The 121,896-nt window shown below is 52.8% G+C and overlaps 4 protein-coding genes and 1 long non-coding RNA gene across 15 annotated transcripts; 2 read left to right on the plus strand and 3 right to left on the minus strand.

Annotated features, from left to right (window-relative positions):
• Positions 1-1,712: 1,712 nt before the first annotated feature.
• DDX31 (DEAD-box helicase 31) lies at positions 1,713-28,613 on the minus strand. 4 transcript variants are annotated; one of them, XM_078881281.1, is made up of 21 exons: positions 28,554-28,613; positions 27,616-27,704; positions 26,655-26,881; positions 25,871-25,946; positions 25,084-25,127; positions 23,127-23,197; positions 21,033-21,097; positions 19,361-19,405; positions 17,475-17,516; positions 16,602-16,666; positions 15,735-15,854; positions 13,949-14,055; positions 10,858-11,180; positions 10,318-10,503; positions 8,658-8,717; positions 8,092-8,142; positions 6,887-7,026; positions 6,323-6,392; positions 4,844-4,961; positions 3,897-4,083; positions 1,713-3,404 (listed from the first exon to the last, which is right to left on the minus strand). In XM_078881281.1, the coding sequence occupies exons 2-21, from the start codon at positions 27,649-27,651 to the stop codon at positions 3,326-3,328; spliced, it is 2,112 nt and encodes a 703-aa protein (XP_078737407.1). In that variant the 5' UTR covers positions 27,652-27,704; positions 28,554-28,613; the 3' UTR covers positions 1,713-3,325. The 4 variants fall into 4 exon arrangements, with proteins under 4 accessions (XP_078737407.1, XP_078737408.1, XP_078737409.1 ...); XM_078881282.1 differs by having other exon boundaries at positions 28,514-28,589; XM_078881283.1 differs by having other exon boundaries at positions 26,655-26,878; positions 28,470-28,558.
• Positions 28,614-43,281: 14,668 nt separating this feature from the next.
• Positions 43,282-47,168, plus strand: LOC144951172 (uncharacterized). The gene is made up of 4 exons (XR_013640455.1): positions 43,282-43,351; positions 43,977-44,018; positions 44,810-44,945; positions 46,410-47,168. It is a non-coding gene; the product is annotated as an uncharacterized LOC144951172 (long non-coding RNA).
• Positions 47,169-71,867: 24,699 nt separating this feature from the next.
• NTMT1 (N-terminal Xaa-Pro-Lys N-methyltransferase 1) lies at positions 71,868-87,775 on the minus strand. 6 transcript variants are annotated; one of them, XM_078881461.1, is made up of 6 exons: positions 87,681-87,769; positions 79,129-79,234; positions 76,732-77,253; positions 74,314-74,584; positions 73,396-73,496; positions 71,868-72,515 (listed from the first exon to the last, which is right to left on the minus strand). In XM_078881461.1, exons 3-6 carry the CDS (start codon positions 76,891-76,893, stop codon positions 72,360-72,362), a joined length of 690 nt encoding a protein of 229 aa, XP_078737587.1. In that variant the 5' UTR covers positions 76,894-77,253; positions 79,129-79,234; positions 87,681-87,769; the 3' UTR covers positions 71,868-72,359. The 6 variants fall into 6 exon arrangements, with proteins under 6 accessions (XP_078737587.1, XP_078737588.1, XP_078737586.1 ...); XM_078881462.1 differs by having other exon boundaries at positions 87,673-87,765; XM_078881460.1 differs by lacking the exon at positions 79,129-79,234 and having other exon boundaries at positions 87,681-87,775.
• Positions 78,840-93,944, plus strand: DNLZ (DNL-type zinc finger). Its single transcript, XM_078881392.1, has 8 exons — positions 78,840-78,949; positions 84,374-84,472; positions 88,014-88,091; positions 90,211-90,429; positions 90,805-90,961; positions 92,082-92,221; positions 92,653-92,969; positions 93,853-93,944. The coding sequence occupies exons 1-8, from the start codon at positions 78,840-78,842 to the stop codon at positions 93,942-93,944; spliced, it is 1,212 nt and encodes a 403-aa protein (XP_078737518.1).
• Positions 93,945-97,911: 3,967 nt separating this feature from the next.
• Positions 97,912-119,879, minus strand: LOC144951273 (torsin-1B-like). 3 transcript variants are annotated; one of them, XM_078881438.1, is made up of 6 exons: positions 118,749-119,879; positions 109,136-109,211; positions 107,702-107,891; positions 104,825-105,000; positions 101,340-101,467; positions 97,912-99,856 (listed from the first exon to the last, which is right to left on the minus strand). In XM_078881438.1, the coding sequence occupies exons 1-6, from the start codon at positions 118,966-118,968 to the stop codon at positions 99,603-99,605; spliced, it is 1,044 nt and encodes a 347-aa protein (XP_078737564.1). In that variant the 5' UTR covers positions 118,969-119,879; the 3' UTR covers positions 97,912-99,602. The 3 variants fall into 3 exon arrangements, with proteins under 3 accessions (XP_078737564.1, XP_078737566.1, XP_078737565.1); XM_078881440.1 differs by lacking the exon at positions 118,749-119,879 and adding an exon at positions 117,187-117,200; XM_078881439.1 differs by lacking the exon at positions 118,749-119,879 and adding an exon at positions 117,042-117,053.
• Between the last annotated feature and the right edge of the window lie 2,017 nt (positions 119,880-121,896).

Consider the following 121,896-nt stretch of genomic DNA (forward strand, 5'->3'; position numbering starts at 1 on the left):
TTCCATAAATATGCTAAATTCCTGTTGAAATCAAAATTCCTTTGTCAAGGCGCACTTCCTCCTCTAACCCAGCTTAAATATACGCTGCCAAGCTTGGTGGTGTTCATTCAGACGCTGTCTTTCCGACAGACCTGTTCTTCACCTGAGGACGGCTGCTTGCGTTGTGGCCGAAACGTCGTGAAAATTATTTTATTATGTTATATTATTATTATTTCCCTTCTACGTGACTTTACCGAAAGAACCACGAAGGTGTTTTATTGTTACCGAATCCGAAAATTAAATGTATCTTCGTGTTGATTCTGTTGCCAACCCTCCGAGCTAGCAGCTCGCCCGCACCTCGATGGCGGTGGGCGGGCTATGGGTGGGGTCGTGGGTGGGGAGGCGGGGCTGGCGTAGCGAGCAGTGGTCGTGATTGGCGGAGTGTGAGGGGGGAACCACTTCATGTGCATCTGACGTCACAAACGGGTAACCGACCCTCGCACGTGCGAGTCCACGTGTGAATTATGTTTAGTGTGGGCAGTGTCCCAGGTGTCGTGAGAAACATTGACAGCATAAGTTTTTAAAGATATATTATATTTCTTCTGAATAGTATGTGGGTGAGTTCTTAAGTGTATGCAATTGTTTGTTGTTTTGGAGACAGATTGAGAAATATCTAAGTCTATACTCCTCCGGTCACCCGAGTGAAAAGTCGGCCACATCTCTTGTCCAATCCTGGCCAAGCTGACTCAACACTTCATACATTAAATGCCAGCTCACTCTCTCTATATAGTAAGATCGCCCGTATAGCCACAATAGACCATTGGGGAAAGTGCTGTTAACGAGCAGCACCTATGAAGGCTGGCACGGCACACTTGGGGGTGGGTGGCCATCACAACACCCTGCCGTCTTTGTTTCCCCAATTCTGATATTTACATATTGTACCAGTTACTCATTTAATGGCGAGCCAACCTAGGGGAGGTCCAGTATGAGTTTAGATATTCGTCACCGATGTTGAACTTGTGTCGTAGAGTTCGTAACGTAGTGCGTTAACCACTACACTACCGCTCTCCCCACAATATATATCCACATCTAAACACATGTTGTATCCAGCCAGGCTATATCATTGTTAACAAGTGTCCCGTATTGCGCGACACTGGGACTGTCTTGTGTTTACAGTCACCGAAACGATTGCGCAGCATTAGTCGTCGTTATCATCCGAATTTCGCCATAACTTTACAGCCACGGACAGAGAACACAAATACCCCTCGACGAGTCTGGGGCTAAACTCCACGGATCCATCAATTAATCGATCTATCTTCAAAACAACACACCGAGGAGATGGGGGGGGGGGGTTCATTAGACATCGCGTGAGTTAGGGAAGACGCTGTAATTGGGCGAGGCATTCGGTGTTCTTCGTGTCACTGGATGTTGAGTGTTGGCCAATGATGTCGCAACGGGTTTTATGTAGTTCATCCCTGCTGCCCCGTGCACCCCCCCCCCCCGCCACCTGTAACCGCTCCTGTGCTGCTGTATAATGTGCTCCGATGCCCCCTTTTATTGAGGGCGACATTGGCACGCGAGATGAAATAATATTGATCGATCAGCGGACGATTTGTCTCATCTCACAGGCCCGTGCCTGGCACCGGAGCGACCACTCGGCTATAAACGCCTACGCAGCTTGTCAAACGCCACGGGAAAGGAGCAGCTGCAACGACCACTTCGCCACTCTCTGGTCCTCATCCATCGTTTATGAAAAGTTTTAAAAACACAATACAAAGTCAGCCCCGCCATCGGGACATGAGCACGACCGACCGTCTCAATGTGTTGTATAACTTATCGAAGAAGATTACATTAGATTCGCCTGGTCACTCGCTCTCTCACTCGCTCACGGAGTGTTCACGACGTGTGACACCGGCTGACTCGCTTGCTCATTCGCTCACTCACTCGCAGGGCAATCACGACGTATGGCACGAGCTCATTCGCTCGCTCACCGACTCGCTCGCAGGGCAATCACAACGGACTTGAATTGACACGTGGGGGGGGGGGGGCACTGGAGACACGTAGATCGAGGCGCGGGGGGGGCACCCACGACGGAAGACGGGAAGGTCACGGGGGTACGGTGGCGGTCATGCCCCCCATCTGAGAAGGCGCTTCTCTATCTTCTTCCACGGAGAAAACACCGTTGTATTTTTTTTTACAATAAAAATACACAAAGATATATACACTTAAATTCACCGTCAATACAAAAAAACTCACACCAACGGCTAATTTAAGTGGTTTCGTATACGTTTTGGTTTTTAACCAAGCGTGCCGAGGCTTGTTAGGCGTTAAGAACCTGCGCGGAGACATTCGAACGAAGGGGGGGCGCGTCCCACCCCCTCCCGGTTTGAACTTTGTTGAACGTCTTTATCACCATAGTAGCTAACGTTGCAAAAGATCCACCACCGCGCCCCCCGCATTCCCCCCCTTGCCCACCCGTCTCGCTCCACCACATGCCAGGACACGCAGACGCAGAATCGCGTTTCCAGCGCGTGGCGCGGAGCGGCTTTTAAACGTAAGGGAAGGAAGCGCCCAAATCAATGCCAATTACTCCACGATTTCACTCCGAAGGCTTTTAACGCAAGTTTCCCCAATTACCCCTGACACCGAAGACAAAGATCCCTCTAATAGGCTGTTGGTGCAAGTGCCATTCGCGAGTAGCAGCACCCTATGAAGGCCGGCACGGCGCACAAGGGGATAGGTGGCCGGCACCACGCACGCCCAGCCACTTTTGTCTTCCCAGCGACGATGTTTACTGCACGCCGCACCAGCTACTCGTTTGAGACTGAGTGGACCTAAGGGGAGGCCAAGGACCGGTGAAGATAATCGTCACTCTGCTGTTGGTGCTAGCCGTGAGCGGCGATCGAACGCGGGTCGCCGGGTTCGTAGTGGGGCACGCTAACCGCTGCGCCACCGCTCCCGACACCCGACCAATATCAATACCCGTCATTCGCCACTAAGTGATGGTGACGTCACCACGGCACCTGTGCCAGGCCAGGTGCACTTTGAGGCCACGTGAAGTGTCGAAGGCTCGCTGCTGGCAGGAGGTCACGAACCCAGGTGCCATGGGCTGGCTGACTGAGACGGCCGGCAGATGCACCACCCGTGTGTTCCCCCTACTGTGTCAACTCGCTCTGTTTTATCCGCTCGGCGCTTCGCTCGTTGTTGTGAGCGTCGCTCCTCTGCCCTCCGCTGTTGCTGGAAGGCGACTGCCTCCCACTGCCCAGCAGCGTCCTTCACGAGCCTCCTCAACGACACCTGACACACGCGCGCGCACGCTGCAACATGCGCAACCCCCCTCCCCCGCTCACAGCCCGCTGGCAAACTCGGAGAGGATGAGCTCCTTGAAGGCGGTGTGCCGCTTCGGCTTCGCTTTCGTCGCCGGCCTGCGGACACCACGGGCGCACGGTTAGAGGGTCCCGGTCAGCGCTCGCTGACCATTAGCCACGTGAATCTGCGCCGCCACCACCACCACCCACCACCACCACAACCAACACAAAAGCCACCACGATCACCACCACAATGACCACAACCAACCACCGCCACAACCACAACCCACACGAAATCCCCCATGACCACCACACCACGTGTGTCACCTGTGTGATGGCATGCATCCCCCGTGTATGATTACGCATGTCACCTATGTGTGCGTGCGCGTCACCTGTGTGTGTGTGTCACCTGCGTGTGTGTCACCTGCGTGTGTGTGTGTCACCTGCGTGCGTGTGCGTCACCAGTGCGTGCGCGTGATCCCGTGTGTGCGCGTCACCAGTGCGTGTGTGTGCGTCACCCGTGCGTGCGCGTCATCCCGTGCGTGCTCGTCACCAGTGCGTGTGCGTCACCAGTGCGTGCGCGTGATCCCGTGCGTGCGCGTGCGTCACCTGTTCGCGCGCGTCCCCGCTGCCCGCCGTCCCCCCGCCCCGCCCTGCTTGCCCGCCACCAGCTGACCGGGCGCTTCCCTGAGCCCGAAGCTCTTGGCCGCGTGGCCCAGGTGGAGCGAGCGCACGTGGAACACGTGCTTGAGCGACGCGGGGTAGGTGGCGTACGCGCGCACGTACGACTGGTACGCTGTGACACACGCGCACAGAAACAACGCCGCCGCCACCGTGAAGCCTTCACGGCTCTCCGGCGAGCGGTTTCTACTCGCCCGTGCGCCGTGTCTATATGGTGTGAGATTTACAATCAGCCGATCCGCTGTGGGAATTGTAAATCCTCGCCGACCCCCCCAACCCCACCCACGCCCCCCAACAAAGACAAAGATCCCCAGTATAGTCTTAACGGGCTGTTGGGGCAAGTGCTGTTGGCAAGCAGCAGCGCCGGTGCAGGGGCGGCACGGCGTGCACGAGGGCGTTGGTGTGTGCACGCCCGCCCGCCCGCCCTTGCCTTTGTGTGTATCAATTACAGCACAGGTGTGTGTAGTGTACAGCACAGGTGAGTGTGTCTACATCACAGGTGTGTGTAGTGTACAGCACAGGTGCGTGTAGTGTACAGCACAGGTGCGTGTAGTGTACAGCACAGGTGTGTGTGTCTACGGCACAGGTGTGTGTAGTGTACATCACAGGTGTGTGTAGTGTACATCACAGGTGTGTGGAGTGTACAGCACAGGTGCGTGTGTCTACATCACAGGTGTGCGTGTGTCTACATCACAGGTGTGTGCGTGTCTACATCACAGGTGTGTGCGTGTGTCTACAGCACAGGTGTGTGTGTGTCTACAGCACAGGTGCGCATATAGGGAACAGCACAGGTGTAGGGTACAGCACAGGTGTAGGGTACAGCACAGTTGTCTAGGGTACAGCACAGGTGCGTGTGGTACAGCTCACGTGCGCACCTTTCTTAGCGAGCTGCAGGTGCTCGGGGCTGGAGTGGGTGAAGCTCTCAAACTGCAGCTGCATCTCGGTGGCCTTCTCGTGTGCAGCCTGCCTCAGCTGCGCCGCCTCCCACTTACCCTGCACACAGACAAAGGTCCCCCGGGTAGCCTGAGCAGATTGTTGGGGCAAGGGCTGTCGCCGAATAGCACCTGTGCAGGCCGGCACGGCACACGAGGGAGGTAGGTGGCCGGCACCACGCCCGGCCGCCTTTTGTCTCCCCCAGTGCCGATGTTTACACACCACACTCATTTAAGGCTGAGCCGACTTAGGGAAGGCCCGGGTCTCGTAAAAAAAATTGTCACCGTTATTGGTCGTGAGCGGGAATCGAACTCGGGTCGCGGGGATTGTAACCGCTGCACTACCGCTCCCCAAAAACAACCGCCGCCGTTCGCCACTAAGTGGCGGTGACATCACCACGGCGCCTGTGCCAGGCTAGGTGCACTTTAAGGGCATGTGAAGTGTCGAAGGGCCCGCTGGCAGGAGGTCACGGGACAGACCCAGGTGCCATGGGTTACTAAGATGACCAGTAGATGCACCAGATAGATGGCTGGCAGTTGCAACATCAGTGCTCACACTCTGCCAACTTTCTGCGTTGTAGCCGCCCGGTGCTCCGCTCATTGTTGTGAGCATCACGCCTCTGCCCGCACACGGACACACACAAAGACAAAACTCCGCCGTATAGCCTAAACAGACTGTTGGGGCAAGTGCTGTTCGCGAGCACCTATGAAGGCCGCCATGAAACACGAGGTGGTGGAGGATGACCAAGACCACGCCCCACCGCCTATGTCTCCCTAGTGGCGATTTTTACTGCACACCGCAACCAGGTACTCATTTTGAGGCTGATTCGACCTAGGGGAGGGCCCAGGACCAGTTTGTATATTCGTAGCGCAGAGCGCTGTCACGCTACGCAGACACACAAACATGGACACACAACAACAACAACTGCCATTCGCCACTAAGTGGCGGTGACATCACCACGGCGCTTGTGCCAGGCTATGTGCACGTTAAGGCCACGTGAAGTGTCAAACGCCCGCCGGCAGGAGGTCACGGGGGCAGACCCAGCAGGTGCCACGGGTCGACGGACTGAGATGACTGCCGATCCACCACCTGTGCCCCCCTACTGTGCCAGGCTAGGTGCACCAGGAGGTCACGACACAGACCCAGCAGCTGCCACGGGTCGACTGACTGAGATGACCGGCCGATGTACCACCCGTGCCCCCCTACTGTGCTAACGCACACACGCACAGACAGACTTGCGCACGCACACAGACACACACACACACAGACACACACGCACAGACACACACACACACAGACACACACAGACACACACGCACAGACACACACACACAGACCAACTCGCGCACGCGCACAGACACACACACAGACACACAAGGACAGACACATGCGCACAGACGCGCGCACACAGAGCCACGTACCCGCTTGGCCCGGCCGCCAGAGTTCCCCAGCAGAGTCCTCAACACCGTCTCCATCTTGAGCTCCCGCAGGCTGCCCTTACACACAGGCACGGCACACACACACACAACAATTACACGCCGGTAAACACACACCATGGACACGCATGGTACGCACCACGTATACGCACGGGTACACACAACACCACAAACACACACACACCACATACAGATAAACACAAACACACCACAAAAACGCACGTGTACAAAATCAAACACACACACAAACAATATCAATAACCGCCAGTTTCCACTGAGTGGCGGTGACGTCAGCATGGCGCTTGCGCCAGGCTGGTGAGTGCCGGTGTGTGCCGGTGAGTGTTGGTGTCTGTGAGTGCCGGTGAGTGTGAATGTTGGTGAGTGCCGGTGAGTGTGAGTGTCTGCGAGTGTCTGCGAGTGTGAGTGCCGGTGAATGTGAGTGTCCGTGAATCTGAATGTAGTTGAGTGCCGGTGAGTGTTAGTGACTGTGAGTATCGGTGATTGTCGGTGAGTGTCGGTGAGTGCCGGCAAGTGCCGTAGGACGCGTGCCTGATGCCGCGCTCCGCCAGCACGGTGAGGAACTCGAGCTCGGACGGCGCCAGGAAGAGGACGCTGCTGCCGCGGTGGCCGATGCGCGCCGTGCGGCCCACGCGGTGAACGTACTCCTCCACGCTCGCCGGGGCCATGTACTGCACGCACGCACACCACAGCAAAAGGTGACCCGGGTAACCTTCGCAATGCTGTCGGGGCAAGTGGTGGCAGCGAGTGGCGGCAGCCTGCGAAGGCCGGCTCGTAGGAAGGGGTGCAACGCCTAATCCACAATTGCACAAACACACGGGGCAGACATGCACGCACACATAAAGAAAGACAAAGATCCCCCGTGTAGCCTTAACAGACTGTTGAGGCAAGTGCTGTTCGCGAGCAGCACCTATGAAGGCCCGCACTGCACACGAGGGGGTGGGTGGGTGGCCAGCACCACGCCCAACCGCCTTTGTCTCCCCAGTGGCGATGGTTACACACCGCACCAGGTACTCATTTGAGGCTGAGTTGACCTCGGAAAGGCCCAGGACCGGTTCAGATAATCGTGCGATCATCATCACCGGCATTGGCTACCCACCAATGCCGGTGATGATGATCGCACGCACCACAGGCAAAGGTGCCCCGTGTAGCCTTTGCAACACTGCTGGGGCAAGTGCTGTGAGCGAGTAGCAGCACCTGAAGACCGGCACGGAAAGTAAGAGCGTGGTGTGGTCTGAGCCACGGCTGGCCACCTTGTCTCCCCAAGTGGCGATGTGTACTACACACCAGGACCGGTTCAGATATAAGCATCACCTGTGTTTGGTGGCCCCTGCGTCACTGCTCCTGCAAAGACGGACTCACTCACCGACCCACTCACTCACCCACTCGCCAACTCTACTCACTCACTCAAGCACTCACTCACTGACCCACTAACTCACCCACTCGCCAACTCTACTCACTCACGCAATCATTCACCTACTCGCTCACCCACTCAGTTACCTGCCCACTCACCAACCCTACTCACTCTCATCCACTCACCGACCGACTCACTCACTCATCCACCAACCCACCAACCCACCCACTCACCCACTCACTGTCCAACTCCCTCACATGCCCACTCACTCACCCGCCCACTCACCAATTCTACTCACTCACCCACTCCCTCACCCGCCCGCTCACCCACCCGCCCACCCACTCGCCCGCCAACCCACTCGCTCACCCACTCGCCCACCTACCTGTATGATCCACGATACCCGCGGGAGGTCCAATCCTCGCGCCGCAACGTCCTGGCGTAACAAACACACACAACGCCGGCGCCCACGATTAGTGAGCCACTGTTATTAGTGAGCCGCTATTAGTAAGCCACCACTATTAGTGAGCTATTGTTATTCGTGAGCCACTGTTATTAGTCAGCCACCATTATTAGTGAGCCTCTGGTGTTAATGAGCCATTGTTATTCGTGAGCCACTGTTATTAGTGAGCCATTGTTATTCGTGAGCCACTGTTATCAGTGAGCCACCATTATTGGTGAGCCGCTGTGATTAGTGAACCACTGCTATTGGTGAGCCGCTGTTATCAGTGAGCCACCATTATTGGTGAGCCGCTGTGATTAGTGAGCCACTGCTATTAGTGAGCCGCTGTGATTAGCGGGCCGCCATAGTTGGTCAGCCACGGAGATTAGTGAGCTGCTGTGATTATCAAGCCACTGTCATTGTTGAGCCAGTGCGGTTAGTGAACCAGCGCCACTGCCTTGCCAGCGCCACTGGCGAGCAGACCCAGTAGGAGGGTGCCACGTGCTTACCGTGCACACGAGCACCCCGGAGCGAGCCTTGCAGAACGAGTCGAACACCTCCATCCGCTCCTGCAGGAATCATCAGAATCAGAATCTCCGTTTAGACCGGAAGGTAGGAATCCGAAGAGCTATGAAGCTCTTTGTGTCAGATGTCCCGGACGGAGAAGAACAACGCGCTGGCGGGCCCGGGTGTCGCTCGCTCGCACCGATGGAAATAAAGCATCGCCTTTACTATTCCGGCAAGAATCGTGACCAAAGACAACCCAATATATCTAACCGTTAATCGTCAACTTACGCTTTGACATTAGCGTTGCCTTTGTGGCGTTTCGCCTTTTGCCGTTGTTCTCCGGCCTAACACCGGTGCGGAGACGAGGGGCATCAAGGGGACTGCAACTCGGGTGCAGGCCAATCAGTGTCAAGGACAGTGCATACATTGATTTACTACAAGCATGATCTAAAACTAAAAACTTAACTGAATATTTTTTCTATTCTAAAACTAAACCATTTTTTATACTAGTAGGAACCGCCAGGTTACACCAGCCCACAGGGGATTATTGTGAACGTCCGTCATGCAGGGAGGGGCTGGGTGGGGAGGGAGGGGCTGGGTGGGGAGGAGAGGGTGGGGAGGGACTGGGTGGGGAGGGTGGGGAGGGGCTGGGTGGGGAGGGTGAGGCTGGGTGGGGGGTGGGAGGGGTGGGGCTGGGTGGGGAGGGGCTGGTCACCCCGTGGTGCCCTTATAAAACTCAACATTTAACCTACTCACGCCGGCTTGTGCCCGCCCTCACAGTCGGGCATATTTGCGGAATACACCACGCCGCCGCTGACCCTGGCCATTGACTGAGCAACCCAACGTTCCTACCAGCTCCCTTCACGGGAATGTGTTTGTACCAGGTAAGGCCCACTGAGCCGTGTAGCTCTGTTTCAGAAGTGACCACCTGGCGATCACAAATGATAGCTCAACGAAGCGGCTTATCACGTAGGAAATTCATAGCGGTAGCAAAATCCTCTAAACGCATGACGCCGATTCGAAATGTGGAGGGAAAAACCGGAGGACCCGGAGCGCGAGAGAGACACGCAAACTACAAATATACAGCAGGCGTCAGGGTCGCGATCAAATCCACGACCTCCTGCATAACAGGCGAGGGAGTTAACATCTCCTAGCCACCGTGGTGAATGCAGACTTGTTGGCTTATCCAATAAAACCTCGATTCGTATATTCTATCGGTATAGCGAACTTTGCATTTTTTACCATCACTATACAAAGAAAGCAAAAACTCAAGTAAAAATACATAAACGAGAATACAATTGACGGTTCTTCACTACGTTTCTTCGCACATGACGTTACTTTCACCACACGCTCTTTGCTCGCAATCCGAACGGCGCCATGAGCAAAGCGCGAAACGAAAAGCGATTCACTCTGCGCCGTTGGAACCTGCCACACCGAAGGTCTCCCCCTCATGGGGGTCCTACTCGCGGTTTGAACGTCTTCAAACACCTGTGCGATCATTGCCGGACAGCGTGAAGCCCGCCGGCCTATCGATATTGATAATTCATTCATTTGTTCGGCTCGTCGAGCGCCCCCCGATGCTTCGTGTCAGTCGGCGAGCTCCCGTTGGTACCGCCCCCCCCCCCCCTACGCACCCCCAATCCCCTTCTCCCCTCCACCCACCTGCTGATCCACGCTGCCGTGGAGACGCCACAGGGCGACCCTCGGGGGCTCCTTCTCCCCCCCCTCCTCGTTCTCCTCGTCAGCATCATCACCTCCTCCTCCGAGACGGTGGCTGAGCACCGTGAAGTGGAACTCGGCGGCCTCGCGGCTCGACACGAACACCACGAGCTTGGCCTCGTCCCGACACTGCACACAGCCAGCGGGCGTTAGCTCACCGCGGCAATGGCGGCGATGGTGGCGGCAGTGGTGGTGAGTGATGATGACAACGACGACGATGATGACGATGATGACGATAATTATGACAAAGATGACGATGATGGTGATGATGACCATGAAGACGATGATGGCAATGATGATGACAATGATGATGACGACGACACTGACAACCATGACAACGATAATGACGACGAGGATGACGATGAAAATGACGACGACAATGATGACGATGAACGAAGCCCGATCCCTGATGGAGAATGAATCACCGCACGGCTACCGCAGAACTCGGGCCACGAGTGGGCACGCCGACGGCTCACCGCTCACCTTGGTGAGGATGAACGAGGTGAGCGTGACGAGGCGCAGTTTGCTGGGCACCGCGATAAAGTGCTGAGTGAGCCCGGGCGGCATCGACATCTTCGTTGGTCCCTCCTCCTTCCCTGCCACTTCTTTCTTTCCCTCCTCCTGCTCCTCCTGATCCTCCTCTTCCTCCCCCGCCTCCTCCTCCTCCCCGTCCTCGTCCGCCTCCACGGTCGCCCCCGTCCGATGGGCCCCACCGTTCGTCGTCGCGGCAACGACCTCGCCCGCGTGCGTTTCCACGGTTACGCTCACGGGGTCGTCCAGGAGGATGCCGGCCAGCCACGTGACCCCTAACGCACGCACGCACACACACACACGCGCACAAAGATAAACATCCTCCGTATAGCCTTAACAGACTGTAGGAGCAAGTGCTGTTAGCGAGCACCTATGAAGACTGACACAGCACACGAGGGGGTGGGTGACCAGCACCACACCTAGCCGCCTGTCTCCCTAGTGGCGATGTTTACACACCGCACCAGGTGCTCATTGGAGGCCGAGTCGACCTAGGGGTGGCCCAGGACCAGTGGTGGCCGTGAGCGGAAATCGAACTCGGGTCGCTGGGTTCGTAGCGCAACGCGCGAACCGCTGCACTGCCGCTCCCCACACGCATGCACCCATACACAATACAACAATAACAACAATAACCGCCATTCGCCACTAAGTGGTGGTGACGTCACCACGACGCTTGTGCCAGGCTATGTGCACCTTGAGGCCACGTGAAGTGTCCCATACACGCACGCACAAGCATGGGTCTCGCAGCCCAACGCCGGGCTGCACCGCAGACGGCCAAGGCCGTGGCAATAAACACCACGCCGATGGAGCTCGCTAACACGGCCAACCATCGCCACCACCACCGCTACTACCACAACCGCCACCACCACCACCGCCGCAACCACCAGCAGAAGGTGAGTGCTGGTGATTTTAACACATAGGAGTAGGCTTTCACGACCAATGTTATCTCTATACATATATAAAAGGGAAATTTGTGAATGTGTGTCTGTTCAAAATGTTTAGCATACTTCCCAACATGCAACAAACTTGAAATTTGGCATGTGGGTAGCTTCCAGACTGCACACAATGCAAAAAGTATAAAAATTTACTTTTGTATTTTGGGGGGGGGGGGGGGGGGTGGGGCGCAATAATGGATGTATTTTGCACGGCAAGCAGAGGTCGCAATCGGGTACCCGATACCCGTACCCTACCCGATACCCGTACCCGGCCGTGTTACGGGTACCCGTTTGCGACCCTGTGTGCGGCTGGGTACGGGTAGGCCGTTAGTCACTGGTGAGTAACCGTTTGTCCCTCATTTCCCAACGTCTTGTCTCTTCTCACAATTCAAGTTCCTAGAATCAACCCACCCGCGCCTGCAACATGGCTTCATGCCAGAGGTCGCAATCGGGTACCCGATACCCGTACCCTACCTGATACCCGGCTACCCGTACCCGGCCAGGTATCGGGTACGGGTACCCGTTTGCGACCCTGGTGCGGCCGGGTACGGATAAGGAATCAAAACCCGTTTGCGACCTCTGACGGCAAGTGAGCGGTGACGTCACATCTGTGATGTCACCCGCATGCGTCAGCGTCACGCAGTGTGCCTGCTAACTTCACGCATCCCCCCCCACCCTCCGCGTAGGCCTTGAATTAATCCAAGACAAGAATCCAAGTCTCGGGCGAAGCCGGGTAGTAAAGCTAGTCCGTAATAAAGAGTTATTTTTTTGGGTTAGAGCACTTAAATGTAAATGTGTCGTTAAACCCACCAACCACCCGACACAGCCAATTGAGGTAAGGTTCGTCATGCACACCGGTTGTGTGTGGAAGGACTTTGTAGGAAGACCGTTGAGATTTATAAGGGGGCACGGGGTGACCAACAAGGTCTGACTTGGTCTGTAATAAGGTAGCGCACTAATAAGGGGTTGACAGGTATGAAACCCACAACAACATTGACAATTGGGAGTTTCGTGACGTTTCGCCGGTGATTACATCAGGCGATTCGCCAAAATTGTGAAGACGTCTCCCCGCTGGTTTCGGGCTTACAGAGAGGAAGTGAAGGTGATGTTATCACTGTGAGTTTCTCAGCAGAGGTGGGGGCGTAGTGTGGATCATGCTCATCTGAGAATATGCAGTTCCTGTTTTCGGTTGTTTTCCTCATGGTTAATCAACGTACAGTGGGATGCGTTTATGTTTAGTTTGTTGTCCCTCCCCCCAGTGCCGGATTAAGCTTGTGCGGAGCCTGTAGCACATGTTGTTATAAAGGGGCCCTAAATAAAATAAAAACACATAAATATAAAAATACAATTTTTTTACTTGCACATTTGCTATAGAGCAAGATGATACGACAAATCGCTAACCTTAAACACCCAGTCGTTGAAGGCGGTATAGTACTATAGTAATATAGTAATAGAGCAAGTGCAGAATCACTGAACTGGAATTGATAGCTTGAAAGCGTTTAGCGCAGGGCCCTTGAAAGTGCGGGGCCCGTAGCCATATGTAGCTACTTGTGCTACGAGGATAATCCGGCACTGCCTCCCACACCCACACGCCCGCCCCTTCGACGAGCGCGGTTGGCCACGCACGGTGCGAAAGAAGTTCAACATGCATTGCACGCAGTAAGATCATCGATTAGCCGGTGCGCGATTATCCCGCTTCCAAACGAACCTCTACCAGAGCCGACGGCGTGGGATTTAGATAAAAACTACCTGCCGTGTTACACCCCGCCCATCATCATCCCACTCAGAGCCTTCCAGATTGGAGTGGCAAGTACGGTACAGTAAATACGGTACATTTTTACGGGAGGATGTTTATTTTTGGTCTATTTGTATGTTTATTTATAACAATTTCATAGAGTGAACAAATAAACAACACGAATAAAACCATGCACACAACACCTAAAAGCATGTTTTACAAGAATGTTGAAAAAGTTAGCTATTTTAAATAACGATGATTACTGATTATCCGGCGTTGTTGAAAATCCGGCGCCGCCGATCCCCCATATCCGCCGGATAATCGATGATCTAATGTACATTGAGTGAGTACTGGTGAGGAGTGCTGGCGAGCGTACCCTGGTTCAGCGTGGCTGACAGCAGCACGTTCTGGTGAGCGGGACTCTGCTCCTCGAGACGGTTGAGAATGATGGTCAGATCCTTCTCAAAGCCCAGGTCCAGTAGCCTGGACAAATACAAGCAGACACACACACAGCATGTGCAGGGCAGCCATGTTGGTAAGGGGATGACACGGGGCCTCCATAGACATGGGCCATGTTGGTAAGGGAATGAGACGGTAGGGTGAGGGGAGATAACGCGGGGCCTCCATAGACATGGGCAGCCATGTTGGTAAGGCGGTACCCATGGAGTCAACATTGGGGGGGACAAAATCTTCCAGGTCGGGCCCCCTACCCCCCAGAAAAAAATCTAAATTTGAAAACGAATTTCCTGGCATTGCCTGCCTAAAATATTAAAAAAATTCACTAACACATGGGATGGACTTTTTTTTTACAATAATGTCTAATAGTGTATTGTATTACATTGCTCTGTTTTTTCTTTTTTACCTTTTCTTGTTTCTTTGTATATAATGGCAGAGATTAGGGATGAATAAAGTACAACCATAACCACAATCATATAAACAGAAATCTATTTTATAGCAATATATTGGGGGGTACATTTTGAGCAAATTTGAATATTGGGGGGGATGTGTCCCCCTCAATATAATTATGGCCTTGTGGTAAGGGAAAGACACGAAGCCTCCAGAGACATGGGCAGCCATGTTGGTAAGGGGAAGACATGGAGTCTCCGTACACAAGGGCAGCCATGTTGGTAAGGGGAAGACACAGCCTCCATAGACATGGGCAGACATGGTCAGACATGTTGGTAAGGAGAAGACACGGAGCCTCCATAGACATGGACAGCCATGTTGGCAAGGTCGACTCAGCCATAAATGAGTATTCAGCACACCGTGTAAACATCAGCACTGGGGAGAAAAAGGCGGCCGGGCGGTATGTTGACCACACCACCCACCGCGTTAGCCGCTCCGGCCTTAATAGGCGCTACGCACAGCTAACAGTGCCTGCCCCGGGGCAGCCGCCTGTCCAAGGCTACCCGGGGGAGACCTTTGCCTACCTGTCGGAGCATCTAACGCGGCGATCTTAATAAAAAACCATCGACCGCCAATCCACGACGTGACACCGCCCCTGGCTGCACCGCCACGAGGTTAACGGTCAGTGCAACCGCCGGAGCAGCGACCCAGAGGTCGCCGGTTCGACTCCATCTCCCGGCGGCGCAGCGGGTGGGGGGGGGCACATCAACCCCCTCCCCCATTCCCGACTTCCCCCCCCCCCCCCCCAGCTGCCACTGTCCACCCAGCAGCAGTGCAGTCGATCGGGAGGTCACGTGTGGTGGGGTAAAGTGTGGGTACTCCTCCAACCGAGTTCCAGTTGCATAGGCCAAGACACCCTGTCACTGGGTGGGGGGGGGCGTTCTCTCTAGGGCTCCCTCTAGGGGAAGGATCCCCTTCCTGCCAGCGGTGATGAGAGGGCAGCCATTGCAGGGAGCTGAGCATTTAACCAGCGCCACCCACAGACCGCCACAGCCGACGGGGGGCCCCTCCCTGGGCAGTCCCTGGCCCCTCCCTCGACCCTCCCTGGCCCCGCCCTCGCCCCTCCCTCACCCCTCACTGGCCCCTTCCTCACCCCTCCCTCACCCCTCCCTCGCCCCTCCCTCGCCCCTCCCTCACCCCTCCCTCGCCCCTCCCTCACCCCTCCCTCGCCCCTCACTGGCCCCTTCCTCACCCCTCACTGGCCCCTCACTGGCCCCTCCCTCACCCCTCCCTCACCCCTCCCTCGCCCCTCTCACCTGTCGGCCTCATCGAGCACCAGGTGGGCGACCCGGGCGAAGGAGAGCGTCTCCGTGTGGTGGATGTGGTCGACGAGGCGCCCCGGCGTTGCCACCAGCACGTTGATCCCCTTGCGCAGCCTGAACACATCGCGTCGGGTTGAGTTCAGAGATTGTGGGGGGCGGGCAGGGGGTGGTGGGGGGGCAGTGCAGGGGTGGGGGGGGGGCTCCATCATCGCCATTTTCTATTAATTCCATGAAGACCAAAGTAAAGCCGAACGCTTTCACGTGAAGGTTGCGAGCGATCGTGCATCAGCTGTGTCCGTCTGCACAGATGCCAATGTCGAGGTCTGCTCCTGCTGCCGGCCACGATGAGAGGGCTTCAGCAGACAGAGAAAGTTGGTTGAATGAGCGCAGACTACAGTGGCTTACTCGATGTACACCTCTACGGGTCTACGTATCTCTACGGGTCTCCGCGTGTCACTCCGTATCTCTACGAATTCCCTACGGGTCGACTTTATACGGCTCAGGGTAAGAACGTAACGAGATCGTCAACTTGCGCGCCAATCTGCGTTGGGGCTTCAGCAGAGCGTGCCGGGGCGCCCTCCCCAAAGAGCCCCTAAAACAGCGGCAACTCCACCGGGATCCTGGCACCGCCAATCAGAATTTTTATTTGGACCGCGGGAGTAATCTGATGAGCTAAGAAGCTCTTTTATTTTTTACTGAGATGATGTCCAGGAGATGGCATTCAGGGTGGCATCGCACGAGAGGCTGTGGAGCGCGGCCAGGAGGAGGCTGGCACGGCCGTGGGTGGCACGGCCACCCGGTCCAAACCCCAGGTGGGAGTGGGGGTGGTGGAGAGGTGGGGTGGGGTGGGGGGTCACTGACCTGGCCTTCTCCGACTTGCGCTTCTCTCCGCCCATCAGCACGCCCGGCACCACCCACGAGAACGGCTGGTGGCACACGGGAAGGGAGTTACACGTGCCAGGTGTTACACGTGCCAGGTGACCACAGGCACACCACAGGCACACCTCAGACACACCTCAGACACACCACAGACACAGCACAGACACACCAGACACCCCACAGACACACCACAGACACACCACAGACACACCACAGACACACCACAGGCACACCACAGACACACCACAGGCACACCACAGACACACCACAGACACCCCACAGACACACCACAGACACACCACAGGCACACCACAGGCACACCACAGACACAACACAGACACACCACAGACACACACCAGACACAACACAGACACAACCCCAGGCACAACACAGACACACCACAGACACAGCACAGACACACCACACACACACCACAGACACACCACAGACACACCACAGACACCCCACAGACACACCACAGGCACACCACAGGCACACCACAGACACAACACAGACACACCACAGACACACACCACAGACACAACACAGACAAAACCCCAGGCACAACACAGACACACCACAGACACAGCACAGACACACCACACACACACCACAGACACACCACAGACACACCACAGACACACCACAGACACACCACAGACACACCACACCACACACACACCACATGCACACCACAGACACACCACAGACACAGCACAGACTCACCACAGGCACAGCACAGGCACACCACAGACACACCACAGACACACCACACCACAGACACAGCACAGGCAGCAGGGATGGTGGCAACGCCTGCCAGTGGCGCGGGGACGCTTCCACCCCGGAGAGCCTCACCTTGAGCAGCTGCTGGACAGCATTGAAGCTCTGCATGGCAAGCTGAGGAGCACACAGACGACATCCAGGCTGACAACTCATTCCTTTACAACAGCCTTTCGTGTTTTAGTTCGCTGTCCTTCGCCCGCAGCTCAGATTAGCACGGTTGGCTACGTACGGTGCGAAAGAAGTTCTACATACATACACACTGCTATACACTACACGCTATACACTATACACTACGCTACTATACACGACACTACTACACAGGACACTATACACTACACCCTAATATACACCGCTATATACTACACTACGGTACACTTCACTATACACTACAATATTACGCACTACATTACGATAGTATATTGAAAACTCATTTCTTTGAAACTGCTTTTTGTGTTTTTTTGTAGTCCTTTCCCCGCACCTCCGATAAGCGCGGTTGGCTACGTAAAAGTTCAACACACACATACAGTACACATGATCTTCTCGTCTTGCTGCGAGATTTGGTGTTGAGGTTTACACCTGGACAAGTCCAGGACCTGGTTACACCCTGACCTGGAGGCAGGCGTTGAACCGGTGTGTTGAAGAAGGAATCAACAGCATTTTTAAATTTGAGGACGACATTTCGCTGGTAATTACATCCAGCTTCAATGACCAGCGAAAACGTCGTACTCAAATTTTAAATTATGTTGATTCGCTCTTCAACACACCGGTGGGCTAAAGAAGTGAATTATTTTGCCATTTGTAAACGTGACACTTTTTTTTACTGTTTGGCCGTGTCGGGTGGTGGAGGGTTACGACACATTTATAAATAACGCGATCTGACCCAAACAACTTTATTATGAATATTGGTCGCGAAAGCCTACATGTTAAACAGGGGTTGAACCGTTCAACGGCTCCCAACAACCCCCCCCTGTACACCACCCCACGCCCGGACAGTGCTCACCGATTCGTTGTACTATTTGTTAACGGCAGTTGAGTGACCCACCAGGCCTGGGCCACCGAGGTGGAGAGATGTTAACTACCTCGCCTGGTATACAGGAGGTCGTGGGTTCGATGCCGACCCCCCCAACGCATGCGTATTTGAAGTTTGCATGTCTCTCTCGCCGTGTTCGCGTGGATCTTTCTCCGGGTCCTCTTTTTTTTCCCTCCATATAAATTCCCACACGATAAGCCACTTTGTTTAGCTATCATTTGTGGCCAGGTCGCTTCTGAGCCGAATAGCTCAGTGGGCATTACCTGGCAAAATAAAATAAAAAGTTTAGAGAGTCTATCGTAGAAGGTAGATCTGCTAAGCAGCAAACTAATTGACCTGCTCCGCATAAAACATGGCAAGCTTCCAAACGACTCCGCCGCCGACTGGAATGGCCGGAGCGTTCCGCTGGGAGGGGTTACTCCCTGGACCCACGGATTAGCCGCTCACCAGAGGTCGCAAACGGGTTTTGATTCCTTACCCGTACCCATACCCGGCCGCACCAGGGTCGCAAACGGGTACCCGTACCCGGCCGTACCCGTACCCTACCCGTACCCAGCCGGGTACGGGTAGGGTACGGGTATCGGCTACCTGATTGCGACCTCTGGGATGAAGCCATGTTGCAGGCGCGGGTGGGTTGATTCTAGGAACTTGAATTGTGAGAAGAGACAAGACGTTGGGAAATGAGTGACAAACAGTTACTCACCAGTGACTCACGGCCTACCCGTACCCGTACCCGGCCGCACCAGGGTCGCAAACAGGTACCCGTACCCGGCCGGGTACGGGTAGCCGGGTATCGGGTAGGGTACGGGTATCGGGTACCCGGTTGCGACCTCTGCCGCTCACGAACCAGAGTTGCGGAGCACAGGGTTCGACAGCAGGGCCCACCCACTCCGGCGAGAGCGTTTTTGGGGGATTTGTTGGTACGCACCTCTCTGGTGGGGACGATGATCAGCGCGTAGGGACCGTCCGCTCTCTGCCAGGAACCAGGAAGGGGGAAACAAAGACACCGGTTTAAACGCAAGCATCGATTATTACAGCCGGCGTTCAGTTGGTGATAACAGGGGCACCACGGTGGCTGGATGTTAACTCTCTAGCTTTGTATGCAGGAGGTCGTGGGTTTAATCCGGACCCTGACATCTGCTGTATATTTGGAGTTTGCGTGTCTCTCTCTCTCTCATCCGACATGGCAGCGTAGATTTTTTGGCCCGGGTCCTCCGATTTTTCCCTCCACATTTAGAGCCAACATCACGCTATTTGGTAGCCGAAATTTCCACGTGATGATGACGAACCACTTCATTGAGCTGTCATTTGTGGCCAGGTAGCATCTGAAAAAGAGCGATATAGCTCAATGGTAAAATAAAAATAGTTTAAGGTTAGTTTCGTTAAAAAAAAATGTATATCCTCAATAATGGATGTTTTTTGGGGTTAGATCGCGTAAATATAAATGTGTCGTTAAAACCACCACCCAACACGGCCAATTATTTTCGCCTGATGAAGCTAGTTGTAATTACTGGCGAAACGTCGTACTCAGATTGTAAATGTTGTGGCTTGGCTCTCCAACACACTGATGTGCTGTACTAGTGAGGAATTGGCCACATTCTGTTTACGTGACAACCCTTACTAGTTGGCCGTGTTGGGCGGTGGCAGGTTTAACGACACATTTATATTTACGTGATCTAACCCAAAAAACTCGATTATGTAAAATACTGGTCGCGAAAGTCTACGTGTTAAACTTTACATATGTTGCTTGGGCTATTTATACGAGGACCATTGATGAAATTGTAAGTATTAATTTATTAAATTTCTTCTATTTAATAGCAAAAACGTTGTTTGTCTATTAATTGTGATTCTTGAATAGGATGTTGTTTGTCGAACTCGGATCGCAGCCGGGTTCTTAGCGCAGTACACTAACCACTGCACCACCGCTCCCCAACACAAGACAAAGACATCCCCGTGTAGCCTTAACAGACTGTCGGGGCAAGTGCTGTTAGCGAGCAGCACCTATGAAGGCCGGCACGGCGCACAAGGGGGTGGGGGTGGCCAGCACCACGCCTGCCCGGCCACCTTTGTCTCCCCAGTAGCGATTATTTTACACACTGCACCAGGTACTCATTTGAGGCCGAGTCTATCTAGGGGAGGCCCATGACCAGCTCAGATAATCGTAACTGGTGTTGGTTGCTGTGAGCGGGATTCAAACTCACTCAGGTCGCTGGGTTCGAAGCGCAGCGCGCTGACCGCTACACTACCGATACTCACACAACAAAGACAAAGATCTCCCGTGTAGCTTTGAACAGACTGCCGGGGGATAAGAGCTGTTAGCGAGTACCTACAACAACAAATATCCTCTGTATCGCCTGAACAGACTGTTGGGACAAGTGCTGTTAAGCGGGTGCCTATAAAGGCCTGCACGGCACACAAGGGGGTGGGTGGCCAGCACCACGCCCGCCCGGCCGCCTCCATCTCTCCAGCGGCGATGATTTTACACACCGCACCAGGTACTCATTTGAGACCGAAGGGGAGACGCATGATCGACCCTGACAACCGTCACTGTTGTCGATTGCCGTGAGCGTGAATCGAACTCGGGTCGGCAGTGTTCGTACCGTGATCTTGGGCTGCGCGGCCTGCAGGGCTTGCACCAGGGGAACCGCGTAGGCCAGCGTCTTTCCTGCGCACGCGGGCGGCAGGGTCAGAGTCGGTGGGGGGGGTCGGGAGGGGGGGGCCATTGGGGGGGTCAAGGTGGTGCGACCGCACGGGGGCTCGCGGTAGCGCTGCCGCATGGCTCGCTGTCCACGTGTGCGACGCTTTGTGGCTGCGGTGTTGATTCTTCGTGGGCGGCGTGTGACCCCCGTCCCAAAGAAAGACGATCAACTGCTTTTTATTGCAGATGTCCAGTAAAAGGGCAGGTCAGAAAATTTCCCACATTTTTTTATTATTTTGAGTCCAAAAGGTAAGTCATGAAAAATAAATGCTAATAAATTAAGTACATAAGTACAAACGAAAACTAAACTATTTATTTTATTTTACTTGGTTAGTCCCTGCTGAGCTATACAGCACTTTTAAGAAGAAACTTGGCCATCACCAATGATAGCCCAACGAAAGAGGCTTATCATCATCACGTGGGAATGTATAGCAGGGGACAAATACTCTAACCGCACGTGGATTCTAAATGTGGAGGGAAAAACCGGAGGACCCGGAGAAAAATCCATTCGACCATGGGGAAAGAGAGAGAGACACGCAAACTCCAAATATACAGCAGCAGGCGTCAGGGTCAGGATAGAACCCACGACCTCCTGCACACCAAGCGAGGTAGTTAACATCTCCTAGCCCTAAAGTCCCACCGCCACGGGGCAGGGGGAGAGGATTTGGTTGTGGTTTAGAGTGCCGGTGATCCCAGCTGTTCACAGGCAAGCGATGGTAGCAGACATTTGCTCAACTCCACAACCCAACGGGCTGCAAGGCGACCCACGAATTGGCAGAATGTTACAAAGTTGCGCTCATCACACACAAAGTGCTCGCCGCAAATGAGATACAAATGAGCCACAAATGAACCACAACACCTCGCTGAAGTCGTCAAGGAGCATAAACCATCATCATGCAAACTCCGATCGTCCTCGCAGCAGCAGCAGCAGCGGCTTTTGGCTCAACCATCGAACAAAGGCGGTGGTCACCGCTGTATCGCGCGGCGCTTTCAGATGCGCTTCTTCGGCCATCTGGAACGCTCTTCCTTCCGATATCAGGAAGACACTGGGAGCTGCGCAATTTTAAATCATCATCATCATCTAGATTGACAAACTCATTTCTCAAGAACTGCTTTTTGTGTTTGTTGTCCTTCCCCCACACCTCCGATTAGCAGTTGGCTACGTGCGGTGGTGCGAAAGAAGTTCAACGTACATGACAGGAAGTGGAATTGGACTGGGAACCCGTTCGCGCGGACTTTTTGTGCATTGCCCAATTGCTTCCTCCCAAACGCGAAATCAAAAAACACAACTACAGTAAAACCTTGGATTGCGAGTAACTTGGTCTGCGAGTGTTTTGCAAGACGAGCAAATTTTTTAAATAAATATTAATTTGATAAACGTGCGAGGTCTTGCAATACGAGTAGTACGTGTATACGTTTTGACTACCGAGCGTCACGTGATCACAACTGATATACGAGTGCTTTTATATACGAGTACTTTGGATTACAAACACGTTTCCGGAACGAATTATGCTCGCAATCCAAGGTTTTACTGGACTGTCGTGTCCTCCTGTAACGTCGTTGAGTTCCTGAATAACGCCGCGTTGTGGAGAAATAGCGTTATAACAAATAGTACAGGGTAAAGCACAGTCCACGACAACACGTGAGATGCGTTACGCAGGCTGAACAAAGACTGAAACGCGTGAGTAGCAGCATCTAGAAGCATCCAGCAGCATCCCAATGTCTGGTGCGTGCGCGAAGTAGTTCCGTTCGCTCGATCGCATTACCGTATATATCCCAATTCGCATCCCCAACACATTCATCGTGTTATATATCCAATTCGCGTTGATATGAAAACTACTCGCTATAGGAGAACGGACTGCGTTGGCCAAACCTCTCCGACGCAGGAGCGCAAGGGGCGAGGGGGAGCGGGGGGGGGGGCTGTACGGCGAGTGGGGGGTCCCGAGCGCGTGGAACGAATGGACTGGAGTGGTGAGTAGTGAGCGGTGAGGGAGACCTGATCCTGTCTGTGACTTCACGAGAGCGTCCCGTCCCTGCAGTAGCACTGGGATGGCCTTCGTCTGCACCCTGCACGCACAACGCATACAAAGACAAAGGTCCCGCCCCCGTGTAGCCTTGCTGGGGGCAAGTGCTGTTCGCGAGTAGTAGCGCTGAAAACTCTCTCTTTTCCCCATGGTGAGATTTTAACTACCTCGCCTGGTATACAGGAGGTCGTGGGTTCGATCCCGACCCTGACGCCTGCTGTATATTTGGAGTTTGTGTGTCTCTCTTTTCTCCATGGGTGAGATGTTAACTACCTCGCCTGGCATACAGGTGGTCGTGGGTTCGATCCCAACCCTGACACCTGCCGTATATTTGAAGTTTGCGTCTCTCTCTCTCTCATCATCATCATCATCACGGTGGCTAGATGTTAACTACCTCGCCTGGTATACAGGTGGTCGTGGGTTCGATCCCAACCCCGACGCCTGCCGTATATTTAAAGTTTGCGTGTTTGGTTTGTGGTCGTGTGGATTTCTCTTGGGTGTCCTCCGGGTTTTTCCCTCCACATTTACAATCCACGTCACGCTTTCAGAGTTTGTCTGCCGCTATAAATTCCCACGTGATGATGATAAGCCACCATTGGAACCTCCTTTGCCAGTAGCAAAACATGATAATTGTTTTTTTACCCTTTTATCTGGCAACAAAAAAAGGTGTCAGTTTTGTTGCCAGATAAAAGGGGTAAAAAAAACAATTATCATATTTTGCTACTGGCAAAGGAGGTTCCAATGGTGAAAATGCTTACCCCGAGCTCTCATACTCTGATGGTGCATTGTCTTTGAGTTGTGCGCCTTTTGGCGTCATCTGGTCCAACACCAGGGTGAGACTGGGCTCTAAGAAAAGCTGTCTCGGGTGTGGACCAATCAATTTCAAGGACAGTGCATACATTTCGATTTAAAGCTTACGTGACTGCTGGGATTCATCTTCTTGGTTCTTTGGGTAAAGTCACGTAAAAGGGAAATAATAAAATAAAGACAGCTGTCTTTCCGACAGACCTGTTCTTCACCTGAGGACGGCTGCTTGCGTTGTGGCCGAAACGTCATGAGAATGATTTTATTATGTTTTATTTGTATTATTTTATTATTTCCCTTCTACGTGACTTTACCGAAAGAACCAAGAAGATGAGTGCATACATTATCAAAGTTATGTTTTTGTTTGCATTCCGACCGCAGGTATTGTGGTCAATGCAAACATGACTCCTTGTAAAAAAAAGGTGTCAGTTTTGTTGCCAGATAAAAGGGTAAAAAAACAATGATGATAAGCCACTTCGTTCGGCTATCATCTGTGGCCAGGTCACTTCTGAAAAAAATCCACGTAGCTCAGTGGGCCCTACCTGGTGAAATTAAAATAGTTTAGTTTAATCTGTCTCCCCCACATCACATTTATAAGGCTGGATTGACCTAAGGGAGGCCCAGGAACGGTTCAAATATTCGCCACCTATGTTCGCCGTGGCGGGAATCGACCTCGGAATGTGACGCTTTGCAGCGCTGTGTGCTCCACGCAGACTCACAAAGATCCCCCCTCCCCCCCCCTCCGTGTAGCCTAAATAGACTTTTGAGGCAAGTGCTGTTAGTGTGGCCCCATGAAGGCCGGCATGGTACACGAGGGCATGGGTGGCCAGCATAACGCCCGGCCGCCTTTGTTTCCCCAGTGACGATGTTTACACACCGCCCCATGGATCTCATTTGAGTCGACCTAGGGGAGGCCTGGGACCAGTTCAGATAATCGTCACTGGTGTTGGCCGTGAGCCGGAATCGAACCTGGGTCGCCGGGTTCATAGCGCAGCGCGCTAACCGCTACATGTACACACACACGCGCGCACACTCGCACACACGCACACACGGGCAGGGGACAACAGCTGACATTGTGATCCAGGGTCACACGGTTGGCATGGGTCAAGCGCGAGTCCCACTCACATGGTCATCTGGGTGAGCTTCATCTGCTTGTCCAGGGTGGACACCTGGAGGGACGACGACACAGACGGCACGGGGTCACACGGTGGCAGCAGGGCGAGTCGCCCCTTGTGGTGGTGGCGGCACACCCACCCACCTACCCAACCAGTCACCCACCCAGCCACACACCCAGCCAGACACCCAGCCACCCACCCACACACCCAGCCACCCACCCAGCCACCCACCCAGCCACCCACCCAGCCACCCACCCAGTCACCCACCCAGCCACACACCCACCCAGCCACCCACCCACCCAGCCACCCACTCAGTCACCCACCCACCTACCCAACCAGTCACCAACCCAGCCACACACCCAGCCACACACCCAGCCACCCAACTAGTCACCCACCCAGCCACCCACCCAGTAATCCACTCACCCAGCCACCCACCCAGCCACACACCCAGTCACCCACCCACCCAGCCACCCACCCAGCCACACACCCACCCACCCAGTAATCCACCCAACCACACACCCAGTCACACACCCAGTCACCCACCCAGCCACCCACCCAGCCACACACCCAGTAATCCACCCACCCAGTAATCCACCCACCCAGCCACACACCCACCCACCCAGTAATCCACCCAACCACACACCCAGTCACACACCCAGTCACCCACCCAGCCACCCACCCAACCACACACCCAGTAATCCACCCAGCCACCTGCTTCAATAACAATGTACACATTGCCCTTGAAACTAAGGGGCCTCCACCAGAGCTACAGCCTAAGGGGAAGGAAGAGTCCGCACCAGGTACGGGTGGAGGTCCAGCGTTGAGAACGCGTTGCCGGCGAACACGGCCTCCTTGCGCTGCGACACCACGGGCCTAGGGGAGTTGCGAGGGAGGGTGGGGGGGAAGGAGACACGAGAGAGCCATGACACCGACGCACGAAAAACAAATAAACGAACAAACCGTCGTCGTCGTCGCCGCGCGACGTCCGCGGTGCTGTTTGACCTCGCCGTAAAACAAAAAAGACTACGACCTAAAACGCAGCGTTTGGGGCCTTTCAGCGACCGGCGTGACAATTCGTGGTTTGGGTTTTTTTTTTCCTCCGGGTCGCGGTGCCGGCCGCGTCAAGGATGCGAAGACGCCCGTCACACGTCTGTCACAGCAGCAGCAGCAGAGGCAGCGGCCGCGTCAAGAGCCCCCGAGAAAGCGGAGGAGGACGCTGCTGGTTGCTCCTCCTGGCAACCAAACTATAATCAAATATTTTTTTTCATTTTACCAGGAAAGTGCCCCGCTGAGCTGCTACGCAGCTCTTTTTGAGAAGCGATCACAAATGATAGCTCAACGAAGTTGGCTTATCACAAGCACGTGGAAATGTATAGGAGTCAAATAATCTAAATGATCTAAACGAACCACCGCGCTTCGCTAGCCCGGCTCACCAACAACGCTCGCTCACCTGGCTCACCAAGCTCGCTCACTCGCCCGGCTCACCAACAACGCTCACTCGCCCGGCTCACCAAGCTCGCTCACTCGCCCGGCTCACCACAACGCTTGCTCACCCCGGCTCACCCAATCTCGCACTCTCACCTCTCCACACTGGGGATGCTGGGGTTGTTTTTGAAGAGCGATGACGTTTTGGGGAAGGCCTTCTCTCCGGGTCCTCCCGCCCGGGCCTTCCCTCGTCCCCTGGCCTCCGACCCTCGGGCCCCCGAACCCCCGCGGCCCCGGGGGGCCTTGGCCGGGCCCCTGAGCGCCGCCGCCTCCTCCTCCTCCTCGGCGTCCGTCTCCCGGCTGCGCTTGGCCCCGCGCTTCTGCTGCACACGCAGGGCGCAGCTTCAACCTCATGCACACCCTTCCTCCTCCTCCTCTTCCTCCTCCTCCATCATCCTCATGCACACCCTGCCTCCTCCCTCCTCCTCCTCCATCATCATCCTCCTCCTCAGACACACGCTGCCTCCACGTCCTCCCCAGCAGGGTGAGTGTGGGGGTGGCTGTTGGCTAGCGGCTGTGGGTGAATGTGTGGGCGAGTGTGTGGGTGTGTGGGCGAGTGTGTGGGTGAGTGTGTGGGTGAGTGTGTGGGCGAGTGTGTGGGTGAGTGTGTGAGTGTGTGGGTGAGTGTGTGAGTGAGTGTGTGGGAGAGTGTGTGAGTGAGTGTGTGGGTGAGTGTGTGGGTGAGTGTGTTGATGAGTGTGTGGGTGAGTGTGTGGGCGAGTGTGTGGGTGAGTGTGTGGGTGAGTGTGTTGATGAGTGTGTGGGCGAGTGTGTGGGCGAGTGTGTTGGCGAGTGTGTTGGTGAGTGTGTTGCTGAGTGTGTGGGTGTGTGGGTGAGTGTGTGGGTGAGTGTGTGGGTGAGTGTGTGGGTGAGTGTGTTGGTGAGTGTGTGGGTGAGTGTGTGGGTGAGTGTGTGAGTAAGTGGGGAGCGGTGGTTCAGTGGTTAGCACTCTGCGCTACAGGTGAGTCTGTGCACGTGAGTCTGTGCACGTGAGCCTGTGCACGTGAGCCTGTGCACGTGAGCGAATGGAGAAGATTCACACGAGCTGGGCACACACCTTATTATACGGCTTGCGTCCTGTGGTGGGCGACATGACTTCACTTCACCGACGTCCACCTGAGTAGTCGATCACAAGATACTCCACCCCTGTACACACACACACACACCACAAAGGTCCCCCGTGTAGCTTTGAACAGACTGTTGAGGCAAGTGCTGTTAGCGAGAAGAACCTGTGAAGGCCGGAAACTGCACGCGAGGGGGTGGTTGGCCAGCAACCACGCCCGACCGCCTTTGTCTCCCCAGTGGTGATGTTTAAAGGCCACACCAGGTACTCATTTGAGGTCGAGTCGACTTAGGGGAAAGCTCAGGACCGGATCAGACAGTCAACGATGTTGGCCATGAGAATCGAACTCGGGTGGTCGGGTTCGTAGCGCCAGCGCGCTAACCACTGCACCACCGCTCTCACACACCAAAGAGAAAGATCCCCCCTATAGCCGTAAGCGACTGTTGGGGCAAGTGCTGTTAGCGAGCACCTATTAAGGCCCGCGCGACACGCGAGGGGGGTGGCCAACACCCCGCCCGGCCACCTTTGTCCCCCCTAACGCTGATTTCTTAAAAAAAACTGCACCGGGTACACATCTAAGGCTGAGTCGACCTAGGGCGATACTCATCACTTTTACACGTGTGTGTGTGTGCGTATGTGTGGACTCACACATACACGTGTGTGAACTCATACATACATGCACACGCGTGTGTACCCACTGACCCACGTGTGTACTCGCGTACACGTGTGCGCGTACTCGTGTGCGCGTATTCATTCACCCACTCACACGTGTACCCACTCACTCACTCACACGTGTGTACACTCACTCACTCACACGTGTACCCTCACTCACACGTGTGTACACTCACCTACTACACTCTCACACGTGTGTACACTCGCCTACTGTACTCACGCGTGTACCCACGCACTGTACTAGCGCGCACTGTACCCACCCACGTGGGCTCCAGGCCGCGACGGCCTCGCTACGCGACACGGCCCAGGAAGGACCCCGACCCACGTGACCCGACAGAGGGGGGGGAGGGGGGTAGAGGGGAGGGGGAAGAGGGGGAGGGGGAGGAGGGGAGGGTGAGGCGGGCAGAGGCGGGTCAGGGGAGGGGGAGATTGGGATCGGGGCCGTCCATAAATGACGTCACGCACCGAGGGGGGGGGGGTCAGACATTTGTGACGATGCGTGACGAGGGGGGGGGGAGATGTGACGTCACATCAAAATGCACATTAACTATTTGATTATTTAAATTTACTAAGGTCACATTTTATTTATTCCATAAAGGAGCATTTTGCTTCTCCATGGGAGAATGGAGAAGCATACATTTTGAACATTTTTTTCATGATTGTTATTAAACATTTAGATTGTAATGATTCTACCAGGGCTTTTCATTCTGTGGAATGAATATGTGATTCATCTTCTTGGTTCTCACGACGTGAGAATTATTTTATTGTGTTTTATTTTTATTATTGTATTACTTCCCTTCTACGTGACTTAACCGAAAGAACCAAGAAGATGAATCCCTGCAGTCACGAAAGCTTTAAATCGAATATGTGATTGTTATAATTGTACTCTACATTTTGCTTCGTTCTACTACAAAGCTTCAAGTATTTTTTGTTATAGTTATAATTACTTTTAATATTTTATAATTATAAGAGAATTTCAATATAATATTCTGAACATCTGCAGTTTTAGTTAGACGTTGAATATTTTCAAGTGGATTTTATGCTAAATTTAAGCTTTCCAACGCCTTTTTAATAAATGTTTTCTACTACAACATCAGAGTGCAGCGCCACATTAAATACGCACTACAATGACAATAGTTTAAAGCGATTTGAAGCATGTTTTTTGGGGGGGGGGGGGGGGCAGAGCTTTGTGACGTCATATTTGAGGGGGGGTCTGACTTTTTGTGACGCCGTGTGACGAGGGGGAGGGGGTCAAAAATCGTCCAACATCGCGTGACGTCATTTATGGACGGCCCCTTACAGGATCTTTGGGGCGAGGCGGGGAGGGGGATTACAATTCCCACATCGGATCGGCGTGGAGCGGACCGGCCGATTGTAAACCGCACACCGCATAGACACGGCGCACGGGCGAATATAAACCGTACGACGGATAAGCAAGAAGGCGCGCCTGCCTATTAGAAACCATACCATGGACGGGTATTGAACGCGCATGTCACGACTGGAAATCATAGCTATCAACCCCTTAGGGGACGATTTTTTACGCCCCCCCCTCGTCACACGGCGTCACAAAAGGTCAGACCCCCCCCTGAAATATGACATCACAAAGCTTTGCCCCCCCCCCAAAAAATAATTAAAACATGCTTCAAATCGCTTTAAACTATTGTCATTGTAGTGCGTATTACAGGGAGGAACAATGTTCCACACTGCCCACCAGGGATTATTTAGCTGTCTGTCGGTCTGACTGTATGTCTGTCGTGCATAAATAAATATATAATACTCACAGCTCTTTGATTGGTGGAGACCTTACAAACAGCTCTTTGATTGGTGGAGACCTACTGCCGGGTACGGAGAAGGGAGGTGCCTAAGGGAGGAGGGTCAGGGGAGGGGCCTAAGGATATCGGGGGTGGTCAGGGGAGGGGCCTAAGGGAGGGGGGGGGGGGGTAAGGGGAGGTGCCTAAGCAAGGGGGAGGGGCCGATAGTTAAGGGGGCTGGCTACCTGGCTGTCTGCCTGGCTACCTCAAGTCAAGTTTTCTTGTACACAGGTAGGAACAACAGGTTCCACACTCCCCACCAGGGCTTATTTGTCTGTCTGTCGTGCACGAATGCGCTGTCCAACCAAGTTCCTACCTGCCCACTCCGAAGGAACGTGTTTAATGTGGCGCTGCACTCTGATGTTGGAGGAGAAAACATTTATTAAAAAGTCTATTTCATTAAGTAGAACGTGTTGTCTATATTCATTTAAAGTTGCGCATTTTGATGTGACGTCACATTTCTCAACCCCCCCCCCCCCCCCCTCGTCACACATCGTCACAAATGTCTGACCCCCCCCCTAGGTGCGTGACGTCATTTATGGACGGCCCCTTATCAGTGCCCTGCCTTCTTATAAATCTCAGCGTTCATCCTGCAAAGTCCCATCGCAAGGGAGAAACACAAACAAATAGACGAACATTATGTTACTCAGCAAAATATAAATTTCGATTTAAAGCTTTCGTGACTGCAGGGATTCATCTTCTTGGTTCTTTCGGTAAAGTCACGTAGAAGGAAGATTCCAAAGAACACAGGATGACATGTTACTATCCTTTGTGCAAGCACTTCCAAGAGTTCATGAACAGTGAGCCTGGTGAAATTTGGGGAGCGCATCGTCAGTAGTGAACATTTGGTTCCTAGGGTGTTTCGGCCTTTCATACTATACACCCTCCCCAAAGGCGGCCAGCGACAGGGTGATCAATCCTACGCTTGCGTCCCATTCCCAATTAGTCATAGGAGTTACCTTGTTGTTGATAGCCAACATCCCATGGAACTATGCATGGCAGGGGCGTCCTCCTCCCTGAGTCAATCATTGTTGACTGCATACCTCCTGGCCCTCTAACTTTGGGGCCCAGCTGGGGTCTTTCCTCTTCATCCAGAGCCACTGACTGCTGCCTTCTGCCGCGTCCGATACAGCTCTGATTGCCGAACGCTGGCTCTGGCCCTTAATTCCCAGGTCTCGAAGCAGTCTGGTTGTAGATGTTGCCACAAAACCTCTGCAGCCCACCTCCACTGGTCGGACTTCTGTGTTCCAGCCATGATGCCGTGCTTCGGCAGCTAGATCGGCATAGCGCAGATGTTTTCGCTCATAAGCCTCATCTACTGAGTCCTCCCAGGGTACTGTGAGCTCAATGATGAAGACCTTCTTGAGCGAACGGGACCAGAGCACCATGTCAGGTCTTAGGGTGGTGGTTGCGATCTCCGGAGGAAACACAAGTTGCCGGCCAATGTCAGCTAGCATTTTCCAGTCGCGGGCCAAGCGCAGCTGGTCTCGCTCTATTGGTGTAGAGCCGCTTTTCGGTGGTTTAGCCCCTTCGCAGACAAAGGTCGTCCGTAAGGGGTGTGATGCTGCTGGGGGTGGTAGGGAGTTGGTGGCAGCTCGCTTGTCCTCCAGGGCGGACGCAAGGTTTTTAAGGACTTGGTTGTGACGCCAAGTGTAGCGTCCTTGGGTGAGGCTTGTTTTACACCCTGTGAGAATGTGCCTGAGGTTGGCTGGCATGGAACAGAGGGCACAGTCTGGATCTTCACCATACCATTGGTGAAGATTAACTGGTGTTGGAAGGACGTCATATGTTGCTCTGATGGAAAAGCTCAACCGCCTCGCTTCCATGGCCCACAGATCCTTCCAGCTGATCTTCCTCTTCTCCACACTGTCCCATCGAGTCCACTGTCCCTGTTTGGCAAGAGAGACTGCCTTGGCCCACCTTGCAGCCTCCTTCTGATGGCGTACTTCCTGCACTACCATCTTCCGCCGCTCTGGTGCAGTGGCCTTACTCCAAGCAGCACGGCTAGTTAGTCCAAGGCCTACTCTCCCTTGCTGAACATGACCCACAATGTCAGCATGTCTGAGGGCTGCTGTTGCCTCCTGGACTGCTTTTCCTGGCCTCCATTTGCGCCCAGTTGCCAAGGTCGGCGCGTTGTTGCTCACCACTGGGTCTCGAGATTCATTCAGTGTCATCTGGAGCCTGGTTTTTGCACACTTGAATTCCTCGGTTAGACTGGTGAGGGGCAGCTTGAGGACACCATCTCCATAGAGGCCTATGGTGGTAAGGCATCGTGGAACTCCGAGCCACTTCTTTAAGTAGCTCGTGACTCCTCTCACGACGTTTCGGCCACAACGCAAGTAGCCGTCCTCAGGAGAATAATTTTATTATGTTTTATTTTTATTATTTTATTACTTCCCTTATACGTGACTTTACCGAAAGAACCAAGAAGAAGCAAAATATAGTTTACGTATTAAATTTGATCCTTGGTACCAATGATGCTACTTATCTGTGATATTGCATGCTGATGCTGCTGCTTGCTTGATATGTGGATGCCCACAATCTCCCTTGCGATGGGACTTTGCAGGATGAACGTTGAGATTTATAAGGGGCCCGGGGTGACCAATCAGGTCTCACTTGGTCTGTGACGCGGTAGGCACGTCACAGTCACCTCGTGGCGAGTGGCGGGAATTCTTATTGGTCGAGGAGGAGCCATGTCCAGGCTTTGCCAGTAGATGGCAGTACAACACAAATGTGGTCAATGCAAACATGACTCCTTGTAAAAAAAGGTGTCAGTTTTGTTGCCAGATAAAATGGTAAAAAAACAATTATCAACACAAATGTCGCCTCCATCATAAGTGTGCAAAGACACGTGCAGTATTTACCCGGCCAATAACGCCTTCGTTATATCAGAATGCTTATGCCGGAGGAATCCGATGAGCTATGAAGCTCTTTTTTCACACTTGTCCAGTATCGGCAGGTCAGAACGTTACAACAACAAACATTTAAAAGGTGAAAAGTTTAGGAAAGATAAGGAAATCAATTAAAAATATCTCACCAGGGAAAGGCCCACTGAGCTATTAGCTTACTTTTCATAAGCGACCTGGCCACAAATGAAGGAGCTTATCGTCACGTGGACATTTATATCAGCCAAACACTCTAAACGCGTGATGTTGATTCTAAATGTGGAGGTAAAAATCGGAGGACCCGGAGAAAAAAAACCACGCTACGGCGGGGAGATGGAGAGAGACGCACAAACTCCAAAATACAGCAGCAGGCGTCAGGGTCGAGATCGAACCCACAACCTCCTGTATACCAGGCGAGGTAGTTAACATCTCACCAGGGCGGCACTCTCTCTGGGCAGTGTTGAGTCTATGGGCAGTGTTGAGTCTATGGGCAGGGGTTGAGTCTATGGGTAGTGTTGAGTCTATGGGTAGTGTTGAGCCTATGGTGAAGTGTTGAGTCTATGGGCAGTGTTGAGTCTATGGGCAGTGTTGAGTCTATGGGTAGTGTTGAGTCTATGGGTAGTGTTGAGTCTATGGGCAGTGTTGAGTCTATGGGTAGTGTTGAGTCTATGGTGAAGTGTTGAGTCTACGGGCAGTGTTGAGTCTATGGGCAGTGTTGAGTCTATGGCTAGTGTTGAGTCTATGGGTAGTGTTGAGTCTATGGGTAGTGTTGAGTCTATGGGCAGTGTTGAGTCTATGGGCAGTGTTGAGTCTATGGGTAGTGTTGAGTCTATGGGTAGTGTTGAGTCTATGGGCAGTGTTGAGTCTATGGGCAGTGTTGAGTCTATGGGAAGTGTTGAGTCTATGGTGAAGTGTTGAGTCTACGGGCAGTGTTGAGTCTATGGGCAGTGTTGAGTCTATGGGCAGTGTTGAGTCTATGGGCAGTGTTGAGTCTATGGGCAGTGTTGAGTCTATGGGCAGTGTTGAGTCTATGGGCAGTGTTGAGTCTACGGGCAGTGTTGAGTCTATGGGCAGTGTTGAGTCTATGGGTAGTGTTGAGTCTATGGGCAGTGTTGAGTCTATGGGCAGTGCTGCTTAATATACAGGGGAAGTTGATTCCAGTGGAGGGATGCAAGGAGGGAGAAGGACCGAAAAGAGGAGTGGGGGTGGGAGAGGAAGAGAATAGGCAACAGAGAAGAGGTGAGGCTTGCAGAGAGTTAGTGGAGATTGCGTTTCTGCAGTGAATCTGCCAGCGGCGAGACGCATACACACGAGCCACCCTTCGCTGTTCCAGCTTAGCGTACGCACCCAAGTCAGCTTCGTCTGCAGTCCACGCCACACGCACAGCCCTGAGCGTACGACACCCCCTGCTTTTGAAAACTGGAGAGCTGCTTTAATGTTGTTGTTGTGTTGTGTGCGTTTAGTTTGTTGTCCTTCCCCAGCATACTCCGATGAGCGTGGTTGGCTACGTCCAGTACGAAACAAGTTTAACATACTTACATACACATTACCATGTACTACACACTACACTCCTATACACTACACTATGCACTACACTATACACTACACTATGCACTACACTACGTACTACACACTACACTCCTATACACTACACTATGCACGACACTATGTATTAAACACTACACAACTATACACTCCACCATTATACACTACTATACACTCGATGACTATACTACATTGAAATATAATTTGTTTGGAACTGCTTTTTGTGTTTAGTTTCGTGGTCTTTCTCCCGCACCTCCGATTATCGCGGTTAGCGACGTACGGTGCGAAAGAAGTTCTACATGCATACTGTACATCAATACAGTGGCCCAAAAGTCAGAACACATAGGGTTATTTCACTTATTTTTACACGGCATTAACACATTTAAAATGTTTCTTATTTAAGTTAACGTTTGATCTATTCTCGTTATTCATATTAATTGTTCTTCTTCCCGTGGGGAGTGAATATAGACTTTAAAGAGAATCCATGATGAACGTTCAAGGATTAGAACTTTGTACCCTTTTTTAAAGCCCTAAATTCATTTCAAAAGATTATTCTTGCATCGTGCATTAATGTCAATAATGGAAGTCAGTTTGAACACGTGTTAAATTAACTCAATAACCCTGCGTGATTGGTTTATACGTAAACATAATCACCCAATGTGCACCCTGGAGGCTTCCCTTGTTATTCGCGAGGGACACGTTCCGGAGATGCTCATGAGTAGAAAATTTCGCGAATGATGACATTGGTCTACGAAAACCTCCGTCTTTTTAATGAATTATTTTACATTAAAACACATTCCTGCGGAGGGAGCTGGTAGGAACGTTGGGTTGCTCGGTCAATGGCCTGCAGGGTCAACGGCGGCGTGGTCTATTCCGCAAATATGCCCGACTGTGAAGGTGGGCACAAGCCGGCGTGAGTAGGTTAAACGTTGAGTTTTATAAGGGCACCACGGGGTGACCAGCCGCTCCCCACCCAGCCCCACCCCTCTCACCCCCTCACCCAGCCCCTCCCCACCCAGCCCGGTGGTTGGGGACCCCTGCGCAAAGGAGCTGAGTAACTACAAGCGAGTTCTAAACAAACGTTTAAGCGGACGCTCTGCAGCACGTGACGTTATGTATTTGCGCTCGCTGGTTACTCACGGCAACCAACATTGTTGACGATCGGCGAGTTCACTTTTTTACGTCGTGATAGGTGACCACGTGGAAGAATTTGTTATTTTTACCGTGGTTATTTAATATCGGCAGATTCATGCAACGTGATTCATCACCAATGGCTCTCTCGCGTACGATATAATTTCACGCGCATTTATAAATCACCCCCCCCCCCCCCTCGTGTAGAGAACCACCGCTGGTGGAGAGGTGCAGATGCAAATCGCTGGATATCCACGATCGCAAATAACGAGGGAACACCGTTCACGCCTCACCCCACACCCATATAATTGCGCTGTTGAACGACATTCCGCGGTCGAATGTGTTTGCTGTTTGGGGGTCGCGCAGGGACGTGCGGTGGGTTTTTTTTTCGTTTCGCAAGCAGCGTCCAGGCTAAGCTGAATCAAACCGGATTCGTCCCCTGCACCTCGAGCAGTTCTCAAACCTCCTGCCGTACAACGCGCCGACCCTTGCCGTCGACGCAGTCCGCGTGCCACCCGTGTACGGCCATCGTTCCTCACCGACAGGATGCGACCGCTCAGCCGTCGTTTTGAATACCTGACACCACGAGTCTCTAAATGTCTCCCGTGGCTTTGCCCCACAGCATCTCGCCTCTCTCACCCCCTTCCATGTCCCCTCCTCTCGTCCTCTTCGTTCCCAATCGTCTCCTCCCTTGTGCCCAATCCCGTGTTGGATCCTTCTCCCTCCTTGCACTGGAATCAACTTCCCCTGTGCAGTGAACAGCACCGTGCCATAGACTCAACACTCCCCAAAGACTCAACATTCCCCATAGACTCAACACTGACGATAGACTCAACACTGCCCATAGACTCAACACTGCCCATAGACTCAACACTACCCATAGACTCAACACTGCCCATAGACTCAACACTGCCCATAGACTCAACACTACCCATAGACTCAACACTGCCCATAGACTCAACACTGCCCATAGACTCAACACTACCCATAGACTCAATACTGCCCATAGACTCAACACTGCCCATAGACTCAACACTGCCCATAGACTCAACACTGCCCATAGACTCAACACTGCCCATAGACTCAACACTACCCATAGACTCAACACTGCCCATAGACTCAACACTGCCCATAGACTCGACACTGCCCATAGACTCAACACTGCCCATAGACTCGACACTGCCCATAGACTCAACACTACCCATAGACTCAACACTGCCCATAGACTCAACACTGCCCATAGACTCAACACTGCCCATAGACTCAACACTGCCCATAGACTCAACACTGCCCATAGACTCATAGGCGGCAAGATTTGACTCGTGCCCGAGACTTTGGTGAGACTCTTCCTCGAATTCAGGTTCATTCAGTCTCGGAAAAAGGCCGAGTTAGCCTTCGAATCGCATCAAACTTGACAACAGGGTCAGTTGAAGACTGATAAACAGATTGACTTCAACACGTATTAGGCTTTCTACGAGAATATTATCCACAATCGAGGTTTTAGGGTTAGATCGCGTAAATTTAGATGTGTCGTGAAAACCCGCCACTACACAACACAGCCAGTTAATAAGGTTTGTCAGGTAAACGAAACGTGCCAATTCGTTACTAGTTCAGCACACAAGTGTGCTGGAGAGTAAATCCACATTTACAATTCGAGTACCATGCCATTTCGCTGGTAATTACACATTCACTTTGCCGATTACATTTATTTAGATTTTTAGACTGTCTTATGCTTCCACCGGTGTACCGCCAATATATCTACATATAGATAAAACGTACATTTATATTCAATTCCACGTAGGTTCACTTGAGTGTGAAGTCCCCGAGGGCACCACACCGATGTACGAACTTTCTTCAAATATGTGCAGAGGAACCGCACCCTGAATCCATCTCGGCTCGTGTTGACACAAAGGTTAGACGCCTCTCTGGTGTTATTATTAGTGTCGTGTGAACACTTATCGAAGCCAAGAATCGCGACCACACCTTGCACCCGGAGGGAAAGGCGCGCCAAGGGTGTGTGTTACACGTGTGTGTGTGTCTACGTGTCATCTGTGGGGAGCGGTGGTGTAGCGATTAGCGCGCTGCGCTACTAACCCGGCGACACGGGTTCGATTCCCACTCACGGCAAACACCAAGTGTGACGATTATCTGAACCGGTCCTGGGCCTCCCCTAGGTCGACTCAGCCTCAAATGAATACCTGGTGCGGTGTGTAAACATCACCACTAGGGAGATAAAGGCGGTCGGGCGAGTGCTGGCCACCCACCTTCTCGTGTACCGTTGCGGCCTTCGTAGGTGCTCGCTAACAGCACTTGCCCCTACAGTATGTTAAGGCTATATGGGGGATCTTTATCTTTGTCATCTGAGTCAGTTGATCCATGGCACCTGCTGGGTCTGCCCCGTGATCTCTCCTTAACGTGCACATGGCCTGGCACAAGCGACGTGGTGACTTCACCGCCGCTTAGTGGCGAATGGCGGTTGTTGTTGTTGTATGTAGATAGATCAGTGCGTGTGAGGAGCTGGTTAACCCCTCCACCTGGCACTCTTTGTATATTTATTACACGCTTTTATTAAACTCACTCTGTTGTTGTCGTATCCGTATCCTAAAATCTTGTAATTCTATTTCAACCCACTTCCCATTGTGGTATAGACTGCAAACTTGGTATACTTATGTCATGATGATAATACTATATTATATCATAAAAAACATATATATATTTTTAACATTTTCTCATATGTTATGTTTCGGCTTGGGTCTAATTGTCCACGCTCAACTGACGTTGGCTGTAAATCACCTCGGCCCCTTACGTTATGGCAAGCTTTGCGGTCACTTCCTGGAATCGTGGAGTTCTGTCATTACGAGTAGGGTACATTTCATTAAAGCGTGTTTTTAAAAACTTTTTTTTATATTACTTATTTCTACCCAAGCACCACGGTGGAAACACCAAAATAAGCCGGTGCTAGAGGCCAGGGAGACAGGCGTAGCACGACGTTTCCTGGCCAAACTCCATCTAGCAGATCCAGGAACAGGAGACCGCTGATATTGGCCACGTGGCATGTCCGGACTGTCGTTGCGGAGGAGAGGCTGCCTACTCTGTCGAGAGATGGACCGGTAACCGCCTGGACCTCAGTGGACTAGTTCTGGCACCAGTCATCATGAGAGGTGGACAGTTCTCCACTCGGGGCAGGAAACTACCAAACAGCAGGGAGTGGCATTTCTTTTGAACAAAATATTAAATTCATAATCAACGTTTTTGGGTTTAGATCGCGTTAATTATAAATGTGTCGTAACCATCCACCACCCGACACGGCCAATCAGTAAAAAAGTGTCACGTTGACAAACGACAAATAGTTCACTGCTTTAGCCCACCGGTGTGTTGAAGCGTGAAACCACAACATTTACAATTTGAGTACGACGTTTCGCTGGTAATTGCATCCAGCATCATCGGGCAATTCGCCAGAAAATATTGAAGTGGGTGTGGGGACGTGGCAGTGAGGTATGGGAAGCTGTAAGTCCCAGGCTATTGTGGACTCGCCTCCCCTTCAACAAGAGGTGAGGAATGGTGGTGGTGGTGGTTGCTTACGCCTCACCGAAGATGAACACCAGTGGAGGGATGCAGTTGAGGCAGACGCCTTCTATAACCTCCTATCCCAAGTGCTAGCTGAGGTGGGCCCTCGGGATAGAGTCATCCTGTTAGGTGACTTTAATACCCGAGCGGCTCGCTATTGGTCAAGCACGTTACGTATGCTGATTATCTGCTGATTGCTGCTCAACTAAATTAAAACAGATCACGACGTTTCGAAGGCAACACAAGCCTCCGTCATCAGGTGGCTGCTCAAGCAAAATTTCTGTAGCGTATGAAGAGAGCTATTTCTGAGACGCATGTTTATATGGGATGCTAGAGGGGGGAGGAGCCAAGTGGCCGAGGAGGGAGAGAGAGTATGCGGCATCGTGGGGGGTTGGCCGTTGGGCAGGGGGAATTGGTTGAATTAAGCCGATAGATAAGCATATTGTGATGCCGACGCAAGGGCGAGGGCAAGAGGAGTGACTGTACGTGTGATGGGTGGTGGAAACGGGGGGAGGGCGGGACGGGGTGGCGGGGGAGAGTAGGAAGGGGGGGGGAACAATTTTTAACGCTATTGAAACACTGTTGTACATCAAATATCTTGGTGGTGGTGGTGTATAAAGCTGGAAGACTGGTAAATGGAAATGACTGTAAGCTATAAGGCAGCTAAAGTTTAACATGGTTAATTACATCCTTCCAATGATTGCTCAATTTGAATCCATCCTCTCGGTTGAAGTTATGTCTATGTTTGTGTATCTGGATGGCTTCATGAACAAATCTTTGGTAGTAACCATGCGTCTCAGAAAGAGCTCTCTTCATACGCTACAGTAATTTTGCTGGAGCAGCCACTTGATAACGGAGGCTGGTGTTGCCTTCGAAACGTCGTGATTTGTTTTAATTTAGTTGTTTTCATTTTAATTTATTTTATTTTGTTTTTTACCTACGTGACTTTACGGAAAAAAACAAAGAGTATGGATCCTTGCAGTCACGAAAACTTAAAAACTAGGATTGCTGCTCAGTCAGAGGAGGAGTTGAAGGCGCTGCTGCTGAACCTGGAGTGTGCCACTAAGAGGTGGGGCCTTATCATCAGCCCCACCTAAACTAAGCACCTGCCTGGGTATTTTGTGACACCAAAACTCCACCCCCTAAGTTCCCCATTGGCGATGGAGCAGTTGTGGAGAAAGTGGAGAGTTTCCCATGTCTGGGCAGTGTGCTTATGACCAGCTCCGGTTTGACAGCACTCACACCGAATCAGTCGGCTGGCATATTTTCATCGGCTGCGCAATGCAATGTGGAAGCTACCTGGTCTGTCGCTCCGCACGAAGCTTCGGGTCTTCTCGGCCACAGTCATGCCCTCCCTTCTCGAGGCTTGTGAAACGTGGACTCCTCTAAAGGAAAATCTGCGCCGGTTAAAAACACTCAGACTGGCATGCCTACGATACATCCTGGGTTTAGCCTGGCTGGATTGTGTGAGGAGCTCGCATATCCTTGAAAGATCTGGAGACCTTCCCATCGGTGAGCTCCTCCGGCAGGCAAGGCTGCGTTGGCAGGGTCATGCAGCTTCTATTTGGCCGCATAGAGGGGGCTAAACGGGCACGACACGGGCTAGAGAAGAGATGGAGTGATGTGGTACGGGAGAATGTGGAGCTGAATGGGACTTGCTGACAAGCGGTACCAGCGGTGTCAAGATCGGCCTCTATGGAGGAGGCTCGTGAAGGACGCTGCTGGATAGTTGGAGGCAGTCGCCCTCCAGCAACAACGGAGGGCAGAGGAGCGACGCTCACAACAACGAGTGGAGCGCCGGGCGGATAAAATATAGCACGTTGGTACAGTGGGGGGTGCAGCTGGTGTGCATCTACCGGTCATCTCAGTCAGCCAACCCATGGCACCTGCTGGGTCCGTCCCGATATCTGCTGTCAGCGAAGCATCGATACTTCACGTGGCCTCAAAGTGCACATCGCCTGGCACAAGCGCCCTGGTGTTCCGAATGGGGGGTATTGGAGGGGGGAGCTGTGGTGCAGTGGTTAGCGCTACGCTGCGCTACGAACCCGGCGACCTCAGTTCGATTCCCGCTCATGGTCAACACCGGTGACGAATATCTGAACGCGTCGTGGGACCTCTCCAAGGTCCACTCAGCCTCAAATGAGCACCTGGTGGCGATGTACAAACATCGTCGGGCGTGGTGCTGCCCCCACCCCGCCCATCCCTTCGTGCGCCGTGCGTAGGTCCTCGCTGACAGGACTTGCCCCAAACGTGTGCTGTAGGCTATACGGGGGATCTTTGTCGTTGTATAGACGCGCGTGTTTTGTGTGTGTGTGGGGGGGAGCGGTGGCGCAGTGGTTTGCGCGCTGCGCTGCGAACACGGAGACGAGAGTTCGATTTCCACGTCCACACCCAACAGTTTGAGTCGGGTTCGCTATACGCGTGTGGCGAGGGCATTAACACGCGTGTGTGTATGCACGTGTGTGTGTGTGCACGTGTGTGTGCACGTGTGTGTGTGTGCACGCGTGTGTGTGTACGTGGGTGTGCACGTGTGTGTGTGTGTGTGTGCACGTGTGTGTGTGTGTGCACATGTGTGTGCACGTGTGTGTGCGCGTGCACCCCCTTGTGTGCCGTGCCGGCCTTCATAGGTGCTACTCGATAACAGCACTTGCCCCAACAGTCTGTTAAGGCTAGACGGGGGATCTTTGTCTTTGTCTGTGTGTGTACACGTGTGTGTGTGTGTGTGCACGTGTGTGTGTTGATGGCGCAATGCTTAGGGCGCTGTGCTACGAAAGCGGAGACCCAAGTTCGATTCCCGCTCACGGCCAACACCCAGTGACGATTATCTGAACCGATCCATGGCCTCCCCCTAGGTAGACTCAACCTCAAATGAGTACCTGGTGCGATGTGTAAACATCGCCACTGGAGAGACAAAGGCGGCCGGGCGTGGTGCTGGCCACCGACCCCCTCGCGTGCCTTGCCGGCCTTCATAGGTGCTCTCTAACAGCACTTGCCCCAACAGTCTGTGTCAGGCCACACGGGGGATCTTTGTCTTTGTGTGCAGCGGAGCGGTGGTGCAATGGTTGTCGCGCTGCGCCGCGAACCCGGCGAGCCGAGTTCGATTCCCGCTCACGACCACCAACCCCCCAGTGACCGGTCCTGAGCCTCCCCTAGGTCGACTCAGCCTCGACTGAGTTGACCAACAGCACTTGCGACCACACCCTCGAACAGCCCAACGCAACAGGCATGATTATCAGCACACCACACACATCACATCACACACATAGGGTGTGTGGCCGCCCATCTGGTAAACCGTTTTCAGAATCGGTTACCGGTTCAGACAGTGAGGATTCCGGTGTTAAGTGCTCGCTGACGAGCGCGTCGATTTGATTGGGTGTTGTTATTGGTGTTGTTGCGACAAAGCGGAAACGTGCTCTTGCTTCTATTAGCGATCCGTATTTGGCCTACTCTTCCATGCCGACGGGAGACGTTGCAAGAGGCGAGGGGGAGGGGGGATTTCACCCCACAGCGCACGGCGCCCCGTTCAATTGCTTGACATGTCTGTTGATGTTATGCAAAACCGGTAACCGTTTCATTTCATTTGGTTACTATTAAGACAATTGTTGTTGTTAAACGATGTTAATAATCCCGATAGAGTACATACACACAGACAAAGATCCCCCGTGTAGCCTTAACAGACTGTTGGGTCAAGTGCTGTTAGCGAGCACCTATGAAGGCCGGAACGGTACACAAGGGGGTGGGTGGCCAGCACCACGCCCGACCGCCTTTGTCTCCCCAGTGGCGATGTTTACACACCGCATCAGGTACTCATTTGAGGCTGAGTCGACCTAGGGGAGGCCCAGAACCGGTTCAGATAATCGTCACTGGTGTTGGCCGTGAGCGCTAATCGAACCCGGATCGCCGGGTTCATAGCGCAGCGTAGCGCTAACCACTATACCACCGCTCCCCCCACCCACACACGCACACACGTATACACACACACACCTGAGTTCACGCCCTTGCCACACCCAAGCCGACTCCTATTTAACCTGGAGAGCTTCCCTGGATCTCCACCTGCAAGTGACCACCAACTCTTCTCTGTGCACCATCGCAAAGCGACCCAACCACACTCACACCATGGTAAGCCAGGGCGGGCGTCGTGAGAGTTGTTCACAATCGATCTAGATTTGAAGCTTTCGTGACTGCAGAAATCCATACTCTTTGGTTCTTTCGGTTAAAGTCACGTAGGTATATGAAGTAAAATGAAATCGTAGTGATTTATTTTATTTTTCACTTTATACCGACGTGACTTTGTTCACAATCCTCACCGATGTTTTTACTCTGGACGGGGGGGAAACCATTCATAGAGATTGATTGTCGTTACACAGTAAACCTTTATAGTGCTTTTGTGTACTACCACTGTGTATGTCCACTGTGTACTGCTTCTGCTATGTACTACTACTACTGCGTACTACCACTGTGTACTACCACTGTGTACTACCACTGTGTACTACCACTGTGTACTGCTTCTGCTGTGTACTGCTTCTACTGTGTACTACTACGATTGTGATCAAGTGGATTATAATGATCATGATCAACGAGAGGGGGTGGTGGGTGCGGGTGAGATCACGCGGTAGCGATGTCGAGGGACAATGATGTTTGATGTTGATGTTGGTGATGATGTTGGTGATGGTGATGTTGGTGATGTTGCTGATGTTGGTGATGATGTTGGTGCATATAACGGTGCTTGTCTTGTTGCCTCTAGAATGACGAAAGCCTCCGCAAAGCCTTCAAGGCTATCGACAAGGTAACAACGCTTTCAGTCACTGTCACCACCACACCCTGCACCACCACCACCACCCCCTGCACCACCACCACTACCCCCTGCACCACCACCACCCCCCACGTGTCACGGCGACTGTGAGCTGCGAACTTCACTATGCCACGCGGAGCCGTCGTGTTGTGAGGCCGGTGCCTGCCGTGAGGCTGCGTGAATCTCTGTGGAACACCTGCGGGGCCTGTAGCATAAATAAATAAAAACATAAATATTAAAACACAAATTGTTTACTTGCATAGTAAAGTAATTGTATTTTTTCATTTTCTATGCAGCCATACAATACGACTAATCGCTAACATTGAACACCCGGTCGTTCGTAAAAGTTTAAGGCGTTATAGTACTATAGTAATAGAGCAAGCGCACAATCACTGGACCGGAATTGATAGTTTGATAGCGTTTAGCGCGGGGAGCCTTGAAAGTGCGGGGCCCGTAGCATATGTACTTGTGTAGCTACTTGTGTAGCTACACATATGTAGGTAGCTACTTGTGCTACGAGGATAACCCGGCACTGGCAGTCAGTGTTCCTGATAGGGGAGCAGTGGCGAGCGCGCTGCGCTACGAACCCCAGTTAGATTCCCGCCCAAGGGCCATCAACCACCGCCAGCGACGATTGTCCGAACCGGTCCTGGGCATCCCCTAGGTCGACTCAGCCTCAAACGAGTATCCCCCGGTGCCCTGGCAGGCTATACAGGGGTAGTGGGTGCGGGTGGGATCTTCGTCTTCGTGCTGAACGGGCGATCCGGCCGCGTGTCTGTGCGCAGGATGACTCGGGCAAGCTGTCCGCGCCAGAGCTTCAGGCGGCCCTGAAGAGCATCGGCCATGACATTCCCCTGGACCAGGTGAAGAAGATCGTGTCGTCCATCGACAAGTCCGGCGACGGACAGATTGACATCAACGGTGAGGAGGCCACGCACACCAGAACTTCTCCTCGGCCTGCTGTAACAATAAATAATGATGATGATCCATAATATAGGTTGTTTGTTGGGGGGTGTTAGATCGCGTAAATATATAAATGCGTCGTTAAACCCGCCACCACCCGACACAGCCAACTAGTAAGGGTTCGTCACTAGTACATACTGGTGTGTTGGAGAGCCAAGCCACAACATTTTGAATCTGAGTCACAAATCTGGCTGTCGCCTGATGAAGCTGGTTGTAATTACTGGCGAAACGTCGTAACTCAGATTGTAAATGTTGTGGCTTGGCTCTCCCACATACCGGTTAGTGCTGTACTAGTGACGAATTGGCCACGTTCTGTTTACGTGACAAACCTTACTAATTGGATGTGTCGGGTGTTGTCGGGTTTAACGACACATTTATATATTTACGCGATCTAACCCAAAAAAAACTCTTATGATTTTGATCGCGACAGTCTACGTGTTCAAATTATGATGATGATTTCATTTTAATGGACCGTCATTCGTGCGATTGCCTCCGCACCACCGATGCTGCCACATCGATTCGCCAGTCGCCTTCCACGGATGACACACACACAAACAAACCACGAAACCCCCACCACTTATCAAATAAATACAAACCACAAAAAATAGATGAATACAAAAATAACGAGGAGGAGAAGAAGAGATTAATAATAATATGACACGTTGCCCCAATCATCACGGCCCCACGTCTAGGAGGGACCCAAGTTTTGATGGACATCTAGGAGAGAACAACCAAATAAATACATCTTGACAGCTCATCGGTTTCTTCCAGTAGAGACGCAATACTCTGATGCTGAAGCTACCAAACAGTGGGGCTATATCGAGTTACGAGGAAGCCGAGAGCTGTCGGCGTTTGTTTTAAATGAAACGATGTTATTGTCTTCGTCTCGTTGCCAATTGTGTTGTCCGTGTCCGCGTGTACACACGCAAAGATCCACTCCCACCCCGTGTAGCCCTTAACCAGACTGTTGGGGCAAATGATGTTAAGTGTTAAGCGAGCAGCACCTACGAAGGCCGGCACGGTACACGAGGAGGGTGTGTGGCCACGACCGGGCCGCCTTTGTCTCCCCAGTGACGATGTTTACACACCGCGCCCCCATCCTTAACCTCCTTCCACTCCACACCACCTCTTCTCCATCGCCCATCCTCTGTCTCTCCCCCTCCCCTCCCCTCGCCCCAACCCATTCGCGATCGCTACGCGGTCACTCATTCCTCAACTCTTGCAGTTCGTCCACGTGCCATCGAAATCATTCTCGTGTCTCGGCTGCCCTTTTCTAAACTGCGTTAAGCGCCAGCCTTGGGCAATAGGCGCCGTCTCTCAATACGAACATATAAATTACAGAATAAGATTTAGCAAAACAAACCAAACAAAAAAATCCGTCTCACCGATGATCACTGTCGGTCATCCTCCTTCTCGCCACAGAGTTCATCGGTGCCTTCCAGAAAAAGTGATCGACGCCGCCACCGCCACCACCTCCGCCGCCAACACCACCACCACCACCGCCACCACCACCACCGACCACGAGCTCAAGGGACGATTCGGAGTTTTCGTGTCTCAACTTCTCACTTCGGCCAATCAACGACGGCGCCCGTCGTTGATTTTTATTTTCAACAACAACAACAAAAACATCGATTTGCGTTTATCCGCTCTTAAACGATCGTCGATTGATTAGGTTGATGGCACAAAATACGAATAATGATAATAACAAATAGATAACGACTTGGATGATTAAAATGTTTGATTCAAGGAAGCCGAGCAAATGTGTACCCTTACATTTAAATGTGGGATTAAGTGAACAAAATATATCTGGTGTGTTTCCAGCTGCGCAGTGCTCAACACCGTACGTCACGGCCACTATTTTGAATCCCGAGTTTAACTGCAATCGTACAAAACAATCAAACAACTTAAAGCTTAACACGTCCCGCAAATCATCCCCACCGAGAGATCAACACGGCACCCTCGCCGGGTTGAAGGTCATTCAAATTTGAACATCTGAGCGGCCTTGTGTGGTGTCCCAGGAGGGGAAAAACAACAACAACAACAATCTACATCCTGTGCTGCTACAGCACTGTTGCAATCACAAATAAAGCGGTTGAGGTCGATTCGGGGTTGGCTGTGCGCGTGTCCGAATACTCTTCGCCTGTTGATGTCACCGGTTGTGGAATAAAGCGAGAGAAAGACCGCGAGTATTGCGTGGAAATCTGTTTCTGTTGTCTACAATGAACGGCTCGCAGACGGTGATTGCTCAGAGAGATGGAGCCGTAATGCGTGAAAGATGCCTCAAGGTGAGCGGATACATTGATATGCGGATCTCCGTAGCAAAACCAACGAAATCTGCCAGGTATCAAGATGGGGATAATTGTATACGTGATGTATGTATAAGAATATAAGAAGAGGGTTGACCCTCTCTGGCAATAAAACAGTTGTGTTAATATGTTCAAACACCAAGAAAAGATCCCTTTGGGGGCGTCCATAAATGACGTCACGCACCTGGGGGGGGGGTTCAGACATTTGTGACGATGTGTGACGAGGGGGGGGGGGTTGAGAAATGTGACGTCGCGTCAAAATGCGCAACTTTAAATAAATATGGACAACACGTTCTACTTAATTAAATATACTTTTCAATAAATGTTTTCTCCTACAACATCAGAGTGCAGCGCCACATTAAATACGCACTACAATGACAATAGTTTAAAGCGATTTGAAGCATGTTTTCTTTTTTTGAGGGGGGGGGGCAGAGCTATGTGACGTCATATTTGAGGGGGGTCTGACTTCTTGTGACACCGTGTGACGAGGGTGGGGGGGGGGGTGAAAAATTGTCCAAATTCTCGTGACGTCTTTTATGGACGCCTTTTGCCAGGAATCATATTACTGCACTAACCACGCAGTATTTGCGGTGATCGTGCAAACAGAAACATGGCTCTGGTAGTAAATGACGCATTGTCTATGGAACTGGTTGGCCTTCACGAGAGAGACCGCCTCCTCCTTCATGGCCTCGTCTCGCCACCAGTGTTAGAGAAGAGAACAGCACAGAGGTAAAATGTGGAGTGTCAGATTACTTCTAGCTCGTTGAGAGAGAAAGAGGGTTGTAGTCTGGCTATACGGAAAAACATTTGGCAACTCATCTTCTTGGTTCTTTCGGTAAAGTCACGTAGAAGGGAAATAATAAAATAATAAAAATAAAGCATTATAAAATAATTCTCACGACGTTTCGGCCACAACGCAAGCAGCCGTCCTCAGGTGAAGAACCTGTTCTTCACCTGAGGACAGACCCATAGAGATACATGTCTAGACATATAGATACATAGAGACCCTTAGAGATACATGTCTATACATAGAGATACATAGAGACCCATAGAGATACATAGAGATACATAGAGACCCATAGAGATACATGCCTATACATAGAGATACATAGGTACCCATAGGGATGCATGTATATACATAGAGCCCCATTGAGGTCTATATATGCTCATAGAGACCCGTAGTGGTACACAGAGACTCACAGTAAATCCACTGCGGTCTGCGGCTCCTTCAACAGAGGAGGGGGGAACAGCAACAACCAACACGACGAACTCGTTCTCTGTTGAAGCCCTCCCGTCGTGGTGAGCAAGTAGCTGGCCACACCCGACTCTGACGATGCCTGCTGCTGTATGTTTGGAGTGTGCGTGTTCTCTCTCTCCACATTTAGAATCAAGGCCGTAATTATAGTATATATATTGGGGGGGACACATTCCCCCCAGTTTTAGATTTGAAGCTTTCGTGACTGCAAGGATTCATACTCTTTGGGGTTTTTCGGTAAAGTCACGTAAAAAATTTAAACATTTATTTATTAAATTTTTTTTACCAACGTGACTTTATCGAAAAAACCAAAAGAGTATGAATCCTTGCAGTCACGAAAGCTTCAAATCTAAAACTGGAGGGGGGGTGTCTCCCCCCCAATATATATTATAATTACGGTCTTTTAATATTTACGTGTTTTTATTTCATTTAGGGCCCCTTCATAACAACATAAGCTACAGGCCCCGCACTAGCTTTATCCTGCACTGCCCCCCCCGCCACAATGTGTGTAGTCACTTCACTGTCGGAACATTTAAGAAAAAAATGTAAAAACCACACGACACGACCAGCCTCTCAATCAACACGACGTCTGGGTGTGGGGCAGGACGCGCTGACATTGCAGGACGCAGATTTCATGGTTCAGGTACTGTATGTTGAACTTCTTTCACACCGCACGCCCCTCCGAGGTGTCACGGTTGGCCACGTACGGTGAGAAAGACGTGCGCGTGCATGCGTGCGTGCACGCTGCAGAAGAGACGGAAGCTGATGCGGTACTGGAGGAGTGAGGAGCTGAGTGGGCTTGTCGAAGAGCGGCGGTGTCAAGGTCGGCCTCTGCGGAGGAGGCTCAGTGAAGGACGCTGCTGCTACTGGGCAGTCACCGTGGCTAGGAGATGTTAACTACCTCGCCTGGTATACAGGAGGTCGTGGGTTTGATCCCGACCCTGACGACTGCTGTATATTTGGAGTTTGTGTGTGCGTGTCTCTCTCTTCCCCATGGAGAGATGTTAACTCCCTCGCCTGGTATGTAGGAGGTCGTGGGTTCAATTCCAACCCAGACGCCTGCTGTATATTTGGAGTTTGCGTGTCTCTCTCTTCCCCATGGTGAGATGTTAACTATTTCGCCTGGTATACAGGAGGTTCGTGGGTTCAATCCCGACCCTGACGACTGCTGTATATTTGGAGTTTGTGTGTGCGTGTCTCTCTCTTCCCCATGGTGAGATGTTATCTATCTCGCCTGGTATGCAGGAGGTCGTGGGTTCGATCCCGAACCTGACGCCTGCTGTATATTTGGAGTTTGTGTGTGTCTCTCTCTCCGTGGTCGCGTGGATATTTCTCCGGGTCCTCCGGGGTTTTCCCCCTTCCACATTTAGAACCAACGTGCCGAATCCTAAACCCCGAATCCTAAACCCTGAACCCTAACCCACAAAGATGACACGGTCGAAAACAGTGACTCCTTATGGGACCGTCCTTGACCGGCATCAATAGTTACCGGAGGTGTGCAGATGTCCGAACACCAAATACGCAGCCATCCTCACCAGACATCGGGTCTGCATTCACCGCACAGACTTTCTTTGCGGTAAAACAAGAAAAGCAGGTTCGGCTTCCATCGCAGTCTCGCGCATTCTCCTTGAGGCTGATCTGGCCCACACCAGAGACAGACAGCCTTCGTGTTTTTTTTGTGTTTGCACGCTTTTCAACGAAGCGTGATGTGTGGCACAGGCAGGTCCTGGCGATGCCTTGTAGTAACTTGAGTCCATCCGGTGTTTTGAACATTTCGACAACATCAACCTCCTTTGTATCATTGCCACAAAGGTTGAACATCAAACGTTTGGTTCGCTGTGCGCGATGTTTCACGGATCAACGCCACCAACGAAAAACAAAATAAAATAAACCCACCGTGGAATCGCCAACGCCGCCGAGTCGAGTTCAGTTTTTGCTCACGGAACGTGGTGGTGGCGCCGTTGTCGTGCAAATCTGTCACTCGAAACGCCATCATCACATCTCTACCGTGCCCCCATTAACGTGGAAGTTTACATACGACAGTGCGTGGGGGAGTGTGTCGGTGAGTGGGTGGGTGAGTGGGTGGGTGAGTGGGCGGGTGAGTGGGCGAGTGGGTGGGGGAGTGTGTCGGTGAGTGGGTGGGTGAGTGGGCGAGTGGGCGGGTGAGCGGGCGAGTGGGCGGGTGAGTGTGCGGGTGGGTGGATGAGTAGTTGAGCGAGTGTGTGGGTAAGTGTGTGGGTGCATGAGTAGATGGGTGAGTGTGTGGGTGGATAAGTGGATGAGCGAGTGTGTGGGTGAGTGTGTGGGTGAGTGTGTGGGTGCATGAGTAGATGGGTGAGTGTGTGGGTGGATAAGTGGATAGGCGAGTGTGTGGGTGAGTGTGTGGGTGGGTGGATGAGTGAATGGGTGAGTGGATGGGCGAGTGTGTGGGTGAGAGTGTGGGTGGGTGGATGAGTGAATGGTGAGTGGATGCGCGAGTGTGTGGGTGAGTGTGGGTGGGTGGATGAGTGGATGGGTGAGTGTGTTGGTGGGTGGATAAGTGAATGGGTGAGTGGATGGGCGAGTGTTAGGATGAGTGTGTGGGTGGATGAGTGGTTGGGTGAGTGTGTGGGTGGGTGGATGAGTGAATGGTTGAGTGCATGGGCGAGTGTTAGGGTGAGTGTGTGGGTGGACGAGTGGATGGGTGAGTGTGTTGGTGGGTGGATGAGTGAATTGGTGAGTGGATGGGCGAGTGTTAGGGTGAGTGTGTGGGTGGATGAGTGGTTGGGTGAGTGTGTGGGTGGGTGGATGAGTGACTGGCTGAGTGGATGGGTGAGTGTTAGGGTGAGTGTGTGGGTGGATGAGTGGTTGGGTGAGTGTGTGGGTTGGTGGATGAGTGAATGGGTGAGTGGATGGGCGAGTGTTAGGGTGAGTGTGTGGGTGGATGAGTGAATGGGTAAGTGTGTGGGTGGATGAGTGAATGGGTGAGTGGATGGGCGAGTGTGTGGGTGAGTATTGTGGGGAATTACGAGTCTCGTACATGTATGTTGAACTTCTTTCGCACCGTATGTATCCAACCGTGCTAAACGGAGGTGCGAGGGAAGGACCACAAACTAAACTCTTAAGAGTCATAAAGAAATTAGTGTGTCAGTGTAGATGATTTAAAAGTGCATGGCTCCAGTGGCTTCCCAATGTCGGAAGGGAAGAGCGTTCCAGACGGCCGCAGAAACGCATCTTTAAAGCGCCGCGCGATGCAGCGGTGACCACCGCCTTTGTTCGATGGCTGAGCCAAAAGCTGCCACCGCTGCTGCTGCTGCGAGGATGATTTATCCTCCTTGGCGAGATCAGCGATGTGTTGCGGCTCAGTTGTGGCGAGCACTTCGTGTGTGAATAATGAGCGCCACCTCGTAACGAATTCGTACCCGTCACGACCACGTGCCAGAGAATTTTGTTTGCAGGTTCTCCCCGGAGGTCGCGTGGATTTTTCTCCCCGTGCTCTGGTTTTTGTCCCCTCCACATTTAGAATCGAGGAGCCTTTGGAGTATTTGGCTGCTGTACATTTCTACGCGATGATGCTGGTGATGATGATGAAAAGCCACTTCGTTGAGCTATCATTTGTGGCCAGGTCGCTTCTGTAAAAGAGCTACCTAGGTCAGTGGGGCCTTACCCTGGTAAAATAAAAAAAACTTTAGTTTACAAATGAAATACACTCTTAAAATATAACAGCACTTGCCCCGAAAGTATGTTAAGGCTGTACAGGGTATCACCGTCTTCATGGGTGTGTGGTGCTGGTCACCCACCCCTTCGTAAGCCGTTCTAACCTTCATAGGTGCTCGATCAGAGCACTTGCTCCAACAGTATGTTAAGGCTATACTGGGGATCTTTGTCTTTGTGTATGTTGGGTCATGTAGCCCGTATGCCCAGCCACCACATGCCCAAACAGCTTCTGTTTGGCCGCATAGAGGGGGCTAAACGGGCACGACACGGGCTGGAGAAGAGATGTAGTGATGTGGTACAGGAGGATGTGGAGCTGAGTGGACTTGCCGATGACTGATACCAGCGGTGTCAAGATCGGCCTCAGAGGAGGAGGCTCGTGAAGGACGCTACTGGGCAGTTGGAGGCAGTCGCCCTCCAACAACAATGGAGGACAGAGGAGCGACGCTCACAACAACGAGCGGAGCACCGGGCGTCTAAAACACAGCGAGTTGGCACAGTGGGGAGCACAGTTGGTGCATCAACCATTCACAGTCAATCCGTAATAGCACCTGCAGGGTCTGTCCCGTGACCTCCTGCCAGCAGCGAACCTTTCGACACTTCATGTGGCCTCAAGGTGCACCTAGCCTGGCACTAAGCGCCGTTGGTGACATCTCCGCAACTTATTTGCGAAGAGCGGTTCCTGTTGTAGTCGTAGTCGTATGTGCCGGTGTGAGGTCGTGTGTCCTGTTGGTGAGTTGCCAAATGTTTTCCGTAGAGCCAGACTTCGCCTCTTTCTCTCTCTGCTCGTGAACCCGAGCTGTAAGTCACCTGATACTCCACATTGCCTCTGTGTTGTTCGACTTTTGGCGCTGTTCTCTGGTCTAACACTGGTGGTGACATGAGGCCATGAAGGAGGCTGTCTCTCTCGTGGAGGCCCAGGGCCGGATTAAGGCGTGGGGGCTTTAGGGGGCTGCAGCCCAGGGGACCTGCACCAGCCGGAGTGCCTCCAGAGATGAAGTGAAAAGTGATTTCGTTTGTGAATGCTGAAATGTATTTGTTGTTAGCCTTGTAAAATTTTATCTTTAATTTTTTCTTTAACTTTGTTTTCCTTTTCAAAATATTACTGTGGGCCTCACAGTACATGTCGCCCAGGGGCCTACACAATCTTAATCCGGCCCTATGTATGCCAATCAGTTTCAAAGGATGAATACATGATTATTATTAGAACATGATTCGTTTGCATGTGTTACCACAAGTACGTGTGGTTAATGCTAGCTTGATGGTACCTTGCGATAGCTGTGTGTCTATTTGCGTGATTTATCCTCTCAAACAGTCATGTTCTTTATTGCTAAAGGGTAAATAAACCGATGCTTATTTTTTTAAATTCAGAATGTCAAGCCTCGCCCGTTCAGATCTTGCCCCGCGCAGGAATGTTAGGGCCGAGTGTCACATCCCCCCCCGATGGGGAGCTCAGCAATAAACCAGCGACAGTTGCGACATAGTGACACAACCTGTCCGAACAAAAATCTAACTTAAGCTTTATTTTCCATTGACAGATTATTTTTTTTTTACTTCGTTTAAGTCACAAAAAATGTTCCCCCACCCATCAGTGCCGGAGTATCCTCGTATCACAAGTAGCTTCAACATATGTAGCTGCTGCTACATATATATGTGTAGCAGCAGCTACACATGCTACGGGCCCAGTACTTTCAAGGGCCACGCACTAAATGCTTTCAAGCTATCAATTCCAGTTCAGTGATTCTGCACTTGCTCTACTACTATAATACTATACCACCTTCAACTTTTATGAACGACCGGGTGTTTAAGGTGGGCGATTTGTCGTATTATCTGGCTGTATAGCAAATGCAAAAAATATAATAACTATACTATGCAAGTTAAAAATGTGTAGTATTTTTTTATTTAGGGCCCCGTAATAACAGCATATGCTGCAGGCCCCGCACTAGCTTCACCCGGCACTGACTCCCTCCCTCCCCCCGCAATGTGTGTAGCCACGTCACTGTAGGAACATTTAATAGTTTATTAAAAACCACACGACATGTACAGCCTATCAATCAACACGAGCCGCGGACGTTTGGGTGTGGTCCTGCCGCACTGACATTGCAGGACGCGCGCGCCTGCTGCTTACGTATGCCCCTCCGAGGTATCACGGTTGGCCACGTACGGTGAGAAAGAGGTTCGACGTCTATGTGTGTGTGCGCGTGGTGTGTGCGTGCGTGGATATATCCGGCAATGTCGCTACACTGCACGCCGTGCCCCTCTAGGGCCGGTACTGCACCCACAGCCTGTTTACATCCAGCGATGTCACTACATCACCCCCCCCCCCCCTTCGTAAAACTCAACCGTCCTGGCTGTCAACTCCCTCTCAACAAAAAACGCTCGTGTGCCCCAACAGAATACCCCATCCCATATATACAATATCTACAATATATACAGTGATTAACAGGGCAAGGGAACAGAAGTACAGAACCAAGAATAGGCAAAGCACAACGGAAGAGAGAGAAGGTAAGAGAGAACAAGGAGAGAAAAAACACGTGGTAACACACGGACCCTCGGGACCCCCTCCAGCACCAGCATCACCCACCCTCACTGTGTAACAACGCCCACAAGCACAATAAAGGCCAGGTTCAGCCAATGACCAATACGACCTGGCGAGTGTGACAACCAACTGTCAGCGTGGGAGTGTGTGTGTATGGGGCTCACGAAAACTGAACAGTCTTGGATCGAGTCCTTGTGGCCGAGCCTCCAAGCAAAGTGGGCGTAAGCTCCCTGGGGGTCTCGGGGGGGAATTAGAAAACGTCCCGACGAATCCGGCTCTTCACGAAGAGCAGTCGGCCGGGCGGACGAGCCTTCCGCTCCCGATTCTTCCGGAGACGGCGCAGGCGGTGGCTTGGGGAAAGTTAAACGCGCGGAACCTGAGGACGGGATCACATAACTCCCCTGAAGACCAACCTCAGCGGGAACACTCCTCAGCTCGCCTGAGACACCCGACACTCGGCCCCGGTGTAGTGGAGATGAGATGAATTCACGCAGCATGATGAAAGGCTTTAGGCAAGAGGGATGTACAAACCAATGGCCCGAATCACATCAACCAGCCCCCTCCAAGGTTTCAACATTTTGGGTGATGTACCTACCGGTACCTGGGGGCAGTGCAGCCAGGCTCTGTCACCTGGAACCCACTTATGTCCGGAAAGACGAAGACCCCTCAGCCGCTCATTTGCCAATTGGCGTGAATTGCTATTTTTTCTGGAAGCCTCGCATGCTTCCGAAAGCCTATGAAGAGTAAAGCGCATGGACTCATTAAAAAAAATGGCGAGTAGCCGGTGGACGCGTGAGGGGCTATTTTATAGGCAGCCAGGACCCCGGGAACATGTGAGTCCCAGTCAAGCTGGGACTCGCTGACCTGATGACTCAACATGTAAGTCAGAGTCCTGTGCAACCGTTCCACCATGCCATCTGTCTGGGGATGGTAGGGTGACGTACGTACTTTCTTTGTTCTCAACAAATCATACACCTCCCACAACAATTTAGAATAAAATGTTTTACCCTGATCGGTCAGAAGGTGCTCAAGAGCCCTCTTGTCTATCACATAGCCGTCAAGGAATGCCTCGGTGATGGCCGCCGCCGACTGGTTGGGAAGCAGCGAGGCCATCGGCTACCGTGAAACATATTCGACGCCCACCAGTAAATACTTATTCCCCCGAGGGGTGGTAGGAAATGGAGCAAGGACATCAAGAGCGACCAGCTCAATTATGCGAGAAACTCGAATGTATTTCAACGGTGGACAACTGGGTTTAGATGGGGGTTTCCACCGAGCGCACTGCACACACCCCTTCAATACATTAGTGACATCTTCCACCATGCAGGGCCAAAAGAAGTTGAGCTTAAGTCTTATGCACACCCAGATGCAGCAGTCATTTGTGCACCGCCCAGATGATTTTACCCTGCAGGGCAGTGGGCATGACAATGTTGTAACGGTGCAACCCTCCATCCCAATGCATAAGCAACCCACCTCTGAGGATGACAGAGGCTACACCCCGTTGATCCCCGCCCCCGTCCGCCCCCTTGACACGACGTAACTTAAACAGGGAAGCGTCCTCCACATGGAGGCATCCCCACTCCGCATGGTCCAAGCCAATAATGGCGTCACACGCCTCAGGACCATCGGCTTCATCAGAGGTGAGCCCGAGAAATACGCGCACTAATCGCTCATTGGTAATCGCGACAGGGCATCCGCGTCCGTGTGTTAGGTACCTTTGCGGTAGGAAACAAGAAAAGAATAGTCCTGCAGGACTTCCAACCATCGTGAAAGTTGGCCAGATGGCTGTTCAATACACAGTGCGTATTGTAGTGCAGCATGGTCAGAATGCACCTCAAAGCATCTGCCATAAAGATAGGGGCGATACTGCTGCACAAAAAAAAACTATTGCCAAAAGTTCCCGGCATGTGATACAGTACCGTTGTTCGGCCGGAGACAGCACTCTGCTGCCATATGCTACAACACTCTCCACGCCATCCACGACTTGAGACAGAACAGCACCAATTTCGATGTTGCTAGCATCCGGGAGCGCAACAAATGCGGCCTCCTCCTCCTCCCCCCAAATGGAACTTCTGACCCTTTGCCATCAGGGCGTGGAGAGGTTTGGCAATAGTGGCGAACCCGCGACAAAACGGAGGTAATAGGACGCAAAACCAATTAAACTCCGCACCTACGCCACCGACGTGGGGGTTGGCCAAGAGCGCACCCAAGCAATTTTGTCTGGGTCCGTCGTTATCCCTGACTTACTGACTATGTGGCCAAGGTACCAAACTGATTTTTGGAGCAGGTTACACTTCTGCGGTTAAAATTTTTGATTCGCCGCACACGACTTAAGAAAGACAGCACGCAATCGTTCCAGATGTTCTTTAAACGTACGGCTAAAAACGATAACATCGTAAAGATATATCAGGTACGAGTCCCACTGGAGGCCAGGCAGAACCAGTTCTATCAATCGCTAGAACGTAGCTGAAGCGGAGTGAAAACCCATCGGGAGCTGTTTAAATTCAAATAAGCCATGTGTTGTACGAAAGACTGTCTTTGGGTTAGAGGACTCATCTAGGGGCAACTGCGAAAATCCAGATAGGAGGTCAAGAGTCGAAAAATAATGTGCTCCTGCTAGAGCATCCAGGGAATCATCCATTCGAGGAAGCGGGTACGCGTCAGCCACAGAGATCTTATTAAGTTTATGGAAGTCAACACAGAAGCGCCAACTACCATCCTGCTTTTTAACCAGAACATTCGGGGCTCCCCACGGGCTGGTGGACTGTGAGATAATATCGGTGGCCAGCATCTCATCAACCCCCAGTGGTACGTGTTCTTTTTCTGTGGGGCTCAGCCGGTAGGGGTTCTGCCTGATGGGAGCGGCATCGCCCGTATCAATGTGGTGACTCAAAAGGGTAGTGCGGCCGATGTCAAATTTGCCTTTGCTAACCACATCAGAGAATTCACGCAAAAGCGCCCTCAACTCCCTCCTCTGAGACACGGACAATTAAGAATTCTCAGAATAAAGCGTATCCATCCATTTTTCATCGGAAACCTGTTGCGGCTTTATATTCGACGTGACCCCCCACTCTGCCAACGATGTTTCCCTCGCGAAGCGCGCGACGCATGGACTAGCACGGTGCCCTCCTGTATGACAGACGTGTCTAACCTTGATCAATTACAATTTTCAGGGGCATCTTCCCCAGGAAGTCAATCCCGAGCTAGCAAGGAACAACAAGGGACGTTGACACAAGAACGGGTCCCGTCAATTTGATATCTCCAATACATACCTCTGCCGTTATCTTTCCACTGATAGGGTACGACATTTAGGGAGCAGAATGTAAAAAATCAACTCGGAAATGATAGTCGCGGACGCACCGGTATCGACGAGCATTCTAATTTCAACCCCCTCTATCATTCCGATAACAGCAGATGAGCCCGCAGCCGCGGCAACCATCCTATGGGCCAACTCTGACCACTGACCCGGTCGGAGAGGCTAGTCAGCCCGAGCAAAATCCGAACCCTTACACCCCGACACACGACGGGAATGAAAACCATCCCAACGCGATGAGTGAGGTGGATTCAGGGGCCGAGTGTGTGGTGTGTCGCGACTCGCCTTGGGATATAGAGGAGTGGAGGATGGTAGGGTGGATGACAGCAGTGGTCCGGGGCGGCAACCTGACAAGATGTGTCCCAGCAGGCCGCAGTTGTAGCAGTTGTTTGGGTGTATCACGTGTCTCATGAGGCGTGGTACATGCCGCCAACCCCTTATGTCGATGCAAAAGCATGTGCACCTGGATGCATCTTGCAACCTTGAGAGAAGACAAATCGTCTTCGTCGACGGCCGGCAGGACGATGTTGAGGACCTTCGCCAGCGTCAGCAATCTTTCGAGGACCAGGGAGTCGACTCCGTCGTGGTCCATCTTTGGGAAGGCAGCCTTCGCCAGCGCCAACAGTGCACTGCGGAAGGCGAGGGGTGTCTCGGCCTCCTCCCTCCTCCACGCAGCGAACTTATGGTGAACATTTGACGGCGGTTCGCAGATTGCCGGCGGGATGGTGCAAAACGCCACCAAGGCATCGTCGTCAAGCGCAGCGGGCAGTGCTCTCAGTGCCTAAGCCTCCATCCATCCCGCCAAGTCGCAGTTTGTCTGGACCGGCACTTGAAGGCCACCCAGTCGCCTCCCACGGCTGAAAATTATTTAACAAAAGGTAGACGTCGCCTGCGGGATGGAAGCTCGACAGGCGAACTCGGCGCACTCTCAGACTGGGCGGGCTCTCCGCCCCGCTCCGCAAACAAAATGGTGGCCGTGTGCACGAGCTGCGCCACGGAGCTTTCCCGCTGGCTGGAAACAGCTCCGGTGCTCTCTCCTCCATCGCTGGCTCTTCACGGTCGAGCTCAGCAACCATCGCGGCCATGGCCTCGAGAAGTTTTGCGAGGCGGGTGCGGAACGTGCGACACTCTTTTGCTGACGGCGGTGAGCTGTTGTTGAGATGGTCGTCGTGATGCTCCGCCGGCAGCGCCTCACTCCCTTTCTTCGGGGTCGCCATCCCCGGGGCTGACTGAGGAATAATGCCTTCATCGTCCTCGTCATCTGACAACGTCCTGGTATGTAGTCTGCGTCGCGTAAGCATAACCTAACTCGGCGTATCTTACTGACAAAATAACGTTTGGCCACTTCTGACACCAGTTATAGTGGTTTCAACTGAGTTGCAGACGTAAACTTGGAGGCAACACATTTATTCAGTTCCAACACACGGGGTAACTTCCCCTTAACAGAATAACAACCTAAGGTGGTGACCACCAGGCTAACTACACTAGTTACAACATAACTGCTACTACAGACCGTGACTAACGACTTTGGCCCAGGTCCATGTGTTGGAGACTCATTGAACGGAGAACGTAGATGAAGGGTTTCTTCCAGGATGAACAACAACCCCGATCCCTCTTGGGACCTGGCTTATATTCTCTGTGGCGTGGCCAGCTCCACCCTTGGCCACGTTCAAAGGGAAGGATTTGGGCCCCAATCACGTGACCATCCCTAGCCCCCTCTTGGGGCCCCTTTGTCAACTGAACTGGTCACGTGTCCTCCCGGGTCAACCAGAGTGCCATGGCCTCACATAACCTCATCCTTCGGTCGGCACCCACACACCCTGTCCTGTAGGGTCGGCATCTAGTGCTATTATTCAGCACACACCAGGCCCCTCTAGGGCCGGTACTACTACCACATCATTGTGGTATCCGGTGACGTCGCTACACCGTACGCCGTGCCCCTCTAGGGCCGGTACTGCACCCACAGCCTGTTGACATCCAGCGATGTCACTACAACAATAATAACGATAACGGCGTTCGTAACGCGCCAGATTTTGCCGACAAGTCGACGACTCGGAGGCGTGAAGCCAGTCTCAAGGGGCTGCTCGAAAACCCCCGACCCAGACGGAGACATTGAGACGTCTCTTGAAAGTCAAGGGTGCATTCGGCGGTGGGAATGTGCAAAGGGATTCGTGTATGTACCGTGTCAGGTGGTGGCGGGTTTAACGACATTGGATGTCGCTGTGTGAAACCGGCCTGGGAGAGGCATGGCGTGCGATGTATCGACATTGCTAACACTACTGAAGGTGGATGCAGTACCGGACGTAGCGGGGCTCGGTGAGCACTGACCGACAGTGACGGATGGCACCACGCTGTGCGTGCAGTGCCAGCCCTTACAGGATAGAGGGCGAGAGTGCCGAGCACGGTACGGGGTTACAAGGGGGCCATGGCACTCTGATTGAACACGTGACCGGAGGTATCTACCCGGGGACCCCCAAAGGGGGGCTGGGGTGATCACGTGTCCAGGTGGAGATCCTTCTCGAGGCTTCGAGAAGGTGGGCGTGGCTAGGAGCGGAGCGAGCCCCGCCACACAGGTTATAAGGGGCCGTCCATAAATGACATCACGCGATTTTGGACAATTTTTGACCCCTCCCCCTCCTCGTCACACGGCATCACAAAGTCAGACCCCCCCCTCAAATATGACGTCACAAGGCGTTGCCCCCCCCCCAAAAAAAAAACATGCTTCAAATCGCTTTAAACTATTGTCATTGTAGTGCGTATTTAATGTGACGCTGCACTCTGATGTTGTAGCAGAAAACATTTATTAAAAAGTCTATTTAATAAAGTATAACGTGTTGTCTATATTTATTTAAAGTTGAGCATTTTGATGTGACGTCACATTTATCAAACCCCCCCCCCTCGTCACACATCGTCACAAATGTCTGACCCCCCCCCCCCCCCAGGTGAGTGACGTCATTTATGGACGGCCCCTAAGCCGGAGCCCTGAGCGGCACCGGCGGCAGTTGTCATCCTGAAGGATCGAAGTTCCACGTCCGACGTCCAAGAAGTGTCATCAACGCGTGGACCCGGACCCGTCCAATTAGCTACTCCGAGTGTAATTAGTGTAGTTAGCCTGGTGGACCACCACCATAGGTTGTTAGCTGGTGAAGGGGCAGTTAGGGGCCGTCCATAAATGACGTCACGCACCTAGGGGGGGGTGGGGTCAGACATTTGTGACGATGTGTGACGAGGGGGGGGTTTGAGAAATGTAACGTCATATCAAAATGCTCAACTTTAAATAAATATAGAATTGTTATAACAACACTAATTGTTATAACAACACACCTACAACATCAGAGTGCAGCGCCACATTAAATACGCACTACAATGACAATAGTTTAAAGCGATTTGAAGCATGTTTTATTTTCAAAATGGAAATGTTTGGGGGGGGGGCAGAGCTTTGTGACGTCATATTTCAGGGGGGGTCTGACTTTTTGTGACGCCGTGTGACGAGGGGGGGGGGGGGTCAAAAATCGTCCAAAATCGCGTGACGTCATTTATGGACGGACCCTTGCCCCTTTGTGTTGGTGTGTGTTGGTGTTACTAAATGTGTTGCCTACAACAGTGCGTCTGCGAGTCAGTTTGAACCCACTGCATATGTGCTGTGTGTATGTTGAACTTCTTTCGCACCGTACGTAGCCAACCGTGCTTATCGGAGGTGCGGGGGAATGACATCAAACAAAACACAACAACAAAAGGCAGTTCTCAACAAATTCGTTTTCAATGCATTATAGTGGTGTAGTGTATAGTGTCGTGTGTAATATGGTAGTGTATAGTATAGTGTGCAGTAGGGTCGTTGTGTAGTGTATAGCGTGTCGTGAATAGTAGTGTGTATGTGTACTGTGTATGTATGTGTAGTGTGTGTATATGTAAGTATATGTACGAGTATGTAAGTTTTGTAGTGTCGTGTCGTGCGTAGCAGTGTGCATGTCTTTGATTTTTTGTATGTATATGTACAATGAGGGAAAAAAGTATTTGATCCCCTGCTGATTTTGTACGTTTGCCCACTGACAAAGAAATTATCAGTCTATAATTTTAATGGTATGTTTATTTGAACAGTGAGAGACAGAATAACAACAACAAAATCCAGAAAAACGCATGTCAAAAATGTTATAAATTGATTTGCATTTTAATGAGGGAAATAAGTATTTGACCCCTCTGCAAAACATGACTTAGTACTTGGTGGCAAAACCCTTGTTGGCAATCACAGAGGTCAGACGTTTCTTGTAGTTGGCCACCAGGTTTGCACACATCTCAGGAGGGATGTTGTCCCACTCCTCTTTGCAGATCTTCTCCAAGTCATTAAAGTTTCGAGGCTGACGTTTGGCAACTCGAACCTTCAGCTCAGATTTTCTATGGGATTAAGGTCTGGAGACTGGCTAGGCCACTCCAGGACCTTAATGTGCTTCTTCTTGAGTATCTCCTTTGTTGCCTTGGCCGTGTGTTTTGGGTCATTGTCATGCTGGAATACCCATCCACGACTCATTTTCAATGCCCTGGCTGAGGGAAGGAGGTTCTCATCCAAGATTTGACGGTACATGGCCCCGTCCGTGAGTGGGTGGGTGCGTGAGTGGGTGGGTGCGTGAGTGGGTGGGTGAGTGGGTGGTGCGTGCGTGAGTGGGTTAGTGAGTGAGTGGATGGGTGTGTCAGTGAGTGGGTTAGTGAGTGGGTGAGTGAGTGAGTGGGTGAGTGAGTGTGTCAGTGAGTGGGTGAGTGAGGGAGTGAGTGGGTGAGTGAGGGAGTGAAAGAGTGGTTGAGCAAGTGGGTGGATGTGTCAGTGAGTGGGTTAGTGAGTGGGTGAGTGAGTGGGTGAGTGTGGGTGAGTGAGTGGGTGAGTGGGTGGGTGAGTGGGTGAGTGAGTGAGTGGGTGAGTGGGTGTGTCAGTGAGTGAGGGAGTGAGTGGGTGAGTGAGGGAGTGAGTGGGTGATTGTGGGTGAGTGAGTGTGTCAGTGAGTGAGTGGGTGAGTGAGTGGGTGAGTGAGTGGGTGGGTGAGTGGGTGGGTGCGTCAGTGAGTGGGCGAGTGGGTGAGTGAGGGAGTGAGTGGGTGGGTGGGTGTCAGTGAGTGAGGGAGTGAGTGGGTGAGTGAGTGGGTGGGTGTGTCAATGAGTGAGTGAGTGGGTGAGGGAGTGAGTGGGTGAGCGTGTCAGTGAGTGGGTTAGTGAGTGAGTGGGTGTGTCAGTGGGTGTGTCAGTGAGTGGGTTAGTGAATGAGTGGGTGAGTGAGTGGGTGAGTGAGTGAATGGGTGTGTCAGGTAAGCCTTTCAGCATTGGGATACGTTGAGCCAACACCAGAGACGTAATTACGTTTGTTATTTACTGTGGGAGCACACGAGAAAACTCGGGAGAGGACACAAACTCCCAGCAATAAGTCGACCTTTCCCCGATAAGTGGCGGTGACGCCACCACAGGACTTGTGTCAGACGAGATCAGGATCGGAATCTTTATTAAAACTGGAGGAATCCGATGGGCTATGAAGCGGGTTCGCAGGATGCACCTTGAGGCCACGTGAAGTGTGGAAGACTCGCTGGCAGGAGGTCAGTGGGTGAGTAAGTGAGTGGGTGTGTCAGTGAGTGGGTTAGTGAGTGGGTGAGGGAGTGAGTGGGTGAGTGAGTGGGTGAGTGAGTGAGTGGGTGAGTGAGTGTGTCAGTGAGTGGGTGAGTGAGGGAGTGAGTGGGTGAGTGAGGGAGTGAAAGAGTGGTTGAGCAAGTGGGTGGATGTGTCAGTGAGTGGGTTAGTGAGTGGGTGAGTGAGTGGGTGAGTGTGGGTGAGTGAGTGGGTGAGTGGGTGGGTGTGTCAGTGAGTGAGGGAGTGAGTGGGTGAGTGAGGGAGTGAGTGGGTGGGTGGGTGTCAGTGAGTGAGGGAGTGAGTGGGTGAGTGGGTGGGTGTGTCAATGAGTGAGTGAGTGGGTGAGGGAATGAGTGGGTGAGCGTGTCAGTGAGTGGGTTAGTGAGTGAGTGGGTGTGTCAGTGGGTGTGTCAGTGAGTGGGTTAGTGAATGAGTGGGTGAGTGAGTGGGTGAGTGAGTGAATGGGTGTGTCAGGTAAGCCTTTCAGCATTGGGATACGTTGAGCCAACACCAGTGACGTAATTACGTTTGTTATTTACTGTGGGAGCACACGAGAAAACTCGGGAGAGGACACAAACTCCCAGCAATAAGTCCACCTTTCCCCGATAAGTGGCGGTGACGCCACCACAGGACTTGTGTCAGACGAGATCAGGATCGGAATCTTTATTAAAACTGGAGGAATCCGATGGGCTATGAAGCGGGTTCGCAGGATGCACCTTGAGGCCACGTGAAGTGTGGAAGACTCGCTGGCAGGAGGTCAGTGGGTGAGTAAGTGAGTGGGTGTGTCAGTGAGTGGGTTAGTGAGTGGGTGAGGGAGTGAGTGGGTGAGTGGGTAAGTGAGTGAGTGAGTGGGTGAGTGAGTGTGTCAGTGAGTGGGTGAGTGAGGGAGTGAGTGGGTGAGTGAGGGAGTGAAAGAGTGGTTGAGCAAGTGGGTGGATGTGTCAGTGAGTGGGTTAGTGAGTGGGTGAGTGAGTGGGTGAGTGTGGGTGAGTGGGTGAGTGGGTGGGTGAGTGGGTGAGTGAGTGAGTGGGTGAGTGGGTGTGTCAGTGAGTGAGGGAGTGAGTGGGTGAGTGAGGGAGTGAGTGGGTGGGTGGGTGTCAGTGAGTGAGGGAGTGAGTGGGTGAGTGAGTGGGTGGGTGTGTCAATGAGTGAGTGGGTGAGGGAGTGAGTGGGTGAGCGTGTCAGTGAGTGGGTTAGTGAGTGAGTGGGTGTGTCAGTGGGTGTGTCAGTGAGTGGGTTAGTGAATGAGTGGGTGAGTGAGTGGGTGAGTGAGTGAATGGGTGTGTCAGGTAAGCCTTTCAGCATTGGGATACGTTGAGCCAACACCAGTGACGTAATTACGTTTGTTATTTACTGTGGGAGCACACGAGAAAACTCGGGAGAGGACACAAACTCCCAGCAATAAGTCGACCTTTCCCCGATAAGTGGCGGTGACGCCACCACAGGACTTGTGTCAGACGAGATCAGGATCGGAATCTTTATTAAAACTGGAGGAATCCGATGGGCTATGAAGCGGGTTCGCAGGATGCACCTTGAGGCCACGTGAAGTGTGGAAGACTCGCTGGCAGGAGGTCAGTGGGTGAGTAAGTGAGTGGGTGTGTCAGTGAGTGGGTTAGTGAGTGGGTGGGTGAGGGAGTGAGTGGGTGAGTGGGTAAGTGGGTGAGTGAGTGAGTGGGTGAGTGAGTGTGTCAGTGAGTGGGTGAGTGAGGGAGTGAGTGGGTGAGTGAGGGAGTGAAAGAGTGGTTGAGCAAGTGGGTGGATGTGTCAGTGAGTGGGTTAGTGAGTGGGTGAGTGAGTGGGTGAGTGTGGGTGAGTGGGTGAGTGGGTGGGTGAGTGGGTGAGTGAGTGAGTGGGTGAGTGGGTGTGTCAGTGAGTGAGGGAGTGAGTGGGTGAGTGAGGGAGTGAGTGGGTGGGTGGGTGTCAGTGAGTGAGGGAGTGAGTGGGTGAGTGAGTGGGTAGGTGTGTCAATGAGTGAGTGAGTGGGTGAGGGAGTGAGTGGGTGAGCGTGTCAGTGAGTGGGTTAGTGAGTGAGTGGGTGTGTCAGTGGGTGTGTCAGTGAGTGGGTTAGTGAATGAGTGGGTGAGTGAGTGGGTGAGTGAGTGAATGGGTGTGTCAGGTAAGCCTTTCAGCATTGGGATACGTTGAGCCAACACCAGTGACGTAATTACGTTTGTTATTTACTGTGGGAGCACACGAGAAAACTCGGGAGAGGACACAAACTCCCAGCAATAAGTCGACCTTTCCCCGATAAGTGGCGGTGACGCCACCACAGGACTTGTGTCAGACGAGATCAGGATCGGAATCTTTATTAAAACTGGAGGAATCCGATGGGCTATGAAGCGGGTTCGCAGGATGCACCTTGAGGCCACGTGAAGTGTGGAAGACTCGCTGGCAGGAGGTCAGTGGGTGAGTAAGTGAGTGGGTGTGTCAGTGAGTGGGTTAGTGAGTGAGTGGGTGAGGGAGTGAGTGGGTGAGTGGGTAAGTGGGTGGGTGAGTGGGTGAGTGAGTGGGTGGGTGTGTCCGTAAGTGGGTTAGTGAGTGGGTGAGGGAGTGAGTGGGTGAGTGAGTGGTAAGTGGGTGGGTGAGTGGGTCAGTGGGTGGATGTGTCAGTGAGTGGGTTAGTGAGTGGGTGAGTGAGGGAGTGAGTGGGTGGGTGAGTGGGTGAGTGTGTCAGTGAGTGGGTTAGTGAGTGGGTGAGTGGGTGAGGGAGTGAGTGGGTGAGGGAGTGGGTGAGTGTGTCAGTGAGTGGGTTAGCGAGTGAGTGGGTGAGGGAGTGAGTGGGTGGGTGGGCTATGAAGCGGGTTCGCAGGATGCACCTTGAGGCCACGTGAGGTGCGGAAGGCTCGCTGGCAGGTCATGGGACAGGCCAAAAATAAGCTGCTTGCGCATGTGGCCAATGCAGCCTGGCCTGCTGGAGGAGCTCACATATGGGACTGTGTCCAGATCTTTCAAGGAACTGCGAGCTCCTCATGCTGTCATCCAGCCTTCCTGAAACCCAGGATAGATCGTAGGCAGGCCAACCTGAATGTTTCAAACCAGCGCAGACGTCCATGTTAAAGCGCCCACGTTTCGCAGTCATCGAGAAGGGATGGCATCACCGGGGCCGAGAAGATCCAGGGCTTTGTACGGAGCGACAGACCAGGAAACTTCCATACAGCAGCGTTACGAAACTGACGAAACGAAAATGCCGCCCGACTCACCTCTGCTGTGAAACCGGAGCTGGTCATGAGCACGCTGCCCAGGTACGGAAACTCCTCCAGTCTCTCCACAGCTGCCCCACCACTCATGGGGAGTTGAGAGGGGGGGTGGAGTATTTGATGACGTAAAAAATATCCAGGGCGGCTGAAGAGTTTGGATAGGGCTGATGGCACACTCAAGGTTCAGCAGCAGCAGCAGCACCTCCGACTATCTCAGAATTACATCATGGGACCTCCTTTGCCAGTACCAAAATATGAGAATAGGTTTTCCCCTTTTTTCTGGCAACAAAACAGGTGTTAAGATGTTAAAACACCAAACTGAAACCTTTTACAAGGAATCATGTCTGCACTAACCACAATACTTGTGGTCAGAATGCAAACAAGAAACACACTTTGATAATATATGCATTGTCTTTGAAACTGATTGGTCCACACCAGAGCCAGCTTTCTTTGGAGCCTCAAACGGTGATAGACCAGAGGAGGCCACAAGGCGAACAGCACAAAGACAATGCACTATCAGAGTAATGAGAGCTCGGGGTGAGCAGCTACATCATGGGACCTCCTTTTCCAGTACCAAAATATGAGAATAGGGTTTCCCCATTTTTCTTTTGAGACGAGGCTCCAAAGAAAGCTGTCTGTCTGGTGTGGACCAATCAGTTTCAAAGACAATGTATATATTATCAGTGTGTTTTTTGTTTGCATTCTGACTACAAGTATTGTGGTTAATGCAGACATGATTCCTTGTAAAAGGTTTCCGTTTGGAGTTTTAACATCTTAACACCTGTTTTGTTGCCAGAAAAAGGAGAAAACCATATTCTCATGTCTCAGAATTAGCAGCAACCACGATATCATCAACACACATAACATGGTTATGTCCGTTGATGTACCTTCGATGAGCACGTTTGGCTAAGTATGGTGCGAAAGAAGTTAAACATAGATGGTCAACCAATTGGGAGGCATCCGTCAACCGCATCGGGGCATCGATCAGCCTCCCATTATATCTGTACCCGATGAAGATTCCTCCGGTACGGCCAAGGAAAGCCTTTCGAACCTACGTGGTTACAAAAGATACGTTCAACAATACAGGAGCCAGAGGACATCCCAGACAAGGTGTTACACAGGCAATGCCTCCGAATCCCGACCACGTATCTTTACCCAGACCCCACCCAAAATCATGAAGGTCCATGATGATTGCGAGCATAGAGTCAGGGACCCCGTGCTATCTGAGTCCACTGCTCCCTAGACAAAGGCCCCCCCGTATAGCCTTAACAGGCTGTTGGGGCAAGCGCTGTTAGCGAGTAGCACCTATGACGGCCGGCACGGCACACGAAGGGGTGGGTGGCCAGCACCACGCCCGGCCGCCTTTGTCTCTCTCGACGTTTACGACACACCGTACACCAGTTACTCATTTAAGGCTGATTCGAGTGAAAGTACTTTAATTAGAGCACCACGGTGGTGAGATGTTAGCTCCCTCGCCTGGTATGCAGGAGGTTGTGGGTTCGATCCAGACACCCTGACACCTGCTGTATAAGCTAGATTTGAAGCTTTCGTGACTGCAGATATCGATACTCTTTGGTTCTTTCGTAAAAGTCACGTAGGTAGAAAAAATAATCAATCACGACGTTTCGATCGCAACACAAGCGATCGTCATCGGGTGGGACAACCACAGCAAGAACAAAAACTGCTTCAGCAGTTGTGATTTATTATTTTGGAGTTTGAGTGTCTCTCTCGCTCTTTCCCTGTGGCCACGTGGATTTTTCTCCGGGTCTTCACTCTACATTCAGAGACACGCGTCGAGAGTTTTTGGCCACTCGAAATGTCCATGTGAGGATAAGCCACTTAGTTGAGCTTTCATTTGCCGCTTCTTAAAAAGAGCTATACAGCTCAGTGGGCCTTACCTGGTAAGATAGAAAAAAGTTCAGTTTAACTTTCGCAACTAATATTATCCATGAGGTTTCTAGGGTTATATCGCTTACATGTGTCGTTAAGCCCACCACCACCCGACACAATTAGTAAAGTTTGTCGTTTAAACAAAACGTGACAATTAGTAGTACAGCACACCGGTGTGTTGGAGAGTAAACCCACCACAACATTTACAATTAGAGCCCAGTGACATTTCGCCGGTAGTTAAAGTGTTTAATTGTTTCAAAGCAGTACCATACGCGCAGAACCACACACAAGCACACACACCAAAAACCACGTTCTGCAACGTTCGAGTTCTAATGACAAAAGTTCGCGCGGATGGGAGAACGGCCCGTGCCGTGCGCGTGATGAAAAAGGCCACAGCCGTGCCGAGCGACGCCGGTCGGCAGGGGACCTTTGACGGGGGACCCTGCCGCACACCGGCGCCAAGGATCGCTCGCCACGCGCCCTCCTCGAGAAGCAGCCATGGACAGCGGCAGCAGCGGTAGCCACCGCCAGGACCTCTCTATCTCTCTCGAGAAAACCTCCTCCTCCTATATCCCGGAACGGCTCCTCTTCATCGCGGGACGGCTTCGTCGTCGCCGCCGTCGCGATGAAGACGCCACCTCTTCGTGAAGCTGGGGGTCACGACACTTATTGCTCGTTTGAGTTTTTTTTTTTCTTCATAATTCTGGGACATTTCGTCGTCGTCGACAACGCGACACCTCGCGGCGGCGGGCGGGCGGCACTCCCTCGCATAGCGGCGAGGTGACATCGGCTCCGTGAATCTGGAACACCTCGTGGGCCCCAGGACCCATCGTCTCCTGGAAGGCCGTCTTCCCTCGTCCAGTCCGTCCATCTCACGCCGCAGCATCTCCCTCCAATCTCCCACTCTCTCCTTCCTCCCCACCTCCTCGACTTCCCTCCACCGCCGCCTCGCGTCCCTCCCCGCTTCTCCCCGACCACCGAAACGGTGCCCGAGCGCCATCTGCGGTCAGCGAGCGGTAGCGGTGGCGAAGGTCGCACGCAACGAGGCTGTGGACTTGGTTGTTTTGAGTTAACAGGCCGGGGAAGGAATACCATTACCTGTCAACCCCTTATCAGTGCCCCTTACCCTTATTACAGACCAATGCAGACCTTAATGGTCACCCCGTGCCCCTTATAAATCTCAGCGTTCATCCTACAAAGTCCCATCACAAGGGAGAAACACAAATAGACAAAAACAAATGTTTTTTGCCCGTATTGAAATGGCTGGTATGCCGCATGGACCTGAAAACTCAATTTCCCTGTACTACAAGAATACGGGGTAAACCGTGATGGGTTGACACGGCATGCGAATATTTGAGTTGGAATGGTGTAAAAAGTAAAAAAACAAAACAATAATCCTCGACACGTGCGGGACGCTGAGTCTACGACGGCTCGGGAGGAACTGAACACGGCGAAATTCCACGGGGACTTTCCGGTGCTGAATGTGACCCTACGACACGGCGTTACTCACGTACGCATTGAGCTTCTTTCGCAAGGTACCTAGCCAACCGTGCTCGTCGGAGGTGCAGTTCGAAATAAATGTTTGCCAATTCAGATGAGGATTTAAAAGTGCATAGCGCTTCCTAACGTCAGAAGAGCGTTCCGGATGGCCGCAGCACGATCGAGCGTGTGTGTGGATTGGTGTGTTAAGGCTACACGGGGGATCTATGTCTTTGTATGTAAACAGGTGAACTTGTGTGCATAGTTGCGTAGGTGTGTATGTATGTCCAACTTCTTTGGCACCATACGTAGAAATGAGTTTGATCAATCTCGATGCCAATTTAAAAGTGCACAGCTCCCAGTGGCTTCCAAACATCGGAAGGGAAGAGCGTTCCAGACGGCCGCAGAAGCGCATCTGAAAGCACCGCGCGACGCAGCGGTGACCACCGCCTTCGTTCGCCCGCCGAGCCAAAAGCTGCTGCTGCCTTCGTGGCTAGACAATAATTGGCGGCGAAATCACCACGGCGCTTGTGCCAGGCCAACACCACCCACACAACCATGCCAGTACCATCCACGCAACCACGCTGACACCACCCACACAACCACACCGTCACCACCCACACAACCACGCTGACACCACCCACACCACACAGCACCGTCACCACTCACGCAACCACGCTGACACCACCCACACAACCACACCGTCACCACTCACGCAACCACGCTGACACCACCCACACAACCACACCGTCACCACTCACGCAACCACGCCGACACCACCCACGCAACCACGCTGACACCACCCACACAACCACGCTGACACCACCCACACAACCACGCCGTCACCACCCACACAACCACGCTGACACCACCCACACAACCACACCGTCACCACTTACGCAACCGCGCCGACAAAGATGACCGCCTCGTATAGCCTTAACGGACTGTTGGAGCGCGTGGCGGCCTCCACAAGCGCTCGCTCACATCGCCACTCTGACTCGCACCGCACCGTCACGAAACTCCCCCCCCCCCCCCATCGATTCCCCTATGCGACGATCCCACGATTTAGTGGGGGTCACCATTACAATCTAAAGAAGAGTCCATTCTGGTTGTTCCGTCAGCTCAAGTCTTTCCGTTCTCCCCGTTAACCCAAGCGTAGCGTCAGCGTAACGTTGCGTCCACACAACGATGATAATTTTAAGCCGCTTTGTTGAGCTATCATTTGTGGCCAGGTCGCTTCTGAAATAGGAGCCCAGTGGGCATTACCTGGAAAAATAATGAAACTTAAAACTCGCTCTCCGTCCCCTCCCGAACCGCGGGCGTACCGGGCAGAGCGCCGTTCATCTGCGGCTGATCCAACCGTTCCAGCTACACACAGTAGCTGCACCATAGGAGCCGAAGCAGCAACAGCGCCGTCAAATTCACCGCCGCTTGTAAGAGTGACGGCTGTGTGAAGGCCGCTTGCCCATCAGTTCTTGGCTGCCGGGGTGCGAGGAGGAACCCCCCCGAACCGGGGGCTCCGTGGGGCGATCCACCCCCCCCCCCAACCCCCCCCCCCCCCAACTCCCCCCCAACCCCCCCCCCCATCCCCCCCGCCACCACCAGAGTCGCGCCCGGAAATCGACCGTGTATTTTTGACGGCAACGTGCACGTTCTGAATTGTTTTATTGCCGTGTGTCGTCGCTATTATCCTCTCGTAGCAAAACGAAAACCAACGACGACGCGAACCTCATGGGCACATCGCGCGACGCGTCCCGATCGTTATCGGCGTCGCCGCGGCAAACCCCACCCCCCCCCCCCCCCCAAACGGGCTTGGCTATGACGGGTCGCGAGTCCCCCCGGGTCTCTGTCCCCCGCAACGCCGGACGATCGACCCCCTGCCCATCCGTAAGCACGGCGGCGGTGGTCGCCAGAACTCTGGCGAGAGACGCTCCGGCGCGAGCACAAAGTAGAAGCGTCGCCCGACGTCCCCCGTTGAGCGAACACCATTCTCACGAAGCTGCGTCAACGAACCGAACGCCGTGGTTGGTGGTGGCGGCGGTGGTGGCGGCGGTGGTGGCGGTGGGCCCCTGCGGGCAACCCCCTCCCACGCACCGCTACTGCATCGCCAGAGTCCACACGGTGTAGATCTCCTTGGGGAAGTTGTCCTGGGGCTCCTGGGCGACCACTCGCAGGCCGCTGCGCTCCACCAGGGCGCGCACCAGCGACAGCTCGCGGCACACGCTGCTGTCCGCCTCGTCCAGCACCACGCCCTGCGGGGAAACACGCCACCGTCACGGCACAGCGTCACGGCACAGCGTCACGGCACAGCGTCACGGCACAGCGTCAGGGCACCGTCACGGCACCGTCACGGCACAGCGTCACGGCACAGCGTCACGGCACAGCGTCACCATCACGGCACCGTCACGGCACAGCGTCACGGCACAGCGTCACGGCACAGCGTCACCGTCACGGCATCGTCACGGCACCGTCACGGCACCGTCATGGCACAGCGTCACCGTCACGGCCGCAAACGCCCTTCTACCCCCTTGGCCGTCCCGCCGACGACTTCACTCCTCGCCAACAACCTTCCCCACAATTCCGGCCCCCCCATGCCCCCCAACTCCGCCAGGGCGCCCTGCCTCCCACCGCCACCGTCTGTGGACATTTCTCACTCTGTAAATCCCTCCCGAGGTCGTGGCCCCCCTCCCCTCCCCCCGTCTGACCTCGCTCCTGTCGTCTCTCGCTGCCCTTGGTCCCGTCCCGTACCCCGCGTCTCCGCCGTTCCGCGGCCGTGCCTCCCTCACCCCCCGCGCGGCCAGCCGGGGCCTCTCACGAGCGGAGATGGGGCCGGGGTCGTTTCAGGGCCAAGGCGGCGGGGTTTGTTAGTGGCAATAGGGCCGAGTCGTTAGGGACGAGGGGCCGTGTGGGCCGATTGGTCCGATCGAGCCATGTGCGGGCCCTAGAGGCCGTGTTGGCTAAGGGGTCGTGCAGGCCGATGGGGCCCATACAGCTATGCAGACCCGAGGGGCCGTGTTGGCCTAGGGACCGTGCAGGTCCTAGAGGCCATGCGGGCCCTGGGGGCCGTGTGGGCCCTGGGGGCAGTGTTGGCCCTGGGGGCAGTGTTGGCCCTGGGGGCAGTGCGGGCCGTGCCTGCGACGCCATGTTGTCCTTGATGCACACGACCCCACCGGGCCGCAGGGCGCCGCGACACCGCGCCAGGAAGCCCACCAGGTGCTCGTCCGTCAGGTGGCCTGCGTCCACCACACGGTAGGGTCAACCACAACACGGTCACACGGTAGGTCAACTACAACACGGCCACTCGGTTGGTCAACCACAACACGGCCACACGGTAGGTCAACCACAACACAGTCACACGGTAGGTCAGTCACAACACGGCCACACGGTAGGTCAACCACAACACGGTCACACGGTAGGTCAACCACAACACGGTCACACGGTAGGTCAGCCACAACACAGTCACACGGTAGGTCAACTACAACACGACCACTCGGTTGGTCAACCACAACACGGCCACACGGTAGGTCAACCACAACACAGTCACTCGGTAGGTCAACCACAACACAGTCACACGGTAGGTCAGCCACAACACAGTCACACGGTAGGTCAACCACAACACGGTCACACGGTAGGTCAACCACAACACAGTCACACGGTAGGTCAGCCACAACACGGCCACACGGTAGGTCAACCACAACACGGTCACACGGTAGGTCAACCACAACACAGTCACACGGTAGGTCAGCCACAACACGGCCACACGGTAGGTCAACCACAACACGGTCACACGGTAGGTCAACCACAACACGGTTACACGGTAGGTCAACCACAACACAGTCACACGGTAGGTCAACCACAACACGGTCAATCGGTAGGTCAGCCACAACACAGTCACACGGTAGGTCAACCACAACACGGTTACACGGTAGGTCAACCACAACACAGTCACACGGTAGGTCAACCACAACACAGTCACACGGTAGGTCAACCACAACACGGTCACACGGTAGGGTCAACACTTCTCACCCACACACCAATTCGCCCACTCACCGATCACCCACTGGATCCACACCACGTCGTAGGTCTCGTCGCCGAAGGAGAAGTCCTGCAGGCCGCAGCAGTAGAAGTTGCCGACGCGCGACGACGCCTCGGGACCCAGGTGGGCCTTGGCGCGCTCCAAGAATCCCGGAGTCACGTCCACCAGGTCCACGCAACGAAACAGCGGCAGCAGCAGCCGCTTGGTGATGCGGCCGATGCCGGCGCCGCAGTCCAGCGCACGGCCCCTGCCGGTCTTGCCCGAGCCCCCACCACCCTCCCCCTTCTGTGGGGGTGGGGGGGGGGTGGGGTACAGGCGGACGCACGGACACGCACGGATGGACACAGGTACAGAGACATGCACGGACACACACGGACAGACATACACGTACGGACAGACACGTACGGACGGACGTACACGTACGGATGGACGTACAGTCACGCACGGACACAGTTACAGAGACACGCACGGACACACACGGACGGACACGGACACGCACGGATGTACACAGTTACAGAGACATGCACGGACACACACGGACACACACAGACGGACACAGACACGGACACAGTTACAGAGACACACACGGACACACACGGACGGACACACACAGACACAGTTACAGAGACACACACGGACACACACGGACGGATACGGACACACACGAACACAGTTACAGAGACACGCACGGACACACACGGACGGACACGTATGGACGGACACACACGGGCACGTACGGACACAGTGACAGAGTGACTCTGAGCCACTCACAGAGCAGGTGCGCCCCCCAACGGACGATGCTGCCCCCTCAAAAGACAAAGATCCTCCGCACTCACCCCCCCACCCGGATGTTTGATTCGTTGACATCTCACCGCGGTGGCGGGACGTTGACGACCTCACCTCGTGTACAGGAGGTCGTCGGGTGGTGGTTGTGGTGGTGGATGATAACAACGCATTTATGTTTTACGCGATCTAACCCAAAAACTAAACCCATGTTATTGTACACTAGCCCGTAGCCGTCGCGTATTGCAGTTCATCCTGAAATATTCAACATAAAATAATGACCCGCTCATGATTATTAATGAGGGGGTGGGAGCGGGGTCCACGTGAGTGACGTCATCAGCTCATTATTATTGATGAGGGGGGGGGGAGCTCCATGTGGAGTGACGTCACCCGCTCATGATTATTAATGAGGTGGGTGGCCAGCACCACGCCCGGCCGCCTTTGTCTCCCCTAGTGGCGATGTTTACTACACACCGCACCGGGTACTCTATTCAGGCTGAGTAGATCTAGGGAAGGCCTAGGACCGGTGCAGATTATAATCGTCACCGGTGGTGTTGGCTGTGAGCGGGGAATCGAACTCTGGTTGCCGGGTTCATAGCGCAGCCCGCTAACCACTACACTACCGCTCCCCACACGGGTACTCACAGGTACTCTCATAGATACTCACTCATCACACACACACAGATACACTCACTCATCACACACACACAGGTACTCACACACAGGCACACACAGGTACTCACACACAGGTACACACACACACAGGTACCCACACACACACACAGGTACATACACACACAGGTACACACACACAGGTATTCACTCATCACACACACAGGTACCCACACACACACACACAGGTACTCATACACAACAAAGACAAAGATCCCCGTATAGCCTTAACAGACTGTAGGGGCAAGTGCTGTTAGCGAGCACCTATGAAGGCCGGAACGGTACACGAGAGGGTGGGTGGCCAGCAACCACGCCCGACCGCCTTTGTCTCCCCAGTGGCGATGTTTACACACCGCACCAGGTACTCATTTAAGGCTGAGTCGACCTAGGGGAGGCCCAGGACCCGTTCAGATAATCGTCACTGGTGTTGGCCGTGAGCGGGAATCGAACCCGGGTCGCCAGGTTCATAGCGCAGCGCGCTAACCGCTACACTAGCGCTCCCCACACTCATACACACACAGGTACTCACACACAGGTACATACACACACAGGTACACACACACAGGTATTCACTCATCACACACACAGGTACCCACACACACACACAGGTACTCATACACACACACACACAGGTACACACACACACAGGTACACACACACACAGGTACACACACACACAGGTACACACACACAGGTTCACACACACACACACACACAGGTACACACACAGATACAGACACACACAAGTACACACACATACACACAGGTACTCACTCACAGGTACACACACAGTCACACACAGGTACACAGACACAGGTTCACACACACACAGGTACACACACACAGTCACACACAAGTACTCACACACAGGTACTCACACACAGGTACACACAGGTACTCACTCAACACAAAGATCCCCCATATAGCCTTAACAGACTGTAGGGGCGAGTGCTGTTAGCGAGCACAGGGGTGCTCACGTCGAGGAAGCGCAGCAGGAACTTGCGCGAGGCGGCGATGTCGATGCTGGAGATGTGGCCGTAGCCGCCCAGCATGCCGTCCACGGTGGGCGACGTCTGCCGCCAGTACTCCTCCGCCCGGCTGTAGAACTCGGGCTCGTCGTCAATCACCTCGCTCGTCATCGCCGCCTCCTCTGCCTCCTCCTCCTCCTCCTCGTTGACGCCCTGCCTCCTCGACTGGACGCCTCCTCAACGGCACCTCCTCCTCACTCCCAACACCTCCTCACCGACCTCTCCTCGCTCCCAACACCTCTTCACTCTCCCCTCCTCACTCCCAACACCTCTTCGCCGACACCTCCTCACTTCCAACACCTCTTCACTCCCAAAACCTCTTCACTGTCCCCTCCTCACTCCCGCCAAGTCCTCGCGATGACTCTCCCCACGAGGTCTTCTGCAACAGTCCTCCAACAGGACGTTGCCGCTTTTGCTCCTCCTGATCCTGCTCCTCCTCACGCCTGCGCGTGGACCAGACTCGACCGGAGCCTGTGGGAAACGCAGACGATGCACGCGTGAGACTGTGTGAGTGCGACTGTGTGAATGTGCGTGTGACTGTGTGACTGTGTGAGTGAGACTGAACGACTGTGTCCGTGTGAATGTGTGACTGTATGACTGTGTGCGTGTGACTGCGACTGTGTGCGTGTGACTTTGCGCGTGTGACTGTGTGCGTGTGACTGTGTGCGTGTGTGACTGAACGACTGTGTCCGTGTGACTGTGTGACTGCGACTGTGTGACTGAGTGACTGTGTGAATGTGTGACTGTATGACTGCGACTGTGTGACTGAGTGACTGTGTGAATGTGTGACTGTGTGACTGCGACTGTGTGACTGAGTAACTGTGTCCGTGTGACTGTGTGACTGAGTGACTGTATGACTGTGTGCGTGTGACTTTGTGCGTGTGACTTTGTGCGTGTGACTTTGTGCGTGTGACTGTGTGCATGTAACTGTGTGCGTGTGTGACTGTACGACTGTGTGGATGTGTGTCTGTGTGTCTGTGTGACTGTGTGACTGTGTGACTGTGTGACTGTGTGACTGTGTGCGTGACTGTGTGACTGTGTGACTGCGACTGTGTGACTGAGTGACTGTGTGAGTGTGTGAATGTGTGTGTGAATGTGTGAGTGCGACTGTGTGACTGTGTGTGTGCGACTGTGTGACTGTGTGACTTGTGTGTGACTGTGTGCGTGTGAGAATGTGTGTAACTGTGTACGTCTGTGTGTGTTACCGCGTGTCCGTTTGTGTCACCACATGACTGTATGTGTTACCACGTGTCTGTGTGTGTCAACGCGTGTCCCTGTGTGTCAACGCGTGTCCCTGTGTGTCACTGAGTGTGTCTACGCGCGTTCCTCTGTGTCCACGCGCATCCCTGTGCGCATCACCGCATGTCCCTGCGCGTGTCACCGCGTGTCTGTATATCAACGTGTGTCGGTGTGTGTCACCGTGTGTCTGTGTGTGTCACCGTGTGTCCCTGCGCGTGTCACCGCGTGTCTGTATATCAACGTGTGTCTGTGTGTGTCACCGTGTCTGTGTGTGTCACCGCGTGTCCCTGCGCGTGTCACCGTGTGTCTGTATATCAACGTGTGTCTGTGTGTGTCACCGTGTGTCTATGTGTGTGTCACCGCGTGTCCCTGCGCGTGTCACCGCGTGTCTGTATATCAACGTGTGTCTGTGTGTGTCACCGTGTCTGTGTGTGTCACCGCGTGTCCCTGCGCGTGTCACCGCGTGTCTGTATATCAACGTGTGTCTGTGTGTGTCACCGTGTCTGTGTGTGTCACCGCGTGTCCCTGCGCGTGTCACCGCGTGTCTGTATATCAACGTGTGTCTGTGTGTGTCACCGTGTGTCTATGTGTGTCACCGCGTGTGTGTCACCGTGTGTCCAGCGAGCACGTGCGTGCCTATGAGCGAGCGAGCGAGCACACGCGAGACCGGGCGAGCAGCGCAACGCCAGCGCCGTTGTGCCGCTATTCTAACTTTAGCCGGGGCGGTGGAGCCCGGCCGCCGGCACGGCTATAAAAGGCAGGCGCACACAGCCAGAGACCGCCCCGTGGCGGGGGTGACGGGGGGGGGGACGGGGGCCATGGCAGCCTCTGGCCAGCAGCGGAGAGAGCACGGCGGCGGCCGTCGCCACCTACCCACCGCGTGGGATAACGAGGAGCTGCGAGACAAGCGACGGCTTTGCGCTGTCCGGTAACAACAACGCACGGCGAGGTGTCAGGATGTTGGAACGACTTCGGATGTTGGAACATCTTAACACCAAACGGACACACACCTATCTCGAGGCATGGAGGCTGCATTTACCGCACATCACCTCTTTACAACTGGAGCGCTCCTCCTTCCGCTATTAGGAAGCCACGGCAGCCACACACCTTTTAAGTCAACTCGACGATGGACAAACTCGTTTCTTTAGGATCGCTCTTTGCGTTGTTTTTAGTGTGTTGTCCTTCCCCCGGCACCTCCGATCAGCGTGGCTGGCTGCGTACAGTGGTGAGATAGTTCAACGTTCATTTATTAGGTATAGCCCTGTGAGCCATTCGGCTCTTGAATCGGGTGCAACCGCAACAAAAAAAAAACATGAACAAGAAAACATCTTAAAGTGACTATGTGCAAACAGAAAATCCAAGAAAAGACAGCAAAATATTGCAGAAAAAATTACCGTACACCAACCCTGTGCAAATATCCCAGTGGGATATAGAAGTTCAACGTACGTACGCCGCGCCTGTGGTAGCAAACGCACGGACAAATACGCTTTGATCAAAATGTACGCATCGTCCTTGACACCGATTGGACTGCGCCAGAGACTGCCTCATTCATCGCCCGTCTCGCCACTGGCGTTAGACCAGAGATCCACCATCAAAAGTTACATGGAGAGCCAGAGCGGTCACGGGGAACTGCATGGAGGTCACGGGGCACTGCATGGAGGTCGCTGTATGGAGGTCACTGTTCATTGGGGAACAAAATAAAACCACTTAGGCTGACGCCAATGTAAACATTATTTAAAGCTAAACTATTTCTCCATGAAACACTTTTTTGGGTGAGATCGCGTAAGTATATAAACGTGTCGTTAAACCCGCCACCACCCGACACAGCCAACTAGTAAGGTTTGTCACGTAAACAGAACGTGGCCAATTCGTCACTAGTACAGCACTAGTGTATAGTGTAGTGTATAGTAGTGTAGTGTATAGTAGTGTAGTGTATAGTATAGTGTATAGTGTAGTGTATAGTGTAGTGTATAGTGTAGTGTATAGTGGTGTATAGTGTAGTGTATAGTAGTGTATAGTGTAGTGTGTAGTGTATAGTAGTGTAGTGTATAGTAATGTATAGTGTAGTGTATAGTGTAGTGTATAGTGTAGTGTATAGTAGTGTATAGTGTAGTGTATAGTGTAGTATACTAGTACAGCAACACTGGTGTGTTGGAGAGCCAAGCCACAACATTGACAATCTGAGTACGACGTTTCACCAGTAATTACAAAGAGCTTCATCAGGCGACAGTCACATTTATATATTGATGCGATCTAAACCAAAAAAAAACCTGTATTATGGATGATACTGGTCGCGAAAACCTGCGTGTTAAACTAAACTATTTTACCAGGCAAGGCACACCGAGCAATGTAGCTCTCTTTCAAAGGCTACCTGCCCATGAATGACAGCTCACCGAAGTGGCTTATCTTTCATCACGAATTCATAGCGGCCAAATGCTCTGAACGTGTGACGTTGATTCTAAATGTGGAGGGGAAAACCGGAGGACCTTGAGAAAAATCCATGCGGCCACGGGGAGAGAGAGAGAGACGCAAACTCCGAATATACAATAACTAGCTTTACTACCCGGCTTCGCCCGGGACTTGGATTCACGATGCCTGGCCGCCTTTGTCTCCCCAGTGGCGATGTTCACACACCACAGCAGTTACTCGTTTGAGGCTGAGTCGACCTTGGGAAGCCCCCGGTTTAAATAATCGTCACCGGTGGTGGCCGTGAGCGGGAATCGAACTCGGGTCGCCGGGTTCGTAGCGCAGCACGCTAACCACCACACTACCGCTCCTCCCACACATACACGTGCTTGCTGCAGACACACACAACTTTCAGGGTGCGTACGGCAGTAAACGACTGAACTAATAAAGCAATGCTGCGTGAAGAACGCCTGAGACCTGCACACATTTGTATGGCACTTTACCCACGGAGGGTTGGGGGTGACATCAGCAGGCACACTGCGTGACGTTTCCGCACACGGGTCACATGACAGATGTGACGTCACAGCTCACTTGCCGTGCAAAATATATGCATTATTGCGCACCCCCCCCCCCCCCCCAAAAAATACAAAAGTAATTTTTTTATAATTTGTGCATGGTGCACAGTCTGGAAAGCAGAGGTGTGGACTCGAGTCATGTGACTTGGACTCGAGTCAGACTCGAGTCATGAATTTGATGACTTGCGACTCGACTTGGACTTGCATAACAATGACTTTGTCCCACCTATGAGATGTGGACTCGAGTCATGTGACTTGGACTCGAGTCAGACTCGAGTCATGAATTTGATGACTTGCGACTCGACTTGGACTTGCATAACAATGACTTTGTCCCACCTCTGCTGGAAAGTACCCACATGGCAAATTTCAAGTTTGTTGCATGTCGGGAAGTACGCTAAGCATTTTCAACAGACAGACATAATCACAAATTTCCCTTTTATATATATAGATATAGGTTTGTTTTTGGGTTAGATCACGTAAATATAAACGTGTTGCTAATCCACCACCACCCGACCAGAGCCAATTAGTAAAGTTTGTCTCGTAAATAATACGCGCCAATTAGTTGCTACTTCTAGCACACCACTGTGTCGGCGGAGAGTAAATCCACAACACTTACCATTTGAGTACGACATTTCGCTGGCGATTACAACCGGCTTCATGTTTCCTTCCGTACAAACCTCGCTAACTTTCTGTGATGCGGATGGAGGCGGGTTCAACGCCACGTTTACATCCACGCGATCGAACCCGAAAAAAATTAACCCGTAAAAACAAAGTTTTTCACTATAAATCCTTTATATGCGTGGCATCGGTTTTATTTTATTATTCATTTCTGTTTTTCTTGAGTAAGAGTTTCATTTTTATCACATTGGTATTTTAAATTAAATATGACTTTTTCTTTTTCCTAAAAAGTGGAAAATTTTGGAAAAAAATTTCACGAAAATAAATTGTCACGCACAACGAGTCTGTGTGCAAAATGTCAGCTCGATTGGATCACGGGAAGTGGGTTAAAAAACGACCGAAAGATTTGCACGGTCGTAAGCGCGCAAGCAAGCAAGCGAACTTAATATAAAGGATTTAAAAAGTCCAAACACACAGGCGTCACACGCCAGGAGATGTACCCCCCCGAATCAAGCCCAACCCCAAAACGTACGACTCGAGAAACAGGAAAGCCCCTTAAGATGAAGTGGGCCTCGGGAGTGGGATTCCACAGCCTGGGGCCCCCTCCCCACGTGAGGAACAGAGCCGGTTCACCCATCGTCATCGTCGTCCGTGTGGTGGCTAGGAGATGTTAACGACCTCACCTGGCGTACAGGAGGTCGTGGGCACGATCCCGACCCAGACTCCTATTGTATACGGATAGTCCCCGAGTTATGATGGTCCGACTTACGATATTTCGATCTAACGATGGCGATACGACAAAATTGTTAAATATTAAAAATTTCGCGCGACAGGGAAACACAGCAGCGTACAAGGTACGATACTGTACGTTCAATGCATGTATGATACGTAGCTTTAGCGATTTAATTTTAGGGTTACCACGATACAATACGTTCAATGCATATTAAAAGTTTTCATAGCAGATAGGATTGTTTCCTGAAAAAAACTTTCTATTAAATTGCAGTTCATATAGGTAGGCTAAGAATTTACCTTGTTTTTTTTACTTTACATTTTACTGTGCAATACAGTATTGTAATTAATAAATACATACGACTCAGCCTCAAATGAGTATCTGGTGCGATGTGTAAACATCGCCACTGGGAAGACAAAAGCGGTCGGGCGTGGTGCTGGCCACCAACCCACTCGTTTGCCCTGCCGGCCTTCATAGGAGTTTGCTAACAACACTTGCCCCAACAGTCTGCTAAGGCTATACAGGGGATCTTTGTATGTATGTTGAACTTTTTTCACACCGTCCGTAGCCAACCGTACTAATCGGAGGTGCGGGCGAACGACACCAAACTAAACACAAAAAACAGTTCAAAAGAAATGAGTTTTCAATCTGGATGCTGAATTAAAAGTGTGTAGCCCCAGTGGCTTTCTAATATCGGAAGGAAGAGCGTTCCAGACGGCCACAGAAGCGCACTTGAAAGCAATGTGATATGCAGCCAAAAGCCGCCGCTGCTGTTGCTGCGAGGATGAGCGGAGTGTCGCGTGATGATGGTTTATGCTCCTTGACGAGATCAGCGAGGTGTTGTGGTTCGTTTGAGTCGAGTATCGCATCGTTTGTTGTTGTAAATGTCTGACGTCGTCCCTACTGCTGGACATCAGTTGAAAATAGCTTCAGAACTCATCGGATTCCGCCTCCTAACCGCGGCACCTGGCCTGGGTTTCGTGTAAACCCCATTGGCTACTGTTGTTGTTAGTTTGCACGCTCACTCCCTTTTGCGTTGAAATAATAATTATTAGTGTCCATCCGTCTGCTCGTATGTCACTGCGTCCGTATCCAAGTGTGTGTGTGGCCCGAAGGACACACACGGCATGCGGTGGCATGCCCAGGCCACCGCACGCCCAAACTGTTTTCGTTTGGCCGGATAGAGGGGGGGCTAAACGCGCACAGCGCGGGCTGGAGAAGAGATGGAGTGATGTGGTACAAGCGGACGTGGAGCTGAGTGGACTTGCCAATGACCGGTACCAGCGGTGTCGAGATCGGCCTCTCTGGAGGAGGCTCGTGAAGGACGCTGCTACTGGGCAGTTGGAGGCAGTCGCCCTCCAGCAACAACGGAGGGCAGAGGAGCGACGCTCACAACAACGAGCGGAGAGCTGGGCGGCTAAAACACAGCACTGTAGGGAGCACAGGTCTGCCAGTCCTCTCAGTCAGTCGACCCGTGGCACCTGGGTCTGTCCTGTGACCTCCTGCCAGCGGGCGTTCTGCACTTCACGTGGCCTCAACGTGCAAAATAGCCTGGCACAAACGCCGTGATGACATCCCCACCACTTAGTAAACACGCACGCAACAGCAGCCTACGTTCACCGCCAATACCACCACGGCTCTTGCGCCAGGCTGGGTGCACTCCGATGCCGTCACGTGACATGTGAAAAGCTCGCTGTTGCTGGCAGGTAACGGGATGGACCCAGGTGCCACGGGTTGACTGCTGGTACCAGGCTAGGTGCAGAAGGTAGTCACGGAACAGACGCAGGTACCATGGGTTGACTGCTGTGCCGGGATAGGTGGAGGAAGCCACGGGACAGACCTAGGTGCCACGGGTTGACTGCTGTGCCAGGCTAGGTGCAGGACGTGGTCACGGAACAGACGCAGGTACCATGGGTTGACTGCTGTGCCGGGCTTGGTGGATGAGGTCACGTGATGGAGCCATGTGTTACGGGTTGACTGAGATGATTGGCAGATGCACCCCGCGTGCTCCCCATTGTGCCAGATGGCACAACTGGCGTGCGTTGTACGAACACACGTGGACGCATGCCGACACGCGAGCCCTCTGCCCGCAGTTTCCACACGAGGGACAGAAACTGCCGTGGTTAGAGATGAGTTACATCTCACTACCCTGTGCCGTCCCGTCCCCTACGCTCCAAATCTCCACCGTCGCTATCTCTCTCGTTCCCCTCCACTGAACCAACTCCACCTGCAGCAAACAGGACAAACCCTCTTCACTACAACAAGCTGCACAACACAGGGCAACCATCCTATCACTACCCCAACCCTACCACTACCCTAACCCCTATCACTACCCCAACCCCTGTCACTACCCCAACCCCTATCACTACCCCAACTCCTATCACTACCCCAACCCCTATCACCACCCCAACCCCTGTCACTACCCCAACCCCTATCACCACCCCAACCCCTATCACTACCCCAATCCCTATCACTACCCCAACTCCTATCACTACCCCAACCCCTATCACTATCCCCAACCCCTATCACCACCCCTACCCCTATCACTACCCCAACCCCTATCACTACCCCTATCACCACCCCTACCCCTATCACCACCCCAACCCCTATCACAACCCCTATCACCACCCCAACCCCTGTCACTACCCCAACCCCTATCACCACCCCAACCCCTATCACTACCCCAATCCCTATCACTACCCCAACTCCTATCACTACCCCAACCCCTATCACTACCCCAACCCCTATCACTACCCCAATCCCTATCACCACCCCTACCCCTATCACCACCCCTACCCCTATCACAACCCCTATCACTACCCCAACCCCTATCACTACCCCAATCTCTACCCCAACCCCTATCACCACCCCTACCCCTATCACCACCCCAACCTTGGCAACCTTTATCACTATCCCCAACCCCTATCACTACCCCAACCCCTATCACTACCCCAACCCCTATCACTACCCCTATCACCACCCCTACCCCTATCACCACCCCTACCCCTATCACAACCCCTATCACTACCCCAACCCCTATCACTACCCCAACCCCTATCACTACCCCTATCTCTACCCCAACCCCTATCACTATCCCCAACCCCTATCACCACCCCTACCCCTATCACTACCCCAACCCCTATCACTACCCCTATCACCACCCCTACCCCTATCACCACCCCAACCCCTATCACTACCCCTATCACTACCCCAACCCCTATCACTACCCCAACTCCTATCACTACCCCAACTCCTATCACTACCCCAACCCCTATCACTACTACCCCAACCCCTATCACTACCCCAACCCCTATCACTACCCCAACCCCTATCACTACTACCCCAACCCCTATCACTACCCCAACCCCTATCACTACCCCAACCCCTATCACTACTACCCCAACCCCTATCACTACTACCCCAACCCCTATCACTACCCCAACCCCTATCACTACTACCCCAACCCCTACAGGGTCGCGCCTGTGACAACAAAGACAAAGATCCCCCATGTAGCCTGTAACAGACTGTTGGGGCAAGTGCTGTTAGCGAGCAGCACCTATGAAGGCCGGCACAGCACACGAGGGGGCAGGTGGCCAGCAACCACGCCCGGCCGCCTTTGTCTCCCCCAGTGGCGATGTTATTTTTACACAGCGCACCTGGTGGTGTTGTGTGGGCCGTGAGCGGGAATCGAACTCGGTCGCCGGGTTCGTAGCGCAGCGTGGCGCTAACCGCTGCACCACCGCTCCCCACACACACAGCGAACGAGGGAGTGGGTTGACGACGACTCCCGTTGTGACTGACAGAGTAAACCGCCCGCCCCAACTCACCACCGGTCCCCAGAGTTGGGTGGCGACTCCCCCCCCAGCTCCACTCTCATGTCCCAACACCACCACCACAAGCACCACCACAACAACAACAGCCATTCGCCACTAAGTGGCGGTGACGTCACCACGACGCTTGTGCCAGGCCAAGTGCACCTTGAGGCCACGTGAAGTGTCGAACGCCCGCTGGCAGGAGGTCACGGGGCAGACCCAGCAGGTGCCACGGGTCGACTGACCGAGATGACCGAGATGACTGGCTGATGCACCACCTGTGCCCCTACTGTACCAACTTGCTGTGCTTTAGCCACCCGGCGCTCCACAACAACCACTACCACAACCACCACAACCAGCACCATAACCACTACCACCACCACAACCACTACCACCACTACCACCACCACCACAACCACCACCACAACCACCCACACAACCACCACCACAACCACCCACACAACCACCCACACAACCACCCACACAACCACACAACCACCCACACAACCACACAACCACCCACACAACCACACAACCACCACCAGCACCAAAACCACTACCATCACTACCACCACCACCACCACCACTACCACCACAACCACTACCACCACAACCACTACCACCACCACCACGACCACCACGACCACCACCACGACCACCAGCACCACGACCACCAGCACCACGACCACCAGCACCACGACCACCAGCACCACGACCACCAGCACCACGACCACCACCACCACCACGACCACCACAACCACCACAACCATCACCACCACACCACCACCACCACAACCACCACCACAACAACAATCACCACCACACCACCACCACGACCACCACGACCACCACCACCCACACAACCAGACACACAACCACCCACACAACCACCCAACCATCCACACAACCACCCAACCATCCACACAACCACCCAACCATCCACACAACCACCCAACCACCCACACAACCACCCACACAACCACCCACCCAACCACCCACACACAACCACCCACACACACAACCACTCACCCACACTACCACCCACACAACCACCCGCACAACTACCCAACCACCCAGACAAATACCCAACCACCCACACAACCACACACACAACTACCCAACCACACACACAACCACCCACACAACTACCCAACCACCCACACAACCACCCAACCACCCACACAACCACACACACAACCACACACACAACCACACAACCATCCACACAACCGCGCTACTACGCACCCACACAAAGATAAAGATCCCCCGTATAGCCTTAACAGACTGTAGGGACAAGTGCTGTTAGCGAGCACCTATGAAGGCCAGCACCACGCCTTTCTCTCCCCAGTGGCGATGTCTACACACGGCACCAGGTACGCATTTGAGGCTGAGTCGACCTAGGGGAGGCCCAGGACCGGTTTCAGATAATCGTCACTGGTGTTGGCCGTGAGTGGGAATCGAACCTGGATCGCCACGTTCATAGCGTAGCACGCACACACCCCCCACCCACCACCGCACCGAGGCTGCTGCTGCTTCTGTTGTTGATCACCCGAGGAGGCCGAAGCAGCCGCGTTCGATCCCCGGTCACCACGCGTGTGGCCAGTGGGGGGGGGGCGGTGGAGGGGGGGGGGGTACACGGCGCGCGGGGCTCCACCACTCGCCCGAGCCGCCGCCCGAGCCCCCACCCCCCACCAACGTCTCGTCCAATCGCAGGCGGCCGTGAACGCGCGCACCGTCACGCCACGCCCACGGACTCGACACCGGAGCCAATGGGCGTCGCCGACACTGGGAAGTGGCGCCGCCCCCTTCGCCCCCCTCGCCCCGCCCCGCGCGACCCACGTGTTCGCCCAGCGGGGTTGAGTGCGGGCAGAGAGCGTGGATCGAGACTCGAACCTGGAACCTGGAGCTCTGGGGACCTGGGTACCGGAGGTTCGACCGCTTGAGACGGCGTGAGTGGCAGTGACTGGGGTCGAGACTCGAACCTGGAACTCTGTGACCGGAGGTTCGATTGATTGAGACGGCGTGAGTGGCAGTGACTGAGGCCGGGAGTCGAACCTGGAACTCTGGGACCGGAGCTTAGACCGCTTGAGACGGCGTGAGTGGCAGTGACTGGGGTCGGGACTCGAACCTGGAATTCTGTGACCGGAGGTTCGATCGCTTGAGACGGCGTGAGTGGCAGTGACTGAGGCCGGGAGTCGAACCTGGAACTCTGGGTCCAGAGGTTCGATCGCTTGAGCCAAGAGTGGGGGCAGTGTCAGGTGCTCGAACCTGCCACTCCGGGTTCTGGGTACATTGAGACTCTGGCAGCTTGGACCCTCCGCCATCGATTCGCGAATCTTTGGAAAACTACGCAGCGGGTGGATGTGTGTGGGAGAGAGACACAGCCACCATCGGGGAAATCGAACCTGAAACTCCCTGGGTGCTAGACCAGGCGCTTGCGTCTTCTTCACATGCCGAACTCTGCTACGCCTGCAAACCTTGGGTCTAGAACTCTGGCAAACATTGGGACTAGAACTCTGGCAAACCTTGGGTCTAGAACTTTGCTACGCCTGCACACCTTGGGACTAAAACTCTGGCAAACCTTGGGTCTAGAACTCTGCTACGCCTGCAAACCTTGGGTCTAGAACTCTGGCAAACCTTGGGTCTAGAACTCTGCTACGCCTGCAAACCTTGGGTCTAGAACTCTGCTACGCCTGCAAATCTTGGGTCTAGAACTCTGGCAAACATTGGGTCTAGAACTCTGGCAAACCTTGGGACTAGAACTCTGGCAAACCTTGGGTCTAGAACTCTGGCAAACCTTGGGTCTAGAACTTTGCTACGCCTGCAAACCTTGGGACTAAAACTCTGGCAAACCTTGGGTCTAGAAATCTGCTACGCCTGCAAACCTTGGGTCTAGAACTCTGGCAAACTTTGGGTCTAGAACTCTGGCTCCGTAGCCTGGGAACTTTGAAGCGTGGCGGAATAAATCTCGGCAGGTAAACCCCTGAGGCCCACCAGCTCGCGAGACTCGGAGCCTTGAGTGAGTTCGTACTGGTCTCTGACAACCGCGGCTGTGGTGGTGTTTAGTTTTGTTGTTGTTTGTGTGTTTAGTTTGTTGTACTTCCCCCGCACCTCCGATTAGTACGGTTGGCGACGTACGGTGCGAAAGAAGTCCAACGTTTACCAAGGCCGTAGCCATGGAGTCAACATTGAGGGGGACCAAATCTTCCAGGGGGTCCCCCCCTCCAGAAAAAAAATCTAAATTTCAAAACTAATTTCCTGCCTAAAATTTTAAAAAAATTCACTAACATGGGATTGACTTTTTATTTCTTTCCTTGTATGTAATGGCAGAGATTAGGGATTTGTAAAGTACAACCATGACCACAATTATATAAACAGAAATACATTTTATAGCAATATATTGGGGGTGACATTTTGAACATATTTTAGTATTGGGGGGAGAATGTGTCCCCCCCAATATATATTATAATTACGGCCTTGACATATACTGTACATAACTCTTACGCCTGCATCCGGGATCATCCTTGGACCAACATTTTTGGCAGGTGAAGCTTAAAACCCCGGACATTAAGACTCACTCCGCTGGACTACAGACTACATTGGGACCAGACAAAACCCCAAGCTGTGGAATCTGGAACCTGGATCGGTTCTGCATAACTGTCAACCCATACGGTTTACCTCGTATTCTTGTACATGGAAATGGAGTTTTCCATACAGCGTACAGCCGTTTTAAAATACAGGCAACAACAAAAAATGTGTCTGTTTGTGTTTCTCCCTTGTGATAGGACTTTGTAGGATGCACGTTGAGATTTATAAGGGCACGGGGTGACCAATAAGGTCTGAATTGGTCTGTAATAAGTTGGGGCACTGATAAAGGGTTGACATCTATGGGTTCCGCGTCCTATAACTTGGACGCCCGGACCCTGACGACGCCTGATTCCTGCGACCTCTAAAACGCGGACCCTGACACCTCGCGGAGAGAAGCCGCCCTTCGACTTTTGAGATCCAGCCCCCCCCCGCCCCCCCGCCCCCCTGCCTCCTTCTCTAGAACCGAGTCTCTCCCTCGCTCGAGCCACGGCCACAGCGGAGCGGAGTGGGGCGGTACGAGAGGCATGCGGGGACTGGCGGTGGTGGCGGCGCGACTCGCGGCCGGCGTCGGCCGGAAGATTCGCGCGACCCGGCCCGGACTCGCGACGCCTCCCGGCGTCCGTGGGTCAGAGGGACTCCAAGCGCCGCTGACAGCAGCCCGTCGCGCCCTCGCCTCTTGGTGGGTGCCTCCAACCCGGCGTCCTTCACTCGTGTTCAGAGGCGGCGGGGGGGTGGTGGCGGCACTTTCGCCGATAAGACATCGTCAGTGTGAACTGTTGGGGGGGGGGGGTTGGACAGCAGCACAACGACGATGATGATGATGGGTGGTGGTGTTCTCACTCTTTGTGTATTGTCACGGGGGGGACCGCACGTTCAGGGGCCGCACTAAAGGCCACCAAGGGGACCGCTTCCGTGGGGCGTTCTGTGATGACCGGAGCGCCACTTGGAGAAGAAGTAGGGGGTCTCAGAGGTAGCTCTGTGATGTCCACTTCCGAGGGGATTCTCCGTCTCGCGACGCCGTTGATGGCGCCGTCTCCCCCGCCCCGACCCGCAGGCCGACGCTACGGCCCTCGCTTGCCCCGCCTGCGCCGGCGGGGCACCAGCGGGCCTGGCGGGGCCTTTGCAGCGGAGCGGACGCGGACCCGGCGGGGGCGGCGACGGCGCTCGGGGCCGTGAAGCAGCCGCACTACCAGCTGGTGTTCACCTGCAAGGTGCTGCACCCCGTGGCGCCTCCCATGCCATTCCCGTGCCATCCCTGTGCCACCCTCCGTGCCACCCCCGTGCTGCCCCCCTTGCCACCCCCGTGCCACACCCTGTGCCACCTCTCCCCGTGCCATCCCCTGTGCCACATCCCCCATGTCATCTCCGTGCCGCCCCCCGTGCCACCCCCGGTGTCACTCCCATGTCGCCCCCCCTTGCCACCCCCGTGCCACCCCCACCGTTCCACCGATAACCAGGCGTGACTGCATGCGTGCACGCACGGGGAGCGGTGGCGCAGCGGTTAGCGCGCTGCACTAGGCACCCGGCTGCGACCGGAGTTCGATCCCCGCGCACAGCCACCAGCACCGGCGACGGAATATTTGAACCGGTCCTGGGCCGTCCCTCGGGTCGACTCGGCAGCCGGGGCCGGGCGGTGGCGCTTGCCCGCCCACCCCGTGCCATCGTGAGCCGTGCCGGCATTCACAGGCCCCGCTGCTCGCTATTTTGCTGCTATGAATGTCCCCATGATGATGATGATGATGACGAGCCACTTCGTTGAGCTGTCATTTGTGGCCAGGTCGCTTCTGACAAAGAGCCACGTAGCTCAGTGGGCCGTACTTGGTAAAATAAACTAAAATTGTTTCGTTTTAGTTTGTACTCATGTACTTTTTGCATTTATTTCTCACGACTTGCTTACCTTTTGGGATCAAAAGCATTTAATAATAATGTAGCAAATTTTCTGACCTACCCTTGCTGGACATCTGTGAAAAAACGAGCATCATAGCTCATGGGATTCCTCCTCCTCCCCCCCCTCCTCCCTCCTGCAGTCCAAAGTAAAGGGGATTTACTCTTTGGTTCTTTCGGTAAAGTCACGTAGGTAGAAAATAAAATAAATCACGAGGTTTCGATTGCAACACAAGCAATCATCATCAGGTGGGAAAACCACAGCAAGAATTTTTTTTTATTTGCTGATGACGATTGCTTGTGTTGCAATCGAAACGTCGTGATTTATTTTACTTTATACCTACGTGACTTTACCGAAAGAACCAAAGAGTATGGATTCCTGCAGTCGCGAAAGCTTCAAATCTAGATTTAGAGGTTATTTCTCTTCTTTTGTCCGTGCGAGCTCAGGTGTGCAGCACCCGCACAGCCAAGCGGATCTCGAAGGTGGCGTACCACAGCGGCGTGGTGATCGTCACCTGCCCAGGCTGCGGGAATCACCACATCATCGCCGACAACCTGCGCTGGTTCTCCGACCTGGAGGGCAAGCGGTGCGTACGCCGGGGAGAGACTCAATCGGAGTCTTCGTTTCGAGACCGCATGATCTCGTCAAGGAGCCATAAACCACCATCACCACGCGACACTCCACTCATCCTCGCAGCAGCAGTAGCGGCGGCGGCTTTTGGAAAACCGTCGAGCAAAGGCGGTGGTGACCGCTGCATCGCGCGGCACTTTCGGATGCGCTTCCGCGGCCGTCTGGAACGCTCTTTCCTTGAAGCCACTTGGAGCTTTGGCACTTAAAATCACCTAGATTGAAAACCCATTCCTTTTTATAACTGCTTTTTGTGTTGAGTCTATTGACCTTCCCTCGCACCACCGATCGGCACGGTTGGCTACGCACGGTGCGAAAGAAGTTCTGTGAAAAAGAGCTTCATAGCTCATCGGATTTCTCCCCCTGCCTGACCCCTGGCTGTGCCGGCAGGAACATCGAGGAGATCCTGGCAGCACGCGGGGAGCTCGTTCGCCGCGTGCCCACCGAAGATGCCACCGACTTCGCCGCGGTGCCTGGGGGTGAGGGGGCGGGGCCCGGGAGAGAGGGGCCTGAGGTGGAGGGGGCGGGGTGCGGAGTGGAATCTGGGATGGAGGGGGCGGAGTCTGAGATGGAGGAGGTGGGGTCCGGAGGGGAGAGCCTGGGGGTCACGGGGCCGAGGGAGTGCGGATCACGGGGGGTCACCACCGGGCACGGCGGATCCGTGGGGGCGGTGGGGCGAGCCGTGGTGCCGGCCTCACCGGGACAAGGTGGGGTGGGGGCCCAGGATCCCGGTGTGCGGGGCCCGGGGAGGGCCGAGGGTGGTTAGATGGGGGAGATGTTTACGCGTCGATTGATTCGATCCTTACGCTTGGGATACTTTGAGGTTTGCCGCCGCTGCCACAGCAGAGGAGTTGGTGGTCAGCACGCGGGAGGGCTTGCGACCCCAGAGGTCGCGCCGATTCGATTTCATCTCCTGGTGTGGCGGATGTGAAAAAAAATCACACACTGCCAGTTTATTAAACCTGTCCACCCACCCAGGAGCGTTCGTCGCTACGCCGCAGTCGATCGGCAAAATCAGGTTTGGTGGGGTAAAGCGTGGGTACTCCCAAGGCCGGATTAAGGTTATGAGGTGTCCAAGGCGAATAGAAGGGAAGGGCCTACTGGGTATGTTGTGAGTAATTACATGTTGCGGGAAAAGAAACACGAATTCATCAAATAAAAATTATTTATTTACCTTTGTAAATATTCACACATTTATTCGACTCGAAATAAATGAATGAAACATCACGAACACTCATTCAGCGTCCCATCATCCGAGCTTTAGCAGCTGTGGCAAAGTGAAGTGTGAACGACGTCGTGGTGGTCATTCAAAGACAGATTTCGGCCGATGTGTGCGCTACAGTCGCTCAGGTGACACCGTGGCTCAGCTGACACTGTCGCTCCGCTGTTCCTTCAACGTGGAATGGTAAAATACACCTTACAACACACGAGAGGGCCTTTTTCGCCTCTGGGTTATTCCGGCCCTGAGGACTGCCACCTTTTCCAAGACGTCTGGGCCAGCACGGAAGAGTAGGCCAAGTACCCTCTGCATGGGCCCCCTCTGGAGGTCGCAGGGCTGCGCCTTGACCCCGTTTGTACCGCGTGTGGCAGCGTCCATCTGCGCGCCGGTTGGAGTTTCGGAGGCGGGACAGCGGGTGATCGATCGTTCATCGGCGGAGTTGTCGATGTTCACCGACGATTGATGTCTGTCGGACCTTTTTTGTGTGCACGTGTCATAAAGCTGCTCACCCTAAGCTGCAAGTCCTCTGATGTGTGCATCGTCTCTGTGCCCTCCGCCTCTTGTCGTTCTCAGTGCGCACAGCGCAAGCTGACCACTAGGCCCCTGGGTGCGTATAGCGTGAGCTAACCACTAGGCCCCCCCAGACCTCTCAGCACTTACAATGTGAGGGCCCCCAGACCCCTTGGTGTTTAAAGAGTGAGCTGACCACTTGGGCCCCTCCGCACTTGAAGCATGAGCTGACCACTAGGGCCCCCGGCAGAGGTCGCAATCGGGTACCCGATACCCGTACCCTACCCGATACCCGGCTACCCGTACCCGGCCGGGTACGGGTACCCGTTTGCGACCCTGGTGCGACCGGGTACGGGTAGGCCGTGAGTCACTGGTGAGTAACCGTTTGTCACTCATTTCGGGTAGGGTACGGGTAGGGAACGGGTACCCGTACCCGGCTGGGTACGGGTACCTATTTGCGACCCTGGTGCAGCCGGGTACGGGTAAGGAATCAAAACCCGTTTGCGACCTCTGGCCCCCGGGCCCCGCAGCGCTTAAAGCGTGAGCTGACCACTAGGGCCTTCAAGCCCCTCGGTGCACACATCGAGCGTAACACCTGGGCCGCTTGGTACATCGGGGTTCAGTCCATGTTGGACTAAATCTTCAATTATTGCTAAGGTGTCAGGCACCGGAACATTAGTGAACAGAGAAACCACATCAAAGCTGACTAGAAGATCATCTGGGGACAATGAAATGCCCTTGATTAGAGAGACAAGGTGAGCTGAATTAAGTACTGCTGAGGTAGTCTTGCCAGTGAATGGAAGCCAGGCGTCAGACAGAAAACGAGCTAGCTTGTAGGTAGGTGAGTTGATAGTGGAAACGATGGGCCGAAGTGGAGTGCTTTCTTTATGGATCTTAGGACGACCATAGAATCTGGGTGGTCAAGCAGCAGAAGGTTTGTGGGAGAGCCGTTTAGCTGGTTCAATTAGAGAGGTCGAACTAGTAATGATATTGTTGGTTTTTTGTCGTCAGGCTGTTAGTGGGAGCTTTGTTGATTTTGGAGTAGCTACTATCAATAAGGTTCTGGATTTTGTTGTATGTGGTTTATCCATGATGACAGTGGCATTGCCCTTGTCGGCTGAGAGGATGACTATGTGGTTGAATTTTGCTGTCACCCCCAAGCATATCCCAGTGGATGATATACCGTAATTTCCCAGGTTGATGTAGCCCTAAAAGGCTTGGGACACATCACGACAGATGTTGCTAGAGATGAAATTGCTACCATCCTTAAAAATGCTAAGAAACCCGTTAGTATTATCAGCAAAGACGAACGCTTGGAACTGGCAAAATTGAAAAGGAGGGATGACATAGACGTTCATATTCCAGTTTGTTAACAGCAGCAGGAATGTGGTGGAGTGATTCCTGGGCGTTGAGCCAATTGAGATCCACACTGGTAAAAGTTTAGCAGACTGTGTGACTGTGATGGTGGAGGGCCTTGGGTTGGACCTCTCAAACAGTAGAGGTCGGTCATATGACAATGCAAGCAACATGTCAGGAAAATACAATTGGCTACAGGCCCACCTGAAACAAAAAAAACCCTTTGATAAGAGTCTGTGCCTTGAGCAGCGCATTCACTTAACTTAGTTGGTGTTAACACCTTGGACGGCAGTAGCCCAGAGGCTGACGAGTTTTTTTTAACATGTTGCAGTAACTGTACACAATTTGCTCTTCATCCACACACAGATGGGGGAAAGTCTTTCGGAAGACCAATGTCAGACTGAAATCGCTATCCAGTACTCGGAGTTCTCGGGCAGTCAGCCAAGGCACTGTGGAGAAATTACACCCATATTAGAGAGGCTTCAGTGGTATGTGCAATGATGATAATGAGAGAAGAGATACTCGAATTGAGGCCGCTGGACTACGTGCTAAATTGGACACCTTAGAGATGGTGTTCATGGCACGTTTCTGGGACGTCATACTTGACCGGTTCCACGCTACAAGCATGCACCTACAGAAAAGTGACATTGACATCTCTATAGCAGCACAGCTTTTGCCTTCGTTGTGGGATTTTGTGGCCGGACAGCGAGACCAGTTTGAGGCTTTTGAAAGGGCAGCCTTAAATGTGACAGGTGTCAGTCATATGAGCACGATCTTCAGCGAAAGAAGAAACCAAAAACATTTGCAGATCAGAGCTCATAGCCAGGTCTGACACTTTAGGGGAGGGAGAAGTTGAAAATAGAAACATTTTATGTGGTCACTGATAAGCTAGTGGCATGCCTTGAACATCGCTTGGACGCTTACAAGCATTTGACCAGTCTCTTTGGAGTTCTGTTTATGTCAGACCAGGTGTCTAACAGTGATGTCATAGTGGAAAAGGTAAATTCACTCTCCGCTGCATATCCATCAGAACTGGACATGAACTTTGCCAACGAACTCATCCAATTCAAGTCTTTCATGTCTGACTCTGAGGGTGAGAAGTGCCCAACTAAATTGCTTGAGACTTTGCAGGTCACTTCATCTGCAGTCAGCGTTCCCCAATGTTTTCGTGGCACTTTAACTTTCTAACTTTGCCAGTGACAAACTGCCAGGGTGAGCGGACATTTTCCCTTTTAAGCAGAATAAAAAAATGAGCTGCGGAGTAGCTTGTGCCAAACACGATTCAGCTCATTGTCACTTATGGCAATAGTCAGACCTTGTCAGACAGCTACATTTTGACGATCTAGTGGATATTTTGCGAGGAGGAAGGCAAGAAAGACACCAATATAGGAAAGCGGGGGGGGGGGGCTCCAAAAGACATGTGCCCAGGTGGCCTCACGGGACCATGATCCAGCCCTATGTGTGCAGTATTGAAGCTATGGTGCAGTATTGAAGCTATGGTGCAGTGTTGAGTCTATAGTGCAATGTAGTCTGTGGGCAGTGTTGAATCTATGGGCAGTGTTGAATCTATGGGCAGTGCTGAGTCTATGGGCAGTGTTGAGTCTGGTGCAGTGTTGAGTCTCTGGTGCAGTGTTGAGTATATGGGCAGTGTTGAGTCTATGGTGCAGTGTTGAGTCTCTGGTGCAGTGTTGAGTCTATGGTGCAGTGTTGAGTCAATGGTGCAGTGTTGAGTCTCTGGTGCAGTGTTGAGTCTATGGTGCAGTGTTGAGTCAATGGTGCAGTGTTGAGTCTATGGTGCAGTGTTGAGTCTCTGGTGCAGTGTTGAGTTTATGGTGCAGTGTTGAGTCTATGGTGCAGTGTTGAGTCTATGGGCAGTGTTGAGTCTATGGTGCAGTGTTGAGTCTATGGGCAGTGTTGAGTCTATGGTGCAGTGTTGAGTCTATGGTGCAGTGTTGAGTCTATGGTGCAGTGTTGAGTCTAGAAGGCCAGCTGATTGTCACCAGCGCTGGGGGTGAGGGGTCTGGCACAGCGGTGGTCTTGACACCGGCTGGTCGTGGCTGCAGCATCCGACCACCATCAGCATCACTATTTGGTCAGTGACTGCCCCAATCGTCACGACATCACCATCCTATTGCGATGACATCCACGCTGACATCATACAATCACCATGACAACATCCAATCGCCAGAACATCCACCATGACATCATCCAATCACCATGACAACATCCAATCACCATGACAACATCCAATCACCATGACAACATCCAATCACCACATCTCATCCAACCATCGTTTATAAAATCCAATCAGGACATCATCCATCACCAGTGCAGGATTATCCTAGTAGCACAAGTAACTACATATACTACAGGCCCTGCACTTTCAAGGGCTCCGCGCTAAATGCTTTAAAGCTATCAATTCCGGTTCAATGATTCTGCACTTGCTCTATTACTATAGTACTATACCGCCTTCAACTTTTATGAACGACTGGGTGTTTAAGGTTAGCGATTTGTCGTATTATCTGGCTGTGTAGCAAATGAAAAAATACAATCACATTACTATGCAAGTTAAACATTTGTGTTTTAATATTAGTTTTTTAGGGCCCCTTTATAACGTACGCTACAGGCCCCGCACTAGCTTAATCCGGCACTGTCCACCGCGATATCATTCAACCACCATGGCATTAACAGCCAATCATCACGTCGCTAACCGGTCGCCTTGACAACGGTACTTAATTATATTTGTTGAACTTCTTTCGCGCCGTATGTAGCCGACCGCGCTCGCTCATCGCAGGAAGGGCAGCAAACAAAACGCAAGAAGCAGTTTTCAATCGAGACGATTCAAAAGTGCATTGGAACTCCGGTGGCTTCTCATAACATCGGAAGGGCGTTCCAGACGGCCGCAGATGCGCCTCCGAAAGCGCCGCGCGATGTGGCGACCACCGCCTTCATTTCGATGGCCAGCCGCAGAAGCCGCAGCCGCCGCCGCCGTGAGGATGGCGACCGCAGTTCGCGCGATGGTTTTATGTTCCATGACGACGGCACACGCTCGCCAGGCTCGATCCGCTCCGGCGTTCGTGTGCCACGACGCTTGCACCCACAGCAGCAACAGCAGCAGCACCGGCCAACGCAGGAGCACCTGCTAGCCGCCGCGGTGACACCGGCTGCCCGTCTACGACCTCCCATAGTCTCCTCTCCCCCTGAGAGCAAGTGGGCTTCCGGTAACACAGGCAAGCGCTAAATGAGACCAAATCCTTCTGGGATCGCGTTGCTGCCATCCTAGAATCTCGCCACCCAGGTCCACAGGAAAGCTGCTACTGCTGCTGTGCGGTACAGAGTGGAACAACGCGGACGTACAGAATAATGAACAGCTCATTTGAGACCCACACATTGTCATCGCACCTTCTCCAGGCTTTGACTTCCTCCTCCACCTCGAATACACCGACTGGTAGAACCATCAACTCACCTACCCACTCAGCCAGTCACTCACTTACCCACTCACTCACCTAACCATGCACCCAGTTACTCACCTACCCACTCACCCAGTCACTCACCCACCCAGTTACCCACGCACCCACTCACCCGGTCACTCATCTGCCCACCCGCTCACTCGCTCACTCATCATAGGGGGAACACCATCAACCGCGTCAGGCCGATGCTGCACCACACCTTCGTAGATGGAAAATAAAAGCCACAGGACTGGCGCAGGTTGTGGCCGCGCAGCACAAACTACGAAACCCATGGACACGCACGGAGTTGTCGCACAGATGTAGTTACACGTAGACTCGGTGGTGTGTTTAAAAATAAGCCACGGTGTGATTTTGGCCACGTAACCCAAAGAATACGTAGAGGAAGCAGGAGGAGGTACAGCGAAACTAAACAAACTTTTTACTGAAACCCTCATCATGGCCAGCAGCACCAGCAGCAGGAACTCCACATTGCCAACTGGCCTCTGAACATTACCGCCGATGCCATCGCGCGCAGGAAAATAATCGCATCGATTTTTTGTTTGTTATATACACAAGTCGTAAGCATTAAATAGATTTGATAGAATTGTTACACGAATACGTAGCAAAAACTTCATGATCTGGTGGTGTACGAGATGCAACACCGCAAGAGATTTAAACAAAACAAAAAAGTCCACACGATGGCAACAGGGCGGCATCGTTGATCTCCGCCCGTTGGGAATGTCTCGACCTCCACCCTCCACCCCCCTCCATGCCCTCCTCCACCTCCTCCGCCGTCGTCGTCGTCTTCACAAGTGGAACTCCACCTTCTGGGCGACGCTCTTGCAGCCCGTGACAGAGAAGATGCCCTCGTTCTCGGGAAAGTAGGCCATCTCATCGGCAACGGCCTTGGCCACACGCTCCACGGCGTCAAGCAGCTGCACCCCGCGTGACCGCGCCACCGCGCGCGCGCACATGCGCACGTGCCGGTGCTCCAGCGGCAAGAAGGGCACGAAGAAGTCGATGAGGTGCTTGTCAATGAGGCTCGCGTGCCAGAAGCCACCTGCAGGGCAGGCGGATGGAGAGAGAGAGAGACGCGCCGTACAGGGTGCTCGTTTGAGGCTGAGTCGACCTAGCGGAGGCCCGGGACCGGTTCGGATAATCGTCAACGGTGTTGTCCTTGAGCGGGAATCGAACTCGGGTCGTGGGGTTCGTAGGGCAGCGCGCTAACCGCTACACTACCGCTCCCCACTATGTTTCCCTTCTTGTTAGGCCGCAACAAATACAGATAGTCTCCGAGTTACGATGGTCCGACTTACGATACTTCGATCTTACGATGGTGATAGTGATACGGCAAAATTGTAAAATCTTAAAAATTTTGCGCGGCAGGCGAACGCAGCACCGTACGAGGTACGATACTGTACGTTCAATGCATGTATGATACGTAGCTTTAGTGATTTCATTTTAGGGTTACCACAGTACGATACGTTCAATGCATGTTAAAAGTATTTATAGCAGATAGGATTGTTTCCTGAAAAAAACTATCTAACACATTCCTGCGGAGGGAGCTGGTAGGAATGTTGGGTTGCTCGGTCAATGGCCAGGGTCAACGGCGGCATGGTGTATTCCGTAAATATGCCCGACTGTGAGGGCGGGCACAAGCCGGCGTGAGTAGGTTAAACGTTGAGTTTTATAAGGGCACCACGGGGTGACCAGCCCCTCCCCACCCAGCCCTACCCCTCCCACCCCCCACCCAGCCCCTCCCCACCCAGCCCCTCTCCACCCTCCCCACCCAGCCCCTCTCCACCCTCCCCACCCAGCCCCTCCCCACCCTCCCCTCCCCACCCAGCCCCACATCCCCACCCAGCCCCTCCCTCCACACCGAGCCCCTCCCTGCACGACGGACGGACACAATAATCCCCTGTGGGCTGGTGTAACCAGGAGGTTCCTAACAGTATTAAATTGCAGTTCATATAGGTAGGCTAAGAATTTACCTTGTTTTGTTTACTTTACATTTTACTGTGCAATACAGTATTGTAATTAATAAATACATACAGTATATAGTTTATACAGTACGCTACTGTAAATTGCTCTGTTTTGCTAAATAATCACCATTCTTTAAGACTCCTGGGTAGGCTAGGCCATCTTCGACTTACGATATTTTTGACTTACGATGGGGTCGTCGTAACGCATCTCCATCGTAAGTAGAGGACTACCTGTACAAAGATCCCCCATCAGGGTAGCGAAGCGAGCTAACCAACGCTCCGCGCTGTACACACACGCGGGACCACAATAACAACAGCGGCAGCAGCCGTTTGCCACTAAGTGGCGGTGACGTAACCACGGCGCCTGTGCCAGGCCAGGTGCACCTTGAGGACCACGTGTGACGTGTCGAAGGCTCGCTGCTGGCAGCAGGTCACGGGACAGACCCAGGTGCCGTGGGTTGACCGACTGAGATGGCTGGCAGATGCACCACTTGTTCTCCCCATATCGAGCAAAACACACGCGCACACGCATGCGTGTACACGCGCACGCACGCCACGTACTGTTCTTGTCGTTGAAGGCGCGCAGAGTGAGCACCTTCTCCGTGTCCGCGAGGACGATCTCCTCGCGCTTGCGGCCCTCGTTCCAGAAGCGCAGCGCCACCTCGTTGATGTCGTTACCTCCGGCGTTACTGCACGGGGAGCGGGAAGGGAGGAGGGGACGAGCGGGGAGAGAGGAGAAGCGGCTCGTGACGTCGGTGGACGCGAGTCCCCGCGCCTCCGACGCGGTGCCCGCTGCACAACTCCTGTGAATCCCCACGACCCGCATGTGCGTGCACGTGTGCGCGTGTGTGTGTGTAGGTCGACTCAGCCTCAAATGAGTACCTGGTGCGGTATAGTAAACATCGCCACTGGTGAGACAAAGGCGGTTGGGGGCGTGGTGCTGACCACCCACCCCTTCGTGTACCGTTCCGGCCTTCATAGGTACTACTCGCTAACAGCACTTGCCCCTACATTCTGTTAAGGCTATACGGGGGATGTTTGTGTGTGTGTACACGTGTGTGTGTGTGTACACATGTGTGTGTGTGTGTTGTGGAGAGAGTGGAGAGTTTCCCATACCTGGGCAGTGTGCTTATGACCGGCTCCAGTTTATCAGCAGAGGTCTCACTCCGAATCAGTCGAGCGGCAATATCTTTTCATCGGTTGCGTAACGCTGTGTGGAAGCTACCTGGTCTGTCGCTCCGCACGAAGCTTCAGGTCTTCTCGGCCACGGTCATTCCCTCCCTTCTCTACGCTTGCGAAACGTGGACCCCCCTAGTGGAGCATCTTCGCCGGTTGGAAACATTTAGGCTGGCCTGCCTACGATCCATCCTGGGTTTAACCAGGCTGGATTGTGTGAGGAGCTCACAAGTCCTTGAAAGATCTGGGCAAAGTCCCATCAGTGAGCTCCTCCGGCAGGCAAGGCTGCGTTGGCTGGGTCATGTAGCCCGCATGCCCAGCCACCGCATGCCTAAACAGCTTTTGTTCGGCCGGATCGAGGGGGCTAAACGGGCGCGGCACGGGCTAGAGAAGAGATGGAGTGATGTGGTACAGGAGGACGTGGAGCTGAGTGGACTTGCCGATGACTGGTACCAGCGGTGTCAAGATCGGCCTCTGTGGAGGAGGCTCGTGAAGGACGCTACTGGGCAGTTGGAGGCAGTCGCCCTCCAACAACAACGGAGGGCGGAGGAGCGACGCTCACAACAACGAGCGGAGCGACGGGTGGCTAAAGCACAGCAAGTTGGTACAGTAGGGGGCACAGGTGGTGCATCAGCCAGTCATCTCGGTCATCTCGGTCAGTCGACCCGTGGCACCTGGGTCTGCCCCGTGACCTCCTGCCAGCGGGCGTTCGACACTTCACGTGGCCTCAAGGTGCACATGGCCTGGCACAAGCGTCGTGGTGACGTCACCGCCACTTAGTGGCGAATGGCGGTTGTTGTTGTGTGTGTGTACACGCGTGCGTGTGTGTGTACGCGTGTGTGCGTGTGTGTGTGTACACTAGAGGCCAACCGAAACTGAATATCTGGTTTCGGCCGAAACCGAAAGTAAAAAAAGTACTTTCGGCCAAAACCGAAAGTTTAACTTTCTGGCTTCGGCCGAAACAGAAACTATCCTGAAAGAGGCCATTTGCCAACTTTCGGCGCCGAAACCTAATTTCGGTCGGCCACTAGACGCGTCACAGACTCGCACGGATGCACACCCAAGCCCCTTCCTGCTGTGCGGAACCCATGTGGAGGAGGAGGTGGGGTGGGATGGGATGGGGTGGTGGGAGGGTTGAATTGGAACATTGGAGGGGTGGGTGGGTTGATGTGTGTGTGGTTGGTGGGCGGATGAGTGAGTGAGTGTGCGTGCGCGCATATGCACACTGTTGGTATCGGCACGCTGCTATAATCTGCTCAGTGTGCTGTGCGTGCGCGTGTCTGTGTGCTGTGCGAGCGTGTGCGTGTGTGGTGCGTGTCTGTGTGCTGTGCGTGCGTGTGTGTGTGTGGCAGAGGTGTGGACTCGAGTCATGTGACTTGGACTCAAGTCAGACTCGAGTCATGAATTTGATGACTTGCGACTCGACTTGGACTTGCATAACAATGACTTTGTCCCACCTATGAGATGTGGACTCGAGTCATGTGACTTGGACTCGAGTCAGACTCGAGTCATGAATTTGATGACTTGCGACTCGACTTGGACTTGCATAACAATGACTTTGTCCCACCTCTGGTGTGTGGTGCGTGCGTGTGTCTGTGTGCTGTGCGAGCGTGTGCGTGTGTGGTGCGTGTCTGTGTGCTGTGCGTGCGTGTGTGTGTGTGGTGCGTGCGCGTGTCTGTGTGCTGTGCGTGCGCCCGCGTGTGTGTGTGGTGCATGCGTGTGTGGTGCGTGCGCGCGTGTGTGGTGCGTGCGTGTAGCGCGTGTGTGTGTGTGTGTGTGTGGTGCGCGCGTGTGTGTGTGTGGTGCACACGTGTGTGTGTGTGTGGTGCGTGTGTGTGTGTGGTGCATGCGCGTGTGTGTGGTGCATGCGTGTGTGTGTGTGGTGCGTGTGTGTGTGCCTCGAGCTGCCTGTGAGAGCCCAACCTCTGAGCCGCTCGAACAAAAATGCTCCTGGTCAGCTGCTGCTGCGTGTGCTGGCTACGCGTGTGCTGCTTGCTGCTGCTCGCTAGTTTGGGGCCGTTCATAAATGACGTCACGCGATTTTGGACGATTTTTGACCCCCCCCCCCCCATCATCATCACACGGCATCACAAAAAGCCAGACCCCCCCCCTCAAATAAATATATAAAACATGCTTCAAATCGCTTTAAACTATTGTCATTGTAGTGCATATTTAATGTGGCGCTGCACTCTGATGTTGTAGGGGAAAACATTAAAAAGTCTATTTAATTAAGTAGAACGTGTTGTCTACATTTATTTAAAGTTGCGCATTATGATGTGACGTCACATTTCTCAACCCCCCCCCCTCATCACACATCGTCACAAATGTCTGACCCCCCCCCCCCCTAGGTGCGTGACGTCATTTATGGACGGCCCCTTTGGTGGTTTTGGGGGGGGGGAAGTTATTTTTTTCTTATTCTTCTCCGTCGTCTGTCTTATCCCCCCCCCACCACCACACCCCTCTCACCCCCATCCTTGCTTGAGTGTGCGTGCGTGTGTGCGCTGCTTGCGATCGCCGGAGAGAGGGAGGGGCGTCTGCCATCAACCACCACCGCCGCCGCTACTGCCTGGAGCCGCATGCGCGCGCGCACGTGTAGTTAGAGGCCGATCGAAACTGAATTTCTGGTTTCGGCCCGAAAACGAAACCATACCGAAAGTCAAAAACTGACTTTCGGCCGAAACCAAAACTCTGGCGATAGAGGCCATTTGCCAACTTTCGGCGCCGAAACCGAAACCGAATTTCGGTCGGCCTCTAGTGTACATGTGTCCGTGTGTACACGTGTGTGCGTGTGTGTACACGTGTGTGCGTGTGTGTGGGTACACCCATGCGTGTGTGTGTGTCCCGCCCGGAGCGGCCAGAGCGGCACCAACCTGAGGAAGATGAAGATGGCGTGGCGGTAGTCGACGCCGTCCAGGATGGGGTAGTAGTCGAGGAACGGCTTGATGGCATCGATGAGGCCGGGGTGCATCTTGTCCATCTCGTCGAAGACGAACACGGAATGTTTGCACGCGGTTACGTTCCCGCGGATCCAGCCCTGCAGCTTCTCCTGAGTTGCGCGCCCGCACACGCGCACACACGCAAACAAGCACACGCGCGGGGAACCGTGAGCACGCAAATCTGACACGGGCTCGTTTAAAGTTTCTACTCAAGCTCACGATGGCAGTAAGCAACATGTCCAGGAGCCCAATGCTCAATGTGGACGTGGACGTCCTGCTGCTGCTGCTGCTGCTGATTCTGCTTGCCAAGACGAGGAGCGCTTCAGGGAAAGGCGTAAGGAGATGCTAGGGTGGGCAACGTGACTCCGCGTGGAAGAGGGTGGTGGTGCCCCCTCCTGAAGGGCTACGGCGAGTGTTGGTTGGCTGATTTGGCTAGGGTTAGGGTCAGGGTTAGTGTCTGGGTGGCTAGTGTGGCTAGGGTCAGGGTTAGTGTCTGGGTGGCTAGTGTGGTTAGGGTCAGGGCTCGTGTCTGGGTGGCTAGTGTGGCTAGGGTCAGGGTTAGTGTCTGGGTGGCTAGTGTGGTTAGGGTCAGGGTTAGTGTCTGGGTGGCTGGTGTGGTTAGGGTCAGGGCTCGTGTCTGGGTGGCTAGTGTGGTTAGGGTCAGGGCTAGTGTCTGGGTGGCTAGTGTGGTTAGGGTCAGGGCTGGTGTCTGGGTGGCTAGTGTGGTTAGGGTCAGGGTTAGTGTCTGGGTGGCTAGTGTGGTTAGGGTCAGGGTTAGTGTCTGGGTGGCTAGTGTGGTTATGGTGAGGGTTAGTGTCTGGGTGGTTAGTGTGGTTAGGGTCAGGGTTAGTGTCTGGGTGGCTAGTGTGGTTAGGGTCAGGGCTCGTGTCTGGGTGGCTAGTGTGGTTAGGGTCAGGGTTAGTGTCTGGGTGGCTAGTGTGGTTAGGGTCAGGGTTAGTGTCTGGGTGGCTAGTGGGGTTAGGGTCAGGGCTCATGTCTGGGTGGCTAGTGTGGTTAGGGTCAGGGCTAGTGTCTGGGTGGCTAGTGTGGTTAGGGTCAGGGCTAGTGTCTGGGTGGCTAGTGTGGTTAGGGTCAGGGCTCATGTCTGGGTGGCTAGTGTGGTTAGGGTCAGGGCTAGTGTCTGGGTAGCTAGTGTGGCTAGGGTCAGGGTTAGTGTCTGGGTGACTAGTGTGGTTAGGGTCAGGGCTAGTCTCTGGGTGACTAGTGTGGTTAGGGTCAGGGTTAGTGTCTGGGTGGCTAGTGTGGTTAGGGTCAGGGTTAGTGTCTGGGTGGCTAGTGTGGTTAGGGTCAGGGTTAGTGTCTGGTTGGCTCGTGTGGTTAGGGGTGGGCTAGTGACTGGGTGGCTAGTGTGGTTAGGGTCAGGGTTAGTGTCTGGGTGGCTAGTGTGGTTATGGTGAGGGTTAGTGCCTGGGTGGCTAGTGTGGTTAGGGTCAGGGTTAGTGTCTGGGTGGCTAGTGTGGTTATGGTGAGGGTTAGTGTCTGGGTGGTTAGTGTGGTTAGGGTCAGGGTTAGTGTCTGGGTGGCTAGTGGGGTTAGGGTCAGGGTTAGTGTCTGGGTGGCTAGTGTGGTTAGGGTCAGGGTTAGTGTCTGGGTGGCTAGTGTGGTTAGGGTCAGGGCTCGTGTCTGGGTGGCTAGTGTGGTTAGGGTCAGGGTTAGTGTCTGGGTGGCTAGTGTGGTTAGGGTCAGGGTTAGTGTCTGGGTGGCTAGTGGGGTTAGGGTCAGGGCTCATGTCTGGGTGGCTAGTGTGGTTAGGGTCAGGGCTAGTGTCTGGGTGGCTAGTGTGGTTAGGGTCAGGGCTAGTGTCTGGGTGGCTAGTGTGGTTAGGGTCAGGGCTCATGTCTGGGTGGCTAGTGTGGTTAGGGTCAGGGCTAGTGTCTGGGTGGCTAGTGTGGCTAGGGTCAGGGTTAGTGTCTGGGTGACTAGTGTGGTTAGGGTCAGGGCTAGTCTCTGGGTGACTAGTGTGGTTAGGGTCAGGGTTAGTGTCTGGGTGGCTAGTGTGGTTAGGGTCAGGGTTAGTGTCTGGGTGGCTAGTGTGGTTAGGGTCAGGGTTAGTGTCTGGTTGGCTCGTGTGGTTAGGGTTGGGCTAGTGTCTGGGTGGCTAGTGTGGTTAGGGTCAGGGTTAGTGTCTGGGTGGCTAGTGTGGTTATGGTGAGGGTTAGTGTCTGGGTGGCTAGTGTGGTTAGGGTCAGGGTTAGTGTCTGGGTGGCTAGTGTGGTTATGGTGAGGGTTAGTGTCTGGGTGGTTAGTGTGGTTAGGGTCAGGGTTAGTGTCTGGGTGGCTAGTGGGGTTAGGGTCAGGGTTAGTGTCTGGGTGGCTAGTGTGGTTAGGGTCAGGGCTTGTGTCTGGGTGGCTAGTGTGGTTAGGGTCAGGGCTCGTGTCTGGGTGGCTGGTGTGGTCAGGGTCAGGGTTAGTGTCTGGGTGGCTAGTGTGGTTAGGGTCAGGGTTAGTGTCTGGGTGGATAGTGTGGTTAGGGTCAGGGGTAGTGTCTGGGTGGCTAGTGTGGTTAGGGTCAGGGGTAGTGTCTGGGTGGCTAGTGTGGTCAGGATCAGGGGTAGTGTCTGGGTGACTAGTGTGGTTATGGTCAGGGGTAGTGTCTAGTTGGCTAGTCATCCTCTGTCCAAGTCGTGCTCTCTTTCTCTCTCTCTCCAAGTGGTCTTCTCTCCCCGAGTCGTCCTCTCTCTCGATACGAGAGCGATAAGCGAATACTGTATGGCGGCGACGACAGTGTTACGAGTGGAAATGATCAGTATTGTCGCGATCGCGTGGCGGCCGTGGTGAGCACGCGGGCACCTTGTACGTGTCCACGTGGGCGGCGTGCGGGAAGTGCACCGTGGCCACGAACGTGTGAACAAAGTTGCTCTTCTGGCCCTCGAGGAAGAGGCTCTTGGCGATGATGTTCGACACAAAGTTCTTGCCGGTGCCCGTCCAGCCGTGAAAGGACAACGCCAGGGCCTTTTGCGGGCTCGGGTTGGTCGCGTACCTGCGTGGGGAGGGGAGGGGGCATGGGGAGGGGTGGGGGGACGACGACATGTTTTAACTAAACAATGTTCCTATTTATTTTACCAGGTGAGGAAGGAGCTCTGAGCCACGTTGCTCTCTTTCAAAATCATCCTGGCCACAACCGGTAGCTCGACCAAGTGGCTTTTGTCATCATCATCATCGTGGAGGAATTTATAGCAGCGGCCAAATATTCTCAAGTGTCAGGGTCGGGATCGAACCCACAACCTCCTGTGTACCAGGCGAGGTAGTTAACATCTCCTAGCCACCGTGATGATGACGAGCTGGGGCAGCTAAACGATGCATCAATAGAGACACTTTTTTATCCTCAATATTATACGAGCATCCAATCGTTGCGCGAGAGAACGGTTTGCTTATATAGTTTGTGTGATTCATAATGCAAACGATGCGCTAATTTTTACACGAGCGGCAATGTAATCAACCGAACTGTACAAATGCCAAACAGTTTAAATTGTGCAGGAAAGGCGAGGCTAATTGCAGATTCTTGACAAGCCTAGGTGATGAGTAGTTGTACGTCTAGAAGTGTTCGGAACTCTCGCAGAGAGCAGCGCATCACCTTGTGCTAGAGAACTGTCTGCAGAAGACGCTTTCGCAGAACTACTTCCGAGTTCAGGGGGTTTCTTACTTAAATGAACGACTGCAGAAAAACATCTGTCCAGATGGCCCATAGGCTGACGGATCAAACTGCTATGCCAGGTGTTGGCTGCTGCAGTGATGGTGGCAATGTTGGTGTTTCTTGTGGTAATGGTGGTGGTGTGGGGAGCGGTGGTGCAACGGTTAGTGCGCTGAGCTACGAACCCGGCGACCCGAGTTCGATTCCCACTCACGGCCAACACCGGTGTGACGATTATCTGAACCGGTCCCGGGCCTCCCCTAGGTCGACTCAGCCTCAAATGAATAGCTGGTGCGGTGTATAATACACATCGCCATTGGGGAGACAAAGGCGGTCGGACGTGGTGCTGGCCACCCACCCCCTCGTGTCCCATGTCGGCCTTCATAGGCACTCGCTAACAGCACTTGCCCCTACAGTCTGTTAAGACTACAGGGGGGATCTTTGTGTCTGTGTGTAATTGTGCAAGCCAACGTCAGGACTCGAGGTAGGCGAAAATGGGTGCCACTCGCTAACAGATTTTGCTCCAACAGTCTCTTAAGGCTATAAGGGGGGGGGGTCTTTGTATTTGGTGTGTTGGTGTGGATGTGCCGTACCCGCCCATGGCCCTGAACACCACGTGGTGCACCAGGTGCTGCCCGAAGAGTTGTTGGTCCAGCTCCTCTTTGAGAACTGTGGGCACAACGGCGGAGAGCAGCTGGTGAGGTCGCGCTACACACCCACACGGGCAACGTGCCCTCGCCCTCGCGCAAAAGGGCTTGCCACAAAAGAACCACAATCTCGTCAAGGAACACAAAGCATCATCACGTCAACTCTGGTTTTCCTCGCAGCAGCGGCAGCGGCTTCCGGATGGCCACCAAACGAAGTCGGTGGTCACCACATCGTGCGGCGCTTTGGGATGTGCTTCTGCGGCCGGCTGGAACGCTCTTCCGATATCAGCAAGCTACTGAAGCGTTGCACTTTTTTAAATCAACTAGACTGAAAACTAATATCTTCAGAACTGCTTTCTGTGTTCAGTTTGCCGTCCTTCTCCCACACCTCCGATTAGCTCGGCTGGTTACGTACGGTGCGAAAGAAGTTCAACATACATACAATCATACCCCAATTTACATCTCACCCTTTGACGTCGTTTCTCAAATTTTTCATGATGCGAATTGGACATAATGCAATTCATGCATTAAGCATGCGAACGAACGGAAATCCGTCGCAAGAGTATGAATAAGCTGTTGTACGGCTGCCTCGGCACAGCGTCGCACACAGGGCGGGATGCTGCTGGATGCTTCTAGATGCTACCCACGCGCCTCGGTCTTTGTTCGGCCTGTGTAACGCATCTCACGTGTTATCGCGGACCGGACTGTAACCCATATTATATATTGGTTATAACGAGACTTTTCAGTAACGTGATGTTCTTCAGGAACGCAATTACCATGTTATAGGGGAACACGACTCTACGTCGTCACTTTAGTAACCCTTTCCCGAGATGCCTGCAGGTTGCAGGGTGCGGTCCCGTTCACCGCTGAACCTCGGGACGCGGCGAGCTTTTCAGCGTTCATTTTATTCAGGCGTAGTAGCAGCGCCGTTGTTTCTAAAGACGTCGTACTCACCGCAGAGAACCGTAGCGACGTCCGCACTCTACGAAAGCCGGCGCCAAAGTGTGCCACACGCCCTCCTGCATGGCCTTTTACTTCCGATGACGTACTGACGACGTTCCAATGACGTGCACGTACGTCATCAGAGCGGGAAAGGGTTAACACCGCTACGCGACTTCCGTCGCCTCAACCCAAATTCACGTCGCTAACAGCATCGTCCGTCCTTTCTCGTTATCCGTCGCCTCTCAGCCTTCGCCTCCAACCACCCCGGTACCCAAACCACAATGTACTGCCTCCGTTCTAGAACGCGGTCGTTGCGTTCCCGAAGAACGCCGCGTTATGGAAAAATCGCATCGTACACAACATACAATAAAGCGCAGTCCGCGACAACGCGCGAGATGCGTGACGCAGGCCGAACAAAGACCGAGGCGCGTGGGTAGCATCTAGAAGCATCCCAATGCCTTGTGCGATGACGAGGCTACGCCGAGGCAGCCGTACAACCGCTTATTCCTACTCGCGCTGCGACGGAGTTCCGTTCGCTCGATCGCGTTCTATCCAATTCGCATCCGCGTCATATATATATATATTTAAAAAGGTGTTCCCTAATACGTTCATCGCGTGATAACCAATTCGCGTTATGAAAACTACGCAGCGTTATAGGAGAACAAGGACTGTATTATTTACATAAACTGGGCTGTTGTTGTAAGATCCCTTGGCACCACACTGCCCGTATACGCGTGCAGAGCCCATTGTAATTCTACAGGGTGGCCCGAGACCCAGGACACGTAGGGTTATCATATATATGTTCTAATAAATCCCGTAGGGTTATTTCACTTATTTTAACAAATTACATAGGGTTATTGTAACAACTCAAATAGAGTAATAGTTATTTTAGCAAATCGTTTCGGGTTATTTCATTCATTTGAACATGTTCAAACTGACTTCACAGTAATGCACATGAACTCCTTTTTTTTTAATTAATGTATGGGTGTAACCTTTGAATATTCATCAATTATGTTTCATGTGTCTCCATTCTGGGTTCTTGGTCGAGTTTTGTAAACGGCGGATTTGAGGTGAACTCCCCCCACAGGAAGAGGAAAAAGAGATGTTAATAACAATACAAAGTCAAATATTAACTTAAATGAAAATGTTTTTCATGCCAGTGTTAAAATAAATGTAATAATCCGATGTGTCCTGGTGCCGTCGGTGGCGAGATGTTAACTACCTCGCCTGGTCTACAGGAGGCCGTGGGTTTGATCGTGACCCTGATGCCTGCAGTATATTTGGAGTTTGCGTGTCTCTCTCTCTCATCATCATCACGGTGGCTATGGGATGTTGACTACCTCGCCTGGTATACAGGAAGTCGTGGGTTTGATCGCGACCCTGATGCCTGCTGTATATTTGGAGTTTGCGTGTCTCTCTCTCATCATCATCACGGTGGCTAAGAGATGTTGACTACCTTGCCTGATCTACAGGAGGCTGTGGGTTCGATCTCGACCCTGATGCCTGCTGTATATTTGGAGTTTGCGTGTCTCTCTCTCATCATGATCACGGTGGCTATGAGATATTGACTACCTCGCCTGGTCTACACGAGGCCGTGGGTTCGATCACGACCCTGACGCCTGCAGTATATTTGGAGTTTGCGTGTCTCTCTCTCATCATCATCAAGGTGGCTAGGAGATGTTGACTACCTCGCCTGGTCTACAGGAGGCCGTGGGTTTGATCGCGACCCTGATGCCTGCAGTACATTTGGAGTTTGCGTGTCTCTCTCTCATCATCATCACGGTGGCTATGAGATGTTGACTACCTCGCCTGGTGTACAGGAGGTCGTGGGTTCGATCACGACCCTGATGCCTGCTGTATATTTGGAGTTTGCAAACTCAGCGAGGACTAAGATAGTGAAGGAAAGTACCTGTAACGACACGGTAATCACACACTCTCACCGTAACACGGGGGCCAATGCATGTGCACGTTCGTTTTGATGTTCGTTGCTTTTAATGTTCGCAAATGGGGTTTGACTGGTACCTACCAGATTGTTTTTGATACGTGTGATCATTGCTCTGACGTTTACAATGAAGAGGCCACTCTGGCAGTGGTAAGAGCTGATATAATTACCTCACCTATATAAGCGGCGGTTAAGATGAAGGCAGCGTTCTCAGAGGAGTCATTGGACACGGCTGAGACCTCTCATTTGAGCAGGGCAGAAAAGCGTGACTGTTTTCGCTGACACTTTAACACTGTGATAACATACAATGCTTAGACGCGCGGATGTGAAGTTATCCTTCTATTGAAAGCGGACACGGTTATGTACATCGCTATTAATAGCCTAAAGCAATGTGAACATTCATACCGAAATATGGGAAGTAGTTATTGAAAGTGTTGTTTTTCTGTGGTGGTGACTACAATTGTACGGTCTGGAATGAGGTGGCACTACCTCACCGTATGCACAGTACGTACGCTGAACTTCTTTCGCACCATACGCAGCCAACCGTGCTAATCGGAGGTGCGGTAGGAGAACAAACTAAACACGCAAAAAGGAGTTCTAAAGAAACGCGTCTTCAATCTGGATATGAAAGTGCATAGGTTCAGCGGCTTCCTAATATCGGAAGGAGGATCTTTCCAGGGGGTCTGCAGTCGCGCATCTGAAAGCGCCATGCGACGCGGCAACCACTGTCTTTGTCCGTTGGCCAACCAAAAAGCCGCCGCCGCTGCTGCTGCTGCTGCGGAGATGACCGCGGTTTGCGCGATGACGGTGTCGCAACAGCCCTAGTAGCATTGTTCGAGATTAGCGTGGGTGTTGTACACAAGATCAAGCAAGGGTCAAGAGGATGTCTTGTGCGGAAAGAGACACGAACTTGGGACCCTTGACGCACGCGTAACGGCTCTCCGGTGCGAACAAAGGCAAAGATCCCCCGTGTAGCCTGTAACAGACTGTTGGGGCAAGTGCTGTTAGAGAGCACCTACGAAGGCGGCCACGGCTACACGAGGGGGTGTGTGGCCAGCACCACGCCCGGCCGCCTTTGCCTCGTCCAGTAGCGACTTTTACTACACACTGCACCAACTACTCATTTGAGGCCGAGTCAACCGTGGCGAGAAGACCCAGGACCGGTTCAGATAATCGTCACTGGGTGTTGGCCGTGAGCGGGAATCGAACTCGGGTCGCCGGGTTCGTAGCGCAGCGTAGTGCTAACCGCATAACTATAATACCCGCTCCGGTGCCGACAGCGACACACACACACGTCTGTATTCCGTGGGACGTTGTAGGAGTGAAGCGTCTTGCTGCTGTACTTCGCTCCGATGTGAAGTAAACATTGCACTGCAAACTTCCATCTGGTTCAGTGGCTCGTCTGTCACCGATACGGAACGGAAGTCACTCGGTGTCGCCGCAGATTCTCCCAGTCAATTCGATTTCGCCCCGTACGCGACGGCTACCTCCGGATTAAAGGGGCGAGTTCGGAGAAGTGGAGTCGGGGAACGTGGGTGGAGATGGTAAGGTGGACGATAACGTTTAAAAACACGCTTTTTAATTGGCACATGAATAATGATCAAGAATGATTGCAATCCTCGATCACCATGATGATGATGATTACAATGAATTATCATTATAATTGTGATACTACTGTGATGATATGACCATGCTCTCGTCATCAAACACAGCAGGAGGACAGGTCCCTCCTCAGGTTTCACACGTGATGACGGTTGCTTCTGTTGCGACCGAAATGTCGCGATCTATTATTTTTTCTACCCACGTGACTTTACTGAAAGAACCAAAGAGTATGGATTCCTGCAGTCACGAAAGCTTCAAATCTAGATTGATATGACCATGATGAATACGATTATAATTCCTCATCAACCTAATTGATAATGAAGAATGATATCAATTTGGATGGCTGACCATGAAGTATTTGAAGATGACCATCACCACCACCACCACCACGATGATAATGATGAAGAGTGTTTTCTGATCACCATGATCAGGGGTCGGAAAACCTTTCACGGAAGAGGAAGAGCCATTCATGGTTTTGTCTCCGACCCAATTAGTTCACAGAGAGCCGCATCACACGCACAGCTACTTGTACACGCACAGCAGCGCGTATAGAGCAGACGACAACAACAACAACACATTCTGACTCAAATAAACAAAGTAGGTGATGGAATAAAGTGCGTCTATTTAGCTGTTTATCCCCCCTTGGTTATTCTTGAACAAGACAGTTTGACTGTTGTGCATTTTGTGTGTCGCCAAGACATTCAACAGTGACGCCATTCCCTGCCATTTTTAATCAATTATCTTTACGTAAAATTACGTTTCAAGATTAAATGTTGTTTTAAACGGGCTGCCCGCTCGGGGGTCAGCCAAAGAGCCACCCCATGCGGCTTGGCAGCCGAAGGTTGCCGACCCCTGACCATGATGATTGATGACGGGGGGGGAGGGGGGGTCCATGTGGAGGACCCCACCTGTTCATGATTATTAATGAGGGGGGCTGGTCGACGTGGAGTGACGTCACACGCGTTACACACAGACATTCTTGGCTCATTATATTAGCGACTTGCCTTTTGCCCATCCAAGGACGGGTGTGTTGCAGTGAATCTGAAACTTGCAAGCGAAGGCAGCTCGCGACGTGATATATTCATTGCATCGATTCGTGTGCAATTTGTAAGGGCGCGGTGACACAGACTTATTTCATTTTAAGGTTATAATCCCGTGTTCATCATGACGTCCTTTTTACTTCGATGTCTCAACAGCGTGACGGAGATCGCGTGACGTGAGGGTTCTGCCTTTGTAGTGAGGGTTGTGAGTTGACGCTGAGGAGGGGGGAGGAGGCGCCTCGGCCCCCCCATGTGGAATGACGTCACCCGCTAATTATTATTAATGGGGGGGGGTGTCCATTTGGAGTACGTCATCTGTTAATGGTTATTAATGAGGGGGGCTGGTCGACGTGGAGTGACGTTACGAGCGTTAGGGACAGACATTCCTGGATGATTATTGGGTATGTGCATGCTGATGAAGATAACGATGATGATGATGGTGGATGTGATGAGGCGAGATGCTACACTGTTGGCAGGTGACATCATCATAGACGTTATCAACCATTGTCACCATCATAGTCATCATATCATCAGTCGTCATCACCATATCATAGCCATCATCAGTCATCATATCATCATAGATATCATATATGTAATAGACATCAGCCATCATCACCATAGTCATCATCATAGCATAGACATTAGTCATCATCATAGTCATCATAGACATCATCAGTAATCACAATAGTCATCATATCATCACAGACATCATCATCACAGTCATCATCATATCATCGCCACGGCCATTATCGCCATGGTCATCATCATATCATCATCATCATATTCATACTCTTTGTTTTTTTTCGGTAAAGTCACATAGGTAAAATACACAATAAAATAAATGAAAACAACTAAATTAAATCACGACGTTTTGGGCACAACACAAGCGTCCTTCTTCAGTTGCGGACAACGTAGCGAAAGCACAACCGCTTAAGTGTGTCTAAGAGATGGCTGTGATGAGGGATTATATAGTCGTGGGGGATAGAAGGAGGGGGGCATGGTGAGAGGGAGGGCTGTGGACTGGGAGGCAACGTTGTGAAATCAACGGACGCTGGGAGGAAACGCATGGAGTTCAAACTGAAGCTTTGTGATGCAGGGGGCGGAAGTAGATAAGAAAGCTAAGATTAAGCAACCTTTTGTTATGCTGCCGGGGGGGTAAATTATGAAATGCGCAAGATGAAAAACAACGTGTGGTAATGGTGATGGTAGTGTGTGAAGCTGGGGGTAACAGACTGGGAATATGGATATGATTATGAAAATAAATCTAAACTGGCTGTCTAGCAGTAAACTGCACAGCAGCTAAAGTTTAACTTGGTTAATTACATCCTTCCAATGATTGCTCAATTTGAATCCATCATCTCGGTTGAAGTTATGTCTATGTTTGTATATCTGGATGGCTTCATGGACAAATCTTTGGTAGTATCCAGAAGGCTTGCAGAGTACCTTGGTATCGGAGAACACAATGTCATGAGAACCAGCAGTATTATAACAGTGGTAAGCTACGGCCGAAGAATTCGTACTGTCGTGCTTCAAATCCGACTTGTGCTCGCGAATGCGGTCAAAAATATGTTGTTTAGTTTCCCCGGCATAACAATCACCACAGGTGCAACTCAGTTTGTAGACACCAGGGTTCTGTAAGTCAGGAATGACATCCTTTACGGATGAGATCAGATCACGGATTTTGTGTACTGTCCTGAATCGGACCTGGATCTTGTGTTTGTTTAGAGTTTTGGGAATCTTTTTTATGATGCCTGCTATGTATGGCAACGTAATGATTTTGATCGGAGTCTCAGGGGGCTGTTTCTGCACGATGAGAGAAACAGCCTGGCGGATAGCACGGTCCCAGTATCCGTTCATCTTGAGGACCAGATGTACATGTTCCAATTCAATGGCCAGGTGGTGTTAGTCAGATATGCAGTGGGCCCTATGGTGTAGTGTTTTGATGGTGGGAATCAGGCTTCAAGTAGGAATCTGTGTGGGTGGCCTTCCTGTCCCCACCTGAAGAAGCACGCTTGTGTTGCGCCCGAAACATCGTGACTTAATTTAGTTGTTTTCATTTATTTTATTTTTTTACCTACGTGACGTTACCGAAAAAACCCATCATATCATCACAGACATCATCATCTTAGACATCATCATAGTCATCACAGTCATTAAAATATCATCAGCATATCATCATTACAGGCATCATCATAGTCACCACAGCCATCATCACAGTCATATCATCATTAGCATATCATCATCATCACCACCACAGACATCATATCATCACCACAGTCATCATCATATCATCACAGACATCATCATCACAGGCATCATCAGTCACCGGTGACGTTGAGCTGTACCATCATCACCGACATCATCACAGCTATCATCATCATCACAGTCATCACCACAGACATCACCACAGACATCACCATCACAGACATCATCATATCATCACAGACATCACCGTCACAGACATCAGTCACCGGTGACGTTGAGCTGTATCCATCATCACAGACATGATCATCACATACATCATCATAACAGACATGATCATCACAGTCATCATCACAGACATCATCATCACAGCCATCATCATCACAGACATGATCAGTCACCGGTGACGTTGAGCTGTATCCATCATCACAGACATGATCATCACAGATATCACCATCACAGACATCATCACAGACATCATTACAGCCATCATCACAGTCATCATCACAGCCACCATCACAGACATCATCAGTCACTGGTGACGTTGAGCTGTATCCATCATCACAGACATCATCATCACAGCCATCATCACAGTCATCATCACAGACATCATCATCACAGACATGATCATCACAGCTATCATCATCACAGTCATCACCACAGACATCATCATAACAGACATCATCATCACAGACATCATCAGTCACCGGTGACGTTGAGCTGTATCCATCATCACACACATCATCATCACAGACATGATCATCACAGATATCACCATAACAGACATCATCACAGACATCATCAGTCACCGGTGACGTTGAGCTGTATCCATCATCACAGACATCACAGACATCATCATCACAGACATCATTATCACAGACATCATCATCACAGACATGATCATCACAGCTATCATCATCACAGACATCATCAGTCACCGGTGACGTTGAGCTGTATCCATCATCACAGACATGATCATCACAGACATCACCATCACAGACATCATCAGTCACCGGTGACGTTGGGCTGTATCCATCACCACAGTCATAATCACAGCCATCATCATCACAGTCATCATCACAGACATCATCACAGCCATCATCATCACAGACATCATCATCACAGACATCATCATCACAGGCATGATCATCACAGCTATCATCATCAGACATCATCAGTCACTGGTGATGTTGAGCTGTATCCATCATCACAGACATGATCATCACGGACATCACCATCACAGACATCACCATCACAGACATCATCACAGTCATCATCACAGTCATCATCAGTCACCGGTGACGTTGAGCTGTATCCATCATCACAGACATGATCATCACAGACATCACCATCACAGACATCATCAGTCACCGGTGACATTGAGCTGTAGCCATCATCACAGCTATCATCATCACAGTCACCATCACAGACATCATCAGTCACCGGTGACGTTGAGCTGTATCCATCATCACAGACATCATCATCACAGTCACCATCACAGACATCATCAGTCACCGGTGACGTTGAGCTGTATCCATCATCACAGACATCATCATCACAGTCACCATCACAGACATCACCAGTCACCGGTGACATTGAGCTGTATCCATCATCACAGACATCATCACAGACATGATCATCACAGAAATCACCATAACAGACATCATCACAGACATCATCAGTCATCATCACAGTCATCATCACAGACATCATCATAACAGACATGATCATCACAGTCATCATCACAGACATCATCATCACAAACATCACCATCACAGTCATCATCACAGACATCACCATCACAGTCATCATCACAGACACCATCAGTCACCGGTGACGTTGAGCTGTATCCAGGGCTCGCTGCAGCATTCGCCCAGCCAGCAGGCGACGCGCGGCCCGCTGTAGGAGAGGAGGCAGGTGAGGGCCGATGCCGTGGCCACGGCCAGCGTCGTCACCACGGGCTCGAAGGCGCCCACGCGGCACGGCAATGGGCCCAGCAGGGGCAGCAGCAGGGGCAGCAGCAGGAGCAGCAGCAGCGTGGAGTTACGCATGGCGGGACTCGGGTGGTGGGGTGGGGGGCAAGGAAACTGCCCTTCTTAGCTCTCTCTGACTGAGTGACTGCCCCCCACACACCGCTGCTGATGGATGGGTTCGTGTGGGGTGGGCAAGGAAGCTGCCCTTCTTGGCTCTCTCTGAGTGAGTGACTGCCCCCCACACACCGCTGCTGATGGATGGGTTCCTGTGGGGTGGGCAAGGAAGCTGCCCTTCTTAGCGCTCTCTGACTGAGTGACTGCCCCCCACACACCGCTGCTGATGGATTCGTGTGGGGTGGGCAAGGAAGCTGCCCTTCTTAGCTCTCTCTGAGTGACTGCCCTCCACACACCGCTGCTGATGAGTGGGTTCGGGTGGGGTGGGCAAGGATGCTGCCCTTCTTAGCTCTCTCTGACTGAGTGACTGCCCCCCACACACCGCTGCTGATGAGTGGGTTCGGGTGGGGTGGGCAAGGAAGCTGCCCTTCTTAGCTCTCTCTCTCTCTCTGACTGAGTGACTGCCCCTTCACACACCGCTGCTGATGGATGGGTTCGTGTGGAGTGGGCAAGGAAGCTGCCCTTCTTAGCTCTCTCTGACTGAGTGACTGCCCCTCCACACACCGCTGCTGATGGATGGGTTCGTGTGGGGTGGGCAAGGAAGCTGCCCTTCTTAGCTCTCTCTCTCTGACTGAGTGACTGCCCCCCACACACCGCAAGCTGATGGATGTTGCTGCCCACGCACAACGCTCAAGTGGCCTAGCGCTGCTCCCCCCCCCCCCCCCAAGATCCCTCTCCCTCCCTCGATGGACGGACCCTGCCCTCGTAGCCCAGCGCTGCCCCCACTCACGGTACCGATGAGCCCCTGGCTGCCCTGCACCCTCTGAGCGCCCCGTACCCGCTGCCCGCTGCTGCTATGTCGCTGCTGCCCGGAGCTGCCCAACAACTTCCGGGGTCTTCCCCCCACACGCCCCGCCCCCACGGTGCAAGTGGAAACCGTAGCGCGGATAGGCGAGTTTCCGGGCGGTGACGCTAGAAATAGTAGAACGCATCGGGCGCCTTCCCGGCAGTGACGGCGCGCCGCCGCTGTGGTGAGGTCATAGTGAGGTCATCGTGAGATCATCGTGAGCGTGAGATCATAGGTGAGGTCATAGTGAGGTGAGGTCATAGGTGAGGTCGTAGTGAGGTGAGAGTGACGTCATAGTGAGGTGAGGTCATAGGTGAGATCATAGTGAGGTGAGGTCATAGGTGAGGTCGTAGTGAGGTGAGAGTGACGTCATAGTGAGGTGAGGTCATAGGTGAGGTCATAGTGAGGTCAGAGTGAGGTCATAGTGAGGTGAGGTTATAGTGAGGTGAGAGTGACGTCATAGTGAGGTCATCGTGAGGTGAGGTCATAGTGAGGTCATAGTGAGGTGAGGTCATAGTGAGGTGAGAGTGAGGTCAGCGTGAGGTCAGAGTGAGATCATAGGTGAGGTCATAGTGAGGTGAGATCATAGTGAGGTCATAGTGAGGTGAGAGTGAGGTCAGCGTGAGGTCAGCATGAGGTCAGAGTGAGGTCAGAGTGAGGTGAGATCATAGTGAGGTCATAGTGAGGTGAGAGTGAGGTCAGCGTGAGGTCAGAGTGAGGTCATAGGTGAGGTTAAAGTGAGGTCATAGTGAGGTCATAGTGATGTGATAGTGACGTCATAGTGAGGTGAGAGTGAGGTCATCGTGAGAGTGAGGTCATAGGTGAGGTCATAGTGAAGTGATAGTGAGGTGAGAGTGAGTTCAGCGTGAGGTCATAGTGAGGTCAGAGTGAGGTCAGAGTGAGGTCACAGCTGTGCCGGGTGGTGACGGGTTTCACGACACATTTATATTTACACGCTCTTATTATTAGAGTGAAAATGTTGTTCAATTTGAAAAAAAAAATACACGACAACCAAACATCGATATTGTAACCACCTGTCCATTTTGGTCGTGAGGTGCATAACATCCTGACGAGCTAAGTAACTTGCAAGCTTATTTAAAAAAAAACAATGTAAAAGGACGCTCCGTTGCTTGTAAGGTAATTTCTTTTCAGAGGCCGTCCATAAATGACGTCACGCGATTATGGACGATTTTTGACCCCCCCCCTCGTCACACTGCGTCACAAAAAGTCAGACCCCCCCCACCCCCCACAAATATGACGTCACAAAGCTGTGCCCCCCCCCACCCCAAAAAAACTATATTTCCATTTTTTAAATAAAACATGCTTCAAATCGCTTTAAACTATTGTCATTGTAGTGCGTATTTAATGTGGCGCTGCACTCTGATGTTGTAGGAGTGCTGTTATAACAATTAGTGTTGTTATAACAATTCTATATTTATTTAAAGTTGCGCATTTTGATGTGACGTCACATTTCTCAAACACCCCCCCCCCTCGTCACACATCGTCACAAAAATATGCCCCCCCCCCTTAGGTGCGTGACGTCATTTATGGACGGCCCCTTATTTACTCTTTTTGCTGGCTACCCTCGGTAAAACCAACATTGTCGACGATCGGTGAGATGAGAAAAGCTTTTATGTCTTTCGGTAAAGTCACGTAGGTAAAAAATGAAATTAATAAAAATAAAACAATGATTTGTATTGTTTTATTTTTATTAATTTCATTTTTTACCTACGTGACTTTACCGAAAGAACTAAGAGTATGAATCCTTGCAGTCACGAAATCTTCAAATCTAGAATTAAGCTTTTATGTCCTTCTAGGATCATTCGCCAATGACTTCCGCAGTGAATAATCGCGCCTCGCCACTGGCACGGTTTCATGTGCTGTATGTTAAACTTCTATCGCACCGTACGTAGCCAACCAACCCATACATCATCATACCTGTCAACCCCTTATCAGTGCCCCCTGCCTTATCAAAGACCAATTCAGACCGTAATTGGTCACCCCGTGTCCCCCTATAAATCTCAACGTTCATCCGACAAAGTCCC

This window comes from Lampetra fluviatilis, chromosome 61 (assembly GCF_964198595.1).
Source record: "Lampetra fluviatilis chromosome 61, kcLamFluv1.1, whole genome shotgun sequence".
NCBI classification, from domain to species: Eukaryota; Metazoa; Chordata; class Hyperoartia; order Petromyzontiformes; family Petromyzontidae; genus Lampetra; species Lampetra fluviatilis.

Excerpts from the sequence above, each read along its gene's own strand:
- NTMT1 (XM_078881460.1), bottom strand. The coding sequence starts at position 76,893 with ATGACGAGCGAGGTGATTGACGACGAGCCCGAGTTCTACAGCCGGGCG. Across the intron at positions 74,585-76,731 it reads TCCTGCTGCGCTTCCTCGAC|AAGGGGGAGGGTGGTGGGGG; the intron begins GTGAGCACCCCT and ends CCACCCCCACAG. Across the intron at positions 73,497-74,313 it reads GTGGATCCAGTGGGTGATCG|GCCACCTGACGGACGAGCAC; the intron begins GTGAGTGGGCGA and ends TGGTGGACGCAG.
- LOC144951273 (XM_078881438.1), bottom strand. The coding sequence starts at position 118,968 with ATGCGTAACTCCACGCTGCTGCTGCTCCTGCTGCTGCCCCTGCTGCTG. Across the intron at positions 109,212-118,748 it reads GATACAGCTCAACGTCACCG|TTCTCAAAGAGGAGCTGGAC; the intron begins GTGACTGATGGT and ends TTGTGCCCACAG. Across the intron at positions 101,468-104,824 it reads GCCATCTTCATCTTCCTCAG|TAACGCCGGAGGTAACGACA; the intron begins GTTGGTGCCGCT and ends CTCCCCGTGCAG.
- DNLZ (XM_078881392.1), top strand. The coding sequence starts at position 78,840 with ATGGCAGCCTCTGGCCAGCAGCGGAGAGAGCACGGCGGCGGCCGTCGC. Across the intron at positions 78,950-84,373 it reads CGACGGCTTTGCGCTGTCCG|ATGGCACAACTGGCGTGCGT; the intron begins GTAACAACAACG and ends CCATTGTGCCAG. Across the intron at positions 90,430-90,804 it reads CGTCGCGCCCTCGCCTCTTG|GCCGACGCTACGGCCCTCGC; the intron begins GTGGGTGCCTCC and ends CCCGACCCGCAG.
- DDX31 (XM_078881281.1), bottom strand. The coding sequence starts at position 27,651 with ATGTCGCCCACCACAGGACGCAAGCCGTATAATAAG. Across the intron at positions 14,056-15,734 it reads GTGCTCGATGAGGCCGACAG|GCTACTGGACCTGGGCTTTG; the intron begins GTGAGAGGGGCG and ends GTATTTGTCCAG. Across the intron at positions 10,504-10,857 it reads CCTCGTTCATCCTCACCAAG|TGTCGGGACGAGGCCAAGCT; the intron begins GTGAGCGGTGAG and ends GGCTGTGTGCAG.